At 45.9% G+C, this 107,708-nt stretch overlaps 4 protein-coding genes and 1 non-coding gene across 13 annotated transcripts; 1 reads left to right on the top strand and 4 right to left on the bottom strand.

Annotated features, from left to right (window-relative positions):
* Positions 1-3,294: 3,294 nt before the first annotated feature.
* Positions 3,295-3,401, bottom strand: LOC122695730. The gene has a single exon (XR_006341487.1). It is a non-coding gene; the product is annotated as a U6 spliceosomal RNA (small nuclear RNA).
* Positions 3,402-24,135: 20,734 nt separating this feature from the next.
* LOC122694356 (C-C motif chemokine 16-like) lies at positions 24,136-35,501 on the bottom strand. Of its 4 annotated transcripts, none has more exons than XM_043903001.1 (3): positions 35,242-35,501; positions 31,861-31,975; positions 24,136-24,445 (listed from the first exon to the last, which is right to left on the bottom strand). In XM_043903001.1, the coding sequence occupies exons 1-3, from the start codon at positions 35,321-35,323 to the stop codon at positions 24,334-24,336; spliced, it is 309 nt and encodes a 102-aa protein (XP_043758936.1). In that variant the 5' UTR covers positions 35,324-35,501; the 3' UTR covers positions 24,136-24,333. The 4 variants fall into 4 exon arrangements, with proteins under 4 accessions (XP_043758936.1, XP_043758933.1, XP_043758935.1 ...); XM_043902998.1 differs by lacking the exons at positions 31,861-31,975; positions 35,242-35,501 and adding exons at positions 24,888-25,008; positions 27,843-28,112; XM_043903000.1 differs by lacking the exon at positions 24,136-24,445 and adding an exon at positions 30,819-31,407 and having other exon boundaries at positions 31,861-31,972; positions 35,242-35,497.
* Positions 35,502-45,244: 9,743 nt separating this feature from the next.
* On the bottom strand, positions 45,245-53,340 carry LOC122694355 (C-C motif chemokine 15-like). Of its 3 annotated transcripts, none has more exons than XM_043902995.1 (5): positions 53,239-53,340; positions 49,984-50,116; positions 47,157-47,228; positions 46,202-46,316; positions 45,245-45,813 (listed from the first exon to the last, which is right to left on the bottom strand). In XM_043902995.1, exons 1-5 carry the CDS (start codon positions 53,338-53,340, stop codon positions 45,618-45,620), a joined length of 618 nt encoding a protein of 205 aa, XP_043758930.1. In that variant the 3' UTR covers positions 45,245-45,617. The 3 variants fall into 3 exon arrangements, with proteins under 3 accessions (XP_043758930.1, XP_043758931.1, XP_043758929.1); XM_043902996.1 differs by lacking the exon at positions 53,239-53,340 and adding an exon at positions 52,748-52,766; XM_043902994.1 differs by lacking the exon at positions 53,239-53,340 and having other exon boundaries at positions 46,202-46,313; positions 49,984-50,215.
* Positions 53,286-100,396, top strand: LOC122694357 (C-C motif chemokine 3-like). Of its 2 annotated transcripts, none has more exons than XM_043903003.1 (3): positions 53,286-53,362; positions 99,400-99,514; positions 99,921-100,396. In XM_043903003.1, the coding sequence occupies exons 1-3, from the start codon at positions 53,335-53,337 to the stop codon at positions 100,009-100,011; spliced, it is 234 nt and encodes a 77-aa protein (XP_043758938.1). In that variant the 5' UTR covers positions 53,286-53,334; the 3' UTR covers positions 100,012-100,396. The 2 variants fall into 2 exon arrangements, with proteins under 2 accessions (XP_043758938.1, XP_043758937.1); XM_043903002.1 differs by lacking the exon at positions 53,286-53,362 and adding an exon at positions 98,308-98,940.
* Positions 89,690-98,135, bottom strand: LOC122694358 (C-C motif chemokine 3-like). Of its 3 annotated transcripts, none has more exons than XM_043903004.1 (4): positions 97,947-98,135; positions 91,413-91,599; positions 90,572-90,686; positions 89,690-90,188 (listed from the first exon to the last, which is right to left on the bottom strand). In XM_043903004.1, the coding sequence occupies exons 2-4, from the start codon at positions 91,477-91,479 to the stop codon at positions 90,098-90,100; spliced, it is 273 nt and encodes a 90-aa protein (XP_043758939.1). In that variant the 5' UTR covers positions 91,480-91,599; positions 97,947-98,135; the 3' UTR covers positions 89,690-90,097. The 3 variants fall into 3 exon arrangements, with proteins under 3 accessions (XP_043758939.1, XP_043758941.1, XP_043758940.1); XM_043903006.1 differs by lacking the exon at positions 97,947-98,135 and adding an exon at positions 91,732-91,879; XM_043903005.1 differs by lacking the exon at positions 97,947-98,135 and adding an exon at positions 91,692-91,877.
* Positions 100,397-107,708: the final 7,312 nt, after the last annotated feature.

The raw sequence follows: 107,708 nt of genomic DNA, 5'->3' as shown, positions 1-107,708 counted from the left end.
ACTTAGAGTGCAAAGCCATCCATCAGAAATATCCCAAGAGTCTTCTTGGATGTACATACAAAGGATGTATCTATGGCGCTGAAACAAAGACGAGGACCCAGAGAAAGGAATTCATGTCTATCCACACAGTGGGGGGCCTCTAACAACGTTTCTAGGGACAGAGTGACTCGTTTTGCATGTGGGCAGACAAGGGATGGTTTTGTGGACAGCTATTGCAGGAGATTGCTCACCACAAGTGCACAACAGGATGTGGCCGGGATTAAGCCTCTTAATCCTAGGTTCTGCCTCTCGTCTCTTTACCTCTCTAGCAGTAGGGAAGTCATAGTTCCTTTTTAACAGCTCTCAAACGGGGACTGTGAATATAAGAATCCCTAGCCCGTGTAACTCAGGGAACTTCTGTGAAGGTGGGGTGACTTAGTGGGTATGAGGTACTTTCCAAGTGCAAAGACGAACTGTTTTTGCCACGCTTATTTCTGTCTTCAGAATGGCTAATGAGAACACTCCTGGCTCATGTGTCCCTCTCACTTCTTTCCAGTCCTCACTGCCCTCCACCTAGCGATCACCACGGAGAGGGTCTGTTGAGATTTTTGGTTCTTTAGGCTGGTGGATGAATGTCCAGGATAATCACTGCTACTCACCTTGGAGCTGTGAAGGGTCAGGGCTCTGTGGGCCCCATGCAGATTGCAAACAGTCCCTGGGTGAATGTGTGTGTGTGGGGGGGTGGGAGGGAGCAGGTCCTGGTTTCTTGCAGAGGGGAATACAGTGACTCAGAAAGTCCTAAAATACCTGGGTGGCTCAGCTACTTTCAGTTCACAGTAGAAAGGAGCTGGTTCTCCAAACTTTTGCTAAGTCAGAACAGGAGATCAGAGCTGAGATCAGAGGTGAAGCAGATGTTGTTTGGAAATTGCCCCGGGCTTACAGGGACCCAGGCCATGACCCTGGGTGAAGCATGTCAATTCCCAGTGCCTGTTTTGTCATCTGTGAAATGGGTGGCTTGCCTGTTGTTGGTGCTGCCTCATCTTTGTCACTTGCCCTAGGATGAATGTCTGGCCAGGCACAGGCCTGCCTGTCTGCCCCCAGCTCGTCTCTTCCTCATGTGGAAAGCACTCTCTGCGCTGCAATTCATTGTTGGTGGTCTACACACACTGCCACCTCTCTGGAGGGTTGCTTGGCAAAATCCATTAGAATTTTAAAAGCACATATTGTATTTAATAAGCACCAGCAATTCTACTAGGAATTTATCTTACATCACGTGCACAAATACATGCAAGATAGTCATGGTTTGTAACAATGAAGGCTGCAGACAGCCTCATTGTCCATTAGGAAGGGGCTGACTGGGGCTTCCCCATGACTCAGTGGTAAAGAATCTACCTGCAATGCAGGAGCTGCAGGAGATGTTTGTTCGATTCCTGGGTCGAGAAGATCCCCTGGAAGAGGGCATGGCAATCCACTCCAGTATTCTTGCCTGGAGAATTCCATGGACAGAAGAGCCTGGTGGGCTACAGTCCATGGGGCTGCAAAGAGTCAGACAGGACTGAAGGGACTGAGCATGCAGGGGGCTGATTAGTCCGGTGCTTCCTTATAATGGCACTTTAGGCAGCTACTGAAAAGAATGATGGAGTTCTTTAAGTGCAGATATGAAACGATCTCTAAGATACAAGAGGCAAGAAGCAGTAGCTTTTGAAGTGTGCTACATATGTGTGAAAAGAGAAAACTCATCTATGCCTGTAAATGTACAGATTCTCTTCTGGAGGCTCGTGGGAAAGTGGTAGTATTAACCTTCCCTTCCTATCAGAAAGGGCAATGCAAAGAGGCCTGGGGGTAGGGGTAAGAGGGGTAGTGCTTTTTTTTTTAAAGCATTCACACACTTAAAACATGAGTTTAGGGACTTCCCTGGCAGTCCAGTGGTTAAGACTCCAAGCTCTTAATGCAGAGGGTACGGGGTTCAATCCATGGTAGGGGAACTAAGACTCTACATACTGCATGGCAGAGCCAAAAGGAAAAATGTGAGTTTAGGACAAAGGTACATTTTGAAAAATTGACACGAGTCATTCTTTTTTATTATTATTATTATTTTTTACTTTTTGGCCACACTGCACAGCACGTGGGCTCCTAACTCCCTGACCAGGGATTGAACCCAGGCTCCCGGCATTGGAAGCGCCAAGTATTAACCATGGGAGCCCCAGGGAAGCCCCAATATGTATCATTTTAAACAATATAACCATTCAAAATTATTACAGTATTTATTTTCAGTTTCTGGTAAAAATTTACCTTTTTTACGTGACTCCTTCACCCCCCCCCCCCCCCAACTTGCTTGACTTTTTTCTTTTTAAAATTTCTATTTTATATTGGGGTACCATGTTGCTGACAAATGTCTGTATAGTCAAAGCGATGGTTTTTCCAGCAGTCATGTATGGATGTGAGAGCTGTACCATAAAGAAGGCTGAGCGGCTAAGAATTGATGCTTTGAACTGTGATGTTGGAGAAGACTCTTGAGAGTCCCTTGGACTGCAAGATCAAACTAGTCCATCCTAAAGGCAATCAGTCCTGAATATTCACTGGAAGGACTGATGCTGAAGCTGCAGCTCCAATACTTTGGCCACCTGATGAGAAGAACTGACTCACTGGAAAAGACTCTGATGCGGGAAAGATTGAGGGCGGGAGGAGAAGAGGGCAGCAGAGGATGAGATGGTTGGATGGCATCAATGGGCATGAGTTTGAACAAACTCCAGGAGAGAGGGAAGGACAGGGAGCCTAGTGTGCTGCAGTAGCAAAGAGAAGGATGTGACTTAGCGACTGAACAACAACAGTTGATTAACGATGTTGTGTTTCATGTGTTCAACAAAGTGATTCAGTTAAACATATACATGTATCTGTTCTTTTTCAAAATCTTTTCCCATTTAGGTTATTACAGAATATAGAGTATAGTTCCCTGTGCATACAGTAGGTCCTTGTTGATTATCTATTTTAAATGTAATAGCATGTATATGTCAATCCTAAACTCCCAATTTATTCCTCCCCACCAGAGGGATACTATTTTTGTATAGTCAGAATTTAGTATTGTGTGCATGTTCTGTCAGTTTATAAAGAGTCATCTGGTAGGAAGTGCCCAGGAGTCCTTTGGAATTTCAGGCTCGGTCTTAGAGTCTCTTTAATCTCTAAGTCCAATGAAGGACCCAGGTCTCACGGGGGTGGGACGACTCACCCAGAGGCTCATCCTTGCTGCAGTCTCTCACCCAACCCCTTGTCCCACCAATTGCGTCAGCTTTTACTTTCTTTTTTTTTTTTTTTCAAAAAAATATGGAACGCTTCACGAATTTGCGTGTCATCCTTGCGCAGGGGCCATGCTAATCTTCTCTGTATCGTTCCAATTTTAGTATATGTGCTGCCGAAGCGAGCACTGCGTCAGCTTTTAGAATCGTGCTTTGACCCCCAAAACACAGCCTTCTGTGCCTTCCCCTAGAAGGACACTGATGTCCGGACCCTGGGAAAGGAGGGGCAGATTACCATCTCCTTTGATAGAGGGTGTTGCGTAGTGGAAACTGCACAGGCTTTGCAGTTGCACAAGCTTAGTTTCAAATTCTGGCTTCTGCTGCTGAAGCTGTGAAAGTCCAAGAAACTACCATGATCTTGCTCATCTGTAAAATGGGCTGACTGCCACTGAGTCCTGGGGCTGGGAAGATGAGAGGAGGTCATTGTGTGCAGGGCCTGGCCCGCAGCAGCTGCAGCTGAGCACATGGTCACTGAAGTCAGGGTGACCTCTTCTCACGAGGGAGGGAAGAAACAGGGTGGTTGGAGTTGATGGCCCCCTGGGTTTGGCCCCTTGCCGGGTAGAGGTGAAAGGGCATGGTGCCTGCCAGCCAAGGGGGAACAGTGCCTGCCTGCCAGGGGTGCACGCTGATTAGGTAGTCTGGGAGAGCCTCCAGTCTGCAGCCATCTCTGTAGCTCTGACGTCTAGAGATGGTGTGGTTGGCCCCAAGGTGACGTTTGCAGGATGGGACTTGCCCTGATGTTCACCGTGGTGACTCTGGTCGAGGAAGAGCCTGACTCAGGAAGAAGCAGGAGTGCTGGAAGCTGCTCTGTGAGGCTGGCGTGACCCCAGCATCAGGGGTTCTTATCTCCTGGCTCCACACGTGACTGAAGCACACTGGCCTTTCCTGCTGCTTGGGAATTGTTTTAAAAACGGGTTTTCCTCCCAGCTACAGAATCATCCACTCCTCCAAGGCGGGGGGCGGGGTGGGCAATGGTGGAGGGCACAGAGTTTAGAGTAAGGTCCACCTGGGTTTGAGTTCTTGCCTGGATGTTGATTCACTCATTGGCTGTGTTCTTTAACTTTGCCGAGCCTCAGTTTCCTTGTCTGTGAAATGGGGATAATAATGCTGTCTACTTTTCACTGTGAGGATTCACAGAAATGTATGAGGCAGTACAAAAATGTTGTCTCAGGAGAGCAGGTTAAAGTTGAGCTGATTGGTCTAAAATGAGGGCAAAAAACTTCTTAGGGAGGGAATTACTGTTGGGTTTGGGGAAAAGGTGTGTAATGGGAATGTCTGATTAAAAAGGGGGAGACTCCCTGCGTTACCTCACCCTACCTCTGTTGTCTAGAGAGGGCTGATTTTTCTGCAAAGGAAAGAAAGAGGTTTGAGAGTCTTTCATGGTCAGTGTGAGAGTTGGTGTGGCGTTGTGAGGGAGAAGAGGGGAGATGCCCAAGGCTCCCAGGTCTCGGGAAGAAAGTCAGGCCAGGAAGAGATTAATTTTTTTCTGTCAGGGAATAGCTAGTGGATTCTTTAAAAAAATTTTTTTATCTACCTATTTATTTTTGGCCGTGTTGGGTCTTTATTGCTGTACTCAGGCTGTCTCTAGTTGCTGTGAGCAGGGGCCACTCTTCATTGCGGTGTGGGGGCTTCAGTAGTTGGGGCTTAGTTGCCCATGGCTTGTGACATCTTCTGGAACCAGGGATCAAACATGTGTTCCCTGAATTGGCAGGTAGATTCTTAACGGGTGGATCACCGGGGAAGTCTCTGGACAGTGGATTTTAAAGCAGGGATTTTTATGGCTAATATCTAATTTTATTTTTTATTTATTTATTTTTAAATTTATTTATTTGTCTGTGCTGAGTCTTAGTTATAGCACACAGGCTCTTCAATCTTTATTGCAGCATATGGGATCTGTAGTTGCTGCAATGAAACTCTTAGTTGCAGTATATGAACTCTTAGTTGTAGCATGTAAAATCTAGTTCCCTGACCAGGGATTGAACCGGGATCAGACACCCTGTATTGGGAGCACAGAGTCCTAGCCACTGGACCACCAGGGAAGTCCCTAATATCTAATTTTAAGTTCTCACCCGAATTATTCTGTGCTACATTTAGAACCTACCTTATGCCCAAATTTCCAGTAAACATCTGTTAACACCCAATAGCTCACAGAGGGGTTACTTTGGGGAGATGAGGGCCCTGCGTGTGTAGGAAGAGAGAATTCAGTGGAAGCTGGGAACTGGAGGGGAGAGGTGGCAGGACCCGGCCCCAGCCTTCAGCTGTCACGAGGGCATGTGGATGGGCTGAGCCTCCTGGCAACTTGCAGTCGCTGAGATGCCGGAGGGAACCAGTTTTGGGGGTATTTTGGTGAGGCTCCGGATGACCCCAGAGCAGAACCTGCCAGGTGGGCGGCTTAAAAAGGAGGGAGGACATGCTGAGACTCAGGTCCAGGAGAACGTGGTGGGGCAGAGGCTGCGAGTGAGGGACCAGGGGCTCTGGCCACGCCCAGTGAGCGGACTGCGAGTCCCCCAGCTCAGAGCGAGGTGAGATGACACCTCCGCCGGCAGTAACCGGAACCGCAGGGTGAGAGCCACGCCCCTCACCCCCAGCCAGGGCCTCCAGGCTGCTTCAGTGCCCCCTGCATCCCCAGGCCCTCTTGGAGAGGGTTTCCCGTCGTCCATCCTTGGAGGGAATGGGTCTTCCAGTGTGGGATCAGTTCCCGAGAACAAAGAGAACATCCGTCCCTGGGGGTATAGCTGAGTGGTGGCAAGTCCATTTTTGACACTGCCGTGTGATGCATGGCAAAGGATCACCCCACTGTCGCAGATGCGCACCACTCTCCAGCCACAAAACCACCCTCTCGGGTTGCAGACATAGGCTGCTCTCCGGCCTCAGTGCTGCAGACACTCAGAGCATCTGTCTCTGCAAAGCCCAGAAGAGAAAAAAAAAAGTCATAATGCCCTCCTAGAATGAACATCAAATGCTTATCATAAAAAAAGAAAAAAAACTCTCTGTTATGAGGAAAGGGGAACTTTCCTGTTGGGAGTGAGGGGCTGGCCCCTAGTACTTAGGGGTCGTTAGGACCCCAGGGTTTGGGCCCCGTCCAAAGCAGTGTGAACTTGCTACTTCCTCTGCTCCTTGAAAGCCAGTTCCACCACTTACTAGCTGTTTGACCCCGGGCAACGGGGTGAACTTAATTGAGCCTGTTTCCTCATTGGTAACAGGGGGCTGATCCTGTGCAGGACACACTGGGGCTGGGATAGTTGATTGGCATGTTCCATGTCATGGGCCCAGCTGAATGCGTAAGCCAGGTGCTCAGGATAAGTAGCTGCTTAAGCTAAGATGATGAAGCTCTACTGCTCAGGCTGACAACCTAGGAGTCGTCATCCTTGACTTTTCTTTCTCACACACTTCTCTGAGGTTGGTCTGCCCTGGAAGCAGAATACGAGATATGGATTTGAGTGCAAGTACTTCACTGGGCTTCAGCAAACCCCGGGAGGTGGTGAGTGACAGGGAAGCCTGGCGTGCTGCAATCCATGGGGTTTCGAAGAGTCAGACACAACTGAGCAACTAAACAACAAACCATCGTAATGGGGCACCTTGGACTCAAAGTCCTCCAGGGACCTCTGGGACAAAGTGTGGAGCGAGAAGCTGAGTGATTTGCCTGCCAGTGTGGGTCTTTCATTGATCAAGGGCTGCTCAGGATGAATTCCCCAGCATTCCCGTCTTGCTGGGAGTGGGACCTGGGGCAGAGAGGCAGGGGCTTGCTGTAGAGGGCCAGCCAGTGGTGGTGTGCCTGGATTAAAAGGATGAGCTGGACCAGAAAGATTTCTCTGTTGTGGCCTTGGAGATGGAGAAACAGTGGGGCCAGTGGGGGCATAATACCTTCCTCAGCTAGGAGGCGTGGACCCTGAGCTGGGAGTGTAGATGCCATGATGATGGCCCATAGAGACCACATGGAGGGTGGGTCAGGCACTGACTGGTCCCTCTGGGAGCCTTGGCATCAGACAGTCATAGATTTGAATTTTGGCTTGGTCACTGTCTAGCTGGGTGTGTTGGAGCAAGTTGCTCGAACTCTGAATTCTCCATGATTTTCTCATATGCCCTATGGCTAAAATCCCTGCCCTGCAGGGTAGATACTGGGATTAAGTGGCATAAAAGATGCTGAGAGTTGGAAGAATTGATGTTTTTGAACTGTGGTGTTGGAGAAGACTCTTGAAAGTCTCTTGGACTGCAAGGAGATCAAACCAGTCCATCCTAAAGGAAATCAGTCCTGAATATTCATTGGAAGGACTGATGCTGAAGCTGAAACTCCAATCCTTTGGCCACCTGATGCGAAGAACTGACTCATTGGAAAAGACCTAGATGCTGGGAAAGATTGAAGGTGGGAGGAGAAGAGGACGATAGAGGATGAGATGGTTGGATGACATCACCAGCTCGATGGACATGAGTTTGTGCAAACTCCGGGAACTGGTGATGGACAGGGAGGCCTGGCGTGCTGCAGTCCATGGGGTCACAAAGAGTCGGACACGACTGAGCAACTGAACTGAAGTGTAAGGTGACACATAACAAGATGGTCACTGAGTGTGACTTTCCTTTTCATTTCCTTCTGCCCCACCCCTTGCTTCTTGGAGCTGGGCTGTGACAGGGTTGTGGGTCACAAGTGGGTTTGAGAACGGAGGCTTCTTAGGAAGAGCTGAGGAGGACTCCAGCTAGAAAACGGGAAGTGGAGGCACGCTCATGACTCAGAATTTCTATTTCAGGCTCCCAGGCAGGACTGGGAGGGCGGTTCCCCAGCCGTTGTGAGATATAAGCAGACAAGAATGAGCGAAGCCAGGGCTGGCTAGGCAGTGGGGGGTTTCCTGAGCTTGGGCCCCTCCCGTCCCCCTCCGCTCCCCTGGGGGGTGAGGATGGGATGGTGGTCCTGGCAGGGACTCCGCTCTGTAGTAAGGACTCCGCAAGAAAGGAGGTGGGGGAGGCACCCTGTCAGTTATGCAGCCAGGAGCCTCAGGCTGCTCTGTGAGCCCAGGAGGGAGGCAGCTAGCGGTCCGACTGTGGTCCACCCTCAGGATTGAAGGGTCAGGGGCATCTGTGGGCAGACCAAAGTCTCAGGGAAGCCAGGGTGGGAGCACCTTCAGCAGACTCCTCCCTTGTAGGTCTCCATGCTGGAGACACAGGGTAACAAGAATGAATGGAAATGATGCAAGTAAAACACAAACACAGGAAACATTCAGATCTTTAAAACAGATTCAAGTAATGCAGAAGCACCTAGAGCTGTGGCTGGAATCTAAGTTACAGACTCAGGTTTACAGGAAAGAGAACTTTACCAGTATCAGCTGGTCTGAGATGTATTTTTATCCTGCCCGTTGCTGGCCTGGTGGGAAGCTTTAATGTCACCTTTCTGGGGGGTGTTCCAGGCACTGGGGGCCCTGTATGGTGACCTGTCACCACCGGTTCCTACCGAGCCTTCCTCCCTGGGGTTAGTGCGGGCTGGGGGGTGTGGTGGTGTTCCGATAGTCTGGGGTCCGCTTGAGGACACAGAGACCTTCCCCAGGACTTGGGCCGTCTGTCTGAATGTTCTCCACAGCCCTTCTTCTTTGGGGTCTCCCCTGTGTCAGCCTAAAGAAAAAGACAGTGTATGAGCTGTGACTTCAGGTTTCATTCAGGGACTGACTGAGGACTGTAGCCTGGGAGACAGCCTCTCAGTCGCTCTGCAAAGTTGCTCTAAAGAAGTGGGGGTGGGGGGAAGCCAGGGTATGTGTGATTTTTGGCTGAGGGTTATGAGCAGTGAAAGAGTACCACTGGTCGCAGAGAACAGATCTCTCTAGTGAAGGGTGTTAGTGCCGTTCGGTGTGTGGGAAGAGGTGAGAATCTGGGTTCATTCAAACTCTTCCTGAGATAGACATCTAGCTAACTGAGGGGTCTGCTCCTCTGAGGCACAGAGTGTCTCATCTTGTTGTGGCCTTCTCCTTTATAAATTATGAAAGTATGATAACACATTTACAGGAGGCTTGGAAAATACAGAGCAAGGTTACATATAATTCCACTATATATTACAGTTCCTTTCTTTGTTTTTATTTTTAAATTATGAAAATTTGATAATGCATTTACAGCAGACTTGGAAAATACAAAACCAGTTTACATATAGTTCTACTATATATTACAATTATTTTTTAGGTAGATAAATTAAGATTTTTTTTTTTTAAGTTGGAGCTGCAATGTCAAACTCTCAAAAATTAATAGAATGAAAAGATAGAAAGGTAGAAGGATATGGTAGACCTGAGAAACACTATGAACCAATTCACATAGTTAAGACTTATACAATTTTCACACAATAGCGGGATACAAATTCTATTCAAGTCCCTGTAGTCTATAAGCCAGGAGACACTGGAACATATACAGGGACATAAAACAAGGTGCAAAAATTTCATGGTCTGAAGGTACAGAAATCATCGAGTCTGTCCTTTTATCACTGTGGAATTAGGTTAGAAATCAATATCAGAAGATATTTGAAAATAACCCACATGTTTTCAAGAGCAGTGTGATGCTTACCAAGAGATCTTTGACTTAGCCTTTGAAAGCCTCAATAAAGTTAAAAGACTGAAGAAACTCAGAGGGTGATTGCACGGAAGAAAGCACTTAAATGAGAAATGAATATCAAAATGGAAAATTAATATCAACGGTACTTAAAAAACCCTGTGTATTTTGAAATTAAATGTCCACTTTTAAATGACGGGTGTGTCTAAGAAAACATGACAAGGAAAATTAGAGAATGTCTGTACATCCTGTTGTGGGCTTCATTTCCCCTCAGAGTGTGCTGTTGGGCAGCTTCTATAGCAGGTTATGACCTGATCTTTGTAGAGCCGGGTGGTGAGCAATGCTCTTGTTTATGTGTTTTTACACTTGCTTCCCGGCAGTGGTGCTGGGATGCCCAGGTTGCACCTGCCTCCCTCCAGCCCAAACCAAGACTCTCTCTCTTTCTTTTCTTGGCCACGCGGAATGGCTTGCGGGATCTTAGTTCCCTGACCAGGGGTCAAACCCGGGGCCCTTGCGGTGAAAGCCCAGAATCCTAACCACTGGGTCAGCAGGGAATTCTACCCCCACCTTTTTTTTTTTTCCCTAAATGAGTGTTTCATTATCTTTCTTTTCTTTTTTTTTTTTTTTAAATTGAGGTGCAGTTGATTTACAATGTTGTGTTAATTTCTGCTGAACATCAGAGTGACTCTGTTATACACACACATACATTTAAAAAATACCCTTTTCATTTAAGGTTTATTCCAGGAGACTGGATACAGTTCCCTGGGCTATCCAGTAGGACCTCATTGTTTATCCATTCTATTCTTTTTGGCTGTGCCGCAGGGCATGTGGGATCTTAGTTCCCGGATTGGGGGCTGAACACTTGCCCCCTGCAGTGGAAGCCTTAACCACTGTACCACCAGGGAAGTCCCTGTTTATCTATTCTAAAGGTAATAGTTTGCACCTACTAACCCCAGACTCTCAGCAGAACTCTCTTTCTTTTTGTCCTGGAAGAAATCCACTCTCTTTAATAATTCTGGTGGACACATGAAGGAAATGGACTTTGAATCTTCTTTTATTCTTTATGCAGAGGGCGTAGGCTTTTAGAACACAAGCCAGAGGGCCCCAGTTTTGCTCTCTGCCCCGCATCAACTCTCCCCTGCAAGGGCTGCAGGAGCTGCGTGGTGCACACTATCTGCTTGACTCAGGGAAGGGAAGAGGGGATATAAATAGGAAAACATCCCTAAATATCCTAACAGGGAATAAATGTGGCAGTCTGTCTTCCAACAGTGCTCCCCCCCCACTGTTCACTCCTAGAGAGATGTGTCCTGCATTTGCATGTGTGTAGATTTGGTAGCCTGGGTTAGTCCCTATGATGGGGCATTTCCCCATCTCCTCCCCATTCCTCATTTCCCATTTAAAAATGCCATGTAGATTACAGTACTGAATATGCTACAGAAGCAGTAGAGTAGAACCAGGCGGTCACGTCTGGTGACGTCAGCTCCCTCTGCAATCCCAGCTGCCCTTTGCCTGGTAGATATGCAGTTCCCAAGAGCAGAGTATAGAACTGCTATCTCTGCTTTACCGTTCTCCCAGCTCCTTATTAAAAAAAATTATTGAGGGGCTTCCCGGGTGGCTCAGTGGGGAATCTGCCTGCCAATACAGGAAACACAGGTTCGATCACTGGTTCGGGAAGATCCCATATGCTGCAGAGCGGCTAAGCCTGTGCACCATAACTCCGGAGCCTGTGCTCCAGAGCCTGGGAACCACAACTACTGAAGTCCATGCGTTCTATAGCCTGTGCTCCTAAACAAGGGAGGTCACTGCAATGAGAAGCCCACGCACTGCACCTAGAGAGTGGCCCCTGCTCGTCACAGCTAGAGAAAAGTCCGAGCAGTGATGAAGACCCAGCACAGCCAAAGCATAAAATAAAATAAATTAAAAGGAATTATTGAGGTGTGGCTTGCAGAGAGCTAAGTGTGTAAATCTTACAGCTGGATGAATTTTGGCACATGGATATACGTGTGTAGTCATCACCCAGACCCAGATAAAGAACATTTTCAGCTCCTCAGAAGTTTCTCTGTTGTTCTCTCTCTTCTTCCGCCATGCCACAGGGCTTGTGGAATCTTAATTCCTTGAACAGGGATGGAACCCTGGCCACTGATAGTGCAAGTGCAGAGTCCTAACCACTGGACCACCAGGGATTTCCCTCCCTCACATTCTTTTTTGCAGTGAATATCCATCCCCTAAAAGTAACCACTATTTGATATCTATGACTTTGTTTTTGTTTTTAAGGATTTTTTGGAAGTGGATCATTTTTAAAAAGTCTTTATTGAATTTGTTACAATATTGTTTCTGTTTTGGTTTTTTGGCCTCAAGACATGTGGGATCTTAGGTCCCCCTATCAGGAGTCAGACCTGCATTCCCTGCATTGGAAGGTGAAGTCTTAACCAGTGAATCATCAGGGAATTCCCTCTATGATTGTTTTGACTGTTCTTGAATATCACATAAATGGGCAAAAGTGTTTACCCTCATGAGTCTGACTGATTCACTCCAAACCACGTCTGTGAAATCCATTCATACTGCGTCTATCAGCGGTCTGCTGGGTGGTGTCTCCCATTGCATGGATGCACCGCAATGACTAAGGCTGCACACAGCTTCTCTGAATTCAGGTTTCCCCCCAACCTCTGGTCTGAAGGGAGAATTGTATGACAAACACTGCCCTCCACTTGTTCACCCTGAGGTCCTGCCCTCCACTCTTCTGCCACTCTTGGAGTAGAAGGGGCAGCGTTTCCACGTTCTCCAGCTGTCTCTACTTTATGCCTTCCTCCTTCCAAGGAGGCACTGGCCCTGCCTTCTTTCTTGAGCTGGGAGAGCAACTGGTTTGCCAAGGAGGAGATCCAGTAAGACAATACCTGCTGCTGAACCTGTATGGGACTCCCGATTGGGGAGGGTGGTTGGAGAGGGAGAAAATGAGCCAAAGGAATAGAAGGAAATCTTGGGGGTGGGGTCTGGACTTTCACAAGGCTGTGGCATTCAGGTTGCCCCAAGTTTAATCAGGTCTCCCCCGGGGCAGAGAACCTCCAACTGGAGTCTTGGTTTCATACAAGGATGCCCAAGATCAGAGGTCATCTTGGTTCCTAGTCTAGTTCAAAGCTGGACTGATGCAGAAAGGACTTGGAAAAGGCAGGCTGGACTGAGCTGGGGAAGCAGGCTGTGGCTGCTGGATGGGAGGACAGACCTTAACCTGGGAGGCCCCTGTCCCCAGGAGGCCTCAGCTAAAGGCTAGGATGGCCTTCTGGGGGCATCAGAGAGCTTCTGAGCAGGCGACTATTTCTGGACCCCACTGAGGAGTAGGGCACATCCCACTGATACCCCACAGGCAACGCTGCAGAGGGAGAAGTTTGTCTGCAGAGGTCAGGATGAGAGCTGGACTGTGGCAGACACGGGCCAGAAGGCCCCTTGAGGACTTTCTGTTTCCAGGAACCCTCAGTTAAGTGTCCATGTCAAGCCTGGTGTCTCCAGGAAATTCCCCATAATCCATAATACTCTCACTTCCTCTTTTCCCAAACTTTCCATCTCTCAGGATGGTGGGAATGGATAGCACCAGCTGGTGTGTTAGTTTCTTAAAGGTGCTAGCATGTAAAGCAGTATTCCTGGCTCCTAAATTGAAGTGCCAATTAGGAGGATAACAGGCACATGACAAGCTGTTATGACCCTGGTGAAGGACAAGGCTCCTCATCATGACTGTAAGTTCCTTGCCACCATCTCCTCTTCTCCTAGGCAATCCCACTGCATCTTAGATTATACCATTACAGTGTAATCTAGCTCACTACAATGCCTCAGCCTTGCCAATTCCTAGACAACCTTTTCCCTTTCTAAGTTAACCCTCCAGTATTAGTTTTGGAGAAAGTGGCTTTTCCCACCTCTGGTTCTGTGTCATCTCCAAGGGCAGCCACATCTCTGTCCTTTCGGTAATACGAGGGACCACATTTACTCTGCGACTTGTTTGGTCTAATTTTTGGACGTACCTAATTTTTGGCTTAAGTGGCAGAAATCTAGCTTAAATGAGCTTACTTAAAAAGGAAACATAATAGTTCATGGAACTGGAAAGTGCAAGCAGTTCCCAGCTTCAGGGCTGGCTTGATCCAGAGGCTCAAACAATGTCATCAGGAGTTTCTTGCCCTCCACTTTTCATTTCTGTTTTTCCTGCTGATATAGAATAGTCAGGATAGTCAGAAATTATGCAGAAATGCCTGGACACAGCTCTCTTTCTTTGAGAGAGCCAAGACTCAACTTCAGTCATTAGCTATGGACATGTTGTGATGGATTAAAGCAAGGGACATGGCACACAAACTCAAATGCCCACAGAGTCCAGATAGTAATCTAAAAGAGTGAAACAGGCCAGCTGGAGAATGCAAGCCTCAGGCAAAGAGGGGCAATTACTATGTGGGATGTTGACCCACGGCTACCAGATCTGTTCATTTTTTTGAGTAGACATAGTGTTAAACTTCATTTCTTCATTTTACTGTCTTGGATCAAATAAAATGATATTTTCAAAGTAGATAAATCACCTAGAAAAAGTGTATAACCAGTTTTCTCTGTAATAATATATTTTGAATATAAATGTCAAAAATCATCCTAACACTGATTTTATCCAAGAGCTAGATCTATTTTCTGTGTCAACCTGAGAATTAGGGGCAAAAGAGGAAAAAATACAGTAAAAGAAAATTTAAAATGGAAGCGTTTAAAAATTATTTAAGATCTTTTTAGTTGGAGGATAATTACCTTAGAATGCTGTGTTGGCTTCTGCCATACAACAATGTGAATCAGCCACAAGTATACATATGTCCCTTCTCTCTTGAACCTCCGCACACCTCCACCCCATCCCAGGCCCCTAGGTTGTCACAGAGCTCTGTGTTGAGCTCCCTGTTTTATACAGAAACTTCCCATTAGCTGTCTGCTTTTCCTATGGTAATGTATATGCTTCAGTGCTACTCTCTCGGCTTGTCCCACCCTCCCCTTCCCTGGCTATGTCCACAAGTCTTTTCTACTTTTGCATTTTATTCATGCCCTGCAAGCAGGTTCATCAGTACCATTTTTCTATATTCCACAATATATGGTATTTGTTTTTCTCTTTCTAACTTTGGCTCAGCTGGTAAAGAATCTGCCTCCAATGCAGGAAACCTGGGTTTGATCCCTGGGTTGGGAAGAGCCCCTGGAGAAGGGAAAGTCTACCCACTCCAGTATTCTGGCCTGGAGAATTCCGTGGACTGTATAGTCCATGGGGTCGCAAAGAGTCAGACAGGACTGAGCGACTTTCACACATTCTTTTTTTTTTTTTCACACATTCTAACTTACTTCACTTTGTATAACAAACTCTAGGTTCATTCACTTCAGCTCAGCTGACTCACATTTGCTGCTCTTTATGGCTGAGTAATATAAAACAGAAGTGTTTTAATGGCCAATGCAGATCATCTTTAAAAAAATGAAAGCGAGGGCTCCCCCCTAAATTTAAATCATCTTCCCATCAAAACAACAACTACTACAATAACAACAAAACCAAACTGAGCTTCCTGCCTGCAGAGGATGGTGACTGGGATCTTAGTTCAGTTCTTGAAGTTTCAGCTATGAGCAGCTTTCAGTTTTCCTCCAATAAGTTCTGTCCAGGTGTGTGCACACTAAGTCACTTCAGTCGTGTCAGACTCTGCAACCCCATGGACCGTGGCCCACCAGGCTCCTTTGTCCATGGGGATTTTCCAGGCAAGAACACTGGGGTGGATTGCCCTGCCCTCAGGGCTAAAACTGTGGGCTAACGTCGTATGAAGAATTTGGGATCTTTTCACTGATTTTTTTTCTTTCTGGGATTCTCCTCACTCTCCAGTGGTCACTTTTGTCTCAGGCTCCTTCCTCTGGTTAATCTGACCTGAAAGACCAGAGACTCTCTCTCCAGAGTTTTAGCCAGCCCTGTGGCATCCCCTGCAGCAACTGTAGCTGACCTCAGGCCAAAACCACAACAATCAGAAACTGCATGCCTGTTGCTTGCTCCCACTTTCAATATCCCTCCAAAATCCACCTTCTCTTATACAATCTCTCGTGCTCACAACTGTATTTAAAAAGAAAAGATTTTCTGAGTTTGTAGCATCTGTCTGCAGGTGGGTCAGTTTGTTGGGTGTATCAGATACTCAGTTCACCAGGCTGGAAGTAGAACATTCTCTAGGGAGACAAGTTTATGTTAAACTGTTCTTTTGGGTGGGGGTGGTTGGTCCTATCGAATAGTACAGCCTTGTCTTCTGCCCCTCTTACCATCACCTTTGCTCTGATTTATTCTTATAGAACTTATCACCACTTGATGTTGTGTGTATTTGTGTACAGTCTGTCTTTCTTCCCACTAAAATGCAAGTTCTCTGAGAGCAGGATCTTTTATCTGTTCTGCCTCGATGTGAACTGGAAGCCTCAGCTCCCTGTAAAAGGGGAGAAATCTGGAAGAGGTGGGCAACATGAGGGGCCTCTGAGCAGTGGGTCTAATGCACAGGTGGGTCTTCCTGGACACAACCACGTGTGATAGCCCTTTAAGAATACACAGAGGCCTGTTGTAGTTCAGTCACTAAGTCATGTCCAACTCTTTGCTACCCCATGAACTACAGCACTTCAGGCTTCTCTGTCCTTTACCATCTTCCAGAGTTTGCTCAAACTCATGCCTGTCGAGCTGGTGATGCCACTCATCCATCTTATCTTCTGCTGCCCCCTTCTCTTGCCCTCCATCTTTCCCAGCATCAGGATCTTTTCCACTGAGTAGGTTCTTTGTATCAGGTGGCCAAAGTATTGGAGTTTCAGCTTCAGCATCAGTTCTTCCAATGAATATTCAGAGTTGATTTCCTTTAGGATTGAGTGATTTGATCTCCTTGCAGTCCAAGGAACTCTCAAGAGTCTTCTCCAGCACCACAATTCAAAAGTATTAGTTCAGCCTTCTTGACGGTCCAAATTTTTATATTCATAAGTGACTATTGGAAAAACCATAGCTTTGATGATACTGACCTTTGTGGGTAAAGTGATGTCTCTGCTTTTTAATATGCTGTCTAGGTTTGTCATGGCTTTTTCCCCAAGGAGTGAGTGTCTTTTATTTCGTGGCTGCAGTCACTGTCCAGAGTGGTTTTGGAGCCCAAGAAAATACAATGTCACAGCGGCTAGTCACTGTGATTTTTAACCACTGGGTGGCGCTGCCCTCCAATTTTCCAAAGATAAGTCAGCCTAGACTCCCTTTTCAGTGGCTGCAAACGCTTAACCTCTGGGAACCTTATTTAAAATACCATCTCCATGGTGACACATCCTTGACCTGACCCCCTGACTGGCAGTCAGAAGGGGTCTCTCACGCTGACTTCCGAACACGAGTGTTACTCCCTCCCCTCCCCTCGCCCCCCTCCTTAGTGTGAATTTCATGAATAGATATTTAGCAAACACCTCCACCCTCCCCTGGCACAGGGGTGGGAGCTGAGTAAATTAGAAGTGATGGTCCCTGCCTCTAGGCAGCCCTTTCAGCTGCGTTCAAGGACCTGCACTGGATGTAAAGGACGGTCCTCTCTCCTTGGCATCACTCTTGGGAAAGTTGACCAAATAGCCCCTCAAGCTGCTTGTGTTCTGTGGTTCAGACGAGAAACCCACATTGTAGGGTCTGGAGCGGAAGGCTCCTTTCCCGGAAGAATGCCAGCTGAAGAGGAAGCTCTGAGTGTGTGTTTAGGGTGAACCTAAAGGGGCCCAGGCAATTTCTCAATCCTACTGTTAGTCTGGTTGCCTTCCACCCACCGGCTCCTCCTCCTCCATCATAATCGGAATGTGGGAACCGATGGCTGTCCTCTCACCTCCCCTCCCCAGGGAGAACCTGCTGGCCTTTTGCCTTCTCATCCAGGGAGGGGAGCTCACAAGCTCTGAATCCCAGCTGTGAGGCCCGCCCAGCGCTGCGTCCTCTTAACATACCTCCTGGTGTGACTCTCCTAGTAACCTGTGATCACTGGTGTTCCAGGCTTCATTTCACACCCGAGAAAAGCTGCATCTCTGAGAGGTTGACTACGTCGCACACCAGCACATGAACCTGCTTTAAATGCTCACATCTTTAAAAAGCCTCCCTTGAACCTTCTGGCTCTTGACCCAAGTTTGGCTTCCCTTCATGGAAAAGTTCTTACCGGAGCTGCCTCTGTAGTGTTCTGGGCCCCCCTTCCACAACCTCTGTTCCCTGCTACCCCTTTGGTTGGGCTTCTGTCACTGCTTTCCACTGAGACTTATTGACTCATGGATGACCTTCAAAAGGGAAAAAGTGGAAATGTTAGTCGCTCAGTCGTTTCTGACCCTTGGCGACCCCATGGACTGTAGCCGCCAGGTTCCTTTGTCCATGGACTCCTCCAGGCGAGAATACTGGAGTGGGGTAGCCATCTGCATCTCCAGGGGATCTTCCCCACCCAGGGATCAAACCCAGGTCTCCTGCATTGCGGGCAGATTCTTTACCCTCTGAGCCACCGGGGAAGCCCATGACCTTCAAAGGTCAACTCCAAAGACCTTTTCTCTATTCTTCTTTTTAAAAAAATATTTATTGGGCTGTGCCGGGTGTTAGCTGAAGTCTGAGGGATCCAGTTCCCTGACCAGGGATCGAACCCAGGCTGCCTGCGTTGGGAGTGTGGAGTCTTAGCTCCCGGACTACCAGGGAAGCCCCTCTCTGCTCTTCATCTCTTGGCAGCACTGAGCATGTTTGATAACTTTCTCTTGATTAAATGATTTTCTGCGCTTATAAGTCACCATGCCCTCTGGGTTTTCCTGCCGTCTCCCTGGCCACTGTTCCAGCCCATCTATGTGTCACTCCGCTCTGTTCTCTAAATGTTTGAACACCCCCGAGCTCATTACTCATCACCTGTTCCACACTCTCCCCAGCTGACTCCATCTGGCCCTATGGTTTTATATACTCCAGCTTGACCATTCCCTGGCCTTCCAGACTCCCATAGCCAACTTCCTTCTCGACGCGGCCTCAAGGACACCTAACCAGCACCTCAAAATAAACACAGGCCAAACAGAACTCTTGATCCCCCACCTCAATTTACTCTTTCCCAGACATCCCCGTTTCTATACGTTGCACCAACAGCTCAAGCCCACCTTTCTCAGTATGTCTCTTCAGTTCTGTCCCCTGAGATGTCCCTAATCTGCTCAGCCACTTCCTCCCTGGTCCAAGTCACCGTCCCCTGTAGCCGGGACTGCTGCGGAGGTCTCCCTCACCCCCAGGAATCCCTGTCTGTGCAGGTGATTCTTCAAAGGTCAATCGGATGCTCTCCCTCAGCTGCTTAAGCATGTCCTGGATGGCTTTCCACCGCCCTTGAAGTGCACACTCCTTGCCCTGGCTTACAAAGCACTCCCTCCCTGCCTTTGACCTTCTCACGGCTCGTGCTGCTCTCCTCCTCACCTCTGTGCTCCGGCCAGACTGTCCCCTGCCCAGGGCTTGGCCCTGGTTGTGCCCTCTGCCTGGAAAGTTTTATCTATTTGTGTTTTATTTAGGTCTTTGTTGCTGCACATGGGCTTTCTCTTGTTATAGGGAGCCAGGGCTGCTCTTCTCTGCTTTTGAGCACGGCTTAATTGCCCTGAGGCATGTGGGATCTTCCCGGACCAGGGATCGAACCCATGTCCCCTGCTTTGGCAGACTGTTAACTACTGCAGAAGTCCTGCCTGCAAAGTTTCCTTCCCCTGGTCCTGGCGTGACTGATTCCTGCCAGCCAGTTAGTTCTCAAGGGGCACGTCACCTCCTCAGTAATGCCTTTCCTCACCACCCCACCTAAAGTAGACACTGAGTCACATCCCTGATCTTGAGAGCTGCCTGGAAGTCTTTCCACTTCTGCCGTTCTCCAATCTAGGGGCGATCAAAGTTTCCACAAGACTTCTGTGAATCCGCGATGACTTACTTCACAGGTTTTGGTCTCTGGTCCAGGGACGCCGGCCCTGCGTCCCACCTCTGGCTTTCAAAGACCAGATGGTCCCTTTTCTTAGCTCACTCAGAGTGACTTAATCCCTCCCCTCGAAATCTTACCCTAGTCTATCCTTGCCTGGAGAATTCCATGGACAGAGGAGCCTGGCAGCCTCCATGGTGTCACGAAGAGTTGGACATGACTGAGCAGCTCTCTTTCACACACACACACATCCATGTCCTGGGGGGCATTTATTGCCCTCACTGGGGTTGCAGACACATTTTCTAAACATGATCTTTTTCCCTGCAGGAGAGGGATTCTCATCCTAGCTGATAACAGAATAGCGACATTTTACCATCTCAGTTAAGAGACAGGGTTCTGATCTGAACCTGAATTTGCCTGCATGTGGAGAAAATGCTTTTATTTTTTTAATTTAGTTTTTCTCCCCTCTGCATCTGTGGCCTGGGGGATCTAAAATTTCGACCTGCGGACTCAGTCACGGCATGTGGGATCTAGTACCCCCACCAGGGGTTGAACCTAGGCCCTCTGCATTGAGTGGAGAATTAGCTACTGGACCACCTGGGAAGTCCTGAGACAAAGCTTTTAAACCAGCGTATCGACTGTGTCCCGCAGATCCTCATTCAGGCTGCTGACGACTCTCAGTGGTTGCTCACACACAGGTGCGCACACGCGTTCTTCCCTACAGAGGGGAAATGCTTGCCCTTCTGGCTGGCTTCGGGACATTGCCTCGAAGGCTGAAGAGCATTTCTTACAGGCCAGCCAGAGCTAGCTGCAGGACATCTGGTCATCTGGTCTAAATTCTTATGGCGCACGGGGGGGAATGGCGTGCAGAGGGATTCACGAGAGGGGTTGTGCCAGCCAGGCTCCTAGACTCCAGGTAGAATACTCCTTGTACTGCCCAGGGCTGCTTCCTTACTTTTCCCCCTTCCTGTCCCACCCACTGGTCCACTCATGTTGCTGTGTGTGGCCTTCACCCTTTTCTACCCTTTTTCTGACAGATGAGTGGAAACGCTGCTATTCCAGGCCTTATTGTCCACCCGCTACCAGTCACCTTGGTTCCTCAAGGCTGACAGTCACATAAGCTGTCTAGGCATACATCAATGTGGATGAATCCCTTTGATTGATCAGACTGATCAGGGTTGGGAGACGCCTGTGGATCAGAATGAGAAGGTCTTTCCTGTGTGTGCGTCTGTGTGCATACGTGTTATGTTGAAAGCCAGGCATTTATCTACCTTGAAAAGATTAGGAATAGCCCTTTGATGGACACAGAGGCGGAAGGGGAGGGTGGGATGAATTGGGAGATTCGGTTTGACATAAATACATGACCATGTTTGAAATAGATAGCTAGTGGAAACCTGTGTAACACAGGGAGCTCAGCCTGGTGCTCTGTGAGGGTGGGATGGGGTTGGGGTGGGAGGGAGTTTCAAGAGGAAGGAGATAGATGTATACATACAGCTGACTCACTTCATTGTACAGCAGAACCTAACACAATATTGTAAAGCAATTACACTCCAATAAAAAACAAATAAAAAACCCCAGCAACAACAACAAAACAGTTGATTGCGCCTGAGATAAGTTACTTTTGGTTCTGAACCACTGGGAGTTTCTGGCAAGTTTTATTATGTGCTGGGATGAGAATTCGACTTTGTCTATAGATTTTTCAATTAGATTTTTGGACTGACATCTCAACTCTGAACTCTTTTGATAGATTAAAAAAAAAAAAAGACACATAATGACATTTCCGTTCCAGCTTGCTAGAATCCTGGCCCTGGCCTGTGCTTCCTGTTTTTGGCCTCAGCTTGTCCTTCAGGCCTTTGAACTCGAGTTCACTGATTTTGACCCTGGCGCTGGCTAAGGACTTTGAAACCTCCTGCTTGGCTGTATACACCGAACGTGGTCTGGCTCCCGCATCAATCCAAGCCCTGCCACCTCTCCACGTTCACTCTGGCTCCTGCAAGCAAAGGTCCAGCCTGGCTATGTTGTATCTGTCGGTGATTCTCTCATCCCTGGGCTGTGAGCTCCTGGAAGATGTTTGATTACAGTTAGCTTTGATCGCAGGAATCATGGACAGAAACCCCTGGATCCAGAAGTAGGAGCTCACAGCCTGGGAGGGACGAGAAGGGAGCACTGACCTCTGTCCAGGACAAAGGGGAGGGTCAGAGTCTGAGGCCCTTACTGGCTTCAAGCTCCTGCCTGGCCAGTGTGGTGATTGATAGGTCGCTACAGGAGTTGAAGTGCTTTTGGCACAAATAACAGAAGCTAAGACCTGCTAACTCAAGCTTGTGTAAAGAAAAGGGGGTACCCAGACACCTGTGGACAGATTAAAGAATGAACAAAACTGGGTAGATATGTACAATGAAATATCATTCAGGCCTAGCAAGGGATGAAATCCTGACAACATGGATACATTTTGAAAACATTGTGCGATGTGAAATAAGCCAGTTACAAAAGGTCAAATACTGTATGATTCCATTTATAAAAGATACCTAGAGGAATCAAGTCCATGGTGGCAGAAAGTAGAATAGTGGTTCCTGAGGGCTGGGGGGGTGGGGGGAGGGGGGAGTTATTGTTTACAGGGAAGAGAGGTTTCAGTCTGGGGTGAGGAAAAAGTTCTGGAGGTGGATAGTGGTGATGGTTGCACGACAATGTGCCACTGAATTGTACACTTAAATACAGTAAAAATGTTGGGTACGTGTGAACACACAACAGAACTGACCTAAACCAACAAAAAATTATTGCAGAGGTGCTAAATGCCACCATGGTCCTTTAGGAATTCAAACAAACGAACAAAACAAACAGGAATAGTGTGAAGAACACTGGGGCATCTCATGGAGCTGAGGTTAGCCAAACCTCCAAGCCTGGAGGAGGGACAGGGCAGCTCCGGGGGCTTCAGTGGACGAGTTCATAGCCCTCTTCCCTTGGGACAATGCCCGAGTGCTGGTTTCTCAGGTCCGAAGTTCATCTAAGAGAGAGTCTGATTGGTCAGCTGGAGTCAGGGGGGCGTCTGGGTGGGTTAGCTTTAGTCGGGGCTGGGGAGCAGGGAGGCAGGATGATGTAGTACCACTGGGGGCCACTGGGGGCAGGCTTGGGTCAGTTTAGCAGAATCTAAGTCATTGGAAGACCAGTTTTCCCAGTGATAACTTCACCAAATTCGTTTCTCTAATTATATAGCTTTAGTTGCCTGATTTTGCTTTGCCTTCACAACACCATTTTGGGGGGATGTTGGATTTTGTCTGAGTCCACTCCCTATTGTTGAGCTGGGGACAGAGAAGTAGGGAGGAGGGGGAAAAATAATCCCTGTCTGGAAAAAAAAAAAAGTGAAAGTGTTAGTCACTCAGTCATGTCCTACTTTTAGCGATCCATGGACTGTTACCTGCCAGGCTCCTCTGTCTATGGAATTCTCCAGGCAAGAATACTGGCGTAGATTGCCATTACCTTCTTCAGGGGATCTTCCCTAACCCAGGTCTCCCGCATTGCAGGCAGATTCTTTACCACCTGAGGCACCAGGGAAGCCCCCCCCTCCCCACTTCTGGCCTTGGTGCCATGTAAAAGCTCCAGTTCCCCAAATGGGGAAATTTCTTGGGGGAATGTGGAGAAGACCCTGAAAAAACTGAGATTGAGTTTCTGCCATCCCAGCAGAAATCCTTTCTGGCAGGGAGTTACAAACAAAGGTGGCAATAAAGGTAATTGTGTTTGTTGAGTGGTTGAATTTTGGACCAGGATTTTTACCCCCAGCCTAGCCAAATGCCCTTCCCCGACCTACAAAGCTTACAGTGGGAGGGACCTAGGGATTGACACCTCCTCTTTTGTTTCAGCACCATCTGCACCCACATCACCCTGGGGAAGACCCAATATCGGGGAATTCAGCAAAGCCTCAACAACAGGAAAAGAAAAATCGTTAGCATTTGACTATTCCGATAAGAAAAGGTTAGGTTTTCTTGTTTTTGTTTTTAATTTTTATTTATTTGGCTGCCTTGGGTCTCAGTTGCGGCATGAGGGATTTTTTTAGTTGCAACGTGTGGAATCTAGTCCCCTGACCAGGGATTGAACCTGGGCCCCCTGCACTGGGAACACGGAATCCTAGCCACTGGACCACCAGGGAAGTCCCAAAAGGTTAGGTTTCAAAAGAAAAGCATAATAGAAGAAAAAAGAGATCTAGAAAAAGGATAAGGTGGACAGGAAAAGTTGAGTCCCGTGAGTCTCTTAATGAGTGGGAAGTCAGAGAGAGCCAGAGCTGGTTTGGCTGTTGGGAAGCAGGACGTGATCATTCAGGATGGGCTGGTGCACTGGAGGGAGGTGAGGGTCTGAAAGCAGGACAAGGGGGAGGATGTGAGAGTGCTGTGCTGAGCGTTAAGAATGTATCCCTGCCCTCCTCTCTCAACCTTGGCATTTCCTCCAGAGACTGAGAATATATTCAAAATGCTTTACTCTTTTGAATCTCTGGCCTGTTTCTCTGAAGGTGACTCTTGTCATTCAGACCACGAGGTTGCCCGCGTTTTCACAGGGTTACACCTTCCCCCCGTCGAACTTGGGCTCCGTTGGAGGCCTGACCATCACGACGAGCTGTGGATCTGGGCTTGACCTTCCTCCCATCTAGTGATGTTAACTTAGGCCAACCTCCTGGAAGGCCGCAGAGGAAGCCTGAGATCCTTGATGTACTCTTGGACCCAGTCGTCGTTGGGGTTGGTACAGATCTCTCGTTTCCGCTTGGTGATGAAGCTGTGGGGGCAAAGTCAGACCATCAGGGGCCCCGGAGCAGTTAGGGGTCCAGTTCACACGCCCCCACTTCTAGCTCACCAGGGGCTTGCCTCACGTCCTGTACCACCTCCCTAGGCCTCCCCCTGTCTGGGTCCCCTCAAAAAGCACCCCCTCTCTGGCGTCTAGACCTCATCATCTCTTCTTTCAGCCCTTCTCCATTTAGCCTAGACCCTCAGACTTGGGTTCCTCTATGGCCACCGTTTCTTGGACCACATGAACCAGCCACGTGCCTCTGTAAGTGGCAAAGCCTAGAACAGAACCCAGGCCTGTCCCGTGAGAGTCAAAGCCCAGGCCCTTAACTGCTGCGCCCCTGTTCTAGCATGGAGACTTGGTTCTGTGTACCCCAGTCCAGCCTTGGGCTCCCCTTCCCTCTCCCTGTAAATGTCTGCAGGACCGTGCTTACATAATTGCTGGCAGGTAACAGTTGAGGGCCTGTCTGTATCCCACCACCAGTTTTCTTGGCAATACTTTCTCATGATACTTCAGGCAGCAGGTGGGTGGGTGGTTCACCGACTCAGGAATTTCTGAGGGAATGACATTGAAAGCTGAATTAAGAAGGTAGAGAGAGAGAGCCCATGGCTGCCCACCTCCATCTCCCATCTCTTGCATTTTGTCCGTTCTTCTGATGGCAAAGCCCACTGTCAGTAGGGATTGATGATAGCTTAATGAGTAACAGACAAGTGAAAAAGATGAATCTTCTGTAGATCTTTCTGCCTCTGGACTGAGCTTCATCAAGTACAAAGGACTGGGGGATTCACATTTGCTGATGAACTTGACTGGGCAAACATGTATTGAGCTCGTATCGCAAGCCAGGCTCTATGGAAGTTAGGACATGTGGAAGTTACAGTCACGACTCTTGTGTACCTTAGAGACCAGCCTGGGTGAAAAAGGAAAGCAAAAACATAAACACTACAATAGAATGTGGTCTGGGATAGAGTAGAATTTGCTGCAAGGGTCTATGGGAACAGAACGAGGAGCACCTCACTCAGCCTGGGCGGTTGAGGAAGAAGCCCCGCAGCAGGTGGTGTCTGAGCTGATTCCTGAAGGACGAGCAGGACTTAGGCAGACAGAGGGGTCAGGGGATCTGAAAGAAAGAAATATATGGAGGCCTGGGGTGGGGGAAGCCCAGCGTGTCTGGGAGGATGGAGCAGTTCCAGGAGCCGCAGAGCAAGGTGGGAAGGAAGAAGTAGCAAGAGGATATTCAAGAGGAAGAGGAGGCCTACCCCTTCTGAACTGTGTCGGGGAGCCTGGATTCTGTCCTAGAGGCACCAGAGAAGCTGCGGTCGGGGGGAGGCTGAGATAGAGCGCTGAGCAGGAGAAGTCAGATCAAGGGGAAAAAGCTTGTTTTTAAGTTTTGGGGCCAGACAGTATGGGTTGGAGTCTTGACTAAACGACTTGAATCACGGGCAAATTTCTTAAGCTCTCTGGATGTCTTCAGCCATTAAATGAGGGTAAAAAAGCTCCGTCCTACACAGTAGGGGAAGGAGAAGGCAGGATGAATTGAGAGAATAGCATTGACATACACACACTATCACGTGTAAAACAGATAGCTAGTGGGAAGCCGCTGTAGAATCTAGGGCGCTCAGCTAGGTGCTCTGTGATGGCCTAAAGCGGTGGGTTGATGGGTGGGAGGGAGGACCCAGAGGGCGAGGATGTAAGCATACATATAGCTGATTCATACTGTTGTATAGCAGGAACTAACACAACATCGTAAAACAATTATTCTGCAACTAACAATATATCCTATGATATACCATAATGAAACAATATTTAAAAAGAGTGCATATACACATATATATATGTATAACGAAATCACTTTGCTGTATAACAGGAATTAACAACATTGTAAATCAACTATACTTCAATAAAAATAAACCAATAATAAGAAAAAAAAGTTATGTCCTAGGATCGTGGTGAGGATGAGTTGAGAAAATGCTTGTAAAAAAACCCTTAACTTAGAGTCTCGCGTAGAGAGTGTCAGTGCTTGTGGTTAAGAGCTGATGGTAGGGAGAATGGATACATGTGAACGTATGGCTGAGTTCCTTCACTGTCCACCTAAAACTATCACAGCATTGTTAATGGCTGTACTCCAATATAAAATAGAAACTTTTTCTTTTTTTTTTCCCAAAGAGCTCATGGTAGCAATGGCCACTCTACTGGCCTGGAAAGTGTTCTCTCTCCCTATCTCTGACACTCCCAGGAGGCCAGACTTGGTTGGTTCGTAGTGCTGTGTCTCCCTTGAGCTGCCCTGACTGCTCATCATTCAAGGATATCACCTTCCCCAGCCCCCAGACCTGCAGAGTGCAAATCCCTGACGCTTGTGTCCAGTAGGTGGCAAAGCTTGAGACATCTCCAGGGCACCATTTGGCTGATTCATGCACTGGCTGGGCCATTTTTCTTCCTGCCTGACCTTCCCAAAGGGCACTATTGCCCCCTCCCACTCCCAGGAGGCACCTCTACCCACTGTGACCCTGGTTCTCTAAGGTGATGTTTACAAAGACCAGGGCCATCCTAGGAGTATGTGGGCAGATTACACAGTGTGTGACCCTCACTCCCCCGAGTGATCACAAAGGCGGAATCCAGCCAGACTACATGCCAAGGGCAGCCTTAGGTAGAAAGCAAGGGCTGGGGCCATTGAAGGCAGGTATGTACTGGGAGATGGTCTGAGTCTCTGGTCCCTTGCCTGTCACCAGCCCTCATAAACGCTGGTAGAGGCAGAGCCCATGCGTCCGTCTCATGGTTCCAAAACCTTTCAATCTCCTTCAACCCCTTTTCTCTTTTCTACAAACATTTTTTAGCCCTAGGCTGGGAGATGGAGATAGGGGTCCAGAAATCCTCAAACGGCACATGTGGATATCCCATTGGGGCATCTCTGGGTTGCCATGGTAGTCCCAGAAATCTACAACAGACCCTGCCCACAAGAGGTGTCTAGCTTCAGACCCCCTGTCCTGGGCTTAGCCCCAAATGTCCCTCCACCTGCCTCCCTGACTCCCTCTGTGGTGCCCTGCCCTGCCATGGCTTCTCCCACCCACTTGCCTCGCCTTCCTCCTCATCACAGACGTTTGTGATCGTCCCTTCTGCTCCTTCCTTGGCTCTTCCTCCTAAACGATCATTCCTGCTGTGTCCTCAGGACTCCTGGTGTGACCTCGACCCAGCTTCCTGAAGCTGCCCAACCCCAGCAGCTCTGGACCACAGCTCAGCTCTGCTTACAAGGGGCTGGTGAGCAGCAACTGTGGGTGCAGGCGGGGAGGGGGCCTGGGGCTGATGGCGGAGTCCTGAGAGCACTCTTGGCATCACCTCGCTGCCCGCTCCCTGTTCACCTTCCTCACTGCCGCCCGCCAGGGACAGGTGGACTCACTTGGCTGGCTGTGAACAGCAGAAGTGATGGCGAGGATGAGGAGAGAGAGGGCAGCCACGGAGACCTTCATCCTCTCAGTGGGCAGTCAGGCTCCAGGGGAGGCTGGGCGGACACAGTCTCCTTCTTTGCTGATCATCCACACGGGGCCCTCAGCTCTCTGGACTCTGACCACTCCAGAGTGGGTGGAGGAGAGACAACGGTCCTCCCCTGGTGTTTGCTGAAAGGGAGGGCAGTGGAGGGGGGGGGGGTCTGGTGCCCAGTTGAGTTTGCTAATATTTGCATCCGCGAGAAGGAAAAGAGAAAGGGAAGGTGTGGAGAACACGTGCTGGGTGTCAGCTCCCTTCAGGCCCTATTTTACTTAAACTTCACAGCGGGGAGTAGAGACTTTATTCCCATTTTGCAGATGAGGCCCCTGAGGCTTAGAGAGGCTAAATAAATCTCACATGGGTAGGAGGTAGATGCTGTTTAGTCGCTAAGTCGACTTGACTTTTTGTGGCCCCAGGGACTGTAACCCACCAGGCTCCTCTGTGGGATTCTCCAGACCAGAATACTGGAGTGGGTTGCCATGCCTTCCTCCAGGGGATCTTCTTGACCCAGGGATTGAGCCTACGTCTCCTACATTGACAGGCAGATTCTTTACCATAGAGCCAGATAGGCAGTCCTCAAAACAGAATCTGTGTGGCTTCATCGTGTTCCCTGCCCCCATCTCTACTGTGGGAAAGAAGAGGGAAGGTTGAAGCGACCTTTTCCCCAGGTGATCCATCTTCGGCAGGCCAACAGAAAGCAGGGTTAGAGAGAGCACAGACTGAGGCAGCACAGTCTGTGTAGGGTTTAGTGATCTCGGAAAAGAATGTCTCCCTCGTCCCCTGTCCAAGGACACACGATGGAACTCACACTTTCTTGTCGCAGATTATGCTACTAATAATCTCCAATTCCTCCAATTCCTCCAGTTCTGGCTCTTTATGTCCCTGTTTGCTGAAATGTTTGTCTCATTGGTCGATGCTCTTATTTACCTCTTTGGACCTTGGACTGGGAACCGGTTTCAGGTCTAATTGGCTGATCCCTCCTGGGTGCCCTTGTGCGTGTGGGTGAAGTCTCTTCAGTCATGTCTAACATTTGTGACCCCATGAACTGTAGCCCGCTAGGCTCCTCTGTCCTTGGGATTCTCCAGGCAAGAATACTGGAGTGGGTTGCCATGTCCTCTTCCAGGGGATCTTCCTAACCCAGGGATCCAACCAGCTTCTCTTAGGTCTCCGGCATTGGCAGGCGGGTTCTTTACCCCTAGCGCCACCTGGGAAGCCTGGGTGCCCCCCCCCAACCTTTATTTTTGTGAAGTCGCTCAGTTATGTCCAACTCTTTGCGATCCCATGGACTGTAGCCTACCAGGATCCTCAGTCCATGAGATTTTCCAGGCAAGAATACTGGAGTGGGTTGCTGTTTCCTTCTCCAGTGGATCTTCCCAACCCAGGATCGAACCCGGGTCTCCCACATTGTAGGCAGACGCTTTACCATCTGAGCTACCAGGGAAGCCCATGGGTGCCCTTAGTGTGGGTTAATCCAGTCTGCCACCATGGCCAATCATGGCCAGCAGAGGGCCGTACAACACAGTGAACCTGACAACCTGCTTCTGGCTCCCAGAGTTCCAGCTTCTGCCCTTGGCTTTGGCTAAAGCTGGACCTGCTCCCTCGGGCTTCTCTGGTGGTAAAGAATCCACCTGCAATGCAGGAGACGCAGGTTTGATCCCTGGGTTGGGAAGATCCCCTGGAGGAGGGCATGGCAACCCACTCCAGTAGAGGAACTTGGTGGGCTACAAAGCGACTTATCGTCGGCCCGCAGACCTGCCCCTCCATATCTCCTCTCTTCAGACTGCCTCAGAGCCCTATTCCGGGCTGAAGGCAGCTTTCAGAGAAGAAATGAAAGAGGGGATTTGATCTTTGATGGACTGTCACCTCTAGAGGCATGAGGGAGTGTTTCAGGAGATGGGAGTTTTGCGGGGGGCGGGGGGGGGGGGAGGTGGCGGGCATGTGGAAACAAGGTCGTCGAAAATCCTTGTGGGTCTTGCTGTTTGGCAAGTATGCTTATAAAATAGGGAAAAACGGGCAATGCAGTTAGTCCTGGTGGGCTCAAGGCAGTTAGTGGTGGTAAAGCTGTGGCTTTTTATGAAGGTAAAGGAGTAGGTATATGAGATACCCCCTTATCCTCTGTTTATGGAGGAGAGGAGGTATGAGGAAGCCTGCTGTGCCTTTGCTGTGCAGGCGCCCTCTTGGTCTTTGTGGAGGGCTGGAGGCCAGGGAGAGTGGTCATGGTGTCTATGACCACTGGGCACACTGGGCATGCTCTTCCTCTGTGTATGCAGAGCTCCTCGAACCTGAAAGATGGGTCTGAGAGCCTTTGGGGTCAGCTGGCACACAAGCTTCCTCTTGGTTCCTTCCTCATTCCATCTATCCACCCATCCACCATCCATTCATCCACCCATCTATGCATTCATCCATCCATCCATTCATCCACCATCCACTATCCATCCATCCATCCATCCATCCATCCACCAGTCTATCCATCCATTTATTCACCCACCCATTTACGCACCATCCATCCATCCACAATCCATTCATCCATTCATTCATCTATGCATTCATCCATCCACCCCTTCATCCACCATCCACTATCCATCCATCTATGCATGCATGGGTCCATCTATCCATCCATCCATCTATCCACCCACTCATCCATCCACCCATTTATCCACCACCCATCCATCCATCTACCACTCATCTATCCATTTCCTGAGCACCTGATGTGGGCCAGACTTTTTGCTATGCCTTGTGTAGTACACAAAAATGAATAAAACAATATAGTGCAACCTGATGTGTGTATGTGGATGGGGAAGAATTGGATAAAATATGTCCATGAATCATTCCTATCTTAGCCAGCAGGGGAACAAAGGCCTTGGGACCAGCACAGAAAAAGACTATGGAATTTGACTGCTATAGAGAGGCCTTTATGAAGATTTAGCTGCAAAATCAAACTTTCCTTGTGAAGCTTAAATAAATGGATGCACATAGACTGCTTAGTAGAGTGCTTGGACTATGGAGGTGCTACAAAAATGGTATCTGTTATTTCTGTGGTTATTACTGTCTCAAGGCACCCTTTAGACAGTGTCTTCCTCACTTCCTGCTCAGTTTCTCTCTACCTCACGGCAGGCCTGACCCTTTTTTTTTGCACCAGGCTCTGGCCAAACTTCTGCAGAGTTAAGCATGAGGCTGAGGGTGCCACCATGAGCGGGCTCACCAGTGTCCTCAAGTCCAGTTCCAGAGGGGAAATTTAGTAGAAATGAATGAGGGCAGGGAAGGGCCTGACTGCTCTTTAATTCAAGTTGGGGCAGCTCTCAGGAGGTGTCTGGGGCTAAGTTGGGAGGAGGGGAGTGGGGTTCAGCGCCCTCTCTGTAAATCCTGAGCTGTGTCCTTCTCCATTACTTCTGGATCACTCCTCCAGTTCCTTGATATAGTCCCAGACCCAGCCATCATGGGGGTTGGCACAGACGTAAAGGCCCTTCCTGGTGACGAAGCTGTGGAATGAGACGGGAGAAGGATGACCAACCGAGGCTCCGGCAGCCAGGAAGCGAGACCCAGTCCTTCCTTCTTCACAGATTCCTCATCCCGCCTGGACTGGTTCTCCTTCCTTAGTTAGAGGGAGCCCAGGACCAGCGTCTGTTCTGAGATGTACCCTTCAGCCCCTCAGGGCCCCTTGGGCCCGTCTAGTCTCCACATCCCCACCCAGGAAGTGTCCCTTGCCTCCCCTTCCCCTCCCCCCCCATCCATGGGCCCAGCAGGGCCCCCCAGACGGCCCCGGAGCCCCAAGTCTGCTTCCCCCCACCCCACCCCATGCTGCTTCCTCTCTGTGGACACACCTGAGCGCACTCTGGGGAGCACCCATCCTGCGTTCTCCCTCCTCCCCTCCCCCACGGTGCTCCAGCCCTATGGACTCCCCTCCCCCAGTGTGGTGTGTGGGTGCCACCTACATGATTCCAGGCTTGGAGCACAGGCTGCTGGTCTCATAATAGCTTGAAATGAGCTGCCGGGGGATTGCCCGGCGTGTATAAGTGAAACAGCACTCGGTGGGGTGGTAAAGTCCTTCTGAGGAGAAAGAGGGGGGGCGAAGCTGAGATCAGGGTGCTTGTTAAAGATGCGGGCTACTGGCTGCCTCTGGAACCCTAGGGGGTGCAAGAGGGAAGGAAGGAGAGCACCCCAGAATTCAGAGAGAGGGCTGCAGAAAAAGCTTAGTCCTCTGGCCTCCCTCTCAGGCTAATCCCCCGGCTCCTCTTTCTCTCCTCCTTCATCACTGATCATTCTTCCCATTCTCTCACCCCAGTGGAGTCCTTGACCAAAGTCACCTCACGGACTGTAGCCCGCCAGCCTCCTCTGTCCATGGAATCCTCCAGGCAAGAATACTGGAGAGGGCTTCCCATTCCTTCCTCCAGGGCATCTTCCCTGACCCGGGGATCAAACCCAGTCTCCTGCATTGCAGGCAGATTCTTTACCATCTGAGCCCCCAGGGAAGCTATGTTGTCATGAGCTCCCCTGCTTTAAACCGGCCAGCTCCCAGACCCCACATTAGATAAAAATACCCATCCTACAGCATCCTAACCAATCACCTAATGCCACCCTTCTAGCAGGAAGTTTCTTTGTCTTGAGGCTATAAAAACTGCCTACCAGCCCATGAAAGACACTGGCTCTGTCTTGAGCCAGCTCTCTGGTCTAACAGCGTCTCCTACTCTAATAAATTTTATTCTCCTCTCATTCTGCCTTGTGTCTGGAAATTCCTTTCTAACCTGCACATAGACCACGACAATCACCACCCCACCCCCAAAGGACTGGCTGATGACTTTGAACTCTGGATGGAAGAGCAGCAAAGCCCAGATCTCAGTGAGCACACGATATCCCTGGGGAGAAGGGATATTAGGGGGAAAATCCCAATATCCCTCCCAGTGCCCCCATCCTGCCTGATCCCCACTGAATCCACGTCCTGCCAAGAGGGCAGAATGCCCACACCAAGCCCCACGGACGATGGCCAGGGAGCTAGGACTCCCAGCTCTAACCCCACCCAGTCTCTGCTGGCTTTGTGCCCATCACCCCCCACATCTCCTCGTTTGTGAACAAGGTGGTTGACTGCATTGGTGGTTGACGGCATTGGTGGTTGACTGTATTTTACACACAGCTTCCTGGAGGTACAGAGGCACTTGGTTGGGAGCTGAGGAATGGGTATAAGACCCCATCTGCCTTTTTCCCCCTATTTTACTTTTGGGACTCCTGTGTAAGATTTTGCTGGAAGAAAAGTTTTCCTGATCTGAAACACTTACAAAAAAATCGCTGTACTTTTCAGTTATTTTTTGATTCTGAGATTTTATGGCTCTTGTAGGAGGTGCAAGGGGGTGACAAGAAAGTCACTCCAAGATTGAATTGCAAGGGCAGCAGGGGAGGGGGTTCAGGTCAAGGGCCTTGCAGTTAGGGGGTGCAGTGATTGGGGCCGTCATGTTATGTGACCGACCTGGACAGAAATGTGGGTGTGCACAGCGATGGCCTCGGGCTCACCAAGGTGCTTGGGTGGCAAGGGAAGGGCTGGTCGTCTTATTCAGTGCCATCCCCAGCAGCACTCCCACCCCCTAAAGAGTGGAATGAGGGACCCCCTGGGCCCTGAGAACCACTGTCACTGCATTCCTCTGAGCTGCCCAGTGACTCCTCAGATAAGCAAAGCAAACTGTCCCCTTTCCACCCTGTTTAGTCTAGCTTTATTTCAACAGCCTTCTGTTTCCCCTGAGATTCTAAAAAGGAAACGAGGTAAATTGCAGAGTGAAGTATAGCTTGGGTTCCTAAGAAACAAGCTGAAAGATGATGGCCTAGGAGACCCCTCCCCAGCTGCTGCTCTCCCCAGTACATGCCTAAGGGATGCTGCACTCAGGCAGTAGGGAGACCCTGGACCCAAATCCCAGGGGGTAAAGGGACAAGGTGGCCTTGAGGGTCCCAAACACATCTCCCCAGTCTCCTGGGCGATAATGAGGCCAAATGGGATGGGCCAGTCTTTAGTTTAACGGCAAAGAGAGAGGAATGAGGGAGTGAAGAGATAACCTGGCCTCACTGCATGGCGTTGGCAGGGAGGGGACTGGTCCTGGGCAATGTGAGGATGAAACCAGTTTAAGAGGACACCAGACACAATGGAATACCACTCAGCCATAAAAAGAATGAAACATTGCCATTTGTAGCCACCTGGTTGGCCTTGGAGGGCATTATGCTAAGTGATTCCCTGATAGCTCAGCTGGTAAAGAATCTGCCTGTAATACGGGAGAATCGGGTTTGATCCCTGGATTGGGAAGATGTCTTGTAGAAGGGAAAGGCTACCCATTTCAGTATTCTGGCCTAGAGAATTCCACGGACTATATCCACAGGGTGGCAAAGAGTAGGACACGACTGAGTGACTTTCACAGCAACATAACCTGCTAAGTGAAATAAACCAGAAAGAGAAAAATAAACACAGTATCATATCATATCCTTATATGTAGAATCTAAAAAACACAACACACAAATGAATAGAACAAAAAAGAAATAGATTAACAGATATAGAGAACAATAGTGTTTACCAGTAGAGAGAAGGAAGGGGGAGGGGCAAAGTTGGGCTAGGGGATTAAGAGGTACAAACAATTAAGCATAAAATCAGCTACAAGGATACATTATACAACACAGGGAATACAGTCAATATTTTATAACTATAAACTGAATATGATCTTTAAAAATTATGAATCACTATATTAAACCCTTTAAGTAATATAACCTTGTGTATGCATGCATGCTAAGTTAACTTCAGTCCTGTCCGACTCTTTGTGGCCCCACGGACTGTAGCCCACCAGACTCCTCTGTCCATGGGATTTCCCAGGCAAGAGTACTGGAGTGGGTTGCCACGTCCTCCTCTAGGGGATCTTCCCCACCCAGGGATCCAACCCAAGTCTCTTGGGTTCTTTACCACTGGCCCCACCTGGGAAGTCTATACAACCTTGTATAGCAACTATGTTGTTGTTCAGTCGCTAAATAGTATCTGACTCTTTGCCTCCCCTTGATTGTAACTGGCCAGGTTCCTCTGTCCAGGGGTTTCTCCAGGCAAGAATACTGGAGTGGGTTACCATGTCCTCCTCTAGGGGATCTCCCCAGTCCAGGGATTAAACCCGCATCTCCTGCTTGGCAGGCAGATTTTTTATCACTGAAGCACCTGGGGAGCCCACAGCAACTATACTTCAGTAATAAAGAAAACAAGACACTAGACCTCCTCCTGGAGCCCTTTTCTCTTCGCATCCCGGCAACCCAGCTCCTGCTTGCTATCCCACAGGGCCCAGGTTGGAAGGTGTTGCACTCACTTGAAGAGGATTCATTCTCGGACCCAAGGGCCACAGTGGTGCTGAGGAGGAGGAGGAAGGAGACAGCTGCCGTGGAGACCATCTTCTCGTGGAGGGAGCAGCTGCAGGAGGAGAGGTAGCCTGGTAGGGGCTTCGGAGGCTTCTGGGCTTCGAAAGTTTTGAGAAATGTTAATCGCGACAAATTTTTTTTTTTTCCAATAAGGGAACTAGGATTTCAAAGGGAAGTAGGAAGCAGTAGATCCTTCAGCGATTTCATATCCTGCACATGTGTTGAGGGTGGAGTGAAGGAAGCCTGGAGAGCCAAGATTTCAGAGAGGAAATTGACCTCCACCCCAGTGGGAATATGTTTAACCCTTTTCTATTGCCACATTTTAGATATGATTTTTATTTTTTATCCCATGCTCAGTTGCACAGTCGTATCTGACTCTGCAACCCCATGGGTTATAGCCCACCAGGCTCCTCTGTCCATGGGATTCTCCAGGCAAGAATACTGGAGTGGGTTGCCATGTCCTGCTCCAGGGGATCTTCCTGACCCAGGAATTGAACCCACATCTCCTGCATCTCCTGCACTGCCAGGCAGATTCTTTACCACTGAGCAACTTGGGAAGCCCTGTTTAACCCTCTGACATAAGCCTTTCCTTAGTCATAGAAAGACCACGAGCCCAGCGGGGAGGGGAGACTGGCTCAGCCTTAGCTCAAGATCTCAAGGCTGGGATGTGCCCTGTACCTAGTTCTGGTTCCAGGCCCCAGAACAAGGCTGTATGGGGGCTGGAGGTCAGAGGGGATTTGGAGTAACAGGATAAGGTCTCTAGTCTTGGAAATCCTCACTTAAGCTCTTCAGCAGAATCTTTGGCTCCCAACCTCACCCTCACTCCTTCACTGTCCCCTGGGGGTGAAGAAGTGCCACAGGGCTCAGTAGATAATTGATTTAACAAGTTTGTACTTTAATTTGGGGCTTTCCAGGTGGTGCTAGTGTTAAAGAACCCACTTGCCAATACAGGAGACATGAGTCGTGGGTTTGATCCCTGGATCAGGAACATCCCCTGGAGGAGGGTATGGCAACCCGCTCCAGTATTCTTGCCTGGAGAATCCCATGGACAGATGATACAGTCCACAGAGTTGCAAAGAGTTGGACATGACTGAAGCAACCTAGGGTGCACACACACACACTTTAATACACACTAGCTGTCGTCCCCAATGCGTCATGAATATTAGGCATTTTAAGCCTTATATTAGCAGTTGAGGAAACTGAGGCACAAAAAGCACCCATAACTTGCCCAATCTCTGACAGTTGATAAGTGGAATCAGGCTTCAAACTCCAATCCGGTAGTCTGGCTCCCAAGTCTATGTTATTTTTTTAAAAAAATATTCATGTAATCATTTGGCTGTACTGACTCTCAGTTGCAGCATGCAGGATCTTCTGTCTTCATAGTGACACATGAGATATTTAGCTGTGGCATGAGGAATTTTCAACTGTGGCATGTGGGACCTAGTTTCCTGACAAAGGGATGGAACCTAGGCCCCTGCATTAGGAGCATGGAGTCTTAGCCACTGGACCACTAGGGAAGTCGTCCAAGTCTGTGTTCGTAACCACTATGCTATGGAGAAGAAGCATGGGAGTCCCAATCAAGCAGTCTCTAAAATCGTTCTGCTTGGTTTGGCTTCTCCATAAAACCTTTAGTCTGAGACATTTCTGAGTTCGTGGAGTAGATCTCTTTGGGACCTTCTCCTGGTTTCTGACTCTGTGACAGAGATGCTTAATGGGAACCTAGAAGATGCCTTATTTGGGGTTCAGTTCAGTTCTGTTGCTCAGTCGTGTCTGACTCTTTGCAACCCCATGGACTGCAGCAAGCCAGGCTTCCCTGTCCGTCACCAACTCCCAGAGCTTACTCAAACTCATGTCCATCGAGTTGGTGATGCCATCCAACCATTTCATCCTCTGTCACCCCCTTCTTCTCCTGCCTTCAATCTTTCCCAGCATCAGGGTCTTTTTCAATGAGTCAGTTCTTCGCATCAGGTGGCCAAGGTTATTGGAGTTTCAGCTTCAGCACCAGTCCTTCCAATGAATATTCAGGACTGATTTCCTTTAGGATGGACTGGTTGGCTCTCCTTGCGGTCCTAGCAGGGACTCTAGCAGGTAGCTAGCAGGTTTCTTGGACTAGCGGTGACCTGGAGCTCAGTGCTGGAAACTTATCTGAAGCTGTGTCCATGTATCACGTGACCGATGTACTTTCTGTGAAGGGGCAGCTTGCGTGCTATGTACTTGCTTTCCTTAGTTCTGTCTACATGGGCCATTTACAGAGGAGGAATTGGGACTCAGGTAGGTTAGAGACTCGCTCATGTTCACGAAATGATTTGGATGCAGGACCAATCCACTCCTCCATCTCTCAGTCCAGTGGCCTTGACCATACTCTTCCAGGGGGCCCCCTTGCCCCATTGCTCTTGCTTTTGTGGTTAGAAGGCTGTTTCCATCTTCTCTCTTCCACTCATCAAGGCAGGGCAAGCCTAGCAGATAGCAAAAGATCTGTAAGTATATGCTTTCTTTATTTACTTTAAAAAATATTAATTTGGCTGCATTAGGTCTTAGTTGCAGCATGCAGAACCTTTCTTGTGGTGTATGGACTCTCTAGCTGTGGTTCGTGGGCTCAGTTGCTCTGCAGAATCTTAGTTATCCAACCAGGGATCGAGCCTGTATCCCCTGCATTGCAGGGTAGATTCTTAAACCACTGGACCACCAAGGAAATCCCTGTAAGTATATGTTTCAGAAGAAGGATGAATTGAGCTGGTCTAAGTATATATATCTCACAGGAAATAGCTGAATTCTCATGCTTGGGTACCGAGACTGTCATTTATTCAAAATTTTCTGTATTGTTGTCTATAATAACACTGTTTAAATGCCTCGAGTCAAGTGATAGAAATTGTCGTCAGCAACAATATAAGGAAAAAAGCTGTTTCTGGGAGAAATGTGGGCTGGGACAAAATAATGACATCCTCTTTGTTTTTGTGGAGACTAGCCTGCCTGCCAAGTTGTTGCTTGGATCTTTAGAGGAAAGTCTTTATTTTTCAAGCAGTTATTGAGTTCCTACGTACATTAGCCTGGATATGCTCACTGCTATAATAAACAACCCATGAATCTCAGGTGAGTCATTAAACGAAGGTTTATTTCTTGCTAATGTCACAGTCTGCTGTAGGTCAGCAGTGGGGTTGTGTGTGTGTGTGTGCGTGCGCTGGGCAAGGCTTTTATATGCACCCATTTTTTTAATCAATAAAACTTAATTTTAACACTTTTACATGATTGAATAAATGAAAGCTATTTTTATTTAATAGTTACAAATCCATTGAACATTCTGGAATATATGGAATCAGAGAGCAAGATCAAGAAAAATGGCTGGGATGGGATGGGGAGGGAGGTGGGAGGGGGGTTCAGGATGGCGAACATATGTACACCCATGGCTGATTCATGTCAATGTATGGCAAAAACTGCTACCATATTGTAAAATAATTAGCCTCCAATTAAAATAAATTAATTAATTAAAAAAAGAAAAATGGCTGAACAGTAAAAATTAGGAGTAAGCAGAATTTTAAATTGTGATTTACTTAGAAAATACTCATTTTCTTTGCCTTTTAATTTTTGAGAGGTTTTTGGCCTCTTCTTTCTGCAATTCTTTTTCCTCTTGATGATGCTTTTCACATCTTCTATCTTGCAAAGATTTTCAAAAAAGGAGCCTCCAAGTTTGCTGCCAAAGGGGAGAAGCAGAGGGGGATGGGCAGATTTTCATGGCCCATTTCTGGAATAGTATAAATTACTTTCACTTACACTCCAGGGCCAAAATGAAGTCACCTGACTCCAACTTAATGGCAAAGGTAAGAAAAATATAGATCATCTATGTGCCCAGTGGGAAGAGAGAATGGGTTTAGTGACCACATCCCTTCTTTGTCATAATATCATGGACTCAGCCTGGAAATGACCCTGACCTCATAGTTTGAAGAAGGAACTCAAAAAAGTAAATGAAAATTGCAAAACAGTGGGATGAACTTTGGTGGCAACATAATTAGAGACCTTAAAAGTTTCTTCTGTGACCCACTGGTGAGTATGCAGGAGTGCCTTTTAAAAAATGCTAAAAAAAATGTTTTCCAAATCAACACATTTGCATTGATTTTAAAAAATTAAATAATACTGAAAGGGTGGGTGGGACCCTTAATCTGTTTACTTCTGTGCTACATCACTTGTATATGACAAATACAGACCCCACCATCCATAATCAAGTGGGCCCTCTGCCCCAGCCCTGGTCCATGTCAAGAGAAAAGGGTATGGGCTACATTACTTTAAAAATCTTGTCTATGGTTCTAAAAGTGAAATAGTAAATGTATGGATTTTTTTTTTAAACAACTTTAAAGCACATATTTTTTTTTAGCTATTTTGCACTTCTAAGATTTTTACTTTTTTTTTATCCCCACACCACATGGTAAGTGGGATCTTAGTTCCCCCTCCAGGGATGGAAACCATACCTCCTGCATTGGGAGCATGGAATCTTAACCACAGAACCACTAGGGTAGTCCCAAGATTTTTATTTTTTAAAAATCCAAAAATTGGTTGTCAGATTTACTGAGCCACGTTTAAACTTTTTCCATGACTTCTCTGGTGGCTCACCAGTAAAGAATCTGCCTGCTGGATTCATATCAGTGTATGGCAAAACCAAAATAATATTGTAAAGTCATTAGCCTCCAATTAAAAAAAAAAAAAAGAATCCGCCTGCCAATGCAAGAGTGCAGGTTCAGTCTTTGGGTCCGGGAGATCCCCTGGAGAAGAAAATGGCAACCCACTCCAGGATTCTTGCCTGAAGAATCCCAGGAACAGAGGAGCCTGGTGGACTACAGTCCATGGGGTCGCAAAGAGTCAGACACGACTGAACGACTAAGCACAGCACAGTCACTCAGTCATTGCCGCTTGAGTGATGATAAATATCTGTTTCAGGATTCTAGAGAAAGGGAGAGGGGTGCTCTGAGACTGGGACAGTGAGGGAAGATTTTATGGTGGCATCTAAATTGAACCTTGCAGGATGGATTGAGTTTTGCTGGGAGGGTTGAGAGCAGGGGGCATTTCTGGCAGAGTCACCACAGAGAGCAAGGAAACAAAAGAGAACATGTTGTTTTTGAGGAACCGTGAAAAGACAGTATTATGTAACTGACTTTACATAACATTGCATTGTCTCCTCAAAGAGCTCAGAGAACAGCTGTGATTGACCAGGTGCTCGGTCAGGAAGGAAAGTCTCATTTCACCCCTCATTTCTTTTCAGCTGCCATTGTTGTGAACCAAAGCCTTAACCCGGAGACACCTGGCCCACAGCCCAGGTGGTCTGTGCTCACCGTTTCACTCTACTGAGTTGGCAAGTCAACCAGCCAAAGCACCCAGCGAAACCACACACACAGCCCTTAGGGCTGGCATGGCTTGACTGCAATAGTTCTTTGAGATCGTCAAGCCTCTGAAACAAAATCTCAAGAGTATCAAAGAAAAGGGGGGAATGGTAACCAAGCAGGGCCCTCTGGGGCCTTCTCAGGACAGGCTGGTCCCCCATACCTTCTGCTTTAGCGCTTCTCTGAAGTACCCAGATAATAGTATCTGATACACTTTTCCTGAGTTGTTTCACAGATGTGAAAACACCTCATCAGATGGAAGATGTTACCTACTGGATGACCAGGGGCTCATAGCCCCAGGCCTCCTGGAGCCTCAGTTCTGTCACTGAGCTGTGTCCTCCTCTTTGTGACCCCATGGACCGCAGCAGCCAGGCTTCCCTGTCCATCACCAAATCCCGGAGCTTACTCCAACTCATGTCCATCGAGTTGGTGATGCCATCCAACCATCTCATCCTCTGTTGTCCCCTTCTGCTCCTGCCTTCAATCTTTCCCAGTGTCAGGGTCTTTTCCAGTGAGTCAGTTCTTTGCATCAGGTGGCCAAAATATTGGAGTTTCAGCTTCAGCATCAGTCCTTCCAATGAATAGTCAGGACTGATTTCCTTTAGGATGGACTGGTTGGATCTCCTTGAAGTCCAAAGGACTCTCAAGAGTCTTCTCCAACACCACAGTTCAAAACCCTAAGGACTTTTGAAGCCTAAGTCCTGGGGCCTAAGGACTGGTAAGGTTAACCCTTGTGACACCACCCTGTTCCCTCATCATCAGCCAATTAGAGAATTATGCATGATCTGATCACATACCCTGCAACCCTCCCCACCCTCATCTGACTTTTTAAAACACTTTGCTGAATCGAAACATGTATATTATCTATGGTGAAACAGATCACCAGCCCAGGTTGGATGCATGAGACAAGTGCTTAGGCCTGGTGCACTGGGAAGACCCAGAGGAACTGGGTGAGAGGGAGGTGGGAGCGGGGATCGGGATGGGGAATACATGTAACTCCATGGCTGATTCATGTATGACAAAACCCACTACAATATTGTAATTAGCCTCCAACTAATAAAAATAAATGAAAAAAAAATAAAATAAAATGCTTTGCTGAAACCCTCCGGGGAACTCAAGGCTTTTTAGGGCATGAATCAACTTCTCTTTGCATGGCCTTGCAATAAATCTTTCTCTGATACAACAACAAAACCAAACAAAAAATAAACAAAAAACCAAAAAAATGCTTGACATAGAAGTCTTTAAAAGCTTCTATGGCCACCACAAGTAATGAGAGCAACAGGAAAGATCATACTGGGGTCAAAACATAGGCCAGAACCCTTAGCATCTGTGTTGCCTCTTTTGCTTCCCCCAACTCCATCTAAAATGACAGAATAAGTGGGAAAATAAAAGCTACGTTAAAAATAAATTCAGCTTTTCACAAAGATGGTGCCAAAGGCAAAGAAGGAAGCCCCTGCCCCTTCCAAAGCCTAAGCCAGAGCAAAGACTCTGAAGGCCAAGACAGCAGTGTTGAAAAGCATCCGCAGCCACAAAAACTGTGGCGAAGGTTCACAAAAAAGGTGGCTGAAAACACTGCAGCTCAGCAGGCAGCCTGAATACCCTTGGAAGATGGCCCCTAGGAGAAATGAACTCGACCTCTATGACATCATCAAGTTCTCCCTCAGTCTGAGTCAGCCAGGAAGAAAATAGAAGACCACACACACTGGTATTCATTGTGGCTGTCAAGGCCAACAAGCACCAGATTAAACAGGCTGGGAAGAAGCTCTATGACATTGATGTGGCTCAGGTCAACACCCTGATCAGGCCTGATGCAGAGAACAAAGCTGGCTTCTGACTAGGATGTTTTGGTTGTTGTCAATAAAATTGGGATTATCTAAAAGTCACTGCAGATGGTGACTGCAGCCATGAAATTAAAAGACACTTGCTCCTTGGAAGGAAAATTATGACCAACTTAGATAGCATATTAAAAAGCAGAGACATTACCTTGCCAACAAAGGTCCGTCTAGTCAAGGCTATGGTTTTTCCAGTGGTCATGTATGGATATGAGAGTTGGACTATGAAGAAAGCTGAGCGCTGAAGAATTGATGCTTTTGAACTGTGCTGTTGGAGAAGACTCTTGAGAGTCCCTTGGACTGCAAGGAGATCCAACCAGTCTATCCTAAAGGAGCTCAGTCCTGGGTGTTCATTGGAAGGACTGATGCTGAAGCTGAAATTCCAATACTTTGGCCACCTCATGCGAAGAGTTGACTCATTGGAAAAGACCCTGAAGCTGGAAGGGATTGGGGGCAGGAGGAGGAGGGGATGACAGAGGAAGAGATGGCTGGATGGCATCACCAACTTGATGGACATGAGTTTGAGTAAACTCTGGGAGTTGGTGATGGACAGGGAGGCCTGACGATTCATGGGGGCGCAAAGAGTCAGACACTGAACTGACTGAAACCGAGTCCAGCTGGCTAATTCCAAATATAAAAGCTTTCACTATTTAAAAAAAAAAACACAAACTCATAGTAACAGTAAAGGATCAGAAAAGATGACAGAAAGCTGACCATAACATGAGAAATTTCTGTTCTATATAATGGACTTTTGTCAATTTGATGGCAACGCACAAGGTGGCTGAAAAACTTATGTCCTTACATAAGTGATGGAGAAGATCATCGAGAAAACATTTTTCCAGCAGGACCCTGGGTAAGCCAAAGATCAGTTGGGAGGTGTTGGGAGAAGAATCTTGGGCCCAAAAAACAAGTTAAGGACCTCGCCAGTCCCCACTTTTGGACAGTCAGGGGTTTGACCCAGGACGAAGCTGGAAGCACAGTTCTTCAAATAAAGAAGGGTATCTGCTATGGGAGTCTTCCAGAGGGGACCATGGACCAGAGAGAGAGTTGGGCATCAGTTATTTCTATTACCTCCTTCCAAATGGCTGACCCATTCCTCTGTCATTTATTCTGTTGATTCCTTCTAGTGTATTTTTCATTTTATTTGTTGTATTTGTCATCTCTTTGGGGGTTTTCTTTTTTACTTTCTAATTCTTTGTTAAAGACTGCTAACTTCTCACTCTCTGCATCCATTCTTCCCCCAAGTTCTTTGATCATTGTTATGATCACTGGGCTTCCCAGGTGGTGCTAGCACTAAAAAGAACCTACCAGCCAATGCAGGAGACTCAGGTTTGATCCCTGGGTGGGGAAGATCCCTTGGAGGAGGGCATGGAAATCCACTCCGGCATTCTTGCCTGAAAAATCTGATGGACAGAGGAGCCTGGGAGGCTGCGGTCCATAGGGTAGCAAAGAGTCAGACACCACTGAAGCAACTTAGCACACAAGCATGCATGATTGCTACTCTGAACTTTTTCTCGGGTAGATTGCCTATTTTCACTTCAACATAGTTCTTTTTTCTTTTTTTCACCACTTCACCTAGTTCTTCTTCTGAGGTTTAATCTTGTTCCTTCATCTGGAGCATGTTCCTCTGGCATCCCATTTTGCCTAAGTTGCTGTTTATATTTTTATGCATCTGGTATCTAAGTTGTATTTCTTAACCTTGGAGAAAAGGCTTTCTACAGGAGATGTCCTGTGCATCCCAGCAGTGCATGCCCCTCTTGTGGTCCAAGCTGCATGCTCTGGGGACTCCCCTCATGAGGGCTGTGTGGTTCCTTTTGTTGTGGCTGGCTGGGTGGGTGGTTTGATAGGCTTGGTTGACCCTGGTCTGTTTATTTACCAGGCACTTCCTTGTATAGAGGCTATTGGCTGCTGGTTACTGGGGCCTGGTCACAGGGCAGTGGACTGCAGAATTCCATGGGCCCTGGGGCTAGAGCTGGCTCCCTGGTGGGTGGACTCAAGACTAGAAGACTCTGCGGCTGTGGCCCTACTACTGGTGGTAAAGCCAGGTCCTGGGGTTAGTGCCAGAATACTGGCAGGGAGAGCTGAGTCCTGGAGTCTGGTTGCAGGGCTTAGGGGTCCCAGAGTTGATGTCAGATCGTTATTATTGGTGAGGCGGCGTGGTTTCTGACACAGTTGGGTACAAGTTCAGGTTGTCCCAAAGCTTGTGTCAGCCTACCAGTGCTCAGGACTGAGGCCCAGATGGTCCCAAAGTACGGTCTGGCCTCCTGGTGGACAGGTTGGTTCTGTAAGCCGTGGGGTTGCCCACTGGTGGGTGGAGCTGGATTCTGGGCCTTTAGGTGGGTTGGGTCATGTCCAGAGTCTACTGTGTGCTCTTAAGGCAGCCTGTCTACTGATGGTGAGGGAGGCTGTGTTCCTGCCCAGTTAGTTGCTTGGCGTGAGACAGTCCAGCACTGGTTCCTACAAGACGTTGGACCAGGCAGGGCTGGATCCAGGGGCAATAAGCTAGAGGGAGGATTCCACAGTGGTGCCCACCAGCAAGGTGTCTATATGGCAGTAGGAGTTCCCAAGGACAGCTGTTGCCAGGGTCTGTGTCCCCAGGATGAGCTGTAGTTGACTCCTGCCTCTTGAGGAGACTCTCCAAGATCAGCAGGTAGGTTTGATCCCAGGCTCCTATCAAATACTGCTTTTGCTCTGAGTCGTAGAGGCCGCATGATTTTGTGTGTGTTCTATTTAAGATTGCTGTCTAGTAGAAAAGATAATCCCCAAAGTTACAGATTTATTGCCGTCTAGAATTTGTTTTTCTCTAACAAACATTTCAGAATGCCATCTCCTATAAATGCCATCTCCTTTGAATCAGTTTAGTGATTAATGGGTTAAATACACGTACTAAGTCTGTATTTCAAGGTCATGTTTTTGGCTTAAAAAAGTTTACACTATGATGTCTTGTTTAGACTCCCCCTCCCCCCAAACCCCGTCCCCCGCCCCCCCACCACGAATCCAAAGTTCAGCAATTCTTACACAATCTTTTCCCTCTAAAAGTTTGAGTGAAGTCAAATTGGATACTCTTGATGAATGTGTTGCTTTTGTAACCAGAACAGAACAGTAACTGTTGCGTTTTAAAAAAGTAATTCAGGCCAGGGCCCTCCAATGAGGACTGTGGGGCAAGAGAGACGGAGCAGAGGGGCCCCGCTCCAGGCGCCCCCGCTCAAGCAATAGCGATCTCAGGTCCTCTACGGCTGACCCCAGCCTCAGCTCCGACTTGCATTTCTGAACTCGCTCATTGTTAGGATCAGCGCAGACATGCTGCCCCTTCTTGGTGACGAAGCTGGGGAGAAAGTGGGGGGAAAGATTACAAACAGAAGAGGGTTCAGCAAATGGGGGAGGGGAGCCCCATCCTCCCTGCGCCTCGGGCCCCCGACAGCCCAGCCAGTTCTTCCCTTCCTCAGAGCAGCTTCTCTCTGAGCCCCTCCCTCAGGGACGCAGAGGGTTTCCTCGGCAGCCTCCCTCCTGCTCCCGCCTTCCTTCCCTAGCTTCCCTCTTCCCTGGGAGCATCTCATACCTGGTGCCCTGCAGGATCCTCCTGAGGACACATGCTTCTGCTGACCCAGCAGGATCCGGAGGGTGGGACTTTCTTGGACATCCATTCTTGGGGTCCCACCCCTTCCCGTCTCCACTCTGCCCCCAGAAACGGCCGGTGAGCTTGGCGCACTTACATGACAGCTGGCTGGGAGCACGCGCTGCTCGTGTCTATATAACCTTCCATGAATACACATCGGATGTTTCGTTGGGTGTAAGACGTGCAGCAGTCCGTGGGCCGGTGAAAGCCTGCTACAAGAGAAAGCGTCACTTAAGGGCTGAGTGGGAGGAAAACTTGCGGAAGGAAACAGCAACCCGCGCCTGTATTCTTGCCTGGGAAACCCCACGGGCAGAGGAGCCTGTCGGCCTAAGTCCTTGGGGTTGCAAAAGAGTTGGACCCAACTTAGCAACTAAACAAACAAAACTGATGAAAACGGCATCCTTTCCCGCTTTCCTCCCACGTACTGGGAAGAGTGAGAAGGTGCAGGGCTTTAAAAAAATCAATTAATTATCTTTGTGCTAGCTCTGTGTTGCTGCACACGGACTTTGTCCAGTTACAGCGAGCAGGGATACTCTTCCTTGCAGGGCGGCATGTGGAAGCTTCCCGGACCATGGATGGAACCCGTGCGTCCTGCACTGGCAGGCGGATTCTTAACCACTGGACCACCAGGGAAGTCCTGAAGGTTCAGGACTGGAAAGGGATGTTTTCCTCCTCTTCCGGCACTTGCTGGCCTTTTCTTGCCAGAGACGTTTCGTTCTCCCCAGGGCTGAGCTTATGTGTCTGAGGGCATCCAGGCAGGGCCACGACAGAGCAGGAGAATTCCCCCCAGAAGGAGAGCCTGAGGCCTGCAGAAGGCGTCAGAGAGCACCCTTCGCCTCTCCCACCAGTGAGCCAACTCTTCCGACAGCCAGGTGGAATAGAGTCCATCTCTGAAAGAGGCCAGCTATGGACCCACAGCCCATCCTAAACTTCCTTGGAGATATTCACCACCCTCAGGACCCCCTCAGGGCCTGTAAACGAGGTGTATTGAAGTCTTTGAGCCAATCTGTACCTGCTAGCTGTTTTAAATATATGCCATAACAAAACTTTACCTCCGTGAGACAATGAGTGTCGATCCAGGTTTGGCCTTGAGAGTTCAAGCTTCAGGTTTGACACCAGGTCTTCTATTTGAGAGAAACAGTAGAGAAGGGAAGAAAAATTACTGGGAAGCAGCATTGTTTCAACATCTCCATCTCTCTCTTTCCTCAACCCCATCTCCTGCTAGGGAGGCAAGGATACTGAACCATTGGGCCAGATCTGCCTCTAAGCCCATTTTCTCTATCAAGGCCCTGAGACTTTTCAGGGAACTTTTGAAAACGTTTGAGACAGGAAAACATTCTATTGACTTTGAATACAAAAAGCTAACTGCACATCCAACACGAGTAGACCAGCTGAATAGCTCCATAATGTGATCCAATGCACCATGCTTTCTACACATTTCTGGAATTCACAGGGCTCTGGAAACAGTACAAATTTTTCTATAACTGATTTGGTGACACAACATCACCCAAAGTGAAGTGAGGCTGTTTACAGGCTTTATTTACTCCATCAGCATGTATACTGACATGTGTTTGCTGCAGAAATATGACTGTGTTTGGTTAACATGTGTTTCTCAGACTCTGCCAGGGATGTTATGTAGTGTCCAGGTATGTGTTACCTTTTAAAAAATACATTCTTTTAGAATGTGATAGAATGTACATAATGCAAAGTTTACAATTAAAAAAATTACTAAAATATTTCTTTATTTGAATAAGGTCACTGTCATTTCTTGAATTCCAGCTAACATCAAACTAACAATCAGAAAAAAAAAAAACACTTGACAAAATGTTATCCAACTGATATTAACAATAGATAGAAAACCCTTTTAAACTTTAAAAGAAATATATTAAACAGGCAACATACAGATCTAAAAAGTTGTAAGTAGTGATTTTACATTAGATCTTATAAATAAAAACATCTCCAACATAATCATTTGTTCACTATCTCCCTGGGATCAGAACATGGATAGGAAAAGATAATCACATCTGAATATTCACAACTGTCATTTATGATCTTTGCAAAGATTGCATGTCTACAATGCAGTGGGTCAGGCAGTTTTTCAGGTAATTTTTGTTTTCCTCAAATTATCAAAAAGTACAATTGTCTGAGATAAAATATCAGAAAAATCACAATCAGGGAAAGCAAAAGCTCTAGCAGGCAGACTTGAAGATGGGGGTATTCATGGCTTGACCATGAACTGGAGGTGATTTTGTACATTTAAGAGCTGTCAACCGAAGTACCAAGAGCTATAGGCAGCAATCTAGGTTTACTCTGTAGTTGCTAATAAACCAAGAGTTTATTAGCACATACATAATGTAAATAACATAAACTTTACAATTTTAATCATCTCAAAGTGTGCAGTTCAATAACATTAAGTACCTTCTCATATTGTGCAACTTACCACAATCTTGAACTTTTTTCATCTTGAAAGCTGAAACTTTTTTCATCTTGAAAGCTGAAACTCTATACCCATTACACAATAGCTCCCCATTTCCCCCTTCCCTAAACCCTGAGCCACTGCCATTCTACTTTCTCTCTGAATTTGACTATTTTAAGTACTTCATAGGAGTGGAATCATATTATTTGTCCTTTTGTGACTGGCTTATCTCACCTATCATCATGTCTTCAATGTTTATCCATGTTGTAGCACATGTCAGAATTCCCTTAATTTTTAAGGCTGAATAATACTCCATAGTGTACACACACACACACACACACACATATATACACACACCCTGTTTTTCAATCCATTCATTTGTCAATGGACACTTGGGTTGCTTCCTCTTTTTGGCAATTAAAAATTAAGCTGTTACTAGTAAGGTTGTATAGGTATCTCTTTCATGTATCTACTTTCAGTTCTTTTGGCTATATCAAGAAGAAATGGAATTGCTGGGTCATACTGCATTGCCTTTTTAAAACCTGAAAAATTCTGCATTCCAAAATGCATCTAGCCCCAAAGATTTGGATAAATGAATTGTGGATCTGTATTAGGATAATTAGGCAAGCATAACTAAAATTTAGCTCATTCTTATGTAGTTATATATGAACTATATTAGAAGAGGCATGTGCATACACTTCCATATGCTTAATATGATATGTGTGGGGCTTGCAGAATTAAGTCTTAGATGGCTATTGTCTTCCCATAACAGCTTCCTAACTAGCTTGTAACATAATGCCACCACATATGGCTGTGTGATCTTGAGCAAGTTATCTAGGGTTCTTATGCCTCAGTTCTCTTATTTGTAAGAGAGTAATTAATAATAATCATAAGTAAATCCATATAGTTTGATGATAGTTTACCCTACAGCATTGTCAGGAGGATCCACTATATTAATATCTACAAGACACTTAGAACAGTGCCTGCTTGCACATAGGAAATACTAGATATCTATTTGTTACATAAATAAATAAGATGATTAAGTACACTTGAGTGAGTCACTTGTCTGGCTTGTCCAGTTTCCTCTCTGAAGTGAGAGTTTTACACTAGAGGGCATATAATAGTTCTAACACTGTGAAAGTCTATACTTCTTTCTACAGATTTACGATTTTTCTACAGTTCTCTTGATCTGGCCCATAATGCTCCTATGTCAGCTAAGAGAAAATGTCAGATAATTCTGGTCATGAAAGGGAGAGAACTGTTTCCCCAGGTGGGACCAGTCAGCTAGCTGCCTGCTGCTTTCCCCAGGGACTAACGTCTGTAGGGAGAAATCTGTACCTGCTGCGGCTGCTTTTAAAGGGGAGCTACATCCTCGCTGGGAAAAAGGTGTCCCTCTGCCTCTCCTCCCTGGTCTGCAAGTTACCACCCACCTGCACACCAGGGAGAAGGCTCACTAAACTCACCACGTGCAGCCTGGGCAGCGAGAATGAGGAAGGGGAGGGCAGCTATGGAGGTCTTCATCTTCCTGGTGCACAGACGGTGGACCAGCCTGAGGACTCCGGGCTCTCTCCGACTCCCCTGGATCTCAGCTCTGCCCTTGTATTTATAGAAAGAGGAGGAGCGGGAAGTCACAGGGCAGAGATCAGAACGCTTTCCTGGGTTGTATAATAGATAACACGCTATTTCTAAATAAAGGGAAGGAGGCTGAGAAGGCAACAGGAAGAAGGGGTGAGGATGACATGAGGCTTCCCTAACTGCCCACTGGGCACAGGCAAAGGGAGGAACCAGTTTATGAAGGATCCTTCCTCTAGGAGGGTCACTGAATCCTCTCATCAGAATGTTTTCCTTGGGAGTTCTGTTATCAGGGTGTTATCACCCTGATATCAAACAGCCTGTGATCAGGGTGTTCTAACATGTGAACCAGGTCATGTGACTCCTCACGTAGAATCTTGACCCTTGCCTCCTCTGTTTGTTTCACCTCCACATCCAATCCATTAACAAATACTGGGGTGGGCCTACTTTCAAAAATGTGTCCTCACCACATCCTCTCTCTCCACCTGGTCCAGTCCACTCTTGTCTCTCACCAGGATTTTTGCAAAAACCTCTTAATGTGTCTCCTTCTTCTGCCCTTGCCCCTTTTTAGTTCATTCTAGATATTGCCGCCTGGGTGATCCTGTTAAAATATAAATCAGCCAAGTCAATCCTATTTAAAACCCACTGATGGCTTTTTAATCCTCCATCCCAACCTAGTATAAAGCCCAATCCTTCTCCTAACCTATGAGCTCCTATGTGCTCTGGTCCCTGTTCATGCTCTGTTTCAGGTCCTATTACTCTTCCCCTCACTCATTTTGCTTTGGTTATGCAGGCTGGCTCAGAGATTTCTGTTCCTGCTTCCTACATTACTCTTCCCTTCCATAAGTTTTTTGGGAGAAAATTCTACTTTCTCCCTAACCTCCTTCAACTCCTCGTTCAAATGTTTTTCTTGTTAATCTTTCTGGGACTCTCTATCTGAAACTATGACCTCCCTCTGCCCAAATTTGCCTTGATTTTTCTCTTGTGTAGTTGACACTATGTAAAATACTACATGGGCTTCCCAGGTGGTTCAGCGGTAAAGAATCCACTTGTCAATGCAGGAGACGTGGCTTTGATCTCTGGGTGGAAAGATCCCCTGGAGAAGGAAATAGCAACCCACTCCATTATTCTTGCCTTGGAAATCCCAAGGACAGAGGAGCCTGGTGGGCTACAGTCCATGGGATAGCAAAGAGTTGGACAGGACTTAGAGAGTTCAACAACAACAACATGCAACTTGCATTGTATTCTTACTGGACAGCCTTGCTCTAGATGGTTCCCCATCCCTTTGGGTCATTTCTTGCTTTTTGTATCTTCCCAGGCATGCCCCAGGCCTCATGAAGCAGAGACAGGCCATCTGGGCTGTTCCCTGTGTGAATTTCTGACCGGTAGAATTTGTGAGTAGAATACAGCTGATGTCACTTTATACTACTAAGCTTCAAGTGGTCTGTTACACAGCAATGTGTTAAACTGTGGTGAGAGCAAGACTTCATTGGCCAGGGGTGGATTTCAAATATTAATTTTATTTTGTTATTGGAGTATATTTGCTTTACAAAATGATGTTAGTTTCTGCTGTAATCAGCTATAGGTATGCATATATGCCCTCCCTTTTGAGCCCCCTCCCACTCCCCACCCTACCCCTCTAGGTCGTCAATCACAGAGCCCCGAGCTGAGCTCTGTGTGTTACGCAGCAGTTTCTCGCTAGCTATCTGTTTTATGCATGATGATGTATATACATCAGTGGCACTCTCCCAATTTGTCCACCTTCTCCTTCCCGCCTGTGTCCACATGATTCTCTATATCTGTGTGTCTATTCATTCCCTGCAGATAGGGAACTGTACCATTTTTCTAGATTCCGTATATACAAGCATTAATTTATTCACACTTCTGGTTTGCTCATGAGTGTCTGTTATGTTCTTTCACATATTCCATGCCTCAGAACTAGAGTAGCCCCGTGGGAAGTTAGTTATGAGGTAAGACACCTGCATGAAGCTTATGTTAATGCAAGGAAAGCAGTGACTGAGCAGTGGCCAAGGTAAGGGGTGAAGTTGCAAGGATGTGATGTAATCCACAATACAGTCCACCCCTTGCTTCCCTCCAAGGTGTTTGTGCCTTTATTATGTCTAATCCATCACAGAGCTTGCTTCAAGCTGGTGGTATTAATCTATGGGGTTGCAAAGAGTTGGACATGACTGAGTGAGCACACACACACACACACATACACACACGCACACACATGCACGCACACACACACACACACTAGTTCTTTCAGGTTCAGTAGAACCCGTAAATGTGCACTCATACCAGTTCACCTCCAACTCTCTCATCTCCCCAGAAATCCAGCAGAGTCTAATGTTTCAGGGATGGGAATCACAAATAGATGACTGGAAATATGAAGACAGAGCCCATCCCCTTGATTCCTGTGTGTTTTAGCCACCGGGGATGTAGCATTATCTATCATTCTTTGCTTCCATGCATACACTTCGTTCTGGAGAAGTCCCAACCCTGAAGTTTGTTTTGGCTTCAGCTAAATTATTAACCCCTCATCATTCTTTTAGCTGTTTCAGTATATGGTAAACCAAGTGGATCCCATACACCCACTGACTCACACCATTTGTGAGATGGACCCCTTGACCTGAAGCCATCTTGTGCACATACCATACTGAGTGATCAGACATTCTCTAAGTCCTTGGACCATTGGACTGGCAAAGGTACTGCTGGTAGTGACAAACCCCACATTGGGAATAAGTGTCAGTCCTGCTAAGGTTGGCTTGTTCTCCCTTGCAGGTTGGCAGACATCCAAGATAATCAACATGCCACTGTATGGCTGTGTTTTCTCCTTGGAGGCGGGTGCCATATTGAGACTTGATGTCTACCTCTGCTGGAAGGTTATTCATTCAGCAGCAGCCATAGTTAAATGGGACTTGATGAGAGAAAGCCCACACTGTCTGGCCCATGCATAACCTCTATCCTTGCCACCACAGCCAAGGGCTTGTTGCAATAGCTCTGTTGTGACTGAGGGAAGAGGCTGGCTGACTTCCACGGGTCAAGTCATTCTATCCCTGTCCTCGCTGACTTTCTCCTTTGCTATGGATACTCCCCAGTGACTTCCAAGTCTCTTCCAAGTCTCATGAGTCCTTGTCCAGTACCTCCAGGTTGCAGCATCTCGGTCCTGAGTACCAAGTCGTTTCCTGCAGGTTCTCTGTCTCAGCATCGGGGAGTCCCTGAGTCAAGAAAGGAATGGCATGCATGATGAGATGAAGGGTGTGAAAGGTGAGATGCTGCCAGACTACTCCTCCATGGAGCTGGGCGAGGCCTCTACAGGACTGGTGGCTGTAGTGGTGGCCAGAGGAAGCGATGGGGCTGATGGGTGGGAAGTAGCATAAGAAATGTCTGATGCAGCACTGGATGCGTATCTGTTCAGCAAAAGGAAGCAATGAAGACACATGTCCGATTTCACAATATAGTGCCGTTTCTTTTTTTGAAAATTTATTTATTTTTAATTGAGTGGTTTTTGTGTACTTCCTGAGTCTTTTATGGATTTTCCTTTCCTATGCCACCAAGCATCATTGTTGACATTGAAGAATCACATCAACTCTATTTGTTACTTAGCTTGGCATGGTTGAGGGAGCAGGCTGTGCTCCTTGTAAGCTGATCCAACCTCAGGGGTCTTCTGGGGTTGATGATAACAACAGCTGGTGTTTCTGAGCGCTTACTACACTCCAAAACCACGTTATGGGCACTTCCTTTGAGACGAGATGTTTACTACATGAAGCGCTTACTATAACTATTTCACAATACTGTCTAGCACATCCGGCAGCTTCTTCCCTTGCAGAAATAGCAAATACCCTGTCATTTCTGCCTGTAAACACTGATCTTGCCACATCCCAGGACGTAGGCTTGCATAACCTGTTTGTCTAGCATAAGCTGAGCTGCCCTGTACTATTACAGTGTCGGCATATTTGAGCTAAGATGGCCCACCTGCTTTCTCAGACCTGCACTTGGCCTATGGCAATTACCTGCTGTTACTCTCAACTCCCCCATCACTCCTTTCTCATCACTCGTGTGTTATATGTCTGTATCCTGGGCAGGTCTTGAAATCTCAGGATGGTGTTCCATGCCCAGATGCACTGGTCCCTTTTCAGGAGAGAGGCCTGAAGTGATTTCTCCCTGCACTGCTTGCTGTTCCTTTCTTGTTGCTGTTAGGTGCTAAGTCATGTCCGATTCTTTGTGACCCCATGGATTGCAGCATGCCAGGCTTCCCTGTCCTTCACTATCTCCCGGAGTTTGCTCAAACTCATGTCCATTGAGTCGATGATGCTATCCAACCATCTCATTCTTTGTCCCCCTCTTCTCCTCCTGCCCTCAGCCTTTCCCAGCATCAGGGTCTTTTCCAATGAGTCGGCTGTTCGTATCAGGTGGCCAAAGTGTTGGAGCTTCAATTTCAGCATCAGTCCTTCCAATGAGTATTCGAGGTTGATTTCCTTTAGGATTGACTGGTTTGGTCTCCTTGCTCTCCAAGGGATTCTTAAGAGTCTTCTCCAACACCAGAGTTCCTTTAGTTTCCAAGTGAAATCATCCCAGGTGTCTGGCCTCCTCTGATGGCTGTGTGTGGTGAGTAAGGAAGGTACCTTGAATTCAAGTTACGTACCTTGAGTCCCACGCAAAGGCGAGGTAGTGATCTAGTTCTCCCTCAGGCCAGCTGCACACTGCATCAGGAAAGGCATTCTAGTCTATGCAATCTTTCAACCCATTCAGGGCCGCAGAAGAGAGGCCTTGGGGCTGGAACACTTCTTTCCCCAGAGATAAAGTGCTCTACAGCTGTGCTGGGCTGATTGCTTTGTGTGGGATTATCTTACTCTGTTCTGGACTCAGCGTATGCTCCTTTGTTTTGCTTAAGCTTGTAATGACATGGGGCACCAGGCCAACCCCACTACTATCTGCTCCTGGTGGGGAGGGAAAGGGCCCTTCACTTGTAGCTCAAGAAGGAGCATTCAGATCATTGCCCTAAGTCAACTGCAAGATGGCTGTGTGTGGGGGGACTGACCCTCACTGTAGCCCTCCTTAGAAAAATACAGCAAACCCAAACAATAATATTCCATTCAAGATTCCGCAGCTGAAGTCTGTTCTATAGTGTAGAATTGAAACCATTCTGTGGTCACACATGGACAGGATTCCTCAGATACTGTCTGACCATTTCCTATATACTTTGGTGATATCAAGTCAAATAGAGAGGCTTCCCTTTTGCACCAAGCACTTGCCCTAACTCAAGGTTGGCTATTAGAGATTAGGTCTTGGTTCAGGTTTAACTTCTTCCTCCCTTTGGTAGCTTATGTACAAAAAGGGCTGCAACAATCCCCCCACCACCCCCACCCCACCCCCACACTAGTATGCATGCACGTGGGAAGTCTTGGCATGAGACTTTGGTAAATGAGACAATAGAATGTATCATGCAAACAGAGACTTGAAAACTGCTGGCCTGTTGAGACTTGTGTTAGTTTTCTGCAAGGAACCTTTATGCCTTTATGTGTACCAGCCCATGATAGCCTCTCAAAGGTTGAGTGACCATGTGGAGAGCTGTCCCTGGTGAGAGATCATCCTAGACCATTGAACCCCAGCTGAATTGCCCCAGACCAGCAGAATCATTTATCCAACCCATAGAATTGTGAGAACTAATACATCCTTGCCCTTAAAAATTTTTTTTAATGTTTTCGTTAAGACTTTTAAAAGAGCGGTTTGGTGGCTCAGATGGTAAAGCGTCTGCCTGCAGTGCGGGAGACCCGGGTTTGATCCCTGGGTTGGGAAGATTCCCGGGAGAAGGAAATGGCACCCCAGTCCAGTACTCTTGCCTGGAAAATTTCATGGATGGAGGAGCCTGGTAGGCTACAGTCCATGGGGTCGCAAAAAGTTGGACACGACTGAGCGACTTCACTTTAAACTTTAAGCAGAACCATTTATCCAACCCATAGATTTGTGATAAATAATAAATCTTTGCACTTAAAAATGTTTTTAATGTTTTCATTAAAACTTTTAAAAGAACAGTTTTAGATTCATAGCAAAACTGAAGGGAAGTATAGATGTTTCCTGTATACACACTACACCCAAAGACACAGTCTCCCCATTTTCAATAGCCCTCATCAGAGTGGTACATTTGTCACAACTGGTGAACATTGACACATCATAATCACCCAAAGACCATAGTTTTTTTTTTTTTTTTTTTTGAGTACAGCCAATTAACAATGTTATGATGGTTTGAGGTGGACAGTGAAGGGATTCAGCCATACATATACATGTGTCCGTCTCCCCCAACTTCCCCTTCCATCTAGGCTGCCACATAACACTGAGCAGAGTTCCCTGTACTATACAGGAGGTCCTTGCTGGTTATCCATTTTAAATATAGCAGTGATTACATGTTCATCCCAAACTCCCTAATTTTCCCTTCCCCCCATCCTTCCCTACTGGCAACCATAAGTTCATTCTCTGTGAGTCTCCAAAGGCCATAGTTTACATTACAGTTCTCTTTTGGTGTTGTATAGGTTTGGGCAAATGTATGATTATGTGTATCTATCATTATGGGGGCACACAGAATATTTCCACTGCCCCCAAAACCCTCTGTGCTCTATTACTCACCTTCCCTAGCACCTATCCACTCACCCCCAACCTGCAACCACAGATCTTTTTACTGTCTCCATCGTTTTGCCTTTTCCAGAATGTCATATAATTGGAATCATGCAGTATGTAGCATTTTCAGATTGGCTTCTTGGTAAATGAGATAATAGAATGTGAGACTTGAAACACAGAGACTTGAAAAGTGCTGGCCTATTGAGACTTCACTTTTAAGATATGTAATATGCTTTTAAACTTCCTCTTTGTCTTTTCATGGCTGTATATTGCCACTGATAGCTCATTTGCTTTAGCAGTGAATGTTCCATTGTCTGGAGGTAACACAGTTTATTTACCCAGTCACCTACTGAAGGACATCTTGGTTGCTTCCAAGTTTGGAAGTTATGAATAAAGTTACTATAAACATCACTGTGCTGGTTTTTGGGTGGACAAAAGTTTTCAGGTCCTTTGGGAAAATACCAAGAAGCATAATTACTGGATTGCATAGTAAGAATATACTTAATTCTGTAAGAAATCTCTAAATTTTCTTCCAAAGTGACTGTACCATTTTGCATTCCCATCAGCTATGGATGGAAATTTCAGTTGTTTCACATCCTTGTCAGCATTTGATACTGGTACTGTTCAGGATTTTCACCATTCTAATAGGTGTGCAGTGGTATCTTGATAATGCTTGTTTTAATCTACTACATTTTAGGGTGACTTGTTATGAGTAAAAGCTAACTGATAATTTCCTCTTTGGACAATAAAGATTGCCTCATCTTTACATGTTTGCTGAAAGAAAAAAAATAGTTCCTCATTCAAGAGGAGGCTTATTGCTTTGTGTTGTTGTTATTGAGATAAAACTCACATAATGCAATATTAATTGCATTAATCATTTTAAAATGTGAAATTTAGTGGCATTTAGTACATTCACAGTTTGTGTAACCATCACCTCTATCTAGTTCCAGAAGATTTTTATCACTCCAAAAGGTGTTACAGGGAATTCTCTGGTGGGCCAGTGGTTAGGACTCCATGTTTCCACTGCAGTGGGCGCGGGTTCAGTCAGTGGTCAGGGAACTAAGATTCTGCAAGCTACATGGCACTGGGTTGCAAAAGAGTCAGACACAACTTAGCAACTAAACAACAACAACATGTAGTAGTTTCACATGATTGCAATATTTAGTTTTAGTTCAGTCTCTCAGTCGTGTCCAACTCTTTGTGACCTCATGAGCCACAGCATGCCAGGCCTCCCTGTCCATCACCAACTCCTGGAGTTTACTCAAACTCATGTCCATTGAGTCAGTGATGCCATCCAACCATTTCATCCTCTGTCATCCCCTTCTCCTCCTGCCCTCAATCTTTCCCAGCATCAGGGTCTTTTCCAATGAGTCAGCTCTTTGCATCAGGTGGCCAAAGTATTGGAGTTTCAGTTTCAGTCCTTCCAATGAACACCCAGGACTGATCTCTTTTAGGATGGACTGGTTGGATCTCCTTGCAGTCCAAGGGACTCTCAAGAGTCTTCTCCAACACCACAGTTCAAAAGCATCAATTCTTCAGTGCTCAGCTTTCTTTATAGTCCAAATCTCACATCCATGCATAACTACTGGAAAAACCATAACCTTGACTAGACAGACCTTTGATGACAAAGTAATGTCTCTGCTTTTTAATATGCTGTCTAGGTTGGTCATAACTTTCCTTCCAAGGAGTAAGCGTCTTTTAATTTCATGGCTTCAATCACCATCTGCAGTGATTTTGGAGCCCCCAAAAGTAAAGTCTGCCACTGTTTCCACTGTTTCTCCATCTATTTGCCGTGAAATGATGGGACCAGATGGTATGATCTTAGTTTTCTGACTGTTGAACTTTAAGCCAACGTTTTCACTCTCCTCTTTCACTTTCATCAAGAGGCTCTTTAGTTCTTCAGTTTCTGCCATAAGGGTGGTGTCATCTGCATATCTGAGGTTATTGTTATTTCTCCTGGCAATCTTGATTCCAGCTTGTGCTTCTTCCAGTCCAGCGTTTCTCATGATGTACTCTGCATATAAGTTAAATAAGCAGGGTGACAATATACAGCCTTGACGTACTCCTTTTCCTATTTGGAACCAGTCTCTTGTTCCTTGTCCAGTTTTAACTGTTGCTTCCTGACCTGCATATAAGTTTCTCAAGAGGCAGTTCAGGTGGTCTGGTATTCCCGTCTCTTTCAGAATTTTCCACAGTTTATTGTGATCCACACAGTCAAAGGCTTTGGCATAGTCAATAAAGCAGAAATAGATGCTTTTCTGGAACTCTCTTGGTTTTTCAATGATCCAGTGGATGCTGGCAATTTGATCTCTGGTTCCTCTGCTTTTTCTAAAACCAGCTTGAACATCTGGAATTTCACAGTTCACATATTGCTGAAGCCTGACTTGGAGAATTTTGAGCATTACTTTACTAGTGTGTGAGATGAGTGCAATTGTGCGGTAGTTTGAGCAATCTTTGGCATTGTCTTTCTTTGGTTGCAATATGCATAACCATAACAAATTAAATTAAAAAGAAAATGATAAAAAATAAAACATGCACACATACAAAGATATTACAATATTCAGTGACAACCCACTCTCTTTGTCCCCTCCCCCAGCCCCTGGCAATCCCTAATTTGCATTCTGTCTCTATGGATTTGCCTATTCTGAATGTTTCATGTGTAAAGGGAATCATTCTATATGTTGCCTTTTGTGTCTGGCTCCTTTCATTTAACACAAAGTTTTCAAGGTTCTTCCATGCTGTAACATGGATCAATACTTCATTCCTTTTGAAGGCTGAATAATATTCCACTGTATGGCTATATCTCATATTGTATATCCATTCATCACCTGATGGACATTTGGGTTGTTTCATAATTTGTGGGTATTAAGAATACCCACTGCTGCTATAAACATTATTCATGTACAAGTTTTTATGTGAAAATATGTTCAGAGATCAGGGTAATGCTGCCTTCATAGAATGAGTTGGGAAGTAGTCCTTCCTCTTTTGTCTGTTGGAAGAGTTTGGTGTGTTAATTCTTCTTTAAGTGTTTGGTAGACATCACCAGTGATACTATTTGTACCAGAGATTTTCTTTGTTAGGAGATTTAGGCTTATTTCTTTTAATTAAACAAATCCTTGCTAAGAAGGATTACTGTGAGTATTAGTAAAGATGCTTTTATTCTAGTTGGGGTAGAGATGAAGAGAACTGAGCAAGTCCCTGCTGTCCAGAGCTGTGGGGCCTCAGTGTTCAGTGAGAATTTCAGAGGGAAGCAAGAGAGAACTCCTTAGATTAGAATGCAGAGAAAAATTCATGAAAGGGATGGCATTTGGCCTGGGTCTCAAACATTAGACTGAGACTGTATTTGATTTTAAAATGCAGAGAAAGACAGAACATTCTACTCAAAGGTAACTGCCAACAGGGGTAATAGTTGTCATAAGACAGGAAGCACTTACTATTTTGAAAATGTTTACAATTATTTCCTTACTGCAGCCCTGTGACATTGGTAGAGTTGTCATCCCCTTTTACAGATGAGGATACAAAGGCACAGAGCTATGATGTAGTTTGTTCACACAGCTAGAAAGGGGGCAAAGCTGGGATTCAAACTGAGGTCTTCTGATACTAGAGCTCACCCTTTCAGACAAAGGTGTGGGAATGACAAAACGTGAGACATGTTTTGGGTGTGTCCACATTGTAGATCACAACAAACTGTGGGAAATTCTTAAGGAGATGGGAATACCATCTGACCTGACCACCTGACCTGCCTCCTGAGAAACGTGTATGTAGGTCAAGAAGCAACAGAACTGGACATGGAACAGCAGACTGGTTCCAAATTGGGAAAGGAGTACATCAAGGCTGTATATTGTCACCCTGCTTATTTAACTTATATGCAAGATACATCATGTGAAATGCCAGGCTGGATGAAGCACAAGCTGGAATCAAGATTGCTGGGAGAAATATTAATAACCTCAGATATGCAGATGACACAATTCTTATGGCAGAAAGCAAAGAAGAACTAAAAAGCCTCTTGATGACAGTGAAAGAGGAGAGTGGGCCCCACAAAGTCTCTGTCATACCTGCCCAGCTCTTGTTTGTAGATCAAAAGCAGTCAAAAGCCACATGAAAACAAATGAGCACGACTGTGTTCCAATAAAACTTTATTTACAAACAGGCAGCAGCTGGATTTAGCTCCCAGACCATAGGTTGGAGACCCCTAACCTGGAAGTCTGATAGAAACCTACTGATCCAGCCCATTAAAAAATTGTACTTTATTTTTTATTTTTGGCTATACCACATGGCTTGTGGAGTCTTAGTTCCCCAACCAGGGACTGAGCCCCAAGCCCTTGGCAGCGAGAGTGCAGAGTCTTTACCACTGAACCACCAGGGAATTTCACAGCAAAGGCAGGGCTGGGGAGATGCTGTCTGGGCCATCAGCAAAGAGTTTGCCTCTCCTAATTCACCTACTCAATGCTACTTGGCCTCATGTAACTGTCTTATGAGGGGGAAAGCCATTAATGAAATAGTATCATATAATAAAGACAGAATTACAAGTTGTGGTGAGAGCTATAACGGGTTATTTCTGGGATGTTTATGAAACTGCGTCACTGGAGACCAAACTTATACTAGGGGTTAACACAAGGCTGCTCTAAGAAGAGTCTTTAACTGAGACCTAAAGGATGAATGAGAGTTGGCTAGCTAAGAGAGGGTGGAATAGAAGCCTTGGGAGAGGGGGAATAGCATATGCAAAGGCCCCGAGACAAAAAATGAGGTTTGTGTATTTGAGGTGACAAAAGAAGGTCTGTGTGGCTGGAGCATCAATATGAGGGAGCAGGCTGAGCCTCAGGAGACAGGCAGGGGCCCAGTTATGGGGCATTTGGCAGGACATGCTTATAAAGATTTTGGATTTGATTCTGTGTATAAAGGAAAGGTATGGAAGATATTCGGGTGGCTGTAGTGGAGAATGGAGGGCATGCAGGAAGAATGGAAGTGGAGAGATTGAGTAGAGCACATTTTGGTCATCAGGGCAAGAGATGAGGATGACTTCATTCAGTGTGAGTTTTTTTTCATGTCCGCAGGTAAAGTTTTGTTTGTAGGAAGCTATTGCAGTTACTTTGATTTTTAAATGAATATTCAGTAGAGCAACAAATTAAAAATATAGCTTCCCATGTCTCACCCATCTTATCCTACTTATAAAACTAGCAAAATTTAAGTCCTTGATGAATGCTTAATTAAGTAGAATAGACAAGCCTTAAACAATCAGTCCTGTTTAAAACTTTATGGATTAAATTTTTGTAAATAATTTAAGCTGTTTTAATTAATTTAATGTACTGGATTTTAGGCTTCGCAGTTGGTGCTAGTGGTAAAGAACCTGCCTGCAATGCAGGAGATGTAAGAGACTTGGATTTGGTCCCTGTGTAGGGAAGATCCCCTGGAGGAGGGAATGGCAATCTACTCCAGTATTCTTGCCTGGGAAATCCCATGGACAGTGGAGCCTAGTGGGCTACCTGGGGTCACAGAGTCAGACACAACAGAAGCGACTTTGCACATTAAATTTTTAAGAGTATTCTCCATGCCCAATCTACCACTCAGAATCTTTCAAAGCACTTCACTCCCATAAAAACAACAAATTAAACTTATGACTATAGGAAAATCGAGTTGTGTTAAATACTCCAATGTTCTTTGTTAACTTAGGCAAATTCTCTTATATCTATCTCTCAGCTCAAAATCACAAGCACAAATAAATTATTTAATTACACATTTAATACTGGAATCACATGAATAATCTGTTATGTACTCCAAGAGATCATTTAAAAATGTATTATAAGTGCTCTAAGTTCCAAATTATGTAGATGGTTCCAATGATTACAAACCCATAACTCATCTTTGCATATGAATATTAATATTCCTGGCCTGATTTACACTATACTATCTATCTATGTTTAATTGTAAGCTTCTGGAGGCTTACTGGTTAACTCTGTAACTCTTAACTTACAGAGTTATTATCTTATGAAATTGAGATTACTGGGCTAATTTTATGTGATTGCCACCAGATCACCATCCTAGCATTGGTGGTGGTTTAGTCACTAAGTCGTGTCCAACTCTTGCGACCCCATAGACTGTAGCTTGCCAGGATCCTCTGTCCATGGGGATTCTCCAGGCAAGAATACTGAAGTGGGTTGCCATTTCCTTCTCCAGGGGATCTTCTCGACCCAGTAATCAAACCCAGGTCTCCTGCACTGCAGACAGATTCTTTACTAACTGAGCTACAAGGGAAGCCTTGTGGCTTCAGGTTTCTTAAAGGGAATGAATCCGATTTCCATGGACAGGACTGTAGGTCCTTAATTCTGCACACTCTCTTCCCACTTAGCCAGTTACTGGAACACATGCCCATTTGGAAGGGGCGTATCCATTCTTCATTGCTATAATCTCTCCAGTCCCTATTAACCTAGCTTTGGGGGCTGCTTACTGGCCAATAGAGACTTGAGAGTCAGGCCTGTGCATTTCCAGTGTGATCATCTCTACACTATGACTGGGTACACGCAGCTCTACTTTAATAGTCAAAATGAAAACAGGAGGCTTGGAATTCACATCTTTTAAAAAGGGTTGGATTGGGGACTTCCCTGGCAGTCCAGGAGTTGACTCTGTGCTCCCACTGGAGGGGGCCATGTACTGTGCAACACTACAGAAAAAAAAAAGAAAGAAAACCACAATCCAACAAAACAAAACACGGTTGGTATCGTCTAGGTTCTAACTAGACACTCCAGTGATCCTTCTGTGTGACCTGTGTAGACAGAAGCCAGCACCTTCACTCTGGGTGTAGCAAACACTCCTAACGGCTATGCTAGACTTTGTTCATGTCTTTAGCCCTTTAGTCCCCACATCTTTCTATGTTTAATTACCACTTTTGTGAGGCTTACCCACTAAGGTGTTGTGTTATTACCTTACGCAAATTGAGATTACTGGGCCAATTTTATATAGTCTCCACCAGATCATCATCCCAGCACTGGAGGGTGCTTATTGGCCAAAACAGACTTCTGACCTGGGTTTGTGCACTTCAAGTGTGATTCTCTCCGCCATGACTGGGTACACAGAACTCTACTTTAATACTCTAAATGGCAACAGAAGGCTTGGAATTCACATCTTTTAAATAGGGTTGGTGTCTTCTAAGTTCTGATTAGATCCTTGAGTGCTTCTTCGTGTGACAGAAGAAGCTGACAGAAGCCAGCGCCTTCACTGAGGGTGTAGCAAACATTCCTAACGGCTATGCTAGACTTTGGTCATGTCTTTAGCTCTTTCAAGATATTTATTACCCTTCCTAACGGCTATGCTAGACTTTGTTCATGTCTTTAGCTCTTTCAAGACATTTATTACCCTTCCCTCTGGCACAAAAGATGCTTGAAACCAATCCACCCATCCTTTAGATCTTGTAATTCTGTAATTCTCTGTGATCTATCTGTGTGGATAGAATCTTGCATCTCCTTCTAAGGTTACAGCAGATGCCCTGCAGCAATTTCTTCCCACATAATTCAGTTCTGAATGCCCGTGAGCACCTTCCTGATGCTCAGCCTTGACTCCAGGTGTCTGGTTGGATTCTGCACACCAACCAAGCTCTCATCCGCTTCTGAGGCACATCCTGAAGTCTTGCAGAAGACAGCTTGGATGGGGCTGGTGGTGGAGAAGCCAAAGTGGCTGGAACTGAGAGAGGTTTTGAGAGAGTTGACAGGATTTATTGATAGACAGGATTTGTTGATAGATTGGATGGATGGATCAGGGAGAGTGTTTCAAGGATGACTTCCTGTTTTCATCTGGAGCAGCTTGGAGGATGGAGGTTCCATTCCTGAGGAGGGGGACTCAGGGAAGGAACGCAGCGGCGGTAGTTATAGCTCCACATTCAGGGGACGCTCGGTACCCACCCAGCTCCCCGCAGGCCCGAGCACCCCAGTCACTCAGGAGGAGAGCCAACCTGCCTGGCAGCGGGGGTGAACGGCCACAGTACGCCACTCTGTGGAGCCTGTTCTGCAGAGGTCGTCAGGGGCCCCTTCTGTGCCCACCCCCTCCCTGCCCCTTCGCCCCTGCACTCCCGCCTGTCCTTCCCGGAGACCCCAGGTCTCCCCACCTCCTCACTCACTCTAGTCCCTTTGGCTTTGAGATTTGGGCTCCCATCCCATTTGAGTGTGGATGGAGGTGCAGAGAACTGGTTTTCCCATGGGATTTGTGTGCAAGAGCACAGAGGTGCTAAGGACTGGAGTTTGGAAGAGGAGGGGGCCGTCAGGTGAGGAAATGGCCCTGACCAGGGCAGCTATGGGCTCCGAGGACAGACTGTGCTCATTTCCTGACTTTGCCCCTGACAGTAGGTGGTCGTCCACTCCCCACCACTAAACTCATGGATGTACAGAGACCTCTGACCTCTGGTGTTGAAAAGCATCCTTCCTCCATGGGAGTTTAGGGTTGAGGTCCACAGCCATGGCGTGTCTTCCCCAAGGACTGAGTTGGAGGGCGTGCGCTGGGCCACCCTTGTGTCCCTGAGGCCCTTCTGCAGTCTGAGTCCAGGGAAGCACGGCCAGACTGAAATCAGCCTCCGCCTCCTGCCTGCCTCCCTTTCCTCCTCACGACCACAGAGCACTGCCCTGTACCTGCCTCTGTCCTTAGTTGAGGAGGTGGTGGGGAGGATGGAGTGGAGAGGATGGCCACATTTTCAAAGTCACTTTTACCCCAGGTGTCAAGGATAAGGGCCAGGCAGCATCTAAAGAGACTGTAGGACTTCAGTGTTGGGGTGCATGGATTGGGGAGGGAGCACCGATTTTGGGGGAGAGCTCAGATTTGAAGGAGGAGCACAAGGAGGTTGACAGGTGGACAGAGAAGTAAATGCTTTGAATGGCAGAGACCTGGGCAGAGCTTTCTAGCAAGGGTGAGCCGCACCGCCCACTTGGACGAGGGAGTGAGGAGGTGTGTTTGGAGTGCACCTCAGCTCTGCACATGCAAACAGAGGGTCTCCCCATGGTCGTCTGTATTTACACTGGTCCTCTTATCTAAGGACCCTGAACTGGGGTCACTGTTCATCCCCCTGATTCTAACTACACCCCCATCATTCCACTATTTATGTCTACTCCTACTGAAATGTTTACAAGGCCCCGGATATGCAGTAAATACCATAGATGTGTCTATAAAATCAAAGAAATGACCAGGCTATCATGGAGAGAACCAATTTAAGCCACCAGTCCCTTTCTGCAGCACAGATTTATTTCAAGACCTGAGCGCCTGCAAGGAGACGACAGATGCTTTCCGAGGGCCACAGTCTCCTCTGGCCCCAGGAGGCGGAGCTTCACAGCAAAGCTTCAGGAGAGCGCAGACCATCAGAGCAGGAGCAGGGAGACGCACACACAGGCTTTCATTCAGGCCAGGACTTGTCCAGGGCCCATCTGGGCTGAGGGAGCTGGTTGGGGAGGGGAGGTGGCTCTGTGGCCTCTTCTCATGATCCCTCGACTGTGAAGGTCCCACTGCTCCCAGCTCCCTTGGACTTTTGGTTCAGGTATTTGATGTACTTCTGCACCCAGGCCTGGCCTGGGTCGGCACAGATCGATCGCCCACGTCTGATCTGGAAGCTGAGGAGCAAGGAGAAGATGAGAAATGGAGAGTCAGCAGGCAAAGAAGAGTCCACCCTGCCACCCCTGCCTCTCCCGCCGCCCCCACCAGCAGCTCCTCTCGTGTCACCCCCCACCCCACTGGTGTCTCTGTTCCTGGAGATTCCCGCCCTCCTGCCCCTGCCTCCCAGCCCTACTGGCTCTTGAGATCTCACCCTTTCCATTGTTGGGGGGCTGTACTTACATGATCCCTGGCTGGGGGCACATGTCACTGGTCCTTTGATAATTTTCCACATGAGAGCGTGGGATTGTCCTTGTTGTGAAGGCAAAACAGCAGGCATGCAGGTTATCAGCTGTTTCTGCAAGGTAGAGGACTGTAAGATGCTGGAAGCTTCTCCATGAGAAAGCGTAGACCTCTATCTGCACCCCCACAGCCCTTGAGGAAAGGAGGGAGACAGGAGATGGGAGCACCTGGTTGGAAATGGCCTGGTCTCCCTCCTCCTTCCACCTTTTAAAAAATCTTTTGGCTAAGTCACACTGCATGTGGGATCTGGGTTCCTTGACCAGGGATAGAACCAGCGGCCCCTGCACTGGCAGCACAGAGTCTTTACTACTGAATGATGAGGGAGGCTCCCTTGCGGGGCACCCCCCACAACCACCCCTTATCTCCACTTAAATTTCCTCCTCTAAGTCCTTTCCTCCCTCTGTCTGCCTCTCCAGCCCCTCCCAACCTCTTCTCCCAGACCCTCCCAAGGGCTGGGATGGGACTCTGAGGTCCTAGTGTTTCAAATTTCTGGTTGTCCTCAGGATTCGGGAATAAGAAATCAGAATTCCTGGAAATTCTCAGACCATAAATTATTCTATATTCATCTTTTTTAAAAATGAGATATAAATCATTTTAGGTTGTACTCCATATTAAAATTTTTTTCATTTTTAAAGTTTTATTTTATTTGGAAGTATAGTTGATTTACAATGTTGTGTTAGGTGATTTTTTTTATATATAACACTTTATTCTCATGTTTTAAAAATAATGTGACTACACAGTAAACAGGGAATCATTTTTTATGAAGTTTTTTTGTTTATTTTTCCAAAAAAAGGTTTTCTATAAAAATAAATTCAAAGTAATAAGGGATGTTTCTATGTATGGTGACAAGCTTACAAACTCAGTAACACATCTAATGTTCTCTAGCAGCTAAAGAGAGTTGATAATAAAAAACATGAAAAGATGGGAACATTAACACAAAATAAAAGGCCAATGAAAATCATTTAAAAACCAAAAAAAGTGCAACAGCTATTTAAAATATTTAAAGTTCTCATTCAAAAATAAAAATTTAAACCACAGGCAACATCAATTGCAAACTGCTTGTAGTCTTTACCTTTGTTTTGTAGCAAATATTCCATAGAACATTTTTTTCCATACTGGATTGGCCCAACTGTTGAAAGTATGTCTAAATGCATATTCAGTTGGAGTTTGGGTACTAAATGCTTCCTTCATATGAGCTAATTTCCTATTTTAATGATGGACATATCTAGTCTGCTTCTCCTGAATTTGTTTTTCTCATTCAAATTGATATTGCTCTCTGGCCACACAACACATGGAATCTCAGTTCCTGGACCAGGGATCAAACCTGTGTCCCGTGCATTGAAAGTGTACAGTCTTAACCACTGGACCACTGGGGAAGCCCCCTGCTTCAGCTAATTTAGATTTTATATAAACATTAGCAAATGTTTCTGGTTTCATGTCCTAGTATTCTGTGACATTTATGCATTTTCTCTGTGTATTTCCTCTTATGTAATTGGGCTTCCTTGGTGGTTCAGATGGTAAAGAATCTGCCTGCAATGCAGGAGACCTGGGTTCAATCCTGGGACTATCCCGTGGAGGAGGGCATGGTAACCCACCCCAGTATTCTTGGCTGGAGAATTCCCAGGGACAGAGGAGCCTGTGGGCTACAGTCCATGGGGTCGCAAAGAGTCAGACACAGCTGAGTGATTGTGAAAGTGTATGAATTTTACAAACTTATTAGCATTTCTTAACAGCAGACAGAGCTGTGAACTCCCATGTGTAACAGGACAATGGTCTCAAGAAGCTGGATCAAGACCACTTCTCCCGTTTGTGCTCCAGTCCGCATCCGCCCACACGCTGATCTTAACCTTAACTCCATGTGGCAAATGTTTCCTGCTTTCACACCTGACGTCAGCAAATTCCTTTAAGTCAGTGACATCTCTCTGTTGAATGTTAAGCTTTATTCCATTAAGAGAACTAGAATACTTTTGCCCATTTTCCTCAATTGCTCAACTGAGTTTTCTTGGGACTTGGAATTTAGAAAAACCATATAATTTCCTGAGAAATGCTGAGAAGAATTCCCACATGAAAATGCTAGTGGATGTCCAGGGTGGGCCACAGCAGGGCGGGACTGTTCCCTGCATCTGAGAGGACCCTCTCTCACAGGTCTGGGTAGGGGTCGGGGTGCTGCTAGAAGCGGGAAGTTTGCTCAGCTCAGAGGAGCAGGGCCTTGGCTAGGAGGCTTGAAAGTTCAACTTGTCCTTGTTTCTCCTGAAAGCTGTGTGACTCCAGGCAGGACACCCACCCTTTCTGAACCATTGTCCTTGAAATGGCAAATAATAGCCTTAGGGGAATTACTGTGCAAACTGATTTTTATATTGATGATTATTTTGTGCAATAAAGGCCTTATTACCCCCACAGAACAGACGAGGAAGCTGTGGGTCAGGAAAACTAGACAAGACACAGGTCAAAAGCTGGCCAGAGCAGAGCTTCCAGACCCAGGCTCCGGGGGAGAGATGATCTGCTTCTGCCCCCAGTGCATTTCAGCGTGTTGCCTGAGCGAGTGGCACAGAGTCAGCTTTTTATGTATACCTGGAATAGATCCTCTCTTGGGATGCTGGGCAGAGCAGCTGCAGCTCCGGGTCGGGCGTGGGATCAGCAGGGTCAACTCTGATGCACTTACCACCAGTCTGGACCCAGACAACCATGCTGTGGGTTGTTTTCAGTACAGTGTTCAAAAACACAACCTGTGCTAGACAGCATTCCATCATAAAATAGGCTTGTGTTGGATGATGTTCCCCAACTGTTGGCTAAGGTGAATTCTGAGCTCCTTTGAGATGGGCGAGGCTAAGCTATGGTGTCTGAGAGGTTCGGTGCATGGTATGCATTCTCAACTTTCGGTATTTTCCACTTCTGGTGTGTTTATCGGGAGGTAACCCCCTCGTGAGTCAAGGCAGATGTGCGCTGAGACTCTACTACAGGCCTGGTGCCTGGCTTAGTCCCTGATGTGGCTCATCTCCCTTCCTCACACCCTTTGAGAAGTTATCACTGATCCCGTTTGCAGATGAGAAGTCATATGACAATAACTGAAATTATTGGAAAGCAGTGAAAAGCTCTTTCACAGTCAAAATTCCTGGAAAATAGCCATCATCCATTGAACTAGCAGGATGTCAAATGGCAGTCCTAGTGTGGAATATTGTTTGGTCTCTGATTTCAGTCGAAATTCAGCTCTGGAGAACTGTTTACAATAGCCAAAACTTGGAAGCAATCTAAATGTCTATTGATAGAGGAATGGGTAAAGAAGATGTGGTACATACATACAGTGGAAGATTACTAAGCCTTTAAAAACAATGAAATGATATCATTTGCAGCAATGTGTATGGATTTAGAGGTTGCCATACTGAGTGAACTTGGGAAAACTCAGGGAGATGGTGAGGGACAGGGAGGCCTGGCGTGCTGCAGTCCATGGGGTCGCAAAGAGTTGGACATGACTGGGTGGCTGAATAGCAACAAGAGCAACGTATTAAGTGAAGTAAGTCTCACACAGGAGAAATATCATATGACATCCCTTATACGCAGAGTCTAAAAATAAATGATACAAATTAACTGATCAAACAGAGACTCACAGACTTAGAGAATGAACCTGTGGTTGCCAGGAGGGAAGGATAGGGGAAGGGATAGTTAGAGAGTTTGAGATGGACATGTACGCACTGCTATATTTAAAGAGGATAACCAATAATGACCTACTGTATAGCACAGGGAACTCTGCTCAATGTTACGTGGATGGGAGGAGAGTTTGGGGGAGAGTGGGTGCATGTGTATGTATGGTTGAGTCCCTTCACCGTTCACCTGAAACTGTGACGACATTGTTAATACCCCAATACAAAAATAAAAGTTTAAGGGAAAAAGGAAAAGACATTCAGCTCAGGAGAGTCGTTTCCTGGGAAGCCTCCTCCCAGGTCCACCTTCTCCCCTGGCCCCAGCCCCCTGCAGAGAGGCAAGCAGGCCTGCTGAGGGCAGTGAGCTGGGGGTCAGGACACTGGGGTTTGGCCCTGCCTCTTTCACGGTCACCTGCTGCTTCCTCTTCCGGTAGCACAGGTATTTACTGAGAGCTCAGCACACGGCTCTGGGCTGTGAACACACTGGACAGGTCTTGCGGGGAGAGGAGGGAAGTGGACCTGGGTGACTCAGGCTCAAATGCCCCGAGACCACGCGGACAGCAGCTGGGTGTGGCAGGCAGTGGGCACCCTGAGGCCTGGGCAGCGCCCCCTGTCTAAGGGGGCAGCACCCCCACCTCAGTCCCAGTTGGAGGTGAGCTTGTGGAGACTCGGGCTCGTGTCTGCTTGGTCTTCCATATCTGTGAAAGAAAGGGGCAATAGGGGTTTTTAATGTTTCCAGTTTTTCAATGTTGGCAACCATCCAAATATGGTCAGACCCTGTCTAAGCCATGAAGAGAGTGCGATCCTTTGTGGCTTCCTCTCGCCCAGATTCTGCTCCTGCCTGGACGCAGCTGAGCAGACACCCGGAGGGCTCTGGGTCAGCTTCTCGAGGCTGGGACCAAAGGCCAGGAAGGCTGTTTTCAGAGGCAGGTTTTCCCCAGCCCAGGAGAGGCAGAAGTGAGCCCTGACCAGAAATGGGGAGACACCCTTGGGAAAGACACTGTCTGTTTGGCAGGAACCCCAGACCATGTTTTCCAGACCACACACACCTCCTCACTGCAGCCCCCGACCTGCCCACCCCCACCTTCAGTCTCCAGCCCCTGAGTTCTCTTTGTTCAGAGCAATGAGAGTAGCCGCTCTCACTTTCATTAGCCTCTGAGTGCAGGATGGCAAGAGTGAGGAGGAAGGCCAGGGTAGCCAGGCTGACCCTCATCGTTCTGGGTGCCGACCAGCAACAGGAACAGGGCTGGGCTGAGGACTCCTGGGTTCTCTGGCTCCTTGAAATTTGGGCTGTGAGCCTCCTTTATAAGAGACTGCTGCTCAGGAAGTCACAAGATCCAAAAATTTAAGGTTGCGTGGCAGTTTTGATTCTTTGGAATTGTGACCAATGACATATGTAAATTATGAGAACTCAGTCAATTTAGGCAAAGAAAAGAGGAAGGCAGAGAACGACGCTGGCTTTCAATTTGGCTGATATCTTGAGGGTGGTGGTGGGGGAGGCCCGGAGACCAGGAGCTGTGTCAGAAACGGCCCCCCTCTCCTGGTCTCCCCTGGGAGCCTGGTTAAGCCCGCTCAGTGAGCCCGACCTCAGGTGTGGACCGTGAGCTCAGAGGCCGGGTGACCGTCTCAGAATCAGCAGCTCTGGCCGGATGCCAGGGGAGGGATGTGGGGGTGAGTGCAGGGTTCACCCTGAGCACAGCTTCCAGGCCTGATGGGGGCTGGGGGGAGGAGCAGGGTCCAGGGGGTCCTGGGACAGCTGGGCCTCACCAGCAAGGATGGACTGCAAACCTTCACCTACGTGGAACAGAAGCGCCCTGCCCCCTGCCCAGCCCATGGAGCTTCATCATACCCTTAGCTACCCAGGCAGGGGGCCTGGGCTCTCTGCTCAGCCAGGCCAGCCTCCAGGACAAGACTGAGGGCAGGTTTCTTCTGGACTGAGCTGGGGGAGCCAGAGGCAGGGCAGTGCTATCTACAGAATACAGTTGTGTCTTGTCATCCTAAGTGTGTGCTGCAGGGGGTGTGCTCAGGATGCCAGGATGGTTTAGTGACAGAGAAGGAAGGTGCCAACCACCCTGGTTTGCCTGGGTAAGAAGGTTCCAGCAAATTTGGAAAACTCCACAGTGGCCACAGGACTGGAAAAGGTCAGTTTTCATTCCAATCCCTAAGAAAGGCAATGCGAAAGAATGCTCAAACTACAGCACAATTGTACTCATCTCACACGCTAATGAAGTGATGCTTAAAATTCTCCAAGCCAGGCTTCAACAATACGTGAACCATGAACTTCCAGATGTTCAAGCTGGTTTTAGAAAAGGCAGAGGAACTAGAGATCAAATTGCCAATATCCGCTGGATCATCAAAAAAGCAGGAGAATTCCAGAAAAACATCTACTTCTGCTCTATTGACTACGCCAAAGCCTTTGACTGTGTGGATCACAACAAACTGTGGAAAATTCTGGAAGAGATGGGAATACCAGATCACCTGACCTGCCTCTTGAGAAATCTGTATGCAGGTCAGGAAGCAACAGTTAGAACTGGACATGGAACAACAGACTGGTTCCAAATAGGAAAAGGAGTACGTCAAGGCTGTATATTGTCACCCTGTTTATTTAACTTTTATGCAGAGAATATCATGATAAATGCTGGACTGGAGGAAGCACAAGCTGGAATCAAGATTGCCGGGAGAAATATCAATAATCTCAGATATGCAGATGACACCACCCTTATGGCAGAAAGAAAAAAAGAACTAAAGAGTCTCTTGATGGGAGAGTGAAAAACCTGGCTTAAAGCTCAACATTCAGAAAACTAAGATCATGGCATCTGGTCTCATCACTTCATGGCAAATAGATAGGAAAACAGTGGAAACAGTGAGAGACTTTATTTTTTGGGGCTCCAAAATCACTGCAGATGGTGACTGCAGCCATGAAATAAAAAGACGCCTACTCGTTGGAAGAAAAGTTATGACCAACCTAGACAGCACATTAAAAAGCAGAGACATTATTTGCCAACAAAGGTCCATCTAGTCAAAGCTATGATTTTTCCACTAGTTATTTATGGATGTGAAAGTTGGACCATAAAGAAAGCTGAGTGCTGAAAAATTGATGCTTTTGAACTGTGGTGTTGGAGGAGACTCTTGAGAGTCCCTTGGACTGCAAGGAAATCCAACCTGTCCATCCTAAATGAAATCAGTCCTGAATGTTCACTGGAAGGACTGATGATGAAGCTGAAACTGCAATACTTTGGCCACCTGATGCGAAGAACTGACTCCTTGGAAAAGACCCTGATGCTGGGAAAAATTGAAGGCAGGAGGGGGACAATAGAGAATGAGACAGTTGGTTGGCATCACCGACTCAATGGACTTGAATCTGAGCAAGCTCTGGGAGTTAGTGATGGATAGGGAAGACTGGTGTGCTGCAGTCTATGGGATCTCAAAGAGTCAGACACAACTGAGTGACTGAACTGAACTGATCTTTATTGAACTTCTGCATGCCAGATTCTTTCTACAACCTGGTGATACTGAGACAGACAAGAAAAGAAGGTTTCTGCTTTTTAGATGCTCAAATTATAGTGGAGAATCAGACAAACAGGGAGTAAGTAGGAGATGGAATTAAAAGTTAGGAAGAGGATAAACCAAGGTGTTCTGATAGACCCGAGGGTTGAGTGGAGGGGAGCCTCTACAGAGGGAGTGTCACTTCCACTGGGGCTGGTTTGTTGAAGATGAGTTGGACTTGCTTGGGGGAGATTGGGGGAGGTGTGTCCTAGGAGTGGGACTAGCAAGGCCAAGACCTAGAGGAGGAATGGGTTTGGGACATTTGAGGAATAGACAGATGAGCAGGTGACTGAAGAGAAGGGAGGTGAGGGCCATTGTCCAGGTCCTTTGTGTCTGGTCACTAGACAGTTTACTTTCCATTTCATCCATGTGGGCCTTGAAGGTAGCTGTATCCTGGAGAACAGGTGGGTGGATGTAACAAGAGCTCTTGTCAGTTGCTTTAAGGGAAAGCAGGAAGAGAAGACCATGGATTCCTTCCCCTGAGACTTCAGTGTCCCCCCTGTAGGTGGATGGAGAGGGTCTGAGCTGCCTGATTTTGCCCAGCAAACGAGAGCCCAGGGGGGAGCAGGGCCTCTCCCCTTTCTTTGTAAGTTCAGAGAGATGGAGATGTATGTAGTGGGTGCCTCTGATGGCTGCCTTTGTCCTCCCTGCTGACTGTGGGCTCCTGGGTGTGAACCAGGATGGGGCAGGTGGCCGACACTGGCCTTTGTCCCTTGGTGAACAGAGCATCAGATGTGGGGGAGGTGGGGGACACACATGGGCAGGAGGAGGGGAGAAGCTGATTCATTCATATCATCACTTGTGTCCCTGTGCCAAGTCCTCAGCTCTTGAATCTAAGTTCCTGGTAACACTCAGTTTTCTCCCTTCCGTGCTTTTGTAAGCAGCATGCACCCACCTCCTGAAGCTTTATCCTTGCATAAGTGACCCTACTTCTCCACTCAGAAAAGAAGGGCTGGAGTGAGGCAGGAGGCCTGGGGAGGATTAAGGCTGGTAACTTTTGGGGGGGTAAAGTTTTTGTTTTGTTTTTTTTGCACTGGCACATGGGATAATGTGCCAGCCCACAGTAGATGCTACATTAGTTTCCTGAGTTTTACTGTTTTCGCAGCTGGAGGAAATGTATTAAATGCTGGAGACCAGAGCCTTTGCTCACAGCTTTTTCCAGCCCACAGTTCCTCAGCAGTTCATTGCTGTCAAAGAAGGAAGTGAAGTTGGTCCAGCCTCACTTGCCCTAGCTGCACCCATGCTGACTTGCAGTGTACACTTCCTTTTCAAAATGCCAACAAAGGATTTCTTACCAAGAACTGCAAAGGCATGGACTCTTGCCCATGACAGAGGTGGATGACCCCTCTCAAGTTCATGGAATCTGTCTTCTTTCCACTTCCTTTTTTGAGAACTCGGTTGCTGTTTGTTCATCTTATATTCTACAACCTCCCTGTCTCCTAAGAATCCACAAAGATGATCAGTCTGTAAAGTGTCTGGGCTGCTGGAAAGGACTTCATCCAAGTCAAGGAATGAAACATCGTACAATCTCCTACCCATCTTGGGCTTCAATTTCTTCTCATCCATGGAAATTATGCCGTTTTAGACTATAATGGAAAGAGAAGGAAACAGACAGAGAAGGACAAATAACTATTGGAGACCAAGTGTTGTGCTTTATCCCTTCCACCTGTTTATTCATCAATTCACTCATTTACTCATCAATTCATTTGTTTACTCTTTCATTTTTTCTATAAATAATTATTGAATGCATCCTATGAGTAGAGCACTTCTAGGTGCCAGAGATTAAGCCATGAGCAAGATGCATAGAGTCCTCTGAAAGTTTAAGTAAGCAGTAGGCTTTGGCACATTCTTCTTCTTTTTTTTGGCCGTACTGCACAGCTTGTGGAATCTTAGTTCCGCAACCAGCTACTGAACCCAGGGCCTCCACAGTGAGAGATCAGAGTCCTAACTACTGGACCACCTGGCTCATTCTTCTTAAAATGAGACAAACAAAAAGCTTTCATCGTGATTTGTTATTGAAAAAGTAGTACTATGAAGGAGTTTAGAAAATACTTACGCAAAATGAATTAAACAGAAATTCTATGTGGTCACACAGTATCACTTTTAGATGTGTCTTTTTCTTTTGCCTCTGCATGCTTTCTCTGAGCTGGGATCATACACAGAAATATCAATTTCATAGCCTGTGCTTTGACATATTGTGAGCAATATCATTTCATTATAAAATTCTATATGTGGCTGAAGGTAATTTTTTTTAAAAAATGGTGCATAATTCTTATAGACTTTTTAAGAAAATCAAACTATAAGAAAAAACTCATTGTTTACCACTATTCATATTTTGATGTGCAATTTTCTAGTCATTTTTCTGTATATAATCATTATACATATTAAATACATATGCCTTTAAACAAAAAATGGGGTCATACTAAATGTTCTTTTCTATAACCTGATTGTTATGGCTTTATAATTGCTTTTATTTAGCATTGAGTAGGCATTAAATAGGGTTTCCCTGGTGGCTCCAGATAACTGCCTGCAATGCAGGAGATGTGGGTTTGATCCCTGGGTTGGAAAGATTTCCCTGGAGAAGGGAGTGGCTACCCAATCCAGTAGTCTTGCCTGGAGAATTCCATGGACAGAGGAGTCTGGTGGGCTACAGTCCATGGGGTCTCAAATAGTAGGACACAACTGAGTGACTCTCTCTCTCTCTTTCACACACACACAGAGGCATAAAACAAAGATTGAGAATGAAGAGAAACAGCATAACAAACATTCCTGCACCCACAACCCCATGTGGCCCTCTGCAGTTCTGTCCCTCTTCCCTTTTCTTCCAAACAATCTCTCTTCCAAACAGTCTATGCTATACTCTTGCTTTTCCTGTGTTTTTATTACTGAGTCCAAGCTTATACTGCTCACCCCAAAATGGGCCAGTTAATCAAGAGACAAGTTGCTGGGGCAAGGAATAGTGACTTTATGTAGAAAACCCACAGAAGGAGAAGATGGTGGACTAGTGTCCCAAAGAACCATGTATCCTGACTTAGAATTCAGCCTTCTTTTACACTGGAAGGGGAGGGAGTAAGGTACTGGTTTTGGTCAGACTCCAGAGGAGATGTGCTAATTTCTCCTGTCTGGCAGCCATTCACAGGAGGGGCATGGTCTGGAAGTTTCCTATGAGCTAAATAATGGTATTTTAGCTTGATGATCGTGACATGGGAGGCAGGGCTCCCAAAGATGGGTCATTGTACATAATTTAAGCTTACAAGCAATATCCCTTTGGTGATTAACTTGTGTGAGAATACGAAGTTCCTTCCCCATTGCAGTTTCACCAAGTATACTTGAATCTTAAACAATGTATTTTTAGTTTTGTATATTTTTGAGCTTTATGTGAGTAGAATCATTATATGTATTCTCTCATAGCATTTTTTTCTCAACATTATGCTTCTGAAATTCACCCATGTTACTGTATCTAGCTGTAGTACATTTTCTTTCACTCCTGGCGGTATTTCAGCATGTGAATATACCATGATGTATTTTTCATTTTCCCATTTAAATTTTTGCTAATAATTGATTTTATTAATTTATTTATGCTAATGCCAAAAGGACTGCTGTGAGTATTCTTGTGCATCTTCCCCAGTGTACATGTGCAAGGGTATTTGGGGGATGTGTTTAGGAGCAGGTGTGCTAGGTCCTTGGCTAAGCATACTTTTGAAATGGAGTAGGACCCTATGGTCATTGCCCCCCACCCATGTCTTTTGCCTGCCTTTTGTTTGTGGAAAACTTTAGTCAGAGAATAAGTTGTTTTTTTTTTTTATATTTTTTTCCATTTATTTTTATTCATTGGAGGCTAACTACTTTACAGTATTGTAGTGGTTTTTGCCATACATTGACATGAATCAGCCATGGATTTACATGTGTTCCCCATCCCGATCCCTCCTCCTGCCTCCCTCTCCATCCCATCCCTCTGGGTCTTCCCAGTGCACCAGCCCTGAGCACCCGTCTCATGCATCCAGCCTGGACTGGTGATCTGTTTCACTCTTGATAGTATACTTGTTTCAATTCTGTTTTCTCTGAACATCCCATCCTCACCTTCTCACACAGAGTCTAAAAAGTCTGTTCTGTACATCTGTGTCTCTTTTTCTATTTTGCGTATAGGGTTTTTGTTACCATCTTTCTAAATTCCATATATTTGCGTTAGTATACTGTATTGGTGTTTATCTTTCTGGCTTACTTCACTCTGTATAATGGGCTCCAGTTTCATCCATCTCATTAGAACTGATTCAAATGAATTCTTTCCAATGGCTGAGTAATATTCCATAGTGTATATGTACCACAGCTTTCTTATCCATTCATCTGCTGATGGGCATCTAGGTTGCTTCCATGTCCTGGCTATTATAAACAGTGCTGCGATGAACACTGGGCTACACGTGTCTCTTTCAGATCTGGTTTCCTTGGTGTGTATGCCCAGAAGTGGGATTGCTGGGTCATATGGCAGTTCTATTTTCAGTTTTTTAAGGAATCTCCACACTGTTCTCCATAGCGGCTGTATTAGTTTACATTCCCACCAACAGTGTAAGAGGATTTCCTTTTCTCCACTCCCTCTCCAGCATTTATTACTTGTAGACTTTTGGATAGCAGCCATTCTGACTGGTGTGTAATGGTACCTCACTGAGGTTTTGATTTACATTTCTCTGATAATAAGTGATGTTGAGCATCTTTTCATGTGTTTGTTAGCCATCTGTATGTCTTCTTTGGAGAAATGTCTGTTTAGATCTTTGGCCCATTTTTTGATTGGGTCATTTGTTTTTCTGGAATTGAGCTGCAGGAGTTGTTTGTATATTTTTGAGATTAATCCTTTGTTTCTTCATTTGCTATTATTTTCTCCCATTCTGAAGGCTGTCTTTTCACCTTGCTTATAGTTTCCTTTGTTGTGCAAAAGCTTTTAAGTTTCATTAGGTCCCATTTGTTTATTTTTGCTTTTATTTCCAGTATTCTGGGAGGTGGGTCATAGAGGATCCTGTTGTGATTTATGTCAGAGAGTGTTTTGCCTATGTTCTCCTCTAGGAGTTTTATAGTTTCTGGTCTTACATTTAGATCTTTAATCCATTTTGAGTCTATTTTTGTGTACGGTGTTAGAAAGTGTTCTAGTTTCATTCTTTTACAAGTAGTTGACTAGTTTTCCCAGCACCACTTGTTAAAGAGGTTGTCTTTTATCCATTGTATATTCTTGCCTCCTTTGTTGAAGATAAGGTGTCCATAGGTATGTGGATTTATCTCTGGGTTTTCTATTTTATTCCATTGATCTATATTTCTGTCTTTGTGCCGGTACCATACTGTCATGATGACTGTGGCTTTGTAGTAGAGCCTGAAGTTAGGCAGATTGATTCCTCCAGTTCCATTCTTCTTTCTCAAGATTGCTTTGGCTATTCGAGGTTTTTTGTATTTCCATACAAATTGTGAAATTATTTGTTCTAGTTCTGTGAAGAATACCATTGGTAGCTTGATAGGGATTGCATTGAATCTATAGATTGCTTTAGGTAGTATACTCATTTTCACAATATTGATTCTTCCAATCCATGAACACGGTATATTTCTCCATCTATTTGTCCTCTTTGATTTCTTTCATCAGTGTTTTATAGTTTTCTATGTATAGGTCTTTTGTTTCTGTAGGTAGATATACTCCTAAGTATTTTATTCTTTTTGTTGCAATGGTGAATGGTATTGTTTCCTTAATTTCTCTTTCTGTTTAGAGAATAAGTTTAATCAGAGAAATGAGAAATGAAAAAACAGAGGGAAGCTGTCAAAGGAGATCAAATGATAATAACATAGTCATTAAGCATAGTTAAGGACCTTTAGTTCCTTCTCAAGGACTGTAGCTAATATTCTGAACCATATCCTGTGAGCTATCTTATGGATACTGAAACCCCAATACTTTAATTACATGATGACCCAGACTGTACCCACCACATAAGCTGCCACAATTCTGAGAACTGACCCCAAAGAAGTGGAAACAAACCGACCCTGGAACTGAAGATTAACTGTACCTAAAACAACCAAGATGACATTGGTCGCACCACCAATGACCAACTTGAAGATGACTGTCAGAGCTGACTGTGCTGTTTCTACATATAGCCCCCTCCTTCTGAATGTAAGCGCTCTTGCCCCACTGGTTGCCAGTGATGGGGAGTCAGTCTTTGGACAAATGTCTGCTCAGCACCCCCACCCTCCATGCAGTTGCCAGGATCTGAAAGAAAGTAAGCTTTCCTTTCTACCCACCTGACCTGTTTAATTGGCTTTTGAGCAGTGAACAGCTGGACCCCACATACTCTTTTTGTAACACTTTTACTATACAGGCTGACAACAGCATTTTCCAAAGCCACAGGACCCAGACACAGTGCCAGCACTCTACTATTAATACTTCTCAAATTTAATATTTAATTAAATTCAGAGGGAGACACACAGGAGGATGGAAGGAAGGACAACTTTATTCTTTCCAAATCCAGAATCCACAACTGGGTACACATAGTCAATAAATATTGCTGGTTTGATAAATTTCTTACAATGTCTGCCCTGGACCCAGCTGATTGCAGACGCTGAAATCCCTGTGTGACTGAAGGGGCAAGGTGAGGGGATGTGAGAGCAGGCCATGATATTTCAGCACATTTTGTAAATAATACAATTTGAAGTTGGAAAGGAATTACAACCGGAACATAGCATAGATAAATTTAACATAAAGGGAAACTGAGTCCTAGAGTTTGTCTGGAAGTGGTTCATGAGATCTCAGGGACCTTGCCGGGCTCAGGTCCCTGTAGCCAATCTGTTCACGTCTCTAACTCTTTCCCTGCTGATTGTAGACCCCTCAGGTGTCCAATTCCAATTGCTGATGTTTTCCTGGATTCACACCTTGCTGGGGTTGGCACAGACTTTCCAGTCTCTTATATGGAGGAAACAGTGGTAAAAGGAAAAAATGCATAAAAGAGAAACAGTTTAGGAGCAGAATATCTGTGGGATTCTTTCCCTTTCTACTCTGTGTTTCTCTTTGTACTGGGGATTTCAGATTCAGTTTAATTTCAGAGTGAGAACTATTTCCTCAAGCCCCAAGACTCCCTAGACATTTGTTTCATTGCTCATGGGGGCTCACTTCCTGTCCTCTGCACAAAGGTAGCTCTTCCTTGACCCCTGGTAGGCCCTGGGCCTATGCAAAAACTTCCCAGGGACCTCTCCTGTGTCCTGCACACCTAGCAGGGCCCCACGGGGCTGGTCCTTTCCAGGATGTTTCCTCACCCACCTGTCTGTGCTTTGTGGACTGTGCCCACTCCATGTCCTTCAAGATGTCTCTGCCATGGAGAGTCAGGAGGACTGGCTTTGACATAGCAACAGGATAGAAGGATAAGCTGCTGGTCTCTAATGGGAAATTGATGAGGGACCCAATGAGAAAAGTATGAGAAACAACAAGATTTATCAATTTCATTAATCTTTCCAGATGACCAATTTTTGACTTCACTGATTTTTCTCTTTTCTGATTTCTGTTTCATTGCTTGGCAATCTTTTTCTTTTCTTCTATGAACTTACTTTGGGCTTAACTTGCTCAATTCTTCCTGGCTTCATAAGGTGAACGATTTATTTAGTTTTTCTATATCTTTCTGGTTTTGAATAGAAATATTAAAAGCTCTAAATTCTTTTGTAGGTCTGCTTTAGTTTCAAAATGACAGGTTTTTATATCATGTGTTTTCATCATCATTCAGTTAAAAATATTTTCTTGTTTCTCTTGTGATTTTTATCTTTGCTGCATGAGTAATTTAGAACTGCATTCTTTATTTCCAAATATTTGAGTGTTTACTATATATTTTATGGCTTTTGATTTCTAATTAGATCAATCAGATTTAATCAATTCTACTATGGTCAGAGAATATACTCTGTGTTATTGTAATTCTTGGATGTTTATTGAGACTTGTTTCTTGGCCCAGAAATAGTGTGTCTTGGTGAATGTCCCATGTACACATGAATATGTATAGTGTATTTGCATTTTCTGAAGTTGATTTTATTGTGCGTAGTTGCTTTTTGTATTTATCTTGCTTGGGGCTCCTGAGCTTAGTGGATCTGTAGTTTAAGAATTTCGACTCTTTTTTTTCTTCCTAATTCTCTCACCCTTTCTGATACTCCGACAAACAATATTTATAATAAATAAACACATATTTATTAAATAAATATTTACATTAAATTTACATAAATATTTACATTAAATAAATAAATACATATTTATTTCTTTATTTGGTACTTTTATACATATCTTGAATGCACTCTTCTTATTTTCAACACTTTGTCACTTTTGGTATCTTATTTAGACATTTTCTATTGATCTATCTTCGAGTCTACCGGTTCTTTGCTCTGTCTAGTCTGCTGTTAGCCTAGCTAATGTACCCTTCACTTATAAGATCTTGTTTTTCATTTTTAACATTCCTCTTTGATCTTTTTTAAAGGTTTTTAGTGTCTCTGATGAAATTCCCATCTCTTAATTTATACTGGCCACTGATCAGATTTCTGTCCTTATCGTTTCATCCTACTGGAATAATTCCATATGTAGCCTTTTCAGTCTGGATTCTTAATGTTATGCTCCTGACATGTATCCATATTTTTGCCTGTATCAGTAGTTGACTCTTTTTTGTTGCTGAGTAATATACCACTGTGTGAATGTATAGTTAGTTCTGCTATAATACTTCTTTAGAAAATGTGAATTTATTCTAATATGATTGACACATTAGGAAACAATTTAAGCATAAAACAAGTTATTCCATTTGCTTGCATGTGATTTTATCCGTGAAAAACACTAGGTGAACAGGCCTCATAGGTATATATTACTACAGCATGCACGCACACACACACACACACACACACACACTCTCAAATGCCTACCATCTACCTCAGTTCATTGCGTATGTTATGAGCCATACCCATCCACAACTCGAATTACAAGTTTCTGATTTTAGACAACCCTCCTTCTACAACTTCACAATAACTTACAAGCTGCAACCCTCCGACTCTCACTTCCACAAGCAAACTTTGGGTTTTTTTCAAAGTGTCATATTTACTGTTTTATTTATGTTAACTATTTCACATATATAAAGTTGTACTATTATTTTATTAGATTCCTAGTTTTTCCAGTGTGTCATTGAGGAAGTGCTTGAGTGTTGTGTCCCAACCCTATTTCCCTGAAGCCCTATGGTTTTTATTGCACAATTTCTCACATTGCAGTGATTTTTAAGAATGTGTGTTATAGCAGAATAACTGCACCACAATTTGTTTATCCATCCACCACTTGAAAGCTATTTGAGTTCTATTTGGAACGAAACTTGGGGGTATTTCAATAAAACTTGAACAAACATTTGTGTACAAGTCTTTGGACATAAGAGAAAAAATAGTGAGATGTCTGAGGAAGTAAATGTAAATGTTCTGATGTGGATGGAGCCATGACCTTGTCTGGAGATGGGAGAATGTGGCATGGAGCTCACTCTTCATTTGCACCCCAAGCTCCCTGGCTACCTGCTGTATTCAGTGCCATCAAACCTCCTCTGGATGGACTAAGAGTAGTAAGGAAAAATAATGAGAAAAGGAAAAGGAGACATTTTAATTTCTTTTAAAAGCAAAATTGTGTGTTCTATACACTTAGGTATGTAATATGTTTGTTATTTTTCTAAATTTTTGATATGTGAAGAATATTAACCATTACACAAGTTGGGTATATCTTTCCTAAAATTGGGGCCATACTTGTGATTGCCTAAGTTGCAGAATTCTGCTGTAATTTTATGAGTAATTCTTCTCCTTTATTTCCCAGCACTAGGCAGTGTCACTGCTCTCCATCTTCCTGAAATTTTCTATGTAATTTAATAAGACGTTGGTTGGAAATTCACCCTGCAAAAAACTGTTGTCTCACCCCCAAAAGACAATTCCATATATCCCTTCCAGAGACAACATCCCCTGGAGATGGCAGGACTATCCCTGTATCTCTTTTCATCCTTCCAGACTACTGGAGCCGGAGATTGAAGAGACGGGGAGAGAATCATTGCCCTGGGGAGGGAATGTTATTGCTTCACCACTCCCATAAATGCAGATGAGGAAACACCAAGGGAAATATTTGTAGAGATTGGAGGTGCTGTGAAGGATAGCGGGAGTCATCTCAAAACCTAGGTAGATTTCAACATAGACAATATATTTGCTGATGTGCCCTGAATGTATCTGAGTAGGGGTAAGGGGAAAGGAGAGGGATGGCAGAGAGAGAGACTTTGCCTATACTCTGACTTTTGTTTGATAAGCACGCGTCAAGCCAAGCTGCCACAGTGGGGAGAGGGACTTGAATCATCTTACCTTTGCCCACCCAGGAGGATGATCTCTTGGCTAGCTGCAAGCAGAGTACCAACTGAAACAGGGAATGTCAGATTAAAACTGTTTCAGGTGGAACCACACATTGAGAGACAGGGATCTGATGGTTAAGAGCATGGGACATGGATGGACCCAGGTTGATTCAAAATTGCTAACTACACAGCATTGCTAACAGCACAGCCATAAGGAAGTTCATCTAAACTCTCTGAACTTTCGTTTCCTCCTCTATCAACTGGGGGTGCAATAAAATTTGCATCGTTAGTAATATTCTGAGGACTAAATGAACCAGTACGTGAAAATACCTTATCTGGCCTACCATCTCTGCGGGGAGGGAATTTCATCTAGCCCATGATGTCACTAAAAATAACAGGGATCAAACCTGGGCTGTCTCTTCTGTCTCCAAGACACCAGGGCTTTTGGGAGTAACTCACATGAATCTGAACTTAACTGGCCCAGTGAGAAATAAATAGACCTGGAGTATGCCTCTTGCCAATTAATTTGGTGAATTTGGCCTCAATTATCTTATCTATAAGGTGAAATTAACCTCCCTTGCTCTTCCTTTCTGAACCACTTGGTAGAATATGAAAGCCTGGACCCTCTGGAAAGAGTGACTTCCTTCTTGGGTTCAAGCCATTGCCAATTCTCTTTGTAGAGAGAAAACCTCACGGCATTGAAGACGGAAACTGGGGGTGACAGGGGGGAATATTTTAATCACAGTGTTGGTGTCATGCTGTCCATTGCACAACCCAGGCTTGTCAACACCCTTTGGTTAACAGAGGGGTGTTCAGAGTATTTGCACGAATATCTCAATTTCTCCATTGGTTGGAAACACTTCTGATGAAATTGCTTGTTCTTTGAGGTCCTTCTGAAGAAATGATTTCCTAGTTAGAGGGTGGCCAGGAGCTGGTATTGCAGCAGGCCCCCTTCAGGGACAGATAGATCTGTGAAGTGTGTGCTAACTGCTGCTCCCCACAGAGCAGAAGGTGCTGACGTTCTTTCACAACTGATCTGACCACACAGATGTGATATCAACGATGATGCCACCAGCAGTCCAGGTCAGAAATAGCCCTCACCATCTGGGCTGGAAGATCCACTTCTACAACGGCTTCCTTGGTCACATGCTGTGCCTGGGCTGGGAATTTCACTGGAGCTGTGTACATATTGCCCTTCTAGATTGCAGTCTTAAGGCTCAAAGATGAGTGTTCCAAGTGAATAAGGTAGAAGCTGCCTGGATTTTTATGACTTAGTCACAGAAGTCCTATTGTATCTCTTCTACCATAATCTATAGGTCAAAGCAGTCATAAGCCTGATCAGATTCAAGGAGAGGGGTTCTAGATCCCTGTTTCTGCATGAGAGGAGTGTCAAAGAAATCTTGGCCATGTTTTAAAACCACTATAGTATCATGTTATCTATAAGTATTTGTGTTAGCTTCTTATTTTTATTTTTACTTATTTAAAAAATTGAAGTAGAATTGATTTACTGTATCATGTAAGTTTCAGGCGTACAGCACAGTGATTCAGTTGCATTAGCTTTTTGTTGCTGCTGTAACAAATGACCCCAAACTTAGTGGCTTAAAACAATTCAAATGTATTCTCTTACAGTTCTGGAAGTCAGAAGTCTGAAATGAGTCTCACTGGGTTAAAATCAAGATATCTGCAAAGCTGCCTTCCTTTTTGGAGGGATGCCCTCCTCTGCTATTTGGGGCTTCCCAGGTGACACTAGTGGTAAAGAATCCGCCTGCCAATGCAGAGACATGAAGGGTGTGTGGTGGATCCCTGGACTGAGAAGATCCTCTGGAGAAGGAAATGGCAATCCACTCCAGTATTCTTGCCTAGAAAATCCCTGTGGACGGAGGAACCTGGTGGGCTACAGTCCATAGGGTTGCAAAGAATTGGACACAACTGAAGAAACTTAGCCTGTACTTACAAGGGAAGATCCATTTTCTTGCTTTTTATGGCTTCTAAAGGTTGTGCCACTTTCCTTGTCTGTAGCCAGCAATGGCCCATCAAGTCTTCCTCACATTGCCTCACTCAGACACTCACACTCCTGTTACCCTTATGAGGAGCCTTGTGATGACACTGGATCATACAGATAACCCAGGGTAATCTCCCTATCTGAAATCAGTTTAAGGCTATTTTGATTCCTCAGTGCTATGTAATGTAACATATTCACAGTTTCCAGAGATTAGGACATGACTTCTTTGAGAGAGGGGTCATTATTCTGCCTACTGCACTACTTCAGTCAATATCTTAAAAAAATAAAGATTAAAAAAACACAATCACACCACCATTGCTTATTTGCCATCTGTATATATCCTTCACTGACATGCCTGCTCGTGACTTTGATCCATTTTCTAATTTCATTGTTCATTTGTTTGCTTAATGTTAAGATTTGATTGTTCTTTATATATTCCAAATATAAGTGCTTTGTTAAATATGTGGTTTGCAGACTTTTCTCCCTTTCTATAGTTTGTCTTTTCTTCTTCTTCACAAGGTCTTTTGAAGAACAAAAATTTAAAATTGATGAGGTCCAGTTTATAGATCTTTCCTTCTATGGGCTGTATTTTGGATGTCAAATCTGAGAAGTTTTTGCTTTGTCTTAGGTCCAGAAGATTTTCTCATTTTTTTTTCCTAAAAGTTTTGTGGGTTTTCATTTTACATTTAAGTCCACGATCCATTTTGAGTTAATTCTTGTGTAAGGTGTGAAGGTCAAGATGTCTTTGTTTTGTTTGTTTTTGGTCTGTGGATGTCTAGTTTCTCTGGCACCATTTGTTAAAAAGACTATTCTCTCTCCATTATCTTGTCAATAAATGTTTGAAGCCAAATGTGCTTTTGAAGCCAACTAGGTGTGAAGATTATTTCTTTTTTTGCAAAAGAATTTAAATTACTGATGTTATTTCCTTAATAGATATAGGACCATTCATATTTTCCATATCTTTTTGTTACATAGTCTTCTCATGTCAGTAAATTATATTTCTGATAAGAGAGGAAAGGAACTAAACTCCAAAGGAACAGCAAAATTTAGCATGCATGTATCAGCCTGAGCTGGAAGAGTATCTTGGGTCTCGATTTTGAGGGTGCTTGATCAAGGAAGCTGGAACACAAGAATGGATTAGGGGGAACTTATTGACTTAAGAGTACTCTTTCTGGATGTAGGCTATTACTTCCTGGTAAGGATCCCAGAGGTTGGTGTGATTTTGCAGCCAGGAAAGCTCCAGAATCCTAGAGAAATCAATGACTCATGTGGAGTGAACTTAAAATATTTGAATTCATGACAGATGGAGAAGGAAGGGATGAAAATGACTGTGGAAGTGGGCATGGTGGAGTAGATGTACCATGTGAGGCTGAAAGACCATCCACATTATATTCTATGGGAAGTCCCAGAGAACACACTATTCATCAAGCCATCAGGATTGGCTGGTGAGACAGGGACCAGCATCAGTGGTATTTCTCCTTTTCCAGCTAGGACTGAGGGTAGGAGTGGCTGATATAAAACTTGGCCCATTGATAGCAGTGGGGGTAATGCCCTCCCTGCTTGTATCTTCAGAATTATATCTCTCATCTTTTTTGTAAAACTGTTAGCCATTATCTCTTCAGATCCATTTGCTGTCTCATTCTCTCTCCTCTTATTTTTTTTTTTTTTGCCACTTTATTTCTTAATTGAAGTATAATTGTTTTACAGAAGCTTGTGGTTTTCTGTCAAACATCAACAAGTGTCAGCCATAATTACACCCGTGTCCCCTCGCTCCTCAACCTCCTTCCCATTTCCCTCTCTTCTCCCCCTTCTAGATTGTCACAGAGCCCCTGTTTGAGTTCCCTGAGTCATACAACAAACTCCCATTTCTCCTCTTGTTTTGAGATTCTAGTCGCCCAGACGACAGATGCCCTGCTCTATCCTCTGTGGCTCTTACCCTCTCTTTTGTATTTTTTAGTTTTTTGTTTCCCCTTGCTTCATTTTGATCTGTTTGAACTTTACCGGTATTTCCTCTGTTGGTTTTAACCTGTTCTGAGGTTTTATTTCAGTTTTTGCATTTATTGGTTCCGGAATACATTTTTTACTTTTACATATCTGCAAGGATACTCACGATAACTTCCAGTCACCAAAAAGCTCAAGCTTCCTTGTCAGGCATTTGTGGCACCAGCATCTGGGATTGTATTTAAAAATATTCAATGAGTTTGAGATTTTCTAAACTCCCCAAATGATGGGAGCTTGCCTCCTCTTGTTCAAGGGATGGCTTCCTTCTCGTTTACTTTTCCTCCTAAGGCATCAGCCCAGACAGAAGATGGTTTCTTGTGGTTCCTTCATTTGGGCAGCCTGGTACTTTGTTCTCCACCAGTCCAGTAAGGCTGAGAAAGGTTCAGCTCACCTTCTTAGCCACCTTTTCTGAACTGCAAACATCCTCAGTCTAGAAGAGGTCTCAGTGCCAGGCTATCTCTGGATTTCTATCCTTTCTTTAACCAACAACTCACTTCTGGCTCACTGAGATAGTCTGTCTCTTGCCAGGGAATTGTGCATTCCTGGTAAATCTGCTTCAAGTGGAACTCTGAGACACAATTTCTTAGTGTTTAGTGGAGAGAGTGGGTCTTGCTCTCGTCTGCAGATTTGACCACAGCGTTACTAGCTGTGTGACCTTGGACAAGCTCACTGAAACTGTTTTCTCATATGTCAAAGGGAGATACTCAGAGTACACACAGCACAGTGATTCTGAAGAATAGACCATGCATGTAAATCCCTTAGTACAGGCTGTGGTTCATAGCAAGTCCTCAAAAGCTGTTAGTCCTTATTCTTAAGAGAGCTGAATTTATTAAAATGCATAAATATGCATGCTCGAATGCTTTCAGTTCAGTTCAGCCACTCAGTCATGTCCAACTCTTTGCGACCCCATGAATCACAGCACACCAAGCCTCCCTGTCCATCACCAGCTCCCGGAGTTTACTCAAACTCATGTCCATCGAGTCAGTGATGCCATCCAGCCATCTCATCCTCTCTCATCCCCTTCTCCTCCTGCCCCCAATCCCTCCCAGCATCAGGGTCTTTTCCAATGAGTCAACTCTTCACATGAGGTGGCCAAAGTATTGGAGTCTCAGCTTCAACATCAGTCCTTCCAATGAACGCCCAGGACTGATATCCTTTAGGATGGACTGGTTGGATCTCCTAGCAGTCCAAGGGACTTTCAAGAGTCTTCTCCAACACCACAGTTCAAAAGCATCAATTCTTCGGTGCTCAGCTTTCTTCACAGTCCAACTCTCACATCCATACATGACCACTGGAAAAACCATAGCCTTGACTAGACGGACCTTTGTTGGCAAAGTAATGTCTTCTATTTAAGTGATGGATTTCCTTGGTGCACGTTAGTTTGCATTTGTTTTTAATCCTTTGCTTTTTTCCTGGTCTACAAGAAGTATTTCGCTGGTATAAAGCTGGTGTGGTTGTAATGACACTTATCCTCATTCTCTTGACTTCCCTTTCTGCTCAGATGCCTCTAAGCATTCTTTCTTATTCTTTCCAACCAGTGAAACTGATTTATCACAGGGGAAAAAAAAGTGAAGCCAAAAGTCTAAAATATATTTAAGAAACAAGAATAATTTTTATTATTCTAACATTTTTAACAGAGGAAAAGTCTCAGAAAAACTCAATAAGCATCTGTTGATGGATGTGGTCCAAGGTCTACCCAGAGACAGGAGTGTAAATCATTACCCATCAGCCTCTGCGTGATTGACTGGGAAGGGGCTTGGGAATGAGAGGGATTTCATTGAGAGGAAATCATAGGATTTCTCAGAGAAAGCAACAAGTGAATAAAATGATTTACAGCATTTCAGTAGCTCAACTAAAGTAAAGAAAGTTTCCAGAATGTGGTGAGTGGAGGGGAGAGGGACGCATGGGAGAGGGAACTTCTGGGCTTGCAGTCCCCTGGTTCAGGTCCCTGCTGCCCAATCTCTATCCACATTTCAGTGGGTTCCTTCTGCCCCACTCAGGGGCTCTTCTTCAGGTCCCTGATGTATTTCTGGACCCAGCTGTCAGCAGGATTGCCACAGACATATTGGCCCCTTCTGGTGAGGAAGCTGTGGAGAGGGCAGACGTATAATACAGAGAATGAGTAGGGATGGTTTTGACCACCTGTGGCCTCTGCATCTTCATCCCTGTGGGATTTATGGAGATAACCTCAGGCCACCTCCTTTCTGCTGTCCCTTCCTTTTCTCTCTTCCCTCTACTTCTGGCCACATCCTCCCTGGCTCCCTGCAGCCCTCACCCCATGTCAGGAGACAGCCCAGTGACCTGAATGCACAAAAGGCCCCAAGAGTGCTGAGCACCTTCCCACGACGACCCTTTTCCATGAACTGGTGCTCTTGAGATCTGCTCCCTGCTCTGACCCCTGTGGATACTCCTCACCCCCGCCTCCATGTCATGAGTCTCCCCAGGGCTGAACAGAAGGACTGACACTTACATGATACCAGGTCTGGCGCAGTTGCTACTGGTCTTAAAATAGTTAACCACATTTCTGTGGGGGATTTTCCCGGAGATGTAGGTGAAGCAGCAAGTGGGTGGGGTGTAAACCCTTTCTGTACGGGAACAAGAATAACAGTTATGCAGGAGTGAAGGCAAGCCCCAGAGGGTCAGGAACACTGGGAATCATTTGATTCTTTCATTTGCTGGTTTCTCATTAATATCCCTAGTCTTGTCTTTGGACTTGTCTCTTCATTTGGTCTCTATCTTTCTCTACAGGGAGCTAAACCATAGATAGTCTACTTCCTACTCCCAGCTTCTTTTGTGGAAATGTTTTCCTGATCAATTAAAGCATAAGTGCATGCTAAGTCACTTGTGTCGTGTCTGACTCTTTGTGACCCCACGGACTGTAGCCCAGCAGGATCCTTTGATTATGGGATTCTCCAGGCAAAACTTCTGAAGTGGGTTGCCAGGCCCTCCTCCAGGGGAAATTCCCAACCCAGGGATCAAACCAGCATCTCAAGCATCTCCTGCATAGCAGGCAAAATTCTTTACCACTGAGCCACCGAGGAAGTCCCCTCTACCTCATGCTAACAAGCAAACACATTAGACTTCAAGTTTCTCACCTAAAATGTAGGATAAAACCTCTGTTAACTCCAACCCGCAGCCCAAATCAATACACTCCTTTTGAAGCATCTTGAAAAAAGCAACCATGTCATTTTTGAAACCCCATTCAACGTTCTTTAATTTCACATGAGGGTTCTTAAGCCACGGCACGCGGGCTGGACTTTGGACTCGAGTATGAGTAGCAACTGATAATGGAGAGCAGATAGCAGACTTACCTTGTGCATAGGAGCAGAGGGCCACGGTGCAGAGAAGGATAAAGACGGCAGCCAGGAAGACCTTCATGATGCTGGACAGGCAGGCAGGAGAGTGTGGGCAGAGCTGAGAAGGGGCTTGGGAACTCACTGCTGCGTGTCTCCTTCTGGAATGTGAGCTGTCTTCTCTTCTTTTTCTAGATGTCCTGGGCTGCGGGAATTTAAAAGTCAGAGGTATCTATGGTGGAATTTTAAGTGTAGTCGTATCATGTAAGTTTACCACCCAGTGCTGCCTGTGATTACCAGAGGAGCTTAGGGAGCACATAGCACATAGTTCAGTTACCAATTTGCTTGTTGCTTATGAGGAAGTTGTTTCTCCAGATGGACCAGAAGTTGGCACTGCCCAGGGATCAGCCTTAGCTGTTTCCGTTCCATGTGACAGATTTCTCTATGAAGTGAGTGATCAGAGCCTTCTTCCATAGAGTGGGAGGCCCTGATACACTCCCACAATCGTCCTCAGTGTCTAAATGTGATGGGTAAAATCTCCACTGAGCCTCAGGAAGGATAAGTGAGCTTAACCACTTCCTAGGTGGAGAGAACAGAATTGGAAAGCCTGGAGGTACAAGGATGGTGAAAGCCAGGATTAGCTTTCCAGTAACTGGTCTATTTGTCAAATACCCATCACAGCCCTACAATGAAGTCTGCATTGAACGCTGGATGAGGGTCAGCAGACTTAAAAATGCCCATATTCTGAACCAGAAATTCTATTTTTTCAGAATGTACACTATGGAAATGAACTCATAAATGGGGAAAACTTTAAGGACAGTGTTATTTGGGGTAGCTTATCTATGATAAAATAACCGACACTAAACTACGTACTCTACAGTGTTAGAATAATAGAGCAAATCCACTGATAGACATAAAGGCTAATGTTTAGGACCCTAATGCCAGCCTCTTAAACAAATAGAGTGACATTCACAGACTTAATTTTTTTTAAAAACTAATTTTTATGGGAGTATAGTTTCTTTACAATGTTGTGTTAGCTTCTGCTGCATGGCAAAGTAAACCTGCTGTGTGTTTACATATGTCCCCTCTTTCTGAATTTCCTTCTCATTTAGGTCACCACAGAGCATTGAGTAGATTTCCTGGTGCTAGATAGTAGATTTGCAATAGTTATCTATTTTATACATAATAGTGTATATATGTCCATCCCAATCTCCCAATTCATCCCATTCCCCTTTCTTCTATGGTACCACATATATGTTCTCTATGCCCATGACAGACTTGATTTTTAATATTAAATATTAAAAAGCAAGATGCAAAACATTCTGGGAAGAGGAAAAAACCAGAAAGAAATAAACCTGCTATCTGTGCTTATCTGCTCTTCATCCCACGTCCCATGGGTTGTCTTCCTCCACAACCCTTGCCTGTTTCTAGGAAGTGGGAATGATCCTGATATGATACCAGGGTAGAAGGCTGCGGGTACTACCATGATCATCAACAAATTTGTGGTGACTCTGAGTAGAAATAAGAGAAGCAGCAGGCACTGAAGTAATTACCCTAACCATGAGGAAGTGGCTATCAAGAGCCCCAGAAAAGCCAAGTCAATTTCTTTCCCCCTCGGAGGGCGGCCAGCCAGAAGTTGGTGGAGACATCAGTGCTCAGGGCTGCAGGGTAAGACACAAAATGAACCAAGGAAACAGCATTTCTTCTTTAATTTGAATTACTGCTTTGAATCTCTGCCTGTCTTGTTCTCAGTCTCTGGCTCCCTCTTCAGGGAATACAGCTATTGGAGCAGGCAGCCCTTATTCCGTCTCTTTTGGGGGAACTTCATCTGGTCCACAGAGACATTTGCCAGCAAGATGCCACCTTCTGTACATCACCCGAAGAGTGGAGTTCCTTGTGAGAGTCAAAGGACTCTGTCATTTGGCTCATCCTAGGAACCAATCGGACCTGGCATTTGCATCTTGTTAATGAATGCTGAAACTCCAATACTTTGGCCACCTGATGCGAAGAACTGACTACTTGGAGAAGACTCTGATGCTGGGAAAGATTGAAGGCAGGAGGAGAAGGGGATGACAGAGGTTGAGATGGTTGGATGGCATCACCAACTTGATGGACATGAGTTTGAACAAGCTCTGGGAGTTGGTGATGGACAGGGAAGCCTGGTGTGCTGCAGTCCATGGGGTCGCAAAGAGTTGGACATGACTGAGTGACTGAACTGAACTGAACTGAATGAATGCATCAGACCTCAATTTCCCCACTAAAAGTGGGTCCTAGTCCTCTTCTGCCTAGCTAGGACAGTTACAAGTTCTTGGGAAGTTTGGGGAGCAGCTTGGAGTATTTCGAAAGCTTCTGTGAAGTTTTTTGCTTTCATGTGGGGAATCTCAACCATAGGCTTAAGTGATGTGGTTTAGACATCTGTCCAGAGCACCGAGAAACAATTCTAAAAGGCAGAAAGGCTGAGGGTTGAGTCTTGTGATACAGACAAGACTTGTGAACTGAGGCTTGTGGTGAGGAGATGGTGGACTAGGGCAGCATGGGGAATGCATGGGGAAATCATTGATGATGGGCTGGAAGAGGGCAAAGCCAAGATAGAATGGGGCAAGTGCTGCTGCCTGCATCCTTCGGGAGTCCATCCTGTATCCTTGTCCCTTTATAGGCAACTCTAGAGCATGAGAAGCTGGAGGCTGGTGTGACCAGAGGGGAAGTTGCTGCATGGTGTCTTGTTATGAGTTGCACATGTTGGGGTCCCTGGGGTCACACAGACATTCAGAGCATCCAAGAAGAGCCCAGTTGCTCATTTGTTGGGGCTGATTGGCTGGAAAGGTTTTGGCCAGTGACAGGAGGTGAGGTGATGTTAGTGTCAGAGCCGTAAGGACATGGAAAGATCTACAGATTAATAGTTCCTCCCACAGAGCAGATCTGATGCTCTGCTGCAGCTGTGCTGGTCACAGAGGGTGACACCTACGGGTGATGCCACAGCACTCTGAGCACACAGGCCCCACTAGAAACCGCATCCTGGGTGGAAAGGACCATGACATCATGTTGCTCGGACCGCTTCTGAGGAAATGATTCGTGAAAATGGAGGTGGGGGGAGCCAGGAGTTGCTGTCACTAAGGGACCGAGCTTAGCTGGTCTTCTACCATGAACAGATCTTTAGGGATCATACCATTCCCTTTTGCCTTTCTTGGAGAAGACATTCCTAATGTTCTTCACAGGTGTTTTGACTGTGACATATCTACTGATGCCGTAGAGTCTTCAGTAGCCTGAGCTGTGTTTGATCCAGACTCAGATGGACAGAATGGAATTGGGGAAGTCTGGGCTACAGACATGACCATGGTAGATGAAGTCAACTTTTAAATCCACTCCTTCCATTCATCAAACATTCACCAGTCCCCACAATATGTCATCATCTTGTTTAACAGTTGGGTATAGAAATGAACACATATTAGACATAGGGTGTCTCTATAGATCAGGAGCCTTAAATGTCTTTATTTTTTGGCCCAGAAAGTCTACAACTAGAAAAATATCCTATGGGCAAACACCTCATTTGTCAAAAAGTTTTATGCGTATAGATATTTGGTGCAGTGTATTTGTAGCAAATAAAAATTGAAAACAGTTCAAATGTGCTACAGTAGCGCATGATAATATTAATGCACTATGTTGATGGATGAGTAAATTAAGCAACTCTTAAAAATACTGGAATGATTTGGAAAAGTCTTGTAATATTAAGTATAAGTAAGAAAACTACAAAATTTGCATTCATATCCTGACTACAATTATGTCCCTTCCCCTGGTAAAAAGCAAGTAACTAAAACTATCAAAAGCCTGGGGAAAACTGCACTTGAAAGAAATAAACGAAGTTAATAGGGTTAAGTTTGGGTAATAGAACTTTTCCTACCTTTAGGCAAAGACATTGTATTTAGATTATGGCTCAGAATTCATTTATGCCACAATAAAACAGGAAGAATGTAGATGAAAACTCCTCACATTCTTACTTACAGTTGCCATGCTGCCTACCCAACTTTCAGAAATGAAACAGTATTTTTCTATTTCCTATATGCTTAAAATTAATTTTTACTACCTTTGAGGATAATCTATAGTTAGCATCACAAATTATGATTAAAAAATTGAATTAAAAGCAGTAGTAACACTGCTTTTTCTCTGCCTCTCTGAGACTCACTCCTATACCTGTGAATGAGACTTTTTGTGAAGACCTGATGCCTGAGCAACACAAGACAAGACTCTACGCATGGACATCACCAGATGGTCAACACTAAAATCAGATTGGTTATATTCTTTGCAGCCAAAGATGGAGAAGCTCTATACAGTCAGCAAAAACAAGACCGGAAGCTGACTGTGGCTCAGATCATGAACTCCTTATTGCCAAATTCAGACTTAAACAAGAAAGTAGGGAAAACCACTAGATCATTGAGGTATGACCTAAATCAAAGCCCTTACAATTATATAGTGGAAGTGAGAAATATATTCAAGGGATTAGATCTGATAGACAGAGTGTCTGATGAACTATGGACGGAGGTTCATGACATTGAACAGGAGGTAGGGATCAAGACCATCCCCAAGAAAAAGAAATGCAAAAAGGCAAAATGGTTGTCTGAGGAGGCCTTACAAATAGCTGAGAAAAGAAGAGAAGTGAAAGGCAAGGAGAAAAGGAAAGATATACCCATGTGAATGCAGAGTTCCAAAGAATAGCAAGGAGAGATAAGAAAGCCTTCCTTAGTGATCAGTGCAAAGAAATAGAGGAAAACAATAGAATGGGAAAGACTAAAGATCTCTTCAAGAGAATTAGAGATACCAAGGGAACATTTCATGCAAAGATGGGCACAATAAAGGGCAGAAATGGTTTTAACTGTGTGGATCAGAAAAAACTCTGGAAAATTCAAGAGATGGGAATACCAGACCACCTGACCTGCCTCTTGAGAAATCTGTATGCAGGTTAGGAAGCAACAGTTATAACTGGACATGAAACAACAGACTGCTTCCAAATAGGGAAATGAGTACGTCAAGGCTGTATATTGTCACCCTGCTTATTTAGTTTATATGCAGAGTACAACATGAGAAATGCTGGGCTGGATGAAGGACAAGCTGGAATCAAGATTGCTGGGAGAAATATCAACCTCAGATATGCAGACGACACCACCTTTGTGGCAGAAAGTGAAGAAGAACTAAAGAGCCTCTTGATGAAGGTGAAAGAGGAGAGCGAAAAAGTTGGCTTAAAACTCAACATTCAGATAACTAAGATCATGGCATCTGGTCCCATCACTTCATGGCAAATAGATGGGGAAGCAGTGGAAACAGTGACTTTATTTTTTGGGGGGTTCCAAAATCAGTGCAGATGGTGACTGCAGCCATGAAATAAAAAGACACTTACTCCTTGGAAGAAAAGCTAAGACCAACTTAGATAGCATTATTAAAAAGCAGAGATATTACTTTGCCAACAAAGGTCCATCTAGTCAAAGCTATGGTTTTTCCAGTAGTCATGTATGGATGGGAGAGTTGGACTATAGAGAAAGCTGAGAACCAAAGAATTGATGCTTTCAAACTGTGGTGTTGGAGAAGACTCTTGAGAGTGTGGACTGCAAGGAGATCCAACCAGTCAATCCTAAAGGAAATCAGTCCTGAATATTCATTGGAAAGACTGATGCTGAAGCTAAAACTGCAATTCTTTGGCCACCTGATGTGAAGAACTGACTCCTTGGAAAAGACCCTGATGCTGGGAAAGATTGAAGGCGAGGGGAGAAGGGGACGACAGAGGATGAGATGGCTGGATGGCATCACCGACATGATGGACATAAGTTTGAGCAAGCTTTGGGAGTTGGTGATGGACAGGGACACCTGGCATTCATGGGGTCAGAGAGTCAGACATGACTGAGTGACTGAACTGAATTGCACTGATGCCTGAACAGCAGCAGCCACGTTAGAACCATGAGATGAAAGTGCAAAGAAGAAAAGCTGACAAAATGATGTGAGAAGGGGAGATGTCAGAGTCTTTAATGATGCCACTGAGCTACCAGACAAACCTTGGAATTTTCTCCTTGATTTTACAATAAGGAAATAGGAAATGTCGTTATTTAAAGAAAGTAAAATTTCTTTACTTTCACAGTTTCTAATGGTGAATTATCATTACAAGAGGTGAATACACCATCATGTAATTGTAGGCCATCTTTTAACTATTATAAATAAGCTGTGACAAACACTATTATGCATACAACCTCATCATTGTGTTTATGTCCATATGAGAGATCCCTGGCAGAGAGCTTTGCTGTTCAAAGAGTAACAACATTTTAAGGCTCATCATATTAGCTCCCAGTAAGTCCAGCTAACCCAGAGCCCAGCGGTCTTGCATCAGTCTCCAGCCTGTTGATGGTGATGCCTGCAGGCACTCGCCTGGGCTGTATTTTTTTGTGGGAGCCCCACTGACATTTCCCAACTGGAGCCAATGTTGAAGCTGCATCAGCCATTGTGGTTCTTATTATGATACACACCTCAGCAACAACCATCAGGGACTTTGAAAAGACAAGGTTTGTTACTCACCGTCCTGGAGGGTGCACGGCACTGCTGAGGCCACACAGCAAGGTCTCACAGAGAGAGCTCAGACCTGGGGCTCTGCCTCTGCTGGGGTGAGGGTGGGGTGCCCAGGGTTTTGCAGGTTCACTCTTCTTTGGTGAATTTAAAAGATAAGAGAGAACATGTGGAAGGGAAAAGTGAAGTCACTCAAATGGTCAGTTATCTAGGTCATCCAGAAATTTCTAAAAGGGGAACTTCATGGGTAGGGCAGCCTGGCCCATGATCTAGTTCTGTATAAGGTGATGTGCTTATTCAAGATGGGTATCTTCAAAATGGATGCCTCACAATCAAAAGCTTAAGGTAGAATGTTTCAGGAATGAGCCAAAGTCTGAAAGGCCAGCCTCACTCCGGCCCCTTCTGCAGCTGAGAATTCCCCAGATCTGCTGTCCCGTTGCAGGGTGTGGTTTTAGCTTGAGGGGGCCTTCTCAAGACTCCATGGTATTATGGTGTAGGTCAGAGCTGTGTTGTCGGGACAGCTGGGGGTGGGTCCCAGAAGGTTCAATTCTGTCGGGGGATGCTTGGTGTAGAGACCTGCTCTTGTGAAAAAGCGCCGCATGAACTTGTCACAGGGTCACACCAGCCTCTCACCTTCTCTCACTGGGGAAACCATTTCCCCATCAAGAAAGCAACACGACCGTTCTTGCAAATACGCTGAGCCTTTGTGGTGACCCAAAGCTTTCCTGGCTTCTGCCACTCACAGCATGATACCAATGCTGTGATGAAAAATACACCCCCCGCCTCGGTCTCCACAAGTTTCCGTCCTCTAGTGTCCCAAGGCTGCCTATAAAGAGAGGGCACAGCTCAGACCCCAGCAGGAGGCTGTAACTTCTGGTCTCCGGGTCCAGCTCCACTGGCCCCACCTGACCCTCTCACCCGCCTGGCGTCATGGAGCTCCGCGGGGCCGCCCTGGCTGTCCTGCTGCTCACCGCGGCCCTCTCTGCCCACACCTGCTCGGCCAGCCGTGAGTCTGTCTTCCCTTCCTTTAGGCCTGTCCCCCACTCTTGGTTGGGGCTTCGGCCACAGGGCCGAAGTCTTTGACCTGAGCCCTTAAGCAGAGAGCTTCAGAGAGACTTCAGACACTATTTCCTGAGCAGAACTTTCCTTCCCAGGGGGGTTTGTAGCAGTTCTATTCTCTGGCTCTGAGAGACAGTGGGAAGGAAGCCCATTTTTTTTGATTCCTGGGAAAATGAGGCCCAGGCGGGAATCTGACAAAAGGTGGAATCTGTGTCCAGTGGGCTCCCAGTGTAGCCTTTGCTCTCCTCTGGAATCCAGTTGAAATAGCACCACTTCCTCCTGGATTCCCCCGCCCCCATCCCCACCCCCAGCGCTGTCTCCTGCAGGTCTGCCTGACCCTCGAGGGGCAGCTGGCTGCCTTTCCCCCTGAACAAGGACTTAGTATGGTCTGTCCCGTCTCTCACAGTTGGTGCCAACACCCCGACCGCCTGCTGCTTCTCCTTCGTCTCCCGGCAGATCCCACGCAAATTCGTGGACGACTATTATGAGACCAGCAGCCAGTGCTCCCAGCCCGGCGTCATGTAAGGGCCAGCCTTCCTGCCTGCCCTGGGGAAGGAGCCTGGGGGTCTGGCCTGAGACACCTCCTCGGAGCTCAGGACACCAGGGGGGCCCCTGCCGTGTTTTCTCACCTGGTTTGGGACCTGCAGAGCGTCCTGGGGGGTCTGCCCCTGGGCAGATGGAGGAGAGGAGAGGGGTGACAGCAAGAAATTGTCCTCCCCTCTCATTTGCCAAACAACGATGCTGGCTCTCCGAGGGGACCCCCACAGGAGACCCAGGAAGGTCTGTGAACCCCAGGGTGAAGGGGGCATGATATGAGCATGTGGACAGGCCCTGAGGTGTCCGGGGCAGAAGGAGGGGGGTCCCTGGGGGCCCAGGATCCCCCCCACTGCACTCACCAGTGTGTAACCCTTCCGTTCTTCTCCACAGCTTCAAGACCAAAAGAGGCCGGCAGGTCTGTGCCGACCCCAGTGAGGACTGGGTCCAGGAATACATTACCGACCTGGAGCTGAATCCCTGAGTGGCCTGGGAGCTTCAGGGAAGATGGACAGTTGGGGAAGCAGGGCGATGACCCTGGGGCTCCAAAAGGCACCTCTTCTGTGGGTCACACCCCTTCCCCAACCACTCACTGGGGCCCTCCTTCACTTTAATGTCTCCTATTTAACCTTTGTCATTTATTTCCACCATGGAAGTGTGTGATGTCATGAATACCTGCTCTGACCCCCCGTCACCCTCTTCCCCAAGCATCCCTCCCCTTCCTCCGTAACTGTCCTTACTCTCAGTACATGGATCAGTCAGTGTGATTGGTCCTCTCCTGGCAGCCAAACAACAAATGCTGGTTGAGTGGTTTTGCCCAGGACCGTGATTCAAAATGTTGAAGGCTCTTCTATAAAAGGTAAACCAGCCTTTTCCTTGTGGTGACTCTTGATTTTGTCTTCCCAGCAGCCAGAATGACCGATTGAGACTAATACTGGGGGGAAAGTAGGGGAATATGAAAAGGGGCAGAAACCACGAGAAAGAAAAAGTATCCTAGAACAAGAACATCAGACATTCCCTTGGAGATGCTGTCCTGGAAACTTGAAACTGACACTTTTTTTTAATTAAAAAATAATTTTAAGTAAAAAGATTTTCATTTATCTTTATTAAGAATTGTTTATATTTTTAACTGTGTTGGATCTTAGTTGCAGCACAAGGGCTCTTTAGTTGAGGTACCAGGGCTTAGTTAACCCCTGACATGTGCCATCATAGTTCCCTGACTAGGGAACGAACTCGTGGCCCCTGCATTGGAAGGCCACTGAACCACCAGGGAAGCCCTAACACATTATTTTACAACCAAATCATAATTGATATGGTCTAGGAAGTTTTCCTACTTAAATGAATACCAAGGTGATGTGTATTTGTACACAGAAATGTGTTTTCATGAATGATTTCCTCAAGATGATGGCTAACTCCTGTTGAGGGTTTATTGGGTGCTGGCTTTGATGCTAGGTACTTACAGTAGTGCTATGCTGAGTGCCTGCCTTGGTGACAGTCTAGCCAACCCTGCCTGCAGTCTAGCAAGGATCCCCTACTCGCCAGTTGACTGAGAGCTTTGCTCGCCTTCTCCATTGTTCCCACTCTGCTTTATTGGGGAAAGTTCTTCAAGCCACATCTGAGCTGAGGTTTGGGAGCTAGAGTAGTCAGAGTTAAATATAATTATAGGGGGAAGAATTCTTTAGTATAAGGATGGCCCATGCAATTGCTGAGACATGCTTATACAAAAATTATTTGTAGTGTATCTGAAATTCAATTTTAACTGGGATTCCTGTATTTTACCTGGTAACACTGCTTGGGGTGCACATCTCTCATAAAGGCTGCCTATTTCTTGTCGGAGTTGAGTAACCCAGGATTGGCCTGAAGGCAGAGTAGTGCTTTTCAACCTCAAATTCACATTAGAATCATTTAGGGGAGCTTTTTATTTTTTAAATACTTAATTAATTTTAGCTGCACTGGGTCTTTGTCGCAGTGCACAGGCTTCTCACTGACGTGCCTGCCTGCTGCTAAGTCACTTCAGTTGCGTCCGACTCTTTGCAACCCCATGGACTGTAGTCTACCAGGTTCCTCTGTCCATGGGATTCTCCAGGTAAGAATACTGGAGTGGGTTGCCATGCCCTCCTCCAGGGGATCTTCCTGACCCCGGGACTGAACCCTCGTCTCTTATGTCTCCTGCATTGGCAGGAGTGTTCTTTACCACTAGCACCTCTGGGAAGCTCCTCTCACTGAGATGGCTTCCCTTACTTTCGTGCACGGCCTTCACTAGATGTAGCATGTAGGCTCTAGACCTTATTCTCAATAGTTGTGACAAGCAGGCTTAGTTGCTCCTCAGCATGTGGAATCTTTCTGAACCAGGGATCAAACCTGTGTTCCTTGCATTGGCAGGTGGATTCTAAGCCACTGGACTACCAGACAAGTCCAGGCAGAGCTTTCTAGAAACTTCATTGCCAGGAGCTCGCCTCCAAAGTTAAGGCTGTAATGAGATCTGGGTGAAACCTGCACAGCAGTAATTACAGTAAATACAGTTCATGTACAGCTAGTTTGAGAACTGATGCTGGGGTGTAGTCATAGCCTGTTTTTGGCTGGTCTTGGGGTTTCAGAGGAAATACAACTCCCTTCCAGTTTTTCAAGGCTTCTGATCTGTTTTTTAGTCAAGTCCGATGGATGGTTAATTAGCAGAAAATCTGTCAGCTACTGTTACTTTCAGAACAGGGTTTTAGGACTCCTCTCTCATAGCACAGTGCTGGGAGCTCTGGGCATCCCGTTTCCCCACCCCTCTCACCCATGTAACTGACTCCAGGCTCCTCACTGCCCTCTGCTGATGAAATGATGCCACAAGGTATGGAGGTTGCCCTGATCAGCTCCCTGCCTCCTCACAGAGAACATGAGGGTTCATTTTGTTCACAGGATGAATTTTTAAAGGAGGGGGTCTGAGAATGTTTATGGATTCCACTTTTAGTCCTTTCTAGTCTCCCATCCCGTCATTTCTGCTTATACTAACATTAGTTTGGAGGGGAGAATTCTGCTTTTCCAGATGACTGATTCTCAACCAGCAAGCAGAAAGGGTTTCTCTTAAGCAAACTATATATTTTTTCCTTCTCTGCTATCGGAGGAGCCAGTTTCTAGGTGAATTAGTCTCTTTCTTAGACGGCTTTGCTGATGTATGCATGAAGCAATCAGTCTTCAACATTCTGCATTTTCCTTTTTGATGCAAACTTGGTAAGCAGATGGCCTTGGTGAGAATATAAAAGAAGTCATGGGGGTGACCAGCTGTCCTGCTGGTTAGAGATGTCCTCCTTGACTTTGACCTCAGCTACTGCCCTCGGCCAAGTCCACTTTTGGGGTCTGCTGCCTGCAGCACTGCAGTCTATGTCATTTCGGGATGACAGAGGATGAGATGGTTGGGTTGCATCACCAACTCAACGGACCTGAGTTTGAGCAAGCTCCGGGAGATAATGAAGGACAGGGAAGTCTGGGGTGCTGCAGTCCATGAGGTTGCAAAGAGTGGAACATGACTGAGGGATTGAAGAACAGCAAATCAGAAAAGCTGGCTCAATCTGACTTAACTGATGATAAAGGGAACTTGTTCCTAATAGTTCTCATAGCTAAAGTTTCAAGAAGTAGATTACCTTCAGGCAAAACTTGATCCAGAAAAAAAAAAAAAAAAGGCAAACGATCCAGTGGTCCTTCAAGTATCACCATAAACCATGTTTCTTTCTGAATTTCTGATCTCCCTTCAATTTGAGAGCTTCATCCTAGGGCATCAGCTGTAGAGTGAGTCAGCTTGCTTGCAGTCCCCACCCCCCACTTGAGACGACTTCGTGTGGTTTCAAGAGAAGAGGTAATGACCTTTCCTCACAAAGGTGGAACCCAGCAGGTGGGCCACTCTTTCTTCTTCCTGTAGGTGTAGAATGAACTTGTCCACTTCCTGAGCCGGACTGAGTGGAAGAAAAGAAACTGACATGAGAGGCAGGGCAGAGAAAGGAGTGTGGGGGCAGCTATGCTCCCTTCACATGGAGTGAATTTCCTCTTCGTCAAACCAACTTGTGGAAGGTTCTGGAGCTTTTTTTTTTTTTTTTCAAAAAAACCTTTGACTTTTGTCTTGGGCTATGTATTGGGCCATAGCCGATTAACAGTGTTGTGATGGTTTCGGGTAGACAGCAAAAGGATTCAGCCATGCATTACATGTATCCATTCTGCCCCAAGCCACCCTCCCATCTCCCCTGCCACATAACATTGAGCAGAATTCCCTGTCCCATACAGTAGGTCCTTTTGGTTATCCGTTTTCAATATGGCAATGTGTATGGAAGGTTCTGGAGCTTGAACCTTCTTCTCGTTTACACCACACAGATTGGAGAATCATGTATCCTACCTTGTCTGAAGAAGACCCCATTTTTGCTGGTCAAGCCAGAATATTACTAATAGTATCCTCTCTGACTCAAAATGCTTATCCTAACAATAATAGGTCTCCTGCTTGAAGGGTCTCTAATGTGCTGGTGAGATGGTCTCAGGGTTGATACCCATAAAGGTCTGTGACTGTGTGGGCAAAGGATGCTGAAGTCCAGTCTGCATGACCCCTAAACAGTCCTACATCCAACACAGGGCCAGGTGTGTGTCAAGAGGGAGCCTTTTCTTAATGCCCTCAGACTAGCAAAGGCCCAGGTGTGATGCCAGTGGTGTGGGAGGAGGGAGAGGTGAAGGATGCAGGCAAGAGTGGGGTGCTGACATCAGGGAACTAGACGAAGAAAGGACCCACAGAACCCCTTCCATGCAAAGAAAGGCATGTGCTGCCCAAGAGAGCACCAGTGACTTGTTGGTATTAAAAAGAGAGGCAGAGAAAACAAGCAGAAGGGAACAGGGACTACATCTGTGTGCATTTACAAGAAGCTTTCTTTACTCCATTATCACCCCACATAGACCGCCTTCTCCCTAACACACCAGAAGAACTAGGCCTTTAAAAGAGAGGAGGGGAGGGGGTCCAGGACCAAGCTAAAGACTCATCTTGCTCCAAAATCTCTAAGACTGATTTGTACCAGTGGGAGGTGTGGAGGGGGTGAGAAGTGGAAATGAGATCAAATTTGAGGTTGGAGTTTTAAACTGAAAGAATTTTAATTACTGAATGTGGCCAGAAGGTTATGGGATCTGCTCAAATGATGCTAAGGTTGGTGGAAGAAAAGTTCAGCATTTTATGTTTATTTTCTGTAATCGTTAGGATCAGTTCAGTTCAGTTGCCCAGTCGTGTCCAACTCTTTGCCACCCCATGGACTGCAGCACGCCAGGCCTCCCTGTCCATCACCAACTCCTGAAGCCTGCTCAAACTCATATCAATCAAGTCGGTGATGCCATCCAGCTATCTCATCTTCTGCCATCCCCTTCTCCTCCTGCCTTCAATCTTTCCCAGCATCAGGGTCTTTTCCAATGAGTCAGTTCTTCGCATCAGGTGGCCAAAGTATTGGATAAGACAGGATAGGACAGGCTATAGCTGACTAACAAACAACCCCCCGGTGGATTAACAAAATAAAAGTTTCTCACTGGCACCAGATCTGATGTAGATCAGGTCACTGGTTCTCAAAATTGAGTGTGTACCAGAGCCACCTGGAAAGCCTGTCTAAGCACAGAGTCCTGGTCCCCACGGCAGAGACTCTGATGCTACGTGTCTGGGATCTGGCTCAGCTCTGCTTTTCCCATGGGCTTTCAGGTGACGCTGATGCTGCTGGTCCATGAACCATATTTGAGCAGTACTGACCTCAGAGCGGCTTGCCTGTAGGTGGTGACTCAGAAATCCAGGCAACTTCCATCCTAGCAGCTATTGATTCTGGAATAAGGAAGAAGGAGACAGAAAAGGAATGCTCCTTTTAACTATCCTGGCCCAGAAGTGACACACATCAACTCTGCTTACAGTCCATTCACCAGAAGTAGTCACAAGAGGCCAATTCATCTTCAATGTAGGGAAACACATAGGCTATTAATGTTTAGGGAGTGCTAACGTCTCTACCAGTTACTCTCAACAAGACGTTAACCAATGAAAGGGGGCCTTCCAAGGCGAACTTTTTGTTGGATACAGCAGGTGGCTCGCGGGATCTTAGTTCCCCAACCAGGGACTGAACCTATGTTCTTGGCAGTAAGAACCAAGTCCTAACCACTGCGCCACCAGGGAACTCCTGACCAATGTGAATTGCAGTCTAGGCAGGTACTTACAGCTGCCCACATGAAAGGTATATTCCATATTCAGAGTTTTAAATTAATATCATTGATATCTTTTCATCTCAGCACATTCATATCAATACTTCTTCCTTTTTAGTGGTTTCATATTTGTTATGTGGGTGTACTATGAATTTTTAAAATTTAGAATGTTTGTGCACTGTTTTTTTGTTAGTTTGATTTTGGCTGCACTGGGTCTTTGTTGCTGAGAGCAGGCTTTCTCTAGTTGGAGCCGTTGGGGCCTTCTCTTCATCACGGTGCACAGGCTTCTCATTGCAGTGGCTTCTCTTGTTGAGGAGCGTGGGCTCTAGGCTTATGGGTGAAGCTTATGGGCTTCAGTAGGTGTAGCACACAGGCTCAGGAGTTGTGGCTTGCAGGCTTAGTTGCTCCTTGGCATGTGGGATCCTCCCAGATCAGGGGTCGAACCCTTGTCCCTTGCATTGGTAAGCAGATTCTTAGCCACTGTGCCACCAGGGAAGCCCATGTACTATGATGTTTTAAACTATTCTCTCTCTCTCTTTTTTTTTTTTTTGATAAATTTGTTTCTCTTTCATTGCTTTCACTAACAGGTCTGCAAAGAACTATGTGCCTACACCTTTATATCTTTACATAGTGTTTCTTGAAATAGATTCCTTGAAATTAGATAGATTGAAGAGTTTGTACATTTTAAAATTTGCTAGAAACTGTCATTATGCTTCAAAAACACTGACCTTCAAAATTCCACCTTTTAATCCTAAAAAAAAGTGCTAATGTTAAGTTGCTTCGGTCATGTCTGACTCTGTGGCCCTGGAGACTGTAGCCCACCAGGCTTGTCTGTCCATGAGATTCTCCAGGCAAGAAAACAGAAGTGAGTTTGCCACTCCCTCTTCCAGAGGATCTTCCTGACCCAGGGATCAAACCCTCATCTCTTGTGTCTCCTGCATTGGCAGGTGGGTTTTTGTTTTTATTTTTTTTTTTAATCACTCATGCCACCTGGGAAAACAGAGAGTTTAAATCAAAGCAAAGTGAGTAGGGCTTAACAAAAAGTAATGTACATTTGCATTTCTCATAAGCATGTAGAATTTCTCCCTCTTGAATTTTAAAACAGAGACTCTGATTTAGTCTAACTTTCTTATTCTTGAAATTATAATCTAGGCCAGGACTCAGGAAAGTTTTCCATGAAGCATCAGATAGTGAAAGTTTGGGGCTTTGCAGGCATATAGACTCAGCTCTGCCATAGTAACAGTGTAACAGTAACAGTCTGTGGGAAAGCACCCACAGACTCTATGGAATGGAATGGGCAAGGTTGTGTTCCTCTGAAATTTTATTTGCAAAAACAGGAATCGTTTTTGGCCATGACACATGGCATATAGGGATCTTAGTTCCCCAACCAGGGATTAAGCTGGTGGCCTCTGCAGTGGAAGCTTGGAGTCTTAACCACTGGACCACCAGAGAAGTCATGGCTTTGTGCTGGATTTCTTCTGAGGATTGTAGTCTGCTAAACCTGATCTAGATAATTGGTCTAATAAATCATTTGCCCTTCATTATAGAAGTCTTGTTGCATATATTGGCTGATTATTTTTTTCTTCTCTAATGTTAGCCATTGATTTTGTGGATCCATGGATTCTAAGAAAATAATACTCAGGTAACATGTCTATTTGGAGAACGCAATGGCAACCCACTCCAGTACTCTTGCCCGGAGAATCCCATGGACGGAGGAGCCTGGTAGGCTGCAGTCCATGGGGTCGCGGAGGGTTGGACACGACTGAGCGACTTCACTTTCACTTTTCAATTTCCTGCATTGGAGAAGGAAATGGCAACCCGCTCCAGTGTTCTTGCCTGGAGAATCTCAGGGATGGGGGAGCCTGGTGGGCTGCTGTCTGTGGGGTTGCACAGAGTCAGACACGACTGAAGAGAGCAGCAGCAGCAGCATGTCTATTGCCACATGCATCTTATTAAGAAGGGTGGTAAATTCTGTTGACTAATTCTGTGGTTTTTGGTTTT

Source organism: Cervus elaphus, chromosome 5 (genome assembly GCF_910594005.1).
Source record: "Cervus elaphus chromosome 5, mCerEla1.1, whole genome shotgun sequence".
NCBI classification, from domain to species: domain Eukaryota; kingdom Metazoa; phylum Chordata; class Mammalia; order Artiodactyla; family Cervidae; genus Cervus; species Cervus elaphus.
Note: the sequence above shows the minus strand (reverse complement) of the source record. Positions and strands in the feature narration are given on the sequence as shown.

What these genes read in the sequence shown, in the direction of transcription:
- LOC122694356 (XM_043903001.1), bottom strand. Translation starts at nt 35,323, where the DNA reads ATGGTCTCCACGGCAGCTGTCTCCTTCCTCCTCCTCCTCAGCACCACT. An exon ending in CGAGAATGAATCCTCTTCAA is followed by an intron (nt 31,976 to 35,241) that starts GTGAGTGCAACA and finishes CTTTCTCCTCAG; the next exon opens with AAGGACTTTACCACCCCACC. An exon ending in TGCTCCAAGCCTGGAATCAT is followed by an intron (nt 24,446 to 31,860) that starts GTAGGTGGCACC and finishes TTGCCCCCACAG; the next exon opens with CTTCATCACCAAGCGGAAAC.
- LOC122694355 (XM_043902995.1), bottom strand. Translation starts at nt 53,340, where the DNA reads ATGCATGCCATTCCTTTCTTGACTCAGGGACTCCCCGATGCTGAGACA. An exon ending in CGAGATGCTGCAACCTGGAG is followed by an intron (nt 50,117 to 53,238) that starts GTACTGGACAAG and finishes TATAAATACAAG; the next exon opens with GGCAGAGCTGAGATCCAGGG. An exon ending in TGCTCCCAGCCAGCTGTCAT is followed by an intron (nt 45,814 to 46,201) that starts GTAAGTGCGCCA and finishes CTTTCTCCCCAG; the next exon opens with CTTCGTCACCAAGAAGGGGC.
- LOC122694358 (XM_043903004.1), bottom strand. Translation starts at nt 91,479, where the DNA reads ATGAAGGTCTTCCTGGCTGCCGTCTTTATCCTTCTCTGCACCGTGGCC. An exon ending in CCTCTGCTCCTATGCACAAG is followed by an intron (nt 90,687 to 91,412) that starts GTAAGTCTGCTA and finishes GTTCCCGTACAG; the next exon opens with AAAGGGTTTACACCCCACCC. An exon ending in TGCGCCAGACCTGGTATCAT is followed by an intron (nt 90,189 to 90,571) that starts GTAAGTGTCAGT and finishes CCCTCTCCACAG; the next exon opens with CTTCCTCACCAGAAGGGGCC.
- LOC122694357 (XM_043903002.1), top strand. Translation starts at nt 98,865, where the DNA reads ATGGAGCTCCGCGGGGCCGCCCTGGCTGTCCTGCTGCTCACCGCGGCC. An exon ending in CCACACCTGCTCGGCCAGCC is followed by an intron (nt 98,941 to 99,399) that starts GTGAGTCTGTCT and finishes CGTCTCTCACAG; the next exon opens with TTGGTGCCAACACCCCGACC. An exon ending in TGCTCCCAGCCCGGCGTCAT is followed by an intron (nt 99,515 to 99,920) that starts GTAAGGGCCAGC and finishes TCTTCTCCACAG; the next exon opens with CTTCAAGACCAAAAGAGGCC.